Source organism: Maylandia zebra, linkage group LG15 (assembly GCF_041146795.1).
Source record: "Maylandia zebra isolate NMK-2024a linkage group LG15, Mzebra_GT3a, whole genome shotgun sequence".
Taxonomy (NCBI): Eukaryota; Metazoa; Chordata; class Actinopteri; order Cichliformes; family Cichlidae; genus Maylandia; species Maylandia zebra.
This window is the reverse complement of record NC_135181.1, coordinates 34,481,070-34,605,943: the sequence shown is the minus strand read 5'-3', so window position 1 is coordinate 34,605,943 and position 124,874 is coordinate 34,481,070. Positions and strand designations below refer to the sequence as shown.

Sequence of the window (124,874 nt, the reverse complement as noted above, 5' to 3'; positions counted from 1 at the left end):
GAGGAGTTTCTAAGAGGCCCACGGTCACTCTGGAGGAGCTGGAAAAATCCACAACTCATGTGGGGAGAATCTGTAAGTCGTGTACTCCACAAATCTGGCCTATAAAGAAGAGCGACAAGAAAAAAGCCATTGTTGACAGAAATACATAAAAAGTGCCTTTTGCAGTTTGCCAGGAGACATGAAGGGGACACAGCAACTGTGTGGAAGAAGGTGCTCTGGTCAGATAAGACTAAAGTTGGGCCTAAATACAAAGCGCTACGTGAGGAGCAAAAGTAACACTGCCTGCTCATCACCCTGAACACACCATCCCCACTGTGAAACATGGTGGTTGCAGCATCATGCTGTGGGGATGCTTTTCTTCAGCAGGGACAGTGAAGCTGGTCAGAGTTGATGGGAAGATGGATGGAGCTGGAAGAACCTGGAAGAAAATCCTGGAAGGTCCTGGAAGAAAACCTGTTGGAGGCTGCAAAGGACTTGAGACTGGGAAGGAGACTCACCTTCCAGCAGACAGTGACCTTAAACACGAAGCAAGAGATACAATAGAATGGCTGGGATAGACCCCACCCCCCACCCCCGCAACCAGGCTATGAGGTCAGTTTCCTGATCATTAACATGCAAATTGTAATGACCACTGATCAATGGCCATGAATACAAGTCACATAGATTTGGAGAATGTCTCCAATCACAGCATTGCAAGATGGTGAAAGATGTATCCCTACGGCTCCTCCTCTTTCCCTTTTCATGTAAATAGCCTCTTTGACTCCAAACGCTCAAACCAGCATTCCTCCCTGTCCAGGATGTGTACATCTTCATCATTGAAAGAGTGTCCACCGGCCTGTAGGTGTAAATAGACTGCAGAGTCCTGGCCTGACGAGTTAGCTCTTCTGTGTTGTGGCATCTACTTAGCCAGAGGTTGTTTGGTCTCTACAATGTATAAATCATGGCAATCCTCCTGGCACTTAACAGCGTACACTATATTACTCTGTTTGTGTCAGTGGACCAGATCTTTGGGTGAACTAATTTTTGGTGCAGCGTGTTTTTGGGTTTTAAAGTCACACAGACGTGGTGTTTAGAGTAAATGTATCTCAGCTGTTCCGATACTCCTGACACATAAGGGACCAGTAGAGGTTTCTGCTTAGGCAACAGTTGTCCTGCTCTCCTTGAGCCTTTTTTAGGTGTCTTCCCAGCTTTGACAAAATTCCAGCTAGGATAACCACATTTACTCCGGGCCTTTTTCATATGATATTCTTCTTCTTCCCTGGCTGCTGTATCTGTGTGGATGGTGTTCATTTCAGGCTGTGTTGAAGGATAAAGGTGATCATACCAAATACTGACTTCCAAGCTTATTAGAATTGTACAGACTCAGTATTTACTTTATACAAGTGAAACTCAAAAAAATTAGAATATCATGCAAAAGTTCATTTATTTCACTAATTCAACTTAAAAGGTCAAACTAATATATGCCAGAGACTAATTACATGTAAAGCAAGATATTAAAAGCCTTTACTTTTTATGATTTTGTTGATCATTACAGCTTATGAAAACCCCAATTTCAAAATCTCGGAAAATTTGAATATTACATGAAATCAATAAAACAAGGATTTTAAAGAGAGAAATTTTGGACCTCTAAAAAGTATAATCATACATATGTACTCAGTACTTGGTTTGGGCCCCTTTTGCATGAATTACTGCCTCGATGCAGCATGGCATGCATGCTATCAGCCTGTGGCACTGCTGAGGTGTTATGGGAGACCAGGATGCTTCAATAGCAGCCTTCAGCTCTTATGTATTGTTCAGTCTCATGTCTCTCATCTTTCTCTTGGCAATGCCCCATAAATTGTCTATGGGGTTCAGGTCAGGCGAGTTTGCTGGCCAATCAAGCACAGTTGCCCCATGGTCATTGAACTAGGTTTGGTATCTTTTGCAGTGTGGGCAGGTGCCAAGTCCTGCTGGAAAATGAAGTCAGCATCTCCATAAAGCTGGTCTGTGGAAGGAAGCATGAAGAAATGTCCTGTTAGACGGCTGCGTTGGCTCTGGACTTAACAAAGCACAGTAGATCAACACCGGTAGACGACACAGCTCCCCAAATCATCACAGACTGTGGAAACTTCACACTGGACTTCAAGCATCTTGAATTGTGTGCCTCCCCATTCTTCCTCCAGACTCTGGGACCTTGGTTTCCAAATGAGATGCAAAATTTGCTCTCATCAGAAGAGGACTTTGGACCACTGAGCAACAAACTAGTTCTTTTTTTTCTTTTAGCCCAGGTGAGGCGATTCTGTTGTTTGTTCTTTAGGAGCAGCTTGACAAGAGGAATACAAAGCCCATGTCCAGGATCTGTGTCTGTGTGGCAGGTCTTGATGCACTAACTCCAGCCTCAGTCCACTCCTTCTGAAGGTCCTTCACACTTTTGAATGGCCTTTCCCTGACAATCTTCTTCAGGCTGCGGTCATCCCTGATGCTTGTGCACCTTTTTCTTTTGCACCTTTCTCTTCCACATAACTTTCTATTAATGGGCTTTGATACAGCACTTTGGGAACATCCACCTTCTTCTGAAATGACCTTTTGTTACCTTCCCTCCTTATGGAGGCTGCCAATGATGGTTTTCTGCACAACTGTCAGGTCAGCAGTTTTCCCCACGATTGAGATTCCTACTGAACTGAACCAGCCTAATGGACAATTAAAGGCTCGGGAAGCCTTTGCAGGCGTTTTGGATTCATTAACTGATTAGTGTGACACTTTGAGCCTACAACATTAAACCTTCTTACAATATTATAATTTTCTGAGCTTCTGAATTTGGGGTTTTCATAAACTATAAGCCACAATCATCAAAATTATAACAAATTAAGGCTTGAAATATATTGCTTTGCATGTACTGAGTCTATATCATATATTAGTTTCACCTTTTGAGTTGAATTACTTAAATGAACTTTTGCATGATATTCTAATTTTTAGAGTTTCACCTGTATATATCTAGGTGGTGGTACCTATGGCTCAGAATGTGTGTGTGTGTCCATTACTTTAAAAGCCCCAAAAGGCACAGAATAAATCAGTGTATGAATTAATGCACTTTGACTGTTCAGACTAGAAAAGCTTGATATCAGCACCACTTAATTCACCACAATATTGAACAAGACCCTGAACAGCAAACTGAGACTCAGACATGAGTACTTAATAATTACAACTCCTTTAACAAAAGCTGTTTTATTCTCATGTTCTCCTGTAAATAAATTACAATATCGTCTTTTGTTACAAAAATAAAATGAAACCCAACCAACACGTCACATGTTGGACTCTATCCATTTCAGACTTAAGAATATGAGAATCTTTTTGTCTGTATATCCTAACTGGTTGTCTTACAAACGTTTTAACAGAAGTGTTAATTTACAGGGACTGAATTTGTGTCTCCTGGTTATCAGTCTGCTGTTCACCTGCTGTGACTGACCCCACAGCGGAGCAAGCAGACAAAAAAAGAAGAAAGGTCTCAAACCACAAAACTTCACAAACAACGAGGAAAACAAAGTATTCTTGCAACAGAAGATGGGCCACTACACCATGAAAACCACACCTGAGGAGACAACCGTCAAAAACTAAAAGTAAAAACATTTTCCCAGTGTACCAACAGATGCAAAGTGGAATTTAGATAATGTGGTTTATGATACAAAATGTTCTTGTTATAATGATATACAAACTGATGCTAAAGGAGGAGTCTGCCAGCTCTGGCCGATACACTGGCATTTTCATAAAAAAATGTTAATATCAACTTCCAGATGTTAAAAAACAAAATTCAGTGCAAAAGCACGGCTTCTCTTAACGTCTCACAGTGAGATTTCTGTGACAATCAGTCCTAACAAAGATCACAGCAGAAAAAACACACCACAGAGACTTTTTTTCTTCATGTGCCGAAGGAAGAATCACTGATTAACAGGATGTTGTCAGAGGTGCAGCGTCGTCCTTCAGTGCTGGTTCTTCATTCCCTGTGGTTTTCCTGGTTTCTTATCCGACTGCTGCTGCTGCTGCTGCTGCTGCTGACCCCGACCGGGGCCAGTCATCCCTCGGCCACGGCTGCCAAACAGACCTACAGAGAAGATACAAGAGAAAGTCTGTGTTAGAGCAGGTAACAGAAAGTATCCCCATTCCCCTGTAAACATGACCACATCTTAATATTTAAAATTGATAGAAAAAAAATAAATAGAATTAATAATGCAGTTAAGGAGAATTGGTATGTGACATTGAAAACAGAAAAAATTTAAAGTTATAAAGAACCTGCCACCAACACCAAGTAAAGACCAATATATGTTTAATAACTGGAAATGCCTCACACCTGACTATCACAGGTTTGTCAGAGGAAAAAGAAAATCGGGGGTGAAAGATGCACTTGGGAATCAAAACTTCATTTTCTAAGAAAAGTACCTTAGCTAGGTCTAGGGAAATAGGGAAATATCTGGTACTACTGCTCTAGCAGTACGGACTTTCAAGAGTGTATCTTAAGTTAACATAGATCCTTCAAATCCCCAAAATATTTGTGGATGTCCAACTTTGCGAGCAGATTTGGGGGCCTACAGAAACCACAATGCAATCAAACCCAGGACCTTTATTCTGAGAGGCCACATTTTTAACTACCACACCACCGTGCTGCCCAACTGGAAAGATCTGTTTGATATCTTTTACAAATCATCAGGTTTTGATGTGAAGCAGCCAAAATCCTCTCATGTGAACAAAAAAAGGAAGGTAGTAGATATGAAAAGACTTTAAATGAAACACTTATAAGAAAAAGTTATGAGGCTCCTGTTGGTCAAATCCTGCATAATTGAAGCTGTCAGAAATTTCAGCTATGATTACGATAATAGTCATGGGTTCCTAGATTGGTTAGGGATTCGATAATTTTTTAACCTCAGTGAAATTAAAGTTGAACTTAGATAATTTATTTTTACACTTATCAGGTGTAAATTTGTTAACTTATGAACACTCTGGAAAGAACTGACAGAAATGTGGAAACGATACTCAGTACTCTCCCATGTTTATTAAGACATCCAGCACGAACAACAAAAGCTGCTTCCTCTCACCTCGGCCACCTGCTCCTCTTCCTTTGCCCTGCTGTTTGTTCTGCTGGGCGCCGCCACGTCCACGCCCCTTCGACACCACCTCCTCCTTCACCATATCGATGATTTCATCTGGGATTCGTAGATATTTGATGGTGCTTCCTCGGATGTAGCACTCAGGCATTCTCCAGAACTTATCTCCATCCTGTGAGAGGTGGAGTGGGGCTTTCGGTTCATCAAATTGGCTTAACAATTAACTCAAGATTAAAAAAAAAAAAAAAAAAAAAAAAAGCACTCTCTCATAAGACCGAACAGCTACATATATAGAAATATCTGTACTGAAACAATACTTTAGTAGTGTATTTACAGCAAAAGGGGGGGGGGGGGGAAATCCAAAAGTTCACTCTCATTCCATTCAAAATTCCCTGTACCTATTTATCTAGACTAATGTGTGGCTCAGTCCAAATCAGTGTTTTTGGAACAGTTAGAGAAAAGCAGGGCTGTGCACAAACACCAGAGCGCAGACAGCCAGCAGGTGTATCCACCAAAAAGTGTAAATAACTTACTCAGCCTTAATATAACTCTGCACACAACAATGAAAGCTTCAAGTAATCACTGAAAACTGTCTTTTTTAACCATCAGTCATTAATCTAGAGTTTAATGTAAGAGCAAGGTCAGTGTTACCCTGGATGTGCAGATGACTTCTCTCAGGTTGATGTTCATCCAGTTATCACAACTGACCAGGTGACCGTTGTACGTCTCTCCATTCTTCAGCTCCACCAACTACAGAGAGAAAAGACGAGGGGGGAAAGCTTGTCTTACAATGTTTTCAGAATTCACAGCTGTATTAAAAGTTTCAATACTCACTACAAAAACTAAACTGAACTTGTGCCAATTAAAGTTCTAAAAAGAAATTAGGACGGGCGATAGTTTAGCAAAATAAAATGAGACAGTCAGAGCTGAATCCACAATTATATACAGTATAAATTTCAAAAGAAACCTGAATCATTTTCTGCTCACACATTTACAATTCACTGCTTTCTACATGTAAGAAATCTTGAGATGTCACTTTCTCTCCTCATGACTATTATTATTTTACAGCCTGTTATATAAAATTGTATACACGGTCCAGGTTAGTCTCACCATAGGGTGGTTCTGGGCAGTCTTCAGCAGAGACAGGGGAAGCTGCAAAACAACAGAGAAGCAGGTCAAACATGGCAAAAGATGTGTAATCAACAGCATTTACCGAAGTGAGCACTGAAGCGAGAGTGCATAAAACAGCCAGGAGTGTTTTATTCCAGAGAAAACGTCTCCATAGCCGCGGTGTTTGGCGTAAAGACATGAAGGTGATTTTATGTTCAGGTTTTTTAAGAGTGCCTTTATGTCTACGTCTTTACTCACCGACTCCACTGAACTGTCAGTAACCTTACAGCTGCAAGAGTATGGAGCTAAACGAGATAATAAATCCCCGCCTCAGCAAGTGGAGCACGACCTAAAAGCTTTCCAAAGCTGTGTGTTAAGTCTGGATATATATGCTTATTAAAAACGACTAGTTTACGTAAACGATGCTTAATTTAGCTGCTAAGCTAACTTCCCATAGCTAACGGACCGAGTATAGAGAGGCAAGGCGATGCTGCTAGCACTGAAAATGCTAGCTGAAAATCTAGCACTCAGCGCCACTGAAGAGAATAAAAGTTTTAACAACTCACCATTTTGATGGTTTCTTGATTGTTTCTTTTTTTCTTTTAGTGTCTTACTTGCTAACACGATTTTCCCACCTACTTTTACTCTTTGTCTTCCGGTGTGGCGAGGCGCATTCATGGCTGTATTATATGATGCTGCCCCCTACTGTCAGAAACACGCATTTCCAATATCAAATGAGCACAAATGAAAGGTGCGAAGATTAAAATGTGCATCTCTTTTCGTGTTTGCCACTTTAAAGGGATAGGAATAAGAATAAGTAAAGTAAAAAATATTATCAAAATAATCAGATCAAATATTAAAATTGCATTTTTTATTTTATTTTAGCTGCATCTCTCCTATTCCCAAGATATACTTAAGGTATACTTATTTTGTTTTATTTATAAAGATAGTTTACTAGTGGGTGTTTAATTTAGCAGAGAATCCCCTTTATCTGAACCATGTTTTCTCCCAGATTTTAAAACTGATAACCGGAGACTGTATGGCGTTCTGGTGGTGAGAAAACAGTTAGATTAGTTATTTAAAGAATTTTATTCTTCTTTCTTCTTACATTTTTAGTCCCTTACCAATTGTTTGAAACTACTGATCGTTAAAGTCAACAAATACACTGGGAAATGGAGGCGAATGATCCAAATAACTGAAAAGTTTTCAGATATGAGACACAGGATTTACATGAAATCCAAAAGCAGGTCAACAGCCAAAAACACACTGAGTTCAACACATTGTTCATCATTATAATGTAGAATACAACCATAACCACTTTCTTCTTATTTTAAAGCAGTTATTAGCAACAGCTCTCCAGGCTTTCTGAAGGTCTTTCAAAGTTTTTCCTTAGAAATTCATTGCTTTTTAACTCATTTACAGTCCATCCTAATAGTTGACCATTTTCAGAGAAATGCTTTTTGTTTTTTTCTTTCTTTCTTATACCACTTACACTGACCTATATCATTTAAGTATAAAACAGCCATATTAAAAAAGGTCACGAGAAAGCTTAATAGAGTTCAAGTTGTGTTGAAGAATAAAAGAATAAAGGTAAATATTGACTTTCATGCTGGTTAGAATTGTATAGACTCTGTTTTTTGCTTTATATTCTGTATTTTCATGTATGTTTGCACATGCTTCGATATATATCTGCACCTATTTCCCATTTTACTTGCAAAATATAAAGAAAAACGGGTAGCTCAAGACCTTTGCACAGTAATGTAAATAGTTTAATAGAAAATGAAAATAATATTCATTTTTGAAGTTACATCTTCAGCGCAGGCAATGAATGGATTTATATTTTTCAATTAAACAAATAAATAAATGAGCAATTTAAAAAAATCTTTCAAAAATGTATACTGCCTTTGTATACATTTTTGTAGCTTTTCGGGGGGTTTGCTGACGTAATCACGTCACGTCTTAGGCTGCCTGCGGAAGGAGGGAGTACCTCCGGTTTGGTCTGTGTGTGGGAGAAGGAGCCGTCAGCTCTGCGGGGTAGACTCTCGTTCTAACCCTGTTCAAAGTAAAGACCGAGAAAAAGAGGCAACGGTTCCTCGTGAACGGGACGGGAGATGGATAACAGTAAACGGGCTGTGGTCGTTACAGGTTTGGGCTCTTTTATCCGCTGTCGTTGTCTCTTTTGTCTGTTGAGGAAAAGTTGAGGAGACTAAAGCTGCTCCATTAATGGCGTCAGGTCGTTCCTGCTCCACTCTGTTGCAACTGTACAGAAAGGAACGAGTTGTTTTGTGGGAGTTTTGACCCTTTAGAGTTTTGGGGGGGATGCATTATTGACGCTACAGGCCGGTTCGGTGGTCTCACCATTGTTTTAGATGACTTCAGCTGAAAGGCCGCAGACAGTAAACAAATTACTCCTCCAAAAACAAGCGCCTTTTGTGTTGTCTACACATTTGTTTTGCTCTATGGCTACGGTATCATATTTGTTTCTAAATGCTTTCAAATAGCTCGTGTTCATCTGAAGTATTAGTCACTAATACTGAGCACAATACCATATGGCAGCAAAGGTAATAATGCATATATTTTCATAAATATTAGATGTTGTTAGTTGTGACTTGGGACATTATTGAAATTATTTCAGTTTAAAAAAACTGATATCATAGGAGTTATGTCAGTAATCGACAAAATATAGATAGATGAACAAAAGATAAAGGTGAAAACACAATACAGAGAGATTTTAATAATGAACCGTTTAGCCTAAATTATTGTTTTTTATTCTTTATTGCTTTGAATTATTCGTATCTTCCTCTGTCCAGTTGTTGTGTGTGATGCCTTTATAGATCTGTGGCTAAAAATACATATCCTATTCCCAGATGGTGACTAGGTTCCATTATTGATAAGTTATTGAATGAGTTTCTTTATGCTAGTTCATCCTGTTTAGTCTCATTATTTTGCATTATGGTAATCTAGTGTAGACTTAGAGCTGCTGTTCATCAACCAGTCTCTGTGTTGTATTTCAGAAAACTTATTTTGCATCACTTGCGATTCAAAGTTACATCCCTATGTAATAATCACCAATTTATAATACTTGTTAATATAACAAGTACTGTGTATGCACATATTTGTTTATCTAAATCACACTCCGATGCAATTTCAAGTCCAGCTATATGAACATATTTTCGTTAGTGCAAACAGCAGTGTTAAATGGTGACGTTTGGCAGAACAGACACATTAATTTGCTGTTTATAGACACAAAGGGGTGCAGAAACGTGTCTCCCCAGCTGATAGGAGAAGTGTAGATTGCCTGGGAACAGCACCTTCACAATAGCAGGCTGGCTGGCAGCTGCCGGCCCCTCACTCTGCTCCTTTTCATCAGCCTGTCAGACTGACTGATCCCCTCTCCACCCAACCCCCAGGGACCCAGTGACCCTAGGATAGACAGTGGGGCGGGGGAATCCGTGGTAGAGCCTTATATAAACAGCCCCGAGTGAATTTCCATGGGCTGCTGAGATTTTACCGTTTTTCATTTGCAGTTGTGCATCAGCGGGTCTTTATTTTATTAATAATGAGGTGCATTCTTCAAAACAACAGTTTATAATTTCAAACAACAGGTAATTACATCTCAGTCATGCTACTGAAAAGGATGTTGCATTTGACATAAAAGACGAAATGTATACCTTTATATTGCAAATCAGCATTTCAGTCAACCCAAATCTTTAACGGCCCCCTTTTTCCATTAGAAACTACCTTTAAGGTCATATCAGTAGAAGCATTTAAACAAATAAATAAATCTTATAAAAAAGTCTGTTTTTGCAGACACCACAAACATAATCCACATTAATTCAGCAGCTGACATCTTTTGCAGGTTTCGGGCCATTTGGAGAGCACACTGTCAACGCTAGCTGGGTAGCAGTACAGGTATTTATTGGCTTTCTTTGTTTGTTTGTTTCATTTTTTTAGCATCTAATAAAGAGGTAATAATTTGCAGAATTGGTATTTACACTTAAATGACTTTTGGAAAAGTCTATTTGATACAAGTTAATGTGCCATACAGTTAAAGTGTGTGACGGTGTTATATTTATTTATTTATTTATTTATTTATTTATTTATACTAGCTCCAAAAATGCTTTTCAAAAGTCTTGAAGGTTGTCATGTGGTTTTTGCCGACACTTGGAAGATGTTTGTGCGGCAGTTCTGCGATGCTGACAGCCGGCTTCGTACTATGTAGCAGTGTTAGTCAGAGGTTTTGTGGGGGGGGATGATGGTGGTTGTCAGGGTGTCTAGACGGACTTGATAAGGATATTAAAGGCAAACAAAAGGGCACATTGTGGCAGGGTTACAGACGTGGTCAAATAAGCCTCCTTTCAATACAGCTGGGAGGTCAGTGTCCAGGGCTATTTGTCCTGCAGGGAGACTGGGGGAGCTGTTGGGTTACTGGCTTTGAATTTGATACAGATTTGTTTGTTTTTATATGTGAAGTCGGTGTTTGGCATATTTTATTTCTTGATTTTGCTTTTGAAGAAGCCTGAGTTTGGGGTTGAAGTATTTGTTCATTCTGTTTGCCAAGTTGACTGTAAAATTATACCATTTGGGAATGGCAAAGCATTAAGAGAGCATGAAGTCAGTGATGTCAGTGAGCATGAAGTAAAAATGATAAGAGCATAGGCAAAGGAGGCAGCCTACAGTATCCTGTAAAACTACTTTCAGCTGCTCTTTTATTCACAAGGGGTCGCCACAGCGCGTAGCGCCGCATGACGAATGCATTTCATGGCTTATCTACTGCAAGTTTTGTAAATTATCTAAATTTAACTGAAGAAGCTGAAACTGATGTTTCAACATGTGGAATGATTTCTAAACTTCAGGTTTTAATTTTACTCTGACAGGAACTGAAGAAGCTCGGGCTGGGCAGTGATGTGAATCTGCATGTACACGAGGTTCCTGTTGAGTACCAACAAGTCCAGAGTTTGGTTCCTTCATTATGGAAGCAGTATCATCCACGGGTAAGAGGAGAGCCTAATTTAACCTGACAGCATTATTGCGCTTTAAGACTGCCGTCCCCCAACCTTTTTTTGCGCCACGGACCGGCCTTTAAGGTGTTGCAGATAAATACAACAAAATAAAACCAGTACCAGTACCAAAAAAGATGTATTCGTAACACACGGGAAAAGACCCAGGGACACAGACTTAACCATAAAAACTATTAAAAAAAAAAATAGTGCTAAAAACTAAAATCATGAATTTCACACCCGAGCCTCAACTCTTGCGGCCCGGTACCAAACAACTGGTCCGGGGGTCGGGGACCGCTGCTTTAAGAGTTAGAAGCCCCGATGAACAATACAATGAATTATGGGCTTGAAAGTGCCTTTGTTAAAAGCTCGCTATGAAGGGGCTACATTGTAAAATTCTGCTTGAGCTTTTATCTTGAGTTTCCTTGCTTTTTTTTGTTTCAGTAAAATAATCCTAGGCCCTGTTTCGAGAGCATGGATGCCTCAGGTGTAAGGGAAGCCTACAATAGTCTAGTCATTCTGACTTTGTGTTTTTATTGTTTTCTTTGTTGGACAGTTGGTAGTTCATGTTGGAGTTTCGGGTATGGCCACAACTGTCACGCTGGAGAAGTGTGGAAGAAATCATGGTTACAAGGGCCTGGACAACAGCAGCTTCTGCCCCGATTCACAGTGCTGCGTTGTTGGAGGCCCAGACTGCATCAACTCGATCATTGACATGGAATCGGTCTGCAAAAGAGTGAATGCATCAGGGCTGGGAGTAGCCGTGTCTGTCTCCAGAGATGCCGGGAGGTCATTATTTAATGTGTTTTTTCTCTTTTACCAAGTTGTGTATCTTTATCCGTCCAACTGTTGCATGTACTGCTCACATGGCGGTACTTTTAAATAGAGATGGCTAGCTCAGAACTCGGCACAGATATGTTGCTATGATTGTAAATACTGAGACCTTATCAGCGTTTTCTGCTGAAGTTCAATTTTTGGAGCCTGACTAATATTTTTTTTTGTTTTTTGAGGCAAATGTTTGAAAGAAACTGTAATCACTATTTTTACTATAATGAGAGATCGAAAACAAAGTTCCCAGTGATGAACAGACAGAGAACTTTGACTTGAATCTGAGCTTTCTGGAGTTTATTTTTATATTTTCTCATGGTTTGAATTTAGGCTTTTTGAAAGTTTCTACACTAGGCTGACAAATTAGCTAGTTGCTAGTTGCAGTGATAAATGCACTTAAGCTGCTAAACTGATGCTTTACTTGAAGTAAAGTCTGTCTTAGTTGAATCTAGAAGTTTTGACTGCAGCTTTAAGCTTTAGATTTCAGAGGCAGCCTGAAATTGTTCTGCTAGGCCACAAACAGCAGTGTTTCTGATATACTGACAGCTGTCAGGCTATAGTAATGATATAAACAGTAGTCACGTTATGCAGTTTGGCCTTTGGGAAAAGGCAAAATATGTTTACTGCTGTCAAGGTCTAGCAGTGACATAACAATGCTTCAGTGTGACAGGTAGTGATCAGGGCCCTTTGAAGGTATGTGCACGGTTGAGTGGCTCAGCTGAGAGGCGAGTTTGCATCATGGAAATGCTGTTTTATTGTTTGTTTGTGTTATGGAGTCAGTCTCTTCATTTATTAAATACCGTGCTCCCTTCTTTGACAGGTATCTCTGTGATTTTACCTACTACACCTCTCTGTACCTGAGCCACGGCCGCTCTGCCTTTATTCATGTGCCTCCTCTTGGAAAGCCTTACAGTAAAGAAGACCTGGGTCGTGCACTGCAGGCCGTCATCCAGGAGATGCTGGAGCTTATGGACCAAGCTGAGGGGAAGATTCACTGCCAACAACACTTCCACTAAGTGACCTCCATATACCAACTAGCCTCTCCAGCTCTTACCACACAAGAGAAATTGCACTTAATCACAAGTAGCCAAACCTCCCCCCCCCCCCCCCCCTTTTTTTTTAAACTGTATCTTTAATTGGTAATAATGACACTTCACAGTATAATCTGCTTTCAAAGTTTGTCTTGCTTCTTTGCTTCTTGCTTTGCTAGGCCTGATTCTGTTACAGTCTCATTGTAACGTAAGCTTTAAAAGAACTGGAAGCATTCTGACATTGGAGCAAAATGTGAGGAAAAACCAGATAAACACAGGAGCAAAATGCTGCTTGTGTTGTTCACATGCGGACGCAGCAAGTGGTCTCTAATGTGGCAGATATTATAACCTGTAACCCCAAATGTGACTCCTAATAATGCACCTTATAGGGGTAGGGTTATTAAAATTATTATAGAAGACACATTTGGGGGAAACTGTAATCATAATGGTTCTTTCTCTGATTTTTTTTTTCTTACTTGGTCACAATAGGTTTCACGTAGCACACATAAAAGTCTGCATTATGGATTAATATGAAACATCCAGCAGTAAACTGCTCATTTTATTTTCCTTCACATATTCTCCTCTCTGTATTCTAAAGCTTATCTGTGCTTTTCTCATTTATATTGAATTGTTTTCTTGAGTCCTTTTTCTTTATAAGAAGTTGTAAATTTGCCTTCTTTGACAAAGGTTATTTAAATCAGGGAACGGGTTGGTTCCAGCTCACATTTCCCCAGTTTGTCGACCCAGTTCTGACAGAAACACCCCCTTCTTTCCACCCCCCCACCCCCACTGAGATCTGGCCCCGGGATGTGCAATGTTACTTCACAGATCTCATTCATTGATTCAGTGGGATAATTATGTCATACATCAAGGCTGCACAACTGGATTTTAACTGTAGAAAGTCTGTATTAAACTGTAACAGATGAGTTATATAGAGTGAAGTAGTTCATATCATGTAGCCTTGTTGTTAAAGCGCACTTTGGGCATGACTCTCCCAGACTCACTGGATGGTGAAATAGTGACACTTGCTGTGATTTGTGTCTGAGGATGCCTGCTGGCTTTGACATTGCATATTTTATCTTAAACCTTTTGGAAATCATTCTTTTGTGGTTGTGCAGCTCTAACTGTTTCCTTGATTAACTTTCTGTCGTTCCTGTCATTAAATCAGGTGTAGCTGCTTATTTTATCTGAGAATCTGATTTGATGAAGTTGGACTTGGCTTTCAGTCAGAATTGGGCCTCCTGTCTTTTCTGTAGCACTTGGTTTCTTTCTTTTCTTGTGTATTTCAGTTTTACTTGATCTGGAATTTGGACAGCATTTCTCAAGCAATGTGAAAGCTTCTGTTTTGTTTTTATTTTCTGTCACTTTAACTTGTGTAGCTTTCTAGACCTCCATTGTCAACCCTTTTCCTCACGGTGATTATGACGTAGAGCAGGAATGCATGGCGATGGCAGTAACACTCCCAGAGTAAATGCTCTTTTTTTCTTTCTTTTTTTTTTTAAAAAATTGGATTGTGTTGTGTTTTGTCATCTCGATCACTCCCTGGCTCCTGAGAATCTGACTGCCTACACCTAACACAGCTTCAGTTCAAGTAATTTTGGCCTGTAATCATTTATATACTGCTAAATACAGTGTTCATGCCCCAACGATAGATCTGCAGTGGTGTGAAAACGTGTTTGCTCGCTTCCTTTTTTTTTTGTATGTTTGTCACACTTAAATGTTTCAGATCATCAGACAAATTTAAATATTAGGCATAGATGACCCAAGTAAATGCAAGATGCAGTTTCTAAATGAAAGTGTTTATTATTTAGGGGAACCTACATGGCCCTGTGTGGGAAAAGTGATTGCCACCCAAACCTAGTAACTGTTTGGGCCACCATTACTAGAAACAACTGCAATCAAGCGTTTGCAATAACTGGCAATGAGACTTTTACAGTGCTGTGGAGGAGTTTTGTCCCACTCATCTTTATAGAATTGTTGTAATTCAACCACACTGGAGGGTTTTAGAGCAGAAACTGCTTTTTTAACTTTGCCTAGGCCACTCCAAAGCCATTCAGAGTTGGACTTGCTGGTGTGTTTTGGATCATTGTCCTGCTTCAGAACCCAAGTGCGCTTCAGCTTAAGGTCACAAGCAGATGGCCGGACATTCTCCTTCAGGATGTTTTGGCAGACGGCAGAATTCCTGGTTTCATTTAGTACAGCGAGTCTTCCAGACCCAGAGGCACCAAAACAGCCCACCACCATATTTTACTGTTGGTATGATGTTCCTTTTCTGAAATGCTGCACAGAACATTTTCCTAGCTCTCTTGGGGATGATCAAGATGTTTTTGGCAGATGTGAGATGAGTCTTTCTCTTGTTTTTGGTCAGCAGTAGTTTTCTCCTGGAACTCTCCCATGGATGCCATTTTTGCCCAGTCTGGTTCTTATTGTTGAATCATGAGCTGTGGCCTTAACTAGACAAGTCTGTGATTCTTTAATTTTATTCTGGATTCTATTGTGACCTCCTGGATGAGTCCTTGCTGTTCACTTGGAGTCATTTTGGTGGGCCAGTCACTCCTGGGAAACGTCACCACTGTTCCAAGTCTACTCCATATGACATAATGACTTTCACTGTGGTTCACTGGAGGCCCACAGCCTTAGACATGGCTTTGCATTCCTTCCCAGACTTTATTGCTCAGGTGTTTCTTTAGATTGTGGCATGATGTGTTGCTTTTTGAGATATTTTAACCTGCTTCACTTTGTCAGACAGATTATAGTTAAGGATTTTTTTTGATTCAACAGGTCTGCCAGTAGTCAGGCCGGAGTCTATTTAGTGAAACTGAACTCAGCTTTCCAAAAAATGTGGTTAATCGCAGTAAATTCATGATTAACACATAGGGCAACTACTTTTGGATAATTTCTCTCTCTTAATCAGTGAAATCATCATGTAAAAACTGCATTTTGCATTTACTCAGGTTATCTTGGTTTAATAGGTGACAAGTATAACAAATATGTAAAACACTTGGAAATCAGGAAGGGGACAAACACTTTTTCACACCACTGTATCTATGTCATAATACCTGACACTGTGTAGTGCTTCAGTAATAATTAAGCAAGTTGGTGCCATTAAATTTGAGTAAATTGCCGTTTTTAGCTTTGTATTTTGTTTTAATGCTGTTCTGTACATCACAAAGTGAAGCACGGAGCTGAACATAACTGAATTCCATCTCAGACCTAAACTTTTTTATCACAGCTCATTTCTTGGTTGTGGTGTTTCAGAAATCTCTGATGTTGTTTTAGGTGCTGATATTTTACCTTGTGACTTTGTGTGTGCAGAGAAGTTTAAAAAAAAAAGAGTTGTGTAAGAACAGAATTTCTTCTCACAAAAGTTAAAGCCTCAAATTTACATGAGGTGACCTCTGACCCCAAACTCCCTCCTGTGCCTTGCTGTTGGGTATGTGTTTTATGAAAAGGCCTTACTAATTCTCAGTGGGTCAGGTCAGAGATGTAGTACTGATGCTGTCCTTGTGGCTACCTCAAAAAGTACTTTCTTTTTTTTTCTTTTTTTTTAATATCAGTGTGTGCTCTACCTGTGTTTTGGGAGTATCCTCTGAAAGGTATGCTCTTCAGCTTCATTAACAAAGCACTGTTACAGTAAGTAATCCTGGCTTTGTAAAGGAAAGGCTTTGAAATAAAAGAAGTACAAGTGATGTTTGTGCTTTTCCATTCAGTACTCACTCCTATTGAAACCTTGTAATTGACATGTTGGTACAATGACCATGAAAGGCCTGTCACAGTTATTACCACGAGGCTCCACTCTATTGTTAATGACATCTACATGATTGTGACTCACCATCACAAAACACGGGTCACAACTCACAATATTATGAAGAAGTTAGGTTGCCTATATCTTAATCAGATCAGATCTCTAGCATCCTCTTCAGTCACACATGCCCATCACTACATCCATGATCCTTCTCTGTGGTCTATCCTAATATACCCAGCCTTTTTCTCTAACTTTGTCTCCAAACTATTCAGCCTAAGCTGTGCCTCCTTCTCTTGGTCACTAACTTTAACTTTGTCACCTCCACTTCTGCCTCCTGTCTTTTTTTCCCCTCCCGTTTCATTCTTGCTGCTATCCTCCTGTCACCAATTCCATTTGATTCTGTTTTATTTATATAGCACCAATTCAAAAAAGCATTGGAATATTATATTGGAAGATAAAGACCCTGGAATAAATCCCCAACAATCATACAACGCCCTCTGGGCAAACACTTGGCAACAGTAGAAAGGAAAAACTCCCTTTAACAGGTAGAAACGCTCAGGGAGAGGTGGCCATCTCCTGTGACCAGTTGGGGGTAAGAAGAGGAAGAAGGGACAAAAAACCTAATGTGGAAGAGAGCCAGAGATTAATAATAACTTATGATTGAATGCAAAGTGGTGCATAAACACAAAAAGTGAAAATGAGGTGATTGAAGAAGAAACAATGTATGATGGGAAGCTCCCTGCAGTCTAGGCCTTTTGCGGCATAACTAAGGGAAATTTCAGGGTTGCCTGATACAGCCCTAATTATAACCCTTTTAAAAAATCAGTTTTAAGCTTAATATTCAAAGTAGAGAGAGTGTCTGTCTCCTGAATCCAAACAGGGAGTTGATTCTATAGTGGAGGGGCCTGAAAGATGAAGGCTCTTCTTCCCATTCCACTTTTAGAAACTCTAGTAGAACCACAAATTCTCTATTTATGCGGTATGGTACTGTGAGATCTTTAAGACAAGTTAGGACCTGATTATTCAAGACCTATTACCTGTGGAAAAATCACCTGACATTCATCTTTATCCTATGTTAACTCTTTCTCACCTCTCTGTCCATTGCTTTGCATGGTTGACCCCAAGTATTTCAACTCACCCACCTCCTCATTGCATCTTGACCTTTCCACCTGCCTCTCTCATTCACAGGCATGGCTCACTCCTATTAACGTTCATTCCTCTTTGGTACATACCTTCATATCTTAGTGCTCTCGTAGACCTCTCATTTGATTGAATTCTTTAAAATACATTTTGGCATAGGAGCCATCTAAATGCTCACATTTAAGTTACTTAAGCAGACCCTGCCTTGGTTGATACTATTTTAAACAATTTTGCTGTTAACGTAATTACCTAAAACTCAATGATAAACTCGTGGGACCGAGTTTTTACTCGTTGCTATCCATACAAAACATACTAAAAACACGATTAGATTAAAAAAAATTTTTAACCAGATTTGGACACAAATTGGGAATCATGCAATTTGTATAAAAAAAAAATTAAAACAAAACCTACTGAAAAAACTGTCAAAAGAGCTAGGAGTATTATATGTATTAGTATTGCTATTTTTAATGGATTTCTTCACAGCGTTTCGTGACGTTGCTTTGAGACCCGGATATGGGATCAGAGTGAGAGCTCTTCCCTGTAGAGACCTGTCTGTGAGCTGAGCTCCAGCCTCCGGTGAACGTCACACGTTGGGGAAGTCCGTCACCGCGGCTGTTGGACCTGCTGCAGCTTTCGAGGTTCCGATCGGTTCCATTTTTTTTTTTATTTAGGTTCAAACTGAGACTGTTAACGTCGGGCTCTAAACCAATTGTCGATCAACGAAAACGCTTTGGATTTTAACTGTCTTTATACTAATCCCGGAAACCCGCCAGTAAAGCGAAAGTTGAGAGAGTCGAGATGAGCGTGGAGGCGTACGGGCCGAGCTCCCAGACCCTCACCTTCCTGGACACCGAGGAAGCGGAGTTGCTCGGAGCGGACACCCAGGGCTCGGAGTATGACTTCACCGACTTCACCCTTCCCAGTCAGACGCAAACTCAAGGGCAGACACAGAGCCAGCTGGACAGCCAGGTCTGAGGTTTTCAATTTCACAGGAAGGCACGAGAAAGCGCGCTTTACTGACGCTAGCTGTAGTTAGCTAGCTGACCCAGCGCTACCTGTTAGCCCGCTAAATTGGATAGCATTACTTAGCTCAGTGTTAGCTGGGTTGCAGCGTTAGCAAGCCCCCTAACTAAACTTCTGAAGTAACAGTAATTGTATTTTTATCTTTATTTTGAACTGTGTTAGGTAAACTAAACTCGTGAGCGTAACTGTAAAAATCATAGAGAAAATTCATGAGCGCTGACAACCTGTCAACTTATAATTTAGTGGCTCTCTCAGCGCTGTGTGCCTGGCTGCTAATCGTTAGCGGTGAGTTTGTTCAGTAAAGCAGGTGTTGTGCTGCAGGTAAATGGTCCCGATGAGGGTCTTCACAACGGTGGAGTGGATGATTCCGTGGCCAAAGCCAGCCAACTGTTGGCCGAGCTGAACTTTGAGGAGGATGAAGAGGACACGTACTACACCAAAGACCTGCCCTTGCACGCGTGCAGGTACGCTGGAAAAAATCGCACCGTGGCAGGATGTCAGCAGACTGTGCGTTACCGATGAACTGATTGCAGTACATTAGTTAGTGATCGTCATCTACATCACTAGTATGCTGTACAATTTTTAGCTACTCACAATGGTTGAATTGTAGTGCACTATCAGAGGTTTATAATTTTAGTGCTACGATACGATTCACGTGGCCCTGATGAAATGTCAACCAGCTTTAATACTTTTCACATTACTGCTTGAATCTCATTCCTGTTTACTTTCATAATCCTGTAAGAATACTAAACATTAAATTGACAGTGCAATTTAGGTAAAAGCTTTTAATAAGAATTGGCAGTTAAATATGCAATTTAAATGTATTTAACTCTCTTAAATTGGCTTTCTGGGAGTGTTTGTGTGCATTCTTGTTGAAACTTATGAAATACTGTACATGTTTTTGACACCTATTGAATATGAATTAGCTTCAAGAGTCCTGCATGTATGGCGGCAACATATTCCCATGACATTTCATATTTGTGTTTGAGGCATGTGAGCATGTAGCATTTGACAGGGTCCGTATAATATGCTGACTCCTTTGACATCCGATATCATGTGTGTACAGTTGGTCTTTTGCTCTTGTTGTGTTTGCTCTGAACACTGCTGTGGTTGTTCCTTACAGCTACTGTGGTATCCACGATCCAGCGTGTGTGGTGTACTGCAATACCAGCAAGAAGTGGTTCTGTAATGGGCGTGGCAATACATCCGGCAGGTGCGTCGTCAGCTTGTCTTTATTTAATTGCATGTAGGAATCGGAAAGTGAAACTACTAATAACCTGAAACGATAACAATGAAATTTTCACACACTTCTGCCAACACCAGCCATATTTTGACAGACAGGTCATGTGGCATGTGTGTAATGAGAGATCTGTGAGAAGTAGATGGCAACTCTTGTATTTGCATTGGTTGAACAGAGGGCGTGTTCAGGTTTATTTACTGTAGATGCTACCAAGCAGTGTAATAGGAATCGTATCCTATTCACAGCCTTTGTTCATAACTGTGAAGTGGGCCGTTTCCCACTTTTGCTCTCGGGCTCAGTGTCAGTTTTTTAATTTTCTGTTTGGTTTGACTTCCATTGTCTGCCTCGCAGCCATATTGTGAACCATTTGGTGAGAGCGAAATGCAAAGAAGTGACTCTGCATAAAGATGGGCCGCTGGGCGAAACCGTGCTGGAATGTTACAACTGCGGCTGTCGCAACGTCTTTCTCCTGGGCTTCATCCCAGCAAAGGCTGATTCTGTGGTGGTGCTACTCTGCAGGTATGTTGCTGGGGACTGTCCTGATTGAAGCAGGACAATATTCTACCTCTGTGAAGCTTGATCTGAATATTTACATTTGACTCTGGAAGTTTATGATAAAGTTCTTTTCTTCTCAGTTATTTAGGTTTCTCCCCCTTACTTTAGACTTTAGGACACTGGTAAAGAGGCCTTGAGATGCCTGAATAATGAGATAGACAGGAAAAAATGGCCAACAGATGAAGGTTCATGAACAAAATTGATGAACCTTTTTATTTTAATGTATTTTTGCTAAAGAGAGCTCTTCTTTTACAAAATGGAATAATTTAGGGTAAATAATCTTGTCAGAAATTTATATGAAACACGTATTTAGAAATTTTTAATTGACCTGTGTATTGCAGCCCCCCCACATAGGCTCATATTTGTTTTCAGACATATTAAAGCAGCTCAAAAGAGACTCAGAACAGTCAAGAAGATGTTCTAGGTTTTTTATGGTTTTTTTTTTTTTTTCAAGTTAATAAAAAGAACTGGGCAGGCTTTGCATAAATGTTATGGTTTTATATTTTTTACCTTCAGTGGTCTGCTTAGACTGACTTAGCGACCGTGGCTCAGGGGGTTGGGAATCGCATCTGTAACCGGAAGGTCGCCGGTTCGATCCCAGGGCTCTCTGTCCTGGTCGTTGTGTCCCTGGGCAAGACACTTTACCCTACTTGCCTACTGGTGTTGGCCAGAGGGGCCGATGGCGCGATATGGCAGCCTCGCTTCTGTCAGTCTGCCCCAGGGCAGCTGTGGCTACAACCGTAGCTGCCTCCACCAGTGTATGAATGTGAGAGTGAATGAATAGTGGTACTGTAAAGCGCTTTGGGTGCCTTGAAAAGCGCTATATAAATCCAATCCATTATTATTATTAGGATTAATTGTTCATTGCTGTTTGTGAAGGAGGTTAATGGAACTTGCTGCTCTCGTGATACTTTCTCTTCATGGTGGAAGTGTGAGAAACTCTCTGCTTTTGCCCTCTGATCAACAGAGTTCAGCACAGACACAGAGCTGTGTGTGTACATACATTATGTACTATGGCAGATGAATAGAGCTACAACACTTCTGGACTGTTACTTTCTGTTTGTGCTGGAAGTGGGAAATAAAGTCCCCAGCGTGGATTTTTCTGTCACACAAACACCAATGTGTTCAGCGAAGACAGAGCCAGTGTTCTGACTATAGCACATAATATGCACTATCAATCAAAGTAGTGAACAGGCAGTCAGCTATAGAGTCTGCAGCTGTTGTCTCTGGACCGCCCTACTAATGTGCATTAAGCTTGAAATAGAGCTTGCGGCTCTGACAGTAAACATAACCCTCTGTATGGCCTCATGGACTTGCAGTAAGAAGTACTGTGATTTAACAGTAGTTCGATTAGTTTGAAACCTCCAATACTTGGCCTGAATTTTGTGCCTCCATTCAGGCAGCCCTGTGCCAGCCAAAGCAGCCTGAAGGACATCAACTGGGACAGCTCGCAGTGGCAGCCGCTGATCCAGGACCGATGCTTTCTGTCCTGGCTGGTGAAGATCCCATCAGAACAGGAGCAGCTTAGAGCCCGTCAGATCACGGCCCAGCAAATCAACAAGTTGGAGGAACTCTGGAAGGTACGATCCACTTGTATGCCTTTTGCTCTTTCAGGGCTTGTAAGAGTGTTGACTTTGTTTTTATTGTTTTTTGTGGTTTTCCTACAGGACAATCCCACTGCCACCTTGGAAGACCTGGAGAAACCTGGAGTAGATGAGGAGCCCCAGCATGTACTGCTGCGTTACGAGGATGCTTATCAATACCAAAATATATTTGGCCCTTTGGTCAAATTGGAAGCTGACTACGACAAGAAGCTTAAGGAGTCACAGGTACCTGAACATGGTTCCACACAGAGGTGCCTGGAATGTGGTTACTGGTGTTTTACTTCCAGAAATGTACATGGCTAAAGTTTTTAATCTTTAAAAAGCCTTTAATCATTTAATGATTTTAATGGTATGGTGAGGATTATTTTATTTTCATGCTGAAGCAGGATGTGATGATAGATTTTCCTGACTACAGATGCGATCTGAAATGTGTTTTTGTGGCATAAGGCACTTTTCTGATCAGGTGTTTTTACTTTATTTTCTGCAATATTGTCATAGCTGTGATATCTGTATTATTATTCCTGATGTTTTGATCATTTTTTCCTCCTTTTTCAGACTCAAGATAATATAACAGTTAGGTGGGATCTGGGGCTGAACAAAAAGCGGATTGCCTATTTCACTCTTCCTAAGACGGATTCAGGTGGTAATTCTCTAAACTTTCCTTCCTCCCAGTGGTTCTGTGGTACAGATGTAGCTCCCATCCTACTCCCCCCCCCTCAGGCCTTGCACGCAACCTCCCCCATCCCTGCATCTTTTGGTGGCATGTGTGCGTGTTTTGTTTTTGTTTTTTTGTTTTGTTTTTTTCTCCTCTTACCTCTGTTTTGTGTTGTGGGGTTAGATGAGGGCACGGTATTGTATCATGTGTTTTCATAAACTTAGCCCTGTCCTTAAATACTTCTGTATGCAAGTTTCTAACTTGTGTCCTTTCACTTGACCCCAGATATGCGGCTGATGCAAGGTGATGAGATTTGTCTGCGGTACAAGGGAGACCTGGCCCCGCTGTGGAAGGGCATCGGTCATGTCATCAAGGTCCCAGACAGTATCCTTTGCACAGCTGATATGATCTGTTTCTTAATGTTGCCTTCCAGCGTGGCCCTTTACGGCAGCAGTGACTGTCCTAACCGAGAAGTACAGACAGCAAAGCCCACACTCACCCACTAGAAGTATGTTACAGATAATGCTGGATTTCCTTAATAGCCCGTGTTTAAAGACTATGGAGATGAAATTGCCATTGAGTTGCGGAGCAGTGTTGGAGCACCTGTGGAAATCCCCCACAACTTCCAGGTGGACTTTGTGTGGAAGTCGACTTCCTTTGATAGGTAAGCTGTTTTATGCCAGAGCATTTAGCGACATGGCGTACCAAAAGGTCTTTTCTTCCTTTCATTTCATTTCCACCTCATGTTTTCAGTAGATTCATTGTGTCTTATCTTTTCTTTTTTTTGATTTGACTACCAGTTGTAAAGATTTCAGCTTAATTTAAATGCATTTGGTAAGCTATTTTTGGCAGTAACGGCTGACTTAGTTGTTTATGTCCTGCTGCAGGATGCAAAGCGCCCTGAAGACGTTTGCGGTGGATGAGACCTCAGTGTCTGGCTACATTTACCACAAACTCCTGGGGCATGAAGTTGAGGATGTCACCATTAAGTGCCAGCTGCCAAAGCGCTTCACTGCCCCAGGCCTTCCTGACCTCAATCACTCACAGGTCAGACTTGGACATCGTAACTCATACGAGAAAACTTTTAGATGGCCATAATCTCAGTGTAGGACATAGTGTAATTTTAGTTGATTTATTTACTGTACATTAGTGCAACAAAGACATTCATCTTTGTAAATTAATTTAGAAAACTCAAAGAATAAGAAAAGATTTCTGTTATGATCGGCAAAAAGTGTTTTGTGTTTTTGGCAAACTGCGTTTGTTTTAAGTATCCAGTTGATTTATTTTGTTTCTTGCATGTTCAGGTGTATGCTGTGAAGACGGTGCTTCAGAGACCTCTTAGTCTGATCCAGGGGCCTCCTGGCACTGGGAAGACCGTCACCTCTGCCACGATTGTGTACCACTTGTCCCGACAAGGCAACGGGTGAGGCAAAAATTGAGTTAACCCTTTTATACTTGAAGCGTGTTATTATTCCAGTCGTGTAATTCTTGTTCCCTTTCTCTCTGTGGTGCATGTGTCCTGTAGACCAGTTTTGGTGTGTGCTCCCAGTAACATTGCTGTGGACCAGCTGACTGAGAAGATCGATAAGACTGGACTGAAGGTTGTCAGGCTGTGTGCCAAGAGCAGGGAGGCCATCGAGTCCCCTGTGTCTTTCCTTGCTTTACACAACCAGATCAGCAACATGGACAGGTCAGTAGCATGAGGGGAAATAGTCCTTCATTTTCCAGGTGTGACCATGTTATATCACAGATTTGGTGTTGTAATGTACTGGTGTAAATAATCTGATGTGTCTTTGTCTCCACAGTATGCCGGAGCTTCAGAAACTACAGCAGCTAAAAGATGAGACTGGCGAGCTGTCGTCTGCTGATGAGAAACGCTACAGGGCTCTGAAGCGCACTGCTGAGAGGGAGCTGCTCATGGTGAGGAGGTGTTGGTTTTCACTTTAAATGCGGCTGGAAGTCGGCGATTTCAGGCATTCTTGGTGCAACAAGTGATTTCAGTCAAATGTTGTTTGCCTCTGAGAATTATTCTGCAGAAGCAGTGGCCTAATTTATACATTTAATTTTTAACTACAAGTTGTGGTGCTGATCACTGAGGGCAGCAGCATTTAAACATCCACCACATTAGTTGTCCACATCCTTAGTTGCCTCTCCCTATTATAGACAGTTGCTGCTACACTACTGTGTAGCTAAATCCTGCAACTCCACTGGCCTCAGCCAGTCAGCACATGACAGTACAGGAGAAGAAAATATCCCATTTCAACTGGCTGTCTGTACCAGTCCATTAAGATGATTCAATAGCTTCTTCAACCTGAGATGCAGATAATGATCATAATTTCCTCTTTGTTGTCCAGAATGCTGACGTAATCTGCTGCACTTGTGTCGGAGCTGGAGACCCTCGTCTGGCCAAGATGCAGTTCCGTTCGATCCTGATCGATGAGAGCACCCAAGCCACTGAGCCCGAGTGTATGGTGCCCGTGGTGTTGGGAGCAAAGCAGGTACAAAACCCAAACAGCTGCATCAGTTCCCAGCTGCTGCTGTTTGCTTTGGTTTCTGTCGTTTTTTTGCATTAACAGTAAATGAAGAAATACTTTGGCACATGTCAACTAAAAATGTAAAGCTTTGTCATTTAAACTGTAGTAGCAGCTACTGTCAAGTATTAAAACTTTCAACAGTCTGAACATTAATATCTTGTCTTGTGTTGTTAAACTAACCAAAGCGTCACACTTATGTGGCTCTTCTTCCTCCACACAGCTTATTCTGGTGGGTGACCACTGCCAGTTGGGTCCTGTGGTGATGTGTAAGAAGGCGGCTAAAGCAGGTCTGTCGCAGTCCCTGTTTGAGCGCCTAGTGGTCCTGGGGATCCGGCCGATCCGCCTGCAGGTCCAGTACCGTATGCACCCGGCTCTCAGTGCCTTCCCCTCTAACATTTTCTACGAGGGATCACTGCAGAATGGCGTCACTGCAGGTTTGTTACGATCCGGCAGTTCACTATCTGGTTTGATGAAGGAGCAAATTGATTTCCACGCTGATTAGTAGAAGATCCACCAACTTATAACTTAACAATAATTAGACCGTCCTGTTCTCCTCAGCTGACCGCATCAAGAAGGGCTTTGATTTCCAGTGGCCACAACCAGACAAGCCCATGTTCTTTTACGTTACTCAAGGTCAGGAGGAGATTGCCAGCTCTGGAACCTCGTACCTTAACAGGTAAGTTCTCACATTTTGTTTGTTACTTGGTGGCATTTCACTTCAATCCTACTTAAATTTGCTGACGTAATTTGTTTTGGCCCCTGGTTTAAAGCAACTGTGGACGTGATTGCTTTTTTTTTTTTTTTTTTTTTTTTTGCATCAGTTTGCCATAGTTAACTTTAAATGATTGTCCCAATATTGATACGATTGACTGTTTTTTCAGGACTGAAGCTGCCAACGTGGAGAAAATCACCACCAGGCTGCTGAAGGCGGGAGCCAAACCCGATCAGATCGGCATCATCACCCCGTACGAGGGTCAGCGCTCCTACCTGGTCCAATACATGCAGTTCAGCGGCTCCCTGCACACCAAACTCTATCAGGTATCACTTATAACACAAATGCAAAAATACCCTTTTCCAGCAAACACTTTATAGTTACACACATTAGGAGATATACCAGGACAACATCAACATGGAGCAGTTAGGAGTAGGACGTCCCGTCTCCTCCACAGAGGAGATGGACAAAAAAGAAAGTGAACAACTGGAGAGCCAGAGTTGAGAGTAGACCAACATGAAGTTATTGTTTAAAGTTTAGCACACGACCACTCAGATTTGGTCCTCTGTTTTTACAATGCAATTTCACCTTTTATCGTGATTCATTATAGCAAGTGGAAATTGCCAGCGTGGACGCCTTTCAGGGCAGAGAGAAGGACTTCATCATCCTGTCTTGTGTTCGAGCCAACGAGCACCAGGGAATTGGCTTCCTGAACGACCCTCGCCGTCTCAACGTGGCGCTGACCAGGGCCAAGTAAGAACTGTTAAAATAATCACAGTGGACAGATGAAGCACGGCTCAATCGATCGTGCGTTTCTGATTTGAATGACTCATGTGTCAAATTTAGCTTCATTTTAACGATCAGGCTATATGAACACACACTAGATTGACTCTGTTCTGCGCACACAACATTTCACACTGTGTGATTTGTGTAAGCTGCAACCTACCCCTCATCAGTTGTCTTATGTCTGAAGGTATGGTGTCATCATTGTGGGCAACCCCAAGGCGCTCTCCAAGCAGCCACTGTGGAACAACCTGCTGAACAACTACAAGGAGCAAAAGGTCCTCGTGGAGGGGCCCCTAAACAACCTGAGGGAGAGCCTCATGCAGTTCAGCAAGCCCCGCAAACTGGTCAACACCATCAACCCTGTGAGTAGGACGCGTCATACATTTTTTTTTTTTTTTTAAATTTTTTAAATGATGTATGAATCCAAACTAATACTGGGAATTGGCACCTGAGTAACAGTGGAAGTTGAGTTAAAAAGTAGTTTAGGATCGTGATACCTTTCCATTACTACCTGCTTGGATTGACTTGACTCTGTTCGACTGGCATTCCATTACAACCTAATGTGCATGGTCGTCGTCACAGCAACGCGGCCAAGCGTCCTGTGACGTAAATTAGTATCCAACAAGATGTGTTTTTGTGAACAAGATGCTCGTGACTCATTGAGTGACGCCATTGACCTGCTAATCGGTGGCATGCACAGTTTGACATCCTCACATTTTAGTACCTGGTATCAGGTGGCGAATCGATCAGAGTAGGTACTAGTGGAAAAGGGGCTCAACCTTTTGGTCACAAGGTGTTTTTGTGTCTTTGCTGTCTATTTGTTTTTAAATGTGTCTTGTTTCTCTTCTGATGAGGAGTGTTGTGCTTAGCAAGTTGAGGAGAGTCTGATTCACACCTGCTTTGACACGAGGGGGTCTCCCAAAACTTGTGCCATGAATGTAAAGGCTGCATGCATCCAGTCAGCTGTCACAGGAAGTAAACTGAAGGCAGCAGTGGTTTTGTTGTTGTTGTTGTTGTTGTTGTTTTTTAAGCTGGTTAGTGCAAATCAGTCAAATTTGTTCTAAACATCACCGGTGTTTTCCAGGGAGGACGTTTTATGAGCACTGCAATGTACGATGCCCGTGAGGCTCTCATCCCTGGTTCTGCATACGACCGGAGCAATGGTAATATGTCAGCTTTTTTTTTTTTTTTTTTTTTTAAATCATGCATGTCATGTCTTATCGATACTGATGATCTCTTTCAGGTGGACGTCCATCTAATATGTACTTCCAAACACATGACCAGATTGGGATGATTGGTGCAGGCCCAGGTCCCATGGCTGCTATGAATATTCCTATACCCTTCAACTTGGTGATGCCACCAATGGCTCCACCTAGCTATCTAGGTCAGCCCAATGGCCCTGCTGCAGGTACGATAACAGCAAAAGGAGAAGTGAGGAAAGTTTGTTTTTCATTGAAACTGCAAATCTAAACCTAAGAAGGAGAAAAAAAAAGGGGGAGAGGGAAAGTTGATAGACCTCCTCCAGCATTGCTCGGACTAGTCCCACCTCAGACTACCTTAATAACGGCACGCAGACGGGTTATTCTGGATGTGTTGTTTTTTTTGTTTGTTTTTTAATGTTCAGTGATTCCAAAAAATTGCTGCTCACTGAGGGCATAATTCAAAGTCCTTCAATGATATTTGATAACTGTCACTTCTCATGCCTTATACCTACCCAGCATAATGACTTGACAGGTTGTGATTTTATTTATTTATTTTTTCCTTCCTCCCCCTCCTTAAAGGGCGTGGAGCAATGAAAGGTAAGCCTGGGCGTGGTGGGCGGCAGAGGGTCCGTGGTTCAGCACACCAGGGTGCCTGTCAGGGTAATGGACCCAACAGTCAGGCCAGCCAGGATGGAGCCTCCCAATCCTTCTCCCAGGGGCCACTGACACAAGGCTACATCTCCATGAGCCAGCCCTCACAGATGAGCCAGCCTGGCCTCTCCCAGCCGGAGCTCTCCCAGGTAACGCGTCACTGTTGCTTAAAGAAAGGAGATGCAGCAGAGAGTAACGCTAATTTAATGACAACCAAGTTTAACTGCTGCCATAAATATCATCAGTGTTGCTGTTTCATTAATAATCTCTTGGGTTGTGATCATGCATTAATCCTCTGAGAATTTTTTGTTTTGAAATTAACCTGGAATGATGAGTTGCTACATATCTTTTAAAATCATTATAAATACCAGTCTCCTATCTAGACCAGAGAAACTGTATTCTAATCCAGATTCATTCAATTTAAATAAATAAATAAATAAATAAAAGCATTACTAAGATTGAATTAGAAAAGGTTAAAGAAAAAGTTTCCTGTCTAAACACTTTGCAGTGTTTTCCACCTCAGGAACTACCAGGCGCTTTTTGATTCGCCATTGTGTGTTCTCACTTTGCAAAAGTTCTGCAGCAGTTCATTCAGGGCTGTTTTCAGGGGAGATAAAACTGCTTGCTCAGGGGCAGGTACGTCTGAGTGTCCCTTGAAAACGTCTGGATGACTCTCAACACTTATCGGTTAAACTCTGAAGGCGTCGGTGGACAAACTTGAACAATCTTGGATGGAAAAACAACTGATTTGTGTACCGTTATGTCCTCCAGGACAGCTACCTGGGTGACGAGTTCAAGTCCCAAATCGACGTGGCTTTGTCCCAGGACTCGACCTACCAGGGTGAACGTGCGTACCAGCATGGCGGCGTGACTGGACTGTCGCAGTACTGAAGTGTAAGTACATGAACTATGTCTTTAGCTGCAGTGTAGTGTCAAAGTATTCAGAGGAAAGCTGATCTCATGACTGATTGCCACAAGCTTCAGGTGTCTCACTGATCTTGGCTAACTTACAATATATTTTAAGTCCAGTTTCACATAAAACTTTGTGAAAGTGCCTGAAACCTCAGGAATCATCCACTGGAAATGTTATATAATAATTGACTTGTGGATGAGCTAAAATCACATCAGGCATATAAAACATGTTATGCAAAAGCTCTAACCAGCTCAACTTTTCTCATCCGTGTTGTCTTGCAGGTTACCCAAAGAAGGGAGCTAGGCTTGAGCTGAGCTTAGTTCATCAGCTTTTTAATCTGGGAAATAATAAAAACATAAAATGGATACCTGTTTTCCTCTGCTACAACCGAAGCACCACCAAGTGAAAGCGACGGGATAGCGAAACCAAACCAATGACCAGCGAGAGAAACAAAGAGGGTAGAAGAAGAGAGCACGAACAGACAGGCAGGGAGATGGCATAAGAGGCCGAGTGAACAAGTGAGAGGCAGGAACCAATGCCCGTGAAGGAGGGAGGTCGAAAAGATGGCGGCTTGTGGTCGGGCTGCTGAGGGAAACACGAGAGGTCCAAACGGTCTCTCATGGGAATCCAAATGAGGTTGAGCTCCAAATAAAATAATCTTCCCAACACCTTCCCATCCACAGCGTCTGAGAAAAGTTTATACGCTCGTCTTCAGGTGAAGATCGTAGATTTTCAGCAGAATTTGAAGAAACCTGGTTTCACGACCTGGTTGCCGTTCTGCTTCCCCATGCTTAAAAGCTGGTTGACTATCAACCTGTGCAGTGCCCTGGACTGTTTTTAAAATTAGGTTTGACATGGGAGAAGCGTGCTACCTACTGTCTTCTACTGGACCCTCCAAACCTCAGCAGCCTCTAAAGAAAGCGGCAGTCGACGGACCCTCTCAGAGGGGAACGACAAACTCTGTTTCTGTGTCTGAGTCTGATATTGAAAGGCCTTTCATTTGCCTTGAGAACCACTGGCTCGTTCACAAGGTCTGCAGTGGGGTGGTTTCGACCACCCGTCAGTGGTGGAGGGGCATGGGGATTTCAGACTTTTTTTTTTCTCCTTCGTTTTCAAGACATGAGACGCGAATCCCGACGATGTCGCGATCATCATGGGACAGTTTACCTTTCTTACCACAGAGCACAAAATTGCAAAAAAGTCATTGAAACTATCAAACGTGACCAGCATTGAATATTCAGCTCGGCGTCATTTGATGTTTCAGCAAAGGCTTTTTTTTTTTTTTTCCCCTCTTATTTTAATCTTTCAGACGACGGCGTCTTTGACGTCCCGCTGTCTTTTTAAAACACCCTGTGTACGCTTACATTGGCAAATGCTTGAATGCTTTTGCTCTGAGTGATTTCCTCAGGGGATTGTGGACTGTCCACACTCATCACGTGAATCCCTGCTTAAGGTAAGAGAAACTAAACGGGGACATTTAGATGAGGCTAACAGGCAGTCGTGGCTATCAATCAACCGCAAGAAAGTAGAAGAAAAGGAAGGTGGCTGAGGCAGAGAAGGAAACATGTTAAAGTCAAAGTTTTAGGGGAAAGAGTGGACTTTTTCATACCAGATGCCACTGTGTTTTCCACCTTAATGAAGCCATATTAAAGGTCACGTTGACCACCCAAATACAACGAAAGCTAATCAGGTTGAAAAGAAGTGTTTGAAATTCAGAAATGAACTTGACCCGAAAGACTTTTGGTTCCTGTGGATTCAAATTGTTCTGTTATTAACCCCCAGTCACTCACAGCAGAAAATGCCACCCAGTACTGATTGGGCGGTGGCAGAGAGATGAAATAAACAGCGAATGAGACCAGAATCAGTGCCTATAACCGCTCACCCTCAGATAAACAGCCGCAGCACAAGCATGAATGTAGTTCCAGTCAAACGACCAGCATTTCCAACAAACTTTCTGACACCAGAGGGCTTAAGAAACCCACAGAAAAGGACTTGTTTTATTTATATATTTTTATTGTTTGAATAAAATGCGAGTGAGTCTAGCAGCTGGGCTGATTGAGGGGCAGGGGATACAAAAGCCACCTTCCTTCTCTGTGAGGTAAAAATGGAGGTTGTTAGATTTTATTTTCCCCTTCTGTGGCTGTTTGATTTGTGCTGAGCAGTTCCTCCTGAGTTGATCCACTTTGCTTTCGTCAGACATTTTGCTGCCGTGTGCATCGTTTCGTTGTGTAGTTTTACTGAAATATGGGATATATCTATTTTTTTCGTAGCAACTTGCTGAGTACAGGAATGAGCGGGACGCCGTTTCCTTTCTTTCTTTTTTTTGTATCTTCTCTTCAAACTGTCCGAAGGATTGTAGTTTTGTAACTTCTTCCAGGAATGACACTTTCTGAACACAGCAAGAATGTACTGCACCGTTGTTTCTCACCTGCTTCTTATTTCTGCACACACGTGACAATCATGTTGCGCTTTACATTGTTATGTTTGAGTTAGAAATAGTTGACATTTTAGCATATCAACTTGTTCCGGTGAATCCTAATGTGTTAGCTTTAAAAAAATGTTGCCGTAATATTTTTTTCCTCCCATCTTCTGAGCTCCAGTCAATTCCAACATGTGCAGCAATCATTGAAGATGTGATTCTGTTCCACACAGAGCGTTCATTCACCACGTCATTAGGCCGAGATTTAATTCATGAAATAAAGTCTCAATGTGATGTAAATACATATTTGAAACAGTCTTATTTGCAGTGACGTTTCATCACAAGATGCTGATTCTCTTGTTAAACTGAATCAATAAACGCTGTCAACTTCAGTTGTTTCTGTGGCTTGAATTTTATTTGCAGGTACAAATATTACAGGTTATTATACAGTGTGCAGTATATACATGAGGCGGTTTTCATGCAGTTGCCTGCGCCGCCTCTTTCTTTTTCGTCTGTCTTCTCTTCATCAGTTTCTTTTTTAGCTGTTTCTGTTTCTGAATGCTCTCCTGGATTTTCTGTTTGAACTTCTTCTTCTGGCTCCTGATCTTCTCCAGCTCAGCTTTCCTTTTGGCCTCCAGCTCTGGATCCTGAAATGGCAGGAAATGACTTCTTGAATACCAGAATGCCAAACTCACCGTAGGGCAGGTACCAGGTATTTTAGGCACTCTATTTAAAACACGGTGAATAGAGAGGTGCCTGCTGCTATCATGTGTGTCCATATTCATTACACCTGTGCAGCCAAAACATCACACTGCTACTAAAGGCTTGTTTCACACAGGCTAGTTATGCACATGGTCGTAATAACACGTACTGGTTATTCCATCAGTTCTCCGCTGCAGAAGGGCGCTGGACACTTATGATGGATTTTCTCTTGTAGAGAATCCATACTAAAAGTAGACATGGCCACAAAAAGCTACTGCCTGTGAGTGTGAGCAGCGTAACCTTTGACCCTCAGCGACCACAGCTGTGTTGTAGTCGCTGGCTTGACAAGATACAGAACCCCAATCAGAGATGACAGAGTGGTTATTAAATGTTCTCTGCTTCATGCTCTGTGTGGGCTCTCATTACTGTTACATTACGTTGTCATCACAACGGTGATGAAAGAACAAAAAAAAAATGTAACAGTTAAATGCAACACTGCTGCAAGGCAGACTCGTCAAATAAAAACATTTCAACTTGATTTAATTTACTTGAATCCTGCGCTTCACTTCTTTATGTCAGGTGAACATCAGAGCTCCGAAACTTTAAACTGGATGTATTTAGTCACAGGTTACTTTCCGACAGCCTCGCAGCAAAATATTGTGTGCTGTGACAAATGCCATCGTCAATTTTGCTCCAGCAGCTGCAATTACAGCACTATAAAAGACTTAAACACAGTTTGCACTGGTGGAACTTTATAGCTAGCTCTAATTTTAGTTGCATATATTATTCCTTCATAATCTATATCACACAGTATCCTGTAAATAAATGAAAAATAATAATAAAAAAAAAGATCCAGCTCATTTTAAACTAAAACTTGGCTAAAACATCGTGCACAGGTGATGTATTCAGCATAAGTTACCATGGCGATTTAGCCCGGTAAAAAGAGCTCACCAAGTCATTAATCTTGCTTTGCCGTTCACCCTTCAGGAGTAGGTGATGTCATCAGGAGACGGTCAAATACTGGATAACATTTAATTTGTCTCGTATTCATAGTTTTGGCGAGTTGATGTGTAACGCTGCTGTTCTGAATGTTTATGATCTTCAATCAACCTTAAATGTGAAGTAAAAGGCATCAAGCATGACTCATAAAAATTTCAGAGTTTATAAGAAGCTGTTTATTTTTTTACAGACCTTTCATAGACTCTAGTCTAGTTTTACTATTTATATTTATATCAAACTATTAAAATTATTTTGTCCCTTCTGCCTAAGTAGCAGTCACCCCGAGATCTGGAAAATAACGCCTCACTGTTGTTCAGACGTTCAACTCGACTTAAAAATATAATAATGATGCTTCTAATCAAAAACAGAATAATGTTTAAATAGTTCACTAAGAGGCTGCACTCACCTTCCCCTCCAGGATCAGCTGTTTCCTCTTGTTGATCTCTTTTTTCTCATCAAAGTCTGTTGACTCGAGTTTCTGCAACATGGAGTTTACAGTGAAAACACTTAACTGGTGAGGCAGGTTCAAAACAGGCATCCCTGACTAACGGGACAATTTTCAGACTGTCAGTCATCGTGTGAAACAACAGCGATGTTCCACTTTAACTGGATTCAGCACAGTGAAAAGCAAGAGGTGAGCATAAGTGATAAAACATCCGTACTATCTCACACTCCCGCCGGGTCACGTTGACCTGGGTGAGGATCTTCAGGACTTCCTTCTCCTCCACAGGATATTCCTTCAGCTTGGTTTCTGTAAGAAGACGAGAGGCCAGTGTTTAAAAACACACACACACACACACACACACACACACACACACACACACACACACACACACACACACACACACACACACACACACACACACACACACACACTTTGTGATATTTACAAGATGGTGATGAGCTGTAGATCTCAAAAAGCAAAAATCATTATCTAATCTCTTTTGCAATCAGAAATTGTGCAAACATCCAAGTTTAAGATAAAATACAATCTCTAAAAGTCAAAAGTTTTACATGTTTTACTTATTAATGTTACCGATGGACTACAATCTATCCTGAGGTGCAGCTTTCCTACCAGCTTTATTCACAGGTCTTTAAACTGAGCCCTAGATACAACTTACGAATCTGTTCTTCGATGGAGTGAATCAGGTGGATGTCGTACTGCGTGACCAGCGTGATGGACACTCCGTTCCTCCCTGCAGGAGGAAAACATCACAGTGTATGAGTGGTGTTTATGTCGCGAGGAAGACGATTTCAGAAGAAAAAAAGAACCAGAAACAAAACCTGCTCTGGCTGTTCGCCCGACTCTGTGGATGTAGATCTTGGGAAGGCCGGGGGTGTTGTGATTAATGACGACCTGGACAGTTGGGATATCCAAACCCCTGTGGGTGGGAAGTAACAGGAAAACGCATGTTTCTGCATTGAAATGCTTTGTGGTGTCTCCATTGAGGAGTGACAGAAGCCTTAAACAGGCTCACACTACATAATGTTTGTGTCAGATTTGTTGATTAGAGTCATAAAAATGTGGCCTTTTCATTTCTTTCCAATGCTCTGCGTGCATTCTCACCTGGCAGCTACATCAGTCGCTATCAGGATTTTGTAGACGCTGGCTTTGAACTTGGCGAGGTTTGCAAATCGTTGTTTCTGAAGAACAAAAAGCACAGTCTGTTATTCTGCGGGTTCATTTATCTGCTATAAAAAGCTTTTCAACAGACTCTTTGTCCCTTTAATGACACAAATATAATTCCCAGATATTTGTAGAGGACCTCTGAGGAATTGTGAAATCTCCAACACAGAAAGCAAAGTCAAATGCTTTGTAGGTGCAAAGTTAATTGACTGCACCTCACTCAGCTGTCATTGCAAAGAAGCTGCCCTTAAAATGTCTCAGCAGGCCCCCTGCTGATGTCAGTTTGTGCCCTTGCTGCTGTTCACACAAGCCTCACCTGTTTCATCATGGAGTGCAGAGAGATGGTTGGAAAGTTAAACTCCCGCAGCATCATGGTGAGGATCTGACAGCTCCTGAATTGGTCAAGAAAATGTATTCAGTGCGACGTGAGCATAACCACAGCTACAAAAAGGCGAGAACACTCAAAGACCTGCACGCAGAAGTTTTACATCATTCATATGATCGTTTTTTTCCTCTTCTAAATCAAATATATGTTATAACATGTGGAAAATTAATGATCACAGTCCAGACTGTGCTTCATAAAACAGCACCGCCTTGCTTTAATCTGTAAATGTGCACACAGGATGCTGAACCCCTCGTGGCTTCTTACTTGCACGTGTTGGTAAAAATGATGATGGACCAATCATCATGCTCATCGGTGAATGTCTGGATCAGATGAACCAGGTAGGCGTCCTTCACCTTCTCTGGAGTGAGGATGTATCTCTGGTCCAGCTCCTCTACCGTTCGTGTTCTGACAACATCAATAACAAAAGATAAATCACTGACCACTGATTAGATTTGATATTTCAAAAATATAACAGACAGCATCGCTGAAGGTGACGGGGCTTCAGAAACATCAGGTGATGAAACAACTGAACACTGTGGAGCCTCTGTGACACAGCGCTCATGCACAGTTAGATTCTATTACCTTTTTCTGCCCACCGAGATCAGAAAACAGATTTAACCTCACCAGGAGGAGAAAACATGTAAAGCTGAACAGAGAACAAAAAGCTCAGCTGCTGAGCTGCTGTTTTATTCTGTACACACTTTCACATTTTACATCGTTTCTTTTAGTTTTCTGTGAACGTATCCGGTGAAAATCTGCACACGCCGTTTCCCAATCTGAACCCTGCTAACAGTTTTATTCGATTTCTCACTGGACCATGAATAACCTGCAAATCGCGAGACAGATGCAGGTCACTCACTCCGATTTGCTCTCCCAGAAGAACGGTTCGTTCATGGCGATGCTCTTCAGCTCCTGCAGGGTGTCGGTCAATGTGGCGCTGAACAGCATCGTCTGACGCTTGGCCGGCAGGATCTCCAGGATCACCTCCAGGTCTTTGGTGAAGTCGGTACAGCCCTGCTCCAGCAGCCGGTCTGCTTCATCCAAAATCTGCCACAGACAAAAAGGAGACACACAAACAGTCACTAAAACCAGGAGATATTATATCCAATTACATCACAGTTACTGAACATCTAACTGTGGCTCCACAAGGTGGAAAAATACTAAACAGTGTGCACACTGGTGAAAGATTACAACTTGTACGTGACATAAGTACTTCATATAAACAGAAGTTTATGTAATAACAATAATCTTATCATTGGATCTGGAGTTTCGGTGAACTCACCAAGAACTGGATCCTCTTCATGCTGAAGGTGTTGGAGCTGCGGATGTGATCGGCTAGTCGGCCTGGGGTTGCTACGACTACATGTGGTTGGTTGGACAGCTCCAGGGCCTGGGTCACCATGTCTGCCCACAACACAGCAGAGTCAGCACAGAGCACGAGTATCAGACAAAAGCAAACCAAGTTCATGGAAAATGGCAACACTGTTTGGTTCCTGCAGCTGAGCATCATCACATTTTGAGCAGGACTCCCACCTTTAACGGTGAACTGTGAATTCTGCACAGGTGGAATAAATTCACTCAAAGCACAACAGAAACAGGTAAATCTGGCACATTTTTACACTCTGATTAAAGGTCAGCTGCTCAATTATTTGCTTCAAAAATACTGATGAGAGATTTCAGGGAGAAAGAATCTCTGATGTTTATTCTTTTCTTTTTTTTGTTGTTGCAAAAAACAAAAAAACAAAAACCTCAACCCAGAAATAAGAAAGTAGTTACCCATTCCACCGACGATGATGCATTCTTTCAGACCCAAAGGTTTCCCCAGGACTCGGAACTGCTCTGCAATCTGATAGGCCAGCTCCCTGTAAAAATGTGTGTAAAAATCTTGAACGACCCCTCATTTCTTTATATTTTGTTTCCAAGGATCAGACTTTCTCGTATTTCTTTTTTTTTTTTAAGTGGTCTTAAACAATAGTTCTTTGGGCTTTCTGAAGGTCTTTCAGAGTTACTCATTGGCCTGCTTTTCACTCATTTTCACTCTAGTCCTTGTAACTGATCATTTTCAGATGAATGTTTTTGGTTTGTTAAGCCAACACTGACCTATGACTCATTCAAGGATAAAGGAGACACTTAGCTCAAAGGATGAACCAGTATTAGAATAACACGCTCCAAAGTAACGTGTTAATGTAATAACATTAGATTTTTCAGTAACTTAGTAACTCTAATAAATTCAGTAATCATATTGCAGTTATAATTACTACAGAGTAACTTGCCTGTGAGAAAAAAAGCAGTTTACCAAATTACTTTCTCTGACGTGCAACTAAGCAAAGTACTGCATTACTTTTAAGAGAAGCAAAGAGCAACGTGTACTGCTTTTTTAAAACTACGAGCCCAACACTACACACAACAGGCTGATCAACGAAGCAATTTTAAACCGAATCTTTAAGCACTTTGTTACCAGCTGCCTGTAATTAAAAACACATTTTTTCCCATTTCTTTAGTTAAATCTGTGAAAATGAAGATAACACAGCACAAAATAGTATTTATGCACTAACCCAGTGATTCTCAATTATCACCATGAATCTTGAATGTACATCGAGGTTATTATAATGTATAATAAAACTAGATATGAAAGAAGTTAGTTACCTAAATTTAGCTAGACTTTTGGAAAAATGTAAACTAATTAAAATGACTTTGTGAACTTGAAAACGAACTAAAATAAAATACAAACATGAAGGAAATATCCTTGGTAAAAAACATTATTACAGCTTGTCTGATGAGGCATTACTGAGACTCTGGATGCTCACATCTGTCCCCTGCACTGACCTGGTAGGAGTGAGCACCAGGCAGAAGATGCCGTACGGGTCCTCTGAGAGTTTCTGCAGCACTGGCAACACGAACGCTGCTGTTTTCCCACTGCCGGTCTTGGCACAGCCCATACAATCCCGACCTGTGGAAAGAAACACCTCAATAGTGATGGAGCAAATGTAGAGCTGCCGAGGAAGTCCACCTCCGCTGTGTAAATAACAGAGAAAGTCTTCCAGACATCCTCAACACCAGCTTAACAGTTACTCAGAGATCCTCCGGCAGGTATTACAAGCATATATGTGACAGTATCCCCGCCCCGTCTTACCTTGGAGGATAGCTGGCATGCAGTTTTCCTGGACTGGAGTGGGTTTGTTGATTCCCAGCTGTTTACACTGTTTAACCAGCCAGTCTGACAGACCGAGGGAGGAAAAGTCGCCCATTTCTGATTTACCTCGTCCTCTGAAGCTCGGTGAGATCAGCTGTGGACGCGTTTTGATAAAAGAATCGCTAAAATACTCTTATTTCAGTAAACACTAACACATCCTCGTGTATCAGGTCCGCGGGCGCTTTCTGATTACGTAACAAGAATGCGTCTTCTTCACTGGAGGAAAGTGCGCGTTGCTGCCATCTCCTGGTCGGTGTAGCGAACGACACTGAAAGCAGAGAGTGGAGCAAAAAAAAAAAAAAAGTTGATAGATCGGTTAATTTATTTCTGTCCCCACAGAAATCCAATCTCATCTATTCTGGAACGATGCTAAAGCTGACCCTTCATATATGAGCTGTTTCTCTGTGACATGCGCATCATTCAGCGTTTTTAACGCATTAAAATTAAAGCAGGAACATGCAGAGCGTTCTTAAGATAAGATAAGATAAGATAAGATAAGATAAGATAAGATAAGATAACTCTTTATTGTCATTGCACAGTCATACATAGTACAGTAGTACAATGAAATTGGAAAAACTGTCCTACGTCGGCACCACATATAACACAACACGACACGATGTGACACATCACAACGTAACAAACAACACAACACAGTATATTAACTTAGTATAAAAAAGAAGAATAAGTGTATGTGTATTGCACACTGTTATTATTGCACATTAATTATTATTGCACCTTGTTATAAATATAAATATTATTGTTATCGTTTTAAACATTGTTACCTCCCCCTAAAAAGTCCAGGGAGGTAGCCAGTCAGGTCAGCTATTTACATTGATCAGGGCTATTGCCCTGTTGTAAAAGCTGTCCTTGAGTCTATTTGTTCGGGACCTCAGCAGCCTGAACCTCCTGCCAGACGGCAGCAGCTTAAACACCCGGTGTCCTGGGTGTGTGCAGTCCCGTAGGATGCTGCGTGCCCTCTTGAGACAGCGAGTGCTGTACAGGTCCTTCAGGGAGGGAAGAGTATGTCCAATGATTTTTTGGGCCATGTTGATGACCCTCTGGAGTGCCTTTCTGTGTGCTGTGGTGCAGCTGGAGAACCACACACCGATGCAATATGTCAGCACACTTTCAATGGAGCAGCGGTAGAAGACGGTCAGCAGCTCCTTCTTCAGGTCCATTTTTCTGAGGATTCTCAGAAAGTGGAGACGCTGTTGGGCCTTCTTTAAGACCGCAGAGGTGTTAGAGCTCCATTGGAGGTCTGTGTCTATGTGCACACCCAGAAACTTGAAACTGGAGACCCTTTCCACGCACTCGCCGTTGATGCTGACAGGCTGCAGCTCGGACTTCCTCCTTCTGAAGTCAACTACCAGTTCTTTTGTTTTGGTGGTATTGAGGTCCAGGTTGTTGTCTGCACACCAATCTGACAGCCTCTGAACTTCAGCTCTGTATGCAGTCTCATCTCCCCCTGAGATGAGCCCCACCACAGTGGTATCATCTGCAAACTTGATGACTGTGTTGTCTGGGTGGGAACTAACACAGTCATGTGTGTACAGAGTGTACAGTAGGGGACTCAGTACACAGCCTTGTGGAGAGCCGGTGTTGAGGCTGAGGGCTGAGGAAAGATGAGGCCCCACTCTAACTCTCTGTACACGGTCTGAGAGGAAGTCTCTGATCCAGCGGCAGGTGGTGGAAGGAAGTCCAATTTCCAGCAGTTTATCTATTAGTCTGTCCGGGAGTATCATATTGAAAGCAGAGCTAAAGTCAACAAAGAGCAGCCTGGCGTAACGGCCCTGCACTTCCAGGTGAGAGATGGTGGTGTGGAGCGTTGTAGCAATGGCATCTTCAGTTGATCTGTTAGCTCTGTATGCAAACTGGAGCGGGTCGAGTGTGGGTGGCAGGCAGGACATGATGTGACGTCGGACCAGTTTCTCAAAGCACTTCATTATAACAGGTGTTAGAGCAACTGGTCGGTAGTCGTTGAGGCTGCTAATGTTAGTACGCTTTGGCAGTGGGACAATTGTGGCTGACTTTAGGCACGGCGGGATGCAGGACTGGGACAGTGAAGTGTTGAAGATCTTAGTGAAGACCCCAGCCAGCTGGTCTGCACACTCTTTTAGGACCTTTGCGGTTACCCCATCTGGTCCGGTGGCCTTCCTGGGGTTCACTGCCCTCAGTGTGCGCCTCACCTCATATTCCTGCACTATGAGGCTTGGGCTGCTGCTGTCCGATGTTTTTTCTGCTGCTGCCTCTGGTCCCTTCACCTCAAAGCGTGCGAAGAAGTGGTTCAGCTCCTCTGCAAGCTCCGCGTTACCCTCAGTCAACGTGGTATTGCCAGGTTTGTAGTTGGTTAAGTGCTGAACTCCCTGCCATACCTGTCGTGAGTTGTTGGTGGTGAAGTGGTCTTCGATCCTTATGTGCCTAAATAATGATGTAATGTAATGAAACTATATATGAGACCTTGGGCCCCCTTTGTAAGACTCAGTTTAATTAAACGTTGCATATTCACAAAGAAATATGCACACGTAGTGGAGCTTGACGCTTTGCCAGGTTTCGAGTTCTTTGTGTCCAGCACTACAGATTTGTATTGACCTCTGAACCTGCCAGAGCCTCAGTATTTTCATTGTAGAGCTGGGCTGTCTCTACTTTGTCTTTGCAGCGCACATTTAAAGGAAATATTGAATAAAATGTGCCTATCTGTAAATCCCCAATCTTTACAGTAATATATATATTTACCCGGATTTCTAAGATTTTGTTTTTATTGTGAAACACAAGCCTTCAGGGTTCTGAGAGATCACCTGTCGTAAAGTTCTCGCCATTCACGTCACAATGATGAAGTGAGACAAAGTTTCAGATCGATAAAAACCTGTTATTTTCTCTATGTGGCAGATTGTGTCAGACTGATCGCTTCGTGGTGTATTGTCACGTGTGATTAATGACCAGCAAGATGAAGGGAATCTTTCACAGGCATCATAAAAATACACTTTCTCTGGTCAGAACTTGTTAAATTTCACATCAGTCAGAAAATGTTTTTTTATTATCAGAAGGTGGTCCGTGTGGGTTTTAGAGGCTTTGCAGTCAGCCACGTATCCTGATCTGCTTGGGCATAAACCTTGAACTTAAACCTTGACTTTTTCCTGGCTCTCTGTGCTTCTGCGCTGCGCAGAACTGCAGCAGTCTCACATGGAAAACTCCAGAATCTCCTTTCAAAATCCAAGATTTGATTCTCTGCATAGATTTATTTGTTAATGTCTTGCAGATGATCATGCGAGTATTTTCTTCACCTGCCACTGTGGGCTTGCGAAGGACAGTGTGAGTTAATTCAGTTACTGCTTGACTAGAGAGGCAGAAGAAGCTTCACCAAGAAAAACCCATCTGTGTCTGTACACCGGGCTGCCAGAGGTGATTAATGCCCTGTGTGTTAAAGGCAAAGGCCTGAAGGTTTAGCTCCATCCTGTCCAGACCGTCCAGCTGTGCTGCAAACTGCCTTGGACCGAGTGAAAAGTGTCTCTCTAAATTAAAAGGAAAATTGCTTGAATGCAAAGGCGAGGATCTGATGTTCCCTGCTGCCTCCCTGCAGCACAGAGGCGCAGTCAGCTGCATCGCTGTAACAGCCCACTGAGCAACATGATTAGCGCTCCCATTGCTCTTCCACCACACTTGAGGCTCCAGTCTCCCATGTTCAGCCTATATTCATGCAGATAAATCAGTGGAGACTCTTTCTAAGCACACAGAAATATTTCCAGCACTTTTAGGGGGAAATATAGAACTTTAACAAGAAAGCAAAATGGTGCAAACAAGTTTTGCTTTTCCAAAAAGAAACCGACTGTGTAGCACTTAACCGACCTGTCTATATCCCAGATCGGCGATGCACTGAAAGCATTTGGCAAATTATGAAATGGAAAAATACAACAAAGGAGGGCGTGAATAGACTTAGTCTCAGGAGATCCAATATGGCTATAAAAACTACAGCAATTGCTCTCAGTTTTCAGAGGCTTAATGCCTGCATCTGAGTTTAAAAAACAAAACAAAAAAGCTCTAATCTAATCTGGCATATATTTGTACATTTCTATACTGATTTGAAATAATTGGGATTACCATATAGCTCTTTATAAACATCTCCATACTCACCATAATCTGGTTTGACATGAGATTAACACATCAAGTGCAGCAGTGCGCATCATGACTGATTGTTTGCTTAAGCTTTTGTCGTAAATAGCTATCGGGGCGGGGGATTTAAGGCTATAACTATGTCATTTTGACATAGTTCTTATTCTGGCATATAAATGAACAGTCGGAATAATGAGGAGTCATTTCCACGGAGCCCGTTAGATGGCACTGTGGAGACCCCGCGGTCCCACAGAAATAGTTGAATGGAATCCCAGTGTGATCTGGCACAGTGGTAGGAGGGGAGCGCAGCACAGAAGTCCTGGAGGAGGTTTGAGCCAAGAGCACTGTGCTGCCCGACTTTTCATCGACATTCGTCCGTCTGTCCGAGCCGCAAAGCAGAGCCAAACGTTCGCGGTGCGTAATTACGCACGGATACGACAGTTTCGCGGTGTTCTTGGCTGTGGAAACCCCGCGGACAAAGAAGGGCAGGCGGGCTGGAGTGCAACTGACTTGAGCGGAGAGGAGTACTGTTGGAGGGGAAACTGGAGGAATCTGGAGTCGGAAGTGATTTGTCTTTTTTTTTTTCAGAAATGTAACTTACGTCCAGGGTTTTAGGAAAGGAAAAATCTTTTTGGCGAGAGGGAAATTAGGAGTGGATTTAACCTCCAAAATAACATCTAAATCCTCGGAGCATGGGGTAAGTTGTGGTTTTGTGTCTGAAATCTTTTCTCTTCAAGTGTTGATTTAAAAAAAGAAAAAAAGAAAAGCTGAATGTGAACTTTGTGACGAAGTAGTTTCGTTTCTGACGACGTGGGTTTTTGATTCCGTTGGACGGCATCTTGTACAAGCTTTTGGAGCAATTCTACCGTTAGTTCACACGTGACAGTCTGCTGTTTTCTTTGTTTACATCCCGGTAGCTGCTGAGCGAGAAAGGAGTCTTTAATTTGAAACGTAGATCCCAACTTATTTTGATCAAAACTCTTATTTTTTTGACCGCTGTGCCAACGAAGATAATCGCATTACATGTAACCGTCTGGCTGTCACGCTGGCGGTTTGTTTAAAAGTAATGGTAATTTTTTATGATGACGCACACGGAGGTCATTTAAATGCTCCAACTGCTGAGACTTCCTCTATTCTGTTCCTCCTCACTGAAGAGCGAGTCTGCAGGCTGATTCTGTTGCAGGGGATCCTGGGTGGCTTTTATTGGGATGCTGTTGGTGTCATGCTGCGCTCAATCTCATTAACTCTGTCAGTGTGTTTGCGTGTGTTCAATTATACGTGCAGGTCTCCAGCTAGGCTTCAGATACACCTGAACCCTCTTCCCACTACCAGAGTCCAAGCTGTTAGCTTCCAACCTCTGTGAGACTTATATGGCGCTTTAAGATGCTCCTTAAATGAATGCAAAGCACGAGAGCATCATCTTTTATCTTTAATGTGATTTCACTGATGCGCCACGATAAGCTGGCACCCGCAGGAGGATCCGATTTCACTGCATTATTGCATTATTGTGGTTTTACATTCTATTTATTTGCAGTCTAAACTACTTAATGTAATCGTTCTCAGTGCACAGTAATGCAACAGTGCCGATATTTACCCGTTTACTGCTCAGATTAGACCCCGTTTCCTAAAACGTGTGCTCCTATACAGCTAAAATGTGATCTAAAATACATTTCAAGAACATTTATTTTCTTGCCAGCAAAATATTTGGCTTGGAAATGCCTCAGGGTCGAGCTTGAAGAGGTGTCTGGAGAGAGGAGAGGGACTTTTGGGCATATCTGCTAAAAGTGCTGCCCTGTGACCCCGGATCCAGATAGTCAGAAGAAGATGGATGGAAAATATGTGATAATGGAAAAGACTAGAAATCTGCACTGTAAGACAACTGTCATCCAGGAAACTCAGATTTGAACAGTTTTTCATTGAGCTTAATAGTTTCTTTTATTTATTTGGTTGGATCCAGGGCCAAAATTGAGTTGGTCAGGTTAACATTTATGTGGCGGGGCATAGTCCGAGGACGCACCTGAGCGGCACCTTTTCTTTTTTTGTTTACAATTACCATTAAAAAAATAAATAAAGTAAACTGGCCAACAACAAGTAGCTATACATACCTGAAATTCCAGTATGAATTGTAATATTTCACTTGTGTTAGTGCAGTGATTGGAGTACTTTTACAAAGTGATTGCAAACTGCTGTAAAGCACCCACGCATTCAATTCTTAGGTTTGAAGGTTCGAGGTTTCAAAGTCATGGAAATATTTGTGGTTTCAGGGCTTTGAAACCACAAATGTTTCTTTTGCTGTCGTGTTTTCCATGTGTGAGATGGAGAGGGTGCACTGGAATGTGTTACTGTCAATAAAAGTCAGATTAGGAACTAAATACCCAACCCCAGTCAGTGTGGCATTGTGCCACAGTGTCAACGCTAAAAGCTTAAAGTAGACTGTATCCACTCTGTTGATGCCAGCGGGGAAATGGTCCTCTGACAGTAACAAACAAGCAAACATCTGCTCCGATGGCCTGTGTTTGATGCATTTTCACTGTCAGAGCTTAAGCCAGGCATCAACTCTGCTTCATCCCTCTGAGCAGCAGAGAGGCAGCAGGATTCAGTCACCTGGGCCAAATGGCAAAAAAGGAGAAAAAAAGCTAGATTTAGTCACTGGGCCACCGTGTACTCTCAAACAGGAGTCTGCAGAACTCATAATATCCAGAGACGGCCTGCAGCTCTTCTGCACACTTGACAGATGGAGCAGAGTCTTGATTAAGAGTCGCTTCAGGTCCATAAACCAAATGAATTTTCACACAGGTGCTTTCAAGCCGTGCTGCTTGTCTTGGAGTTCTTGTTCTTATCCTCTGACATGGGTAGCCTGGAAATGGATGGAGATGCAGTCTTGATATAATGAACACCTTCTAGCTTGAGGTAACAGGCTGCAGATTTAGACAGGGTGAAGTTTATGACCAGTTTCTATTAATTCAACATCAATGCTCGGCAACAGCAATACATTAAAAATGGTTCAGAAAATCTGCATTTTCGGGCAGCATTTGGAGGAGCCTAATGAATGGGTTTATTGTGTGTTAATGACACAAGAACTATGTATAAGTACTATTTTTAAATGGAGCTGTGGTCTTAAGTGTAAGTCTTTTTCATGTGTGTTTTTAAGCAGGTCTAACCTAAATGAAATTCTTTGTTTTTACCACAAACAAATTTCCCACGTGTGGGACTAATAAAGGTTATCTTATCTTATTTATGATCCTTGAAGTGTTTTGTGCAGGATATGATCATGTTCTCTTGGTACTGTTGATAAGTACAACAACCTCCCCAGTTCCAAATAATTGTAACACTTTTACTCTTCCATGGAAAATGTTAGCTCATTTTGAATTTATTGGCAGCAAAACATCTCATAAACGTTGGATCGGGGCAACAAAATGCTGAAAAAGTAAGTGTTACTGAAAGGAAACAACATTTTGCCATAATGACATTTGGCAACAGGTCTGCATTTAATGAAAAAATATGAAGACTTTTAAATGTCTCCTCATTTACAGTACATAATATAATTCAAAAATATTCAGTGTCTGGAGAAATCGCTGTGCACAAGGGACTAGGCTGAAAATCAATACAGGGCGCCTATGATCTTCTGTCCCTCATACAGCATTGCATTAAAAACAGATACGATTCTTTCATGGAAATCGCTGCATGGGTTCAGCAACACTTCCAGAAATCACTGTCTGCATGCACAAATGCAAGTTAAAGGTCTATGATGCAAAGAAGAGGCATATGTCAACATAATCCAGAAATGCTGCCATTTTCTCTGGGCAAAGCTCACTAAAAATGGATAGAGGAAAACTGGGAAAATGTTCTGTGGTCAGACAAATCAAAATTTTAAATTCTTCTGGGAAAACATGGACACTGTTCTGGATTTAAGAGGAGAAGGACTATCCGGCTTGTTATCAACACTCATCACTACATCAGTGCCTACGGAATTGGCAGCATGTGCATCTGGAAAGGCATCAAATAATGCTGAAAAGTGTACATGCAATATAATGCTCCCATCCACATGTCTTTCTCAAGGAAGGCCTTGCATATTTCATTAAGACAATACTAAACGACACACTGCATCTATTACAGCATTGCTTTATAGTAGAAGTCTGAGCTGCCTGCAGTAGAGACCAAATTTCACCAACTGAGAACAATTAGAGCATCTTGAAACCAAAAATACAAGAAAGAAGACACTTTGAGAAGTCCTGTATCAGACAAGAATGGGACAACATTCCTCCTCAGTTCCTAGACATTTACAGACTGTTGTTAAAAGAAGAGGGCATGCTACACAGTGGTAAACATGGCCCTGTCCCAACTTATTGACGTGTCGCTGCCATCAAATTCAAAATGAGCTAATATTTTTCCTGAAATAGTAAAATGTCTGTTGTGAATAAAACATGGGTTTATGAGATCTGCGGATCACGGTATTCTGCTTTCACTGACATTTTACACAATGTCCCAACCTCTTGATGTGGACCCCCTGAAGCAGTGGCTGGTAAGATCAGCAGGTTTTATGCTTCACCTTATAACTTGAACTATCTCCTTCTTGTTCTGCTGCAGAGGAGTGGTCTGCCAGCTGTAAAATGTACCCGCTACACCGAGAGAGGTACAAACACACCGCTGTCTCTGTGTTGTTGCTCTGTCTGATAGGGATGGGTGATACCTCCTACCAATTAATGCTGAGCTTTAGGTCACTGTGTGTACCTTTCACTCAGCAGAAGCTGCTTAATTACAAACGCCTGGGGTATTCAAAGCGTATAAGTTTGGTATCTATTAATATTATTTGGTTTAAAAAAAAAAGTGTAAAAAGTAGCTCAGTATGAATATAGGGACGCTTGTAAAATTTAAAGTAGGGCAGCTATTAATGGAAATGTCACCATTACATCATGAAATTGTGAATTTTTACAGTTAGTTTTTTTTTTTTTGATTCTCCAAAATAAGACATCAGGTATTAATACATTGGGGATCAATTCTCCCATCCCTGCTTCATTAAATATTTATTTGCCTTTGAACAAAATCCACCCTCATCTCATCCTCCCCATCGTGTTAATCCTCTGCTCGGTATCTGTGGAAACTGTAACAAGCTGTAAGATGTGATTCGCAGAGTGGAGGTTTCATGCTTGTCGTGATGTGCAAATGTTGTCAGCATGTTGTGCTGCCCTCGCTGTCATCACCTGGTGTCCCTTTTATCACGCTGTCGTCCTGTCACACACTTTGTCGCGGCTCAGCTGTTCCATGCGCTGCTGGATTGTCTTGCAAGTGCATCGTGTTGTACGAGCTCTTGGCATGTTTTGCATGTTAAGCCTCGGTGTTTAAAATAACTACAAATGTTAAAAAAATGTTGTGGTGTAAAAATATACTGTGGATATTCTTGACTCAAGTTAAACTCATTGTTTTTTTGCTCTGTTTTTTGGGTGGGAGGGGGGGGGTTGTGTGAAACACTTTCTTTGAGCAATTTAGCGCTTGTAGCTTAAAACATGGAGTTTCACATTTAAGATAAGATAAGATAACCTTTATTAGTCCCTCGTGTGGGAAATTTGTTTTTACTGAAATATTTTTCAGCATTCCTCATTCACAGAAACCTGTTGTTGGTTGGCTGAACACAACTCTGCCCACTCAGTGAACACAGTCAGTATAAAAGGCCTCAGGCACATGAAAGCTTCACTGACAAATAATGGACTCTTAAAAGAAACAAAAGTTGAGTCCTCTCTTCTCTTCTAGGCCTTGACAATCAGTTGTATGTTTAAATCATAAAAATAATGAGGTGCTGGTGTCAGCTTCATCATTTTTTTCTTTTTAACTGTTAGTTGAGTAAAGCAAACTCTGATTTTTTTTTTTAGCTTGTGGGATTTTATTGTTTTAGTGTTTTGTGAAATTGAAAAAGCAGTTACATGCAGCAGGTCTGGATTTAGCTAGCTCATGAAGACAATTTCAATACATGTATCATGCTTCTTTATCCTTTTATACAGAAATGTGGAGCCATCTACATTTGTTGTTTAAGGTGGCGATAACTGCTGTAATTAATGTAAGATGGATATAGCCAGCGTACATGAATATATAGTTTGATGAGGATGGAGCTGATCAGCTAGCTACAGTGGGGCAAAAAAGTATTTAGTCAGCCACCGATTGTGCAAGTTCCCCCACTTAAAATGATGACAGAGGTCAGTAATTTGCACCAGAGGTACACTTCAACTGTGAGAGACAGAATGTGAAAAAAACATCCATGAATTCACATGGTAGGATTTGTGAAGAATTTATTCGTAAATTAGGGTGGAAAATAAGTATTTGGTCACCTCAAACAAGGAAAATCTCTGGCTCTCACAGACCTGTAACGTCTTCTGTAAGAAGCTTTTCTGTCCCCCACTCGTTACCTGTATGAATGGCACCTGTTTGAACTCATCATCTGTATAAAAGACACCTGTCCACAGCCTCAAACAGTCAGACTCCAAACTCCGCCATGGCCAAGACCAAAGAGCTTTCGAAGGACACCAGGAAAAGTATTGTAGACCTGTACCAGACTGGGAAGAGTGAATCTACAATAGGCAAGCAGCTTGGTGTGAAAAACCAACTGTGGGAGCAATCATCAGAAAATGGAAGACATACAAGACCACTGATAATCTCCCTCGATCTGGGGCTCCACGCAAGATCTCATCCCGTGGGGTCAAAATGATCATGAGAACGGTGAGCAAAGATCCCAGAACCACACGGGGGGAACCTGGTGAATGACCTGCAGAGAGCTGGGACCAAAGTAACAAAGGTCACCATCAGTAACACACTACAACGGCAGGGAATCAAATCCCGCAGTGCCAGACGTGTTCCGCTGCTGAAGCCAGCGCATGTCCAGGCCCGTCTGAAGTTTGCCAGAGAGCACATGGATGATACAGCAGAGGATTGGGAGAATGTCATGTGGTCAGATGAAACCAAAGTAGAACTTTTTGGTATAAACTCAACTCGTCGTGTTTGGAGGAAGAAGAATACTGAGTTGCATCCCAAGAACACCATACCTACTGTGAAGCATGGGGGTGGAAACATCATGCTATGGGGCTGTTTTTCTGCCAAGGGGACAGGACGACTGATCCGTGTTAAGGACAGAATGAATGGGGCCATGTATTGTGAGATTTTGAGCCAAAACCTCCTTCCATCAGTGAGAACTTTGAAGATGAAACGAGGCTGGGTCTTCCAACATGACAATGATCCAAAACACACCACCCGGGCAACAAAGGAGTGGCTCCGTAAGAAGCATTTGAAAGTCCTGGAGTGGCCTAGCCAGTCTCCAGACCTCAACCCCATAGAAAATCTGTGGCGGGAGTTGAAAGTCCGTGTTGCTCGGCGACAGCCCCAAAACATCACTGCTCTCGAGAAGATCTGCATGGAGGAATGGGCCAAAATACCAGCTACTGTGTGTGCAAACCTGGTAAAGACCTATAGTAAACGTTTGACCTCTGTTATTGCCAACAAAGGTTATGTTACAAAGTATTGAGTTGTATTTTTGTTATTGACCAAATACTTATTTTCCACCCTGATTTACGAATAAATTCTTTACAAATCCTACCATGTGGATTCATGGATTTTTTTTTTCACATTCTGTCTCTCACAGTTGAAGTGTACCTCTGGTGCAAATTACTGACCTCTGTCATCATTTTAAGTGGGGGAACTTGCACAATCGGTGGCTGACTAAATACTTTTTTGCCCCACTAGGTCAATGCTAGCTAACTAGCTGGATTAGGAATGTGCATCCTTTTATTCACTGCAATGACATTTGTGATGCTAGATGTGCCAAGTGAAAAACAGGCTTCCAAGAAAACAGCCACTGGCTGGAAAAACTAAACAGTAGACTCTTTGGAGAAGGAGTGGCCAGTTAATTTCTCAAAATTCCGCATAAGAAGGAGTTGTTTTTTTTTTTTTTTTTTTTTGTTCAAACACTGAATGAGTAAAGGATTGAGAAACCGAGGTAACTTCATGGTCATACAATAGTGATTTGTCAATCATAAGGGAGCCTCAGCCTGAGCCCAGCTAAAACACACCAACGTTTTATTGCCTATTTTAATTTTGGAAAAGCAGTTGTGAAGATCCTAATCACAATTCGGTGCACACCAAAACATTCACACCAAGACCCCTTTGGAAGAGATGGTTTTGGTCTGGGTCCAAGAGAACTACAAAGCAGTTTCTTTAAGATGACTTCCATCAGCTACCAGAGCTATTTCTATTTCCATATCTGGCCAATAAGTGGACTGAATGTGACACATTTGTGGTTTGACCACAGTTTTCTTAGTTTTCTCTGTGTGGACCAGAGGAAATGAACCTGTGAAGACTTGAAATTAGCCAATGAGAAAGCTTAGTGAGAATGCAGATTTAAGGTATTTCTGAATTTGCTTCACTTTCGAGACACCCTCCATGCTACATCCATCGTATATATACAGTCTGTGGAAATAAGTGCATCAAAGCTGTTTCCTGTAGGCAACTGAAACTAGCTGTTGTCTTGCTTCCTGTCGTTATGAGAAGCTAAGCTCCTGGCTATCAGTTTCTCATCTAAAAATTGAAGCTTTTACATAAATGCGCATTAGAGGATTGGAGTTTGTTGTTGTCTGAATTCATGGTTATACAGCACAGCATGTGGCAGAGTATGATTATGATTAATGATGATTAATTACTGTGGAGTCATAGGAAAGGATTAAGATATTTCTGACCAATATAAGCTCATTTACTGTTGAAATGTTTTGTAACGTCACAGAGCAGCCTCCATGTGCATCGTACAGGGTGTCTACACTTTGAACATGTTCAGTTTACCCTCAGTATAATGATAGTAAAGTGGATTATCTGTGTCCTCGCTCTGGTCAAGGACAAAACCAGCTGCTCTGTGGGGAGAATAACCTCTTAATTGCTGTTCTTGAGACATGCATAATTGAATTAATAACCAGTCATCTTGACTCACTTCTATTCATCTTACCTTGTTTTGCTGTCTTGAAAGTACATAAAAGTGAAACGATGGGGGGAAAAAATCAGCTCTTTCTTTGTGTTTCTACCTGTCTTTCATGCCCTGAATACAGAAAACACTCTGGCTTTGTGTCACCTACACAAATCGTGACAACAGTCAGCCTCCTGCAAGAGGAGCTGACCTTCACATAAGTGCAGTGCTGCTGTTTAGCAGAGCTGGAGTTCACGTTAGGGCGTTTTTCCAGTTAAAGTGAAATCAGTGAACCGTGGAGCTGCTTGATGAGTTGTTCAACTTCTTCTAATCAAAGAAAATCTAAAGTGACAACCATAAACCTCCAAAGCTTTCCTTACTTTGTGCCAGAGTTGGAAATTTGGACAGATATGGGGACTTGTTTTGCAGCTACAATATGAGCTGGTGTTTCACTTAGCTGTGCTATTTTGGTATGTAGTTGTAGCGTGTCATGTTGCCCGACATGCCAGGCACTTTCGCTGGCTCAGGAAAGGTGGACGCGGGGCTACTGGCTCTCAGAGGTCGGAGGAAGCAGACCCTTTAAAGGAGAAGTACTGTCAGAAGAACAAAGAGAAGCAAAAACATTTTCCTGTTTTGGTAATCCCGACGCTCCCAGAGGGTGCAAAGCCACAGCAGGCTGCCTGTTGTTTGTTGTCTTAATTCACAAATGGTGAACAGTGATGCTCAGTTGATGTGCTCGTTTAGAGTGAATTTAACCCTTTTCAGATGGATGCAGAAATTAGGACAAATCCATGTTTGTGGGTCAAAACCTCACTCATCAGCAGCCACTAGCATCCCCCACCTCTCTGCTGTTTTAGGACCCCTAAAGCAGAAGCATTTGGAAACACTGCTGACCCATTTTCATTTTCTGCACAGCCTGAAACTGAAACTTTAAGATACTTCTGGATCGTGTCTGATCAGTCACTACTTATCCTTCCTTTATGCACCATGCTTCTACCCCATAACTTTTTTGTGGAAGGAAAAAAAGACATCTCTGGCTTGGCTAGCAGTATTGAATTTAAAATCAAATGCAGGTGTCGGTGACCTTGTGTTGTGATAATTGTGCAGGGAAATTCTGCATTCTTTCATGACAATCCTGCCTAAATGCACAGGAGGTACACTCGATCTACTTGAATGGTGCATTTTCAGGCAGACGGACATGAATGGTATGAATGTGAAACACTCTTCTGGAAAGAGGTCGTTTGCATCAAGATTCTATTTTAAAATGAAAATGTATTCATGTGGACATGGCCTTAGACCATCTGCAGTCTTTGCAATCACATCTCCTGCTGTAGCAAAGCTGACAGCATTTTTTAAAATTCACACACAGTTTTTTTTTCAGTCTTTTGAAATATTTTCTCTCCCACATGAATCAGGGTACATTTCCACAAATCGAAGGTCCATGCTCTAAAATCTGTAAAGCCACTTGAGCACATTTGGGATTTTTTTTTTTCAATACTGGGCTTTATAAATGAAACTGACTTGATGTTGGGCACATGGTGCTCTAATACATCAGACTGGAGAAGGTGAAGCTGTCATCTAGCTGACTGATCTGTAGACGAACTCTGACAAACACAGGGTTTTTTTAGAATCCGGTTGTTCAGTCTGACGTCACTAGCCGTGTCTGGGCCTAAACTCCGCTGCAGGTCCATATATCAAACGAGCACTATGGCATTACTGAGAGTTGAAAAACTGTCTAAAGTCTTTCATCTTTAATAAAATGATCAGCGTTCTGCTCTACCAGCGTTCTGCTCTTATTTGTTTTTGTTTCTAATGTCTCTGTAAAGCACTTTGAATCACCTTGTTGTTGAATTGTGCTATACAAATAAACTTGCCTTGCCTTGCCTACCAGGTGTAACAATTGAGTTTAACATCCAGGCATCCATGAAAACGGAATTTATGACATTTAACGGAGTTAGAAGTTAGCTCGCTAGCTTCTATCTAAATACAATATAGCATGTCCTGACTGCGGGGCTTTGGAAACAAATTAAAACGTACAGCTCTGTTATCACTTCCAACATAAATGAAGACAGAAAACTAAACAGCAGTGACGTTTGTAGGGTTACTGAAGTTTGGCTAGCTGGTATATAATGATGTGCTACATGACCGCTAGCGACACAGCTATGTTAGCATAATATAAACAAGCTAACTTTTTTTCCACTCAATAAAAGTTAACGTGAGTGTTCTCGGTGGTCAGGAACAAATGTAATCGCATGGCAGGATGCTGTAAAAGGACCAAACTTCAGCCAGGAGAACAACTGAGATAATCCATCCACAATACGAGGTTAGTCATTCATATACTGCTGCACGGGCTGGGCTGTAGTTACATCCTAAGGTTTTAAAAACTGAGCTTAAATAAATAATTAGCGGTAATAAAAGCCGAGGGAGGTCAACAGTGATCACTGACTGTTTTAGGAGCTTTTTGAGATTAAATAGAAGAAAATACAAAACATTAAACATGTTAACAACACAAAAGCCATATTAAACACAGACTACTTTAGGCCCGGAAGTAGGATTCGTCACGTCATCACTTAACAACCGGATAGGTAAAGTAGACTTGACTATAAAACTGGGTTCATTTATATTCTGATTATAGGAAAACTACTCTCACAGGACACTGTTAGGTACACATGTTGAATGGCTCATTAATTCAACTGTCTATCCAGCCAGTCACATGGTAGCAACTCGGTGCATAAATGCACATAGACCTGCTGAAGTTCAAACCAAACAAAAGGATGATGATTTAAGTGACTTTGAATGTGACATATTTGTTTTTTCCAGACAGGCATGTCTGAGTATTTCAGATGTGCTGGGATTTTCCCACACCAGATTTTAGAGGATGGTCTGAAAAAGGGTAGAAATATCAAAGGAGTGTTAGGAATGTAACTGTAACCACTGTAACAAAATGTATCAAACCTCTGCAGCAGCAGAAGACCACGTCAGCTAAGGACAGGAAACTGAGGCTACAGTGCACATGGGCTCATCAAAAACACTTAAAAAAAGACTGGATAACATAAGACTAGAAAAACTTGAGTTTAGTTTGAGTTTTCTACTGTGGCAGATAATAGAGTCAGAGTTTGGTGTAAATAACATGAAATTATGGATCCATCCTGCCTTGCTTCAGTGGTTCAGGCTGGTGATGTTTTGGTGTGGCATCATTTAGCCATCACAGCCTACCAGAGTATCATTGCTGACCATGTTCATCGTTTTCTGACCACGCTGTATCCATCTTCTGATGGCTGCTTCCAGATCTCAATCCAATAGAGTGCCTTTGGGATTGCGTGGATAGATTCATATCATGAATGTGCAGCCAACAAACCTTCGACTCTGTGATGCTGTCATGTCAACATGGGGTAAAACCTTTGAGGAATATAATCTATATTACAAAAAATGCAGGCAATCTTCAAAGCAAAATGAGGTTCAACACCATGAATGTGTACCCATTGAAGTGGCCAATGAGTGTACACCGCTGTTAGGGAAAATGTTCTAAAACACTTCTTCAGCAAAGACTCAGAGAAGAGAAACACACAGAACTTCTTGCTAGCAAGGGCAGCCTCCAGACTGAGACTCGCGCTTAGAAACTGCCCCGGTCTTTATTTATACTTCAGTGTGTGTGTGCGCGCGCGTGTGTGTGTGCGCGCGTGTGTGTCCTGCTGATCAAAGGGTCATAAAAGGCACATCCTTGGTCAGGAAGAGGGTAGACCTCCCTCACCCTAGATAACATTGGTGAGGAAGTCAAGCAGTTAAAGCACTTAGACTAAAACAGACGTAACTACGTTAATCCTACCATAAAACAATAAAACCAGGTACAAGCTCTCTCGTTCTCCCAGGACGTGGGGGTGCATTCCTGAGGTGCACGCCAAGCCTGCAGCCTGCTAGAGATCACACACAATTAATTATATGCCTCTAAGTATACATGGTTGAATATTTCCTAATACAAATAACTACATGCAGTATTCTACCATATGCAAACTTATATCACTAAAAGATTATACTGACTACTAAATACAATTTTCCATTAACAACCGCATTCCAAATTATTATGCAAATTGTGTTTAAATTTCTTAAAGATTAAATAAGTTGTTTTTCAATTAAACCCATGGATGGAATTGTGTCTCAGGACTCTTTGTATCACTGAAATCAATCTCAGACACCTATGATCAATATTTGCCAGGCGAGCCCGATTAAAGGGAAAAACTACTAAAGAAGGATGTTCCACATTATTAAGCAGACCACCATTTTCAAGCAATATAGGAAGGAAAAAGTATCTCTCCTGCTGAAAAGCGTGAAATAGTTTAATGCCTTGGACACGTAATGAAAACCTTAAATATTTCACGAAAATTTAAGCGTGATAACCATAATGTTAATTTGTGGCTGAGTCAGAGCACACATGGGTTTGTGCAGATAAAGGCACAATGATGAAGGTTTCTGCCAGACAAATACATCAGCAAACAAAGCAGCAAACAAATATTTGAAGCTGCTGGTGCCTCTGGAGCCCTGCGAACAACAAGGTGTAGGATCCTCCAGAGACTTGCAGTTGTGCATAAACCTTCTATTCGGCCACCCCTAACCAATGCTCACAAGAAGAAACGGCTGCAGTGGGCCCAGAACGACATGAAGGCTAATTTTCAAACAGTCTTGGTCAATGATGAGTGCAGTGCAACCCTGGATGGTCCAGATGGATGCAGTGGTGGATAGTTGGTGGACGGCCACCATGTCCCAACAAGGCTGCGTCGTCAGCAAGGAGGTGGTGGAGTCATGTTTTGAGCCGGAATCATGGGGAGAAAGCTGGTCGGCCCCTTTAGGGTCCCTGAAGGTGTGAAAATGACCTCTGCAAAGTATGTGTAGTTTCTGACCAACCACTTTCTTCCATGGTAGAAAGAGAAGAACTGTGCCTTCTGCAACACAACCATCTTCATGCAAGACAATGCATCATCTCATGCTACAAGGAACACCTCTACATCATTGGCTGCTATCGGCATAAAAGAAGAGGAACTCATGGTGTGGTCCCCATTCTTCCCTGACTTAAATCCTATTGGGAACCTTTGGAGCATCCTCAAGCAAAAAACTATGAGGGTGGGAGGCAGTTCACATCCAAACAACAGCTCTGGGAGGCTATTCTGACATCGTGCAAAGACATTCAAGTAGAAACTTTCCAAAAGCTTACAAGTTCCATGGATGCAAGAATTGTAAAACTGCTATCAAATAAGGGCTCCTATGTTAATATGTAACTTGAACTGTTAAGATGTTTTTGATTGAAATAGCTTTTGATTTCAGTGAAATTGATCTACAGGGTGGGCCATTTATATGGATACACCGTAATAAAATGGGAATGGTTGGTGATATTAAAGTCCTGTTTGTGGCACATTAGTATATGTGAGGGGGCAAACTCCTCAAGATGGGTGGTGACCATGGTGGCCATTTGGAAGTTGGCCATCTTGGATACAACTTTTGTTTTTTCAATAGGAAGAGGGCCATGTGACACATCAGACTTATTGGTAATGTCACAAGAAAAACAATGGTGTGCTTGGTTTCAACGTAACTTTATTCTTTCATGAGTTATTTACAAGTTTCTGACCACTTATAAAATGTGTTCAATGTGCTGCCCATTGTGTTGAATTGTCAATGCAACCCTCTTCTCCCACTGTTCACACACTGATAGCAACACCGCAGGAGAAATGCCAGCACAGGCATCCAGTATCCGTAGTTTCAGGTGCTGCACATCTCGTATCTTCACACCATAGACAATTGCCTTCAGATGACCCCAAAGATAAAAGTCTAAGGGGGTCAGATCGGGAGGCCTTGGGGGCCATTCAACTGGTCCACGACGACCAATCCACTTTCCAGGAAACTGTTCATCTAGGAATGCTCGGACCTGGCACCCATAATGTGGTGGTGCACCATCTTGCTGGAAAAACTCAGGGAACGTGCCAGCTTCAGTGCATAGAGAGGGAAACACATCATCATGTAGCAATTTCAAATATCCAGTGGCCTTGAGGTTTCCATTGATGAAGAATGGACCCACTATCGTTGTACCCCATATACCACACCAAACCATCACTTTTGTTGTTCCAACAGTCTTGGAGTGATCCATCCAATGTGGGTTATTGTCAGACCAATAGCGGTGGTTTTGTTTGTTAACTTCATCATTCACATAAAAGTTTTCCTCATCACTGAACACAATCTTCTGCGTGAACTGAGGGTCCTGTTCCAATTTTTGTTTTGCCCATTCTGCAAATTCTGTGCGCCGATCTGGGTTATCCTCGTTGAGATGCTGTAGTAGCTGGAGTTTGTTAGGGTGCCATTTGTGAGTAGCTAATATCCGCCGAAGGGATGTTCGACTAAGTCCACTCTCCAGTGACATGCGGCGAGTGCTACGCTGTGGGCTCTTGCTGAATGAAGCTAGGACAGCCACTGATGTTTCTTCATTAGTAACAGTTTTCTTGCGTCCACATTTTGGCAAATCCAACACTGAACCAGTTTCACGAAACTTGGCAAGCAGTTTGCTAACTGTAGCATGGGAGATGGGTGGTCTCGTAGGGTGTCTTGCATTGAAATCTGCTGCAATGACCCGGTTACTGCGTTCACCAGATATCAACACGATTTCAATCCGCTCCTCACGTGTTAACTTCTTCGACATGTCAATGGCTGTGAACAAAGAGAAACTTGTAAATAACTCATGAAAGAATAAAGTTACATTGAAACCAAGCAGACCATTGTTTTTCTTGTGACATTACCAATAAGTTTGATGTGTCACATGGCCCTCTTCCTATTGGAAAAACAAAAGTTGTATCCAAGATGGCCGACTTCTAAATGGCCACCATGGTCACCACCCATCTTGAGGAGTTTGCCCCCTCACATATACTAATGTGCCACAAACAGGACTTTAATATCACCAACCATTCCCATGTTATTACGGTGTATCCATATAAATGGCCCACCCTGTACTAATGCTGCAAATTCAACAAATGACCATTTTCAATTCTCTACAACCTATAAAATCTTTTGAAACTCTGTGTGCGTAATAAATTGGAACAGTACTTTTTAAGTTTTTTATTTTTGAAAAACATACTGTTTTCATTGGGAGTTTTGTTCAGTAACATTTGAATTATGCTCTATTGGTTGATGACTCGAAAATTATGCTGACTGTCATTTGAATCGACTATTTAGGAAAAACAGAGAAAAATATCATTTACATAATAATTTGGATTATTACTTACATAATTTGGATGTAAGTAATAATTTTCCATGAATGATTGATACAGCACTCTGTGTGGTGCAATGAATGAAACTGTACTTCTGTCTTTTTTTTTCTTGCTGAGTTAGCACAAGAGGGAAACGGCTACTCACAGCGGTCGTTAGTATTCATAACAAACTTTCTCTTCCTCTTAGGAGTGAATATGTCTTTAAAAGCTTCCCATAGTCATAAATTATATTCTCCTTTCTTAAAACTTTGCCACCTTGGCTGGGGTAAATGTTACTAAAACATAATTTTTCTTCTTTGAGAAACGTTCGGCATTAACAGGGCTTCTACAGATCTCACAGTCGCTGCCATCACAGACTCTCGCTTGTAAACTGTTTGCATGACGGTCCATGCTTCTGTGTTAATGTAGTTCGTTTTTCAGCTGTTTACAGCAAGGAGTGTTTGTTCTACACAATGTGTAAATGCTCCTTTTTTGACCCTTTCTTAACCTCCTGTTCTTCTCCGCCTCTACTGGACCTCCTGCAAGCTTTCTCCTCTTTTCCTTTTCAGATTTGAACACTGGCTTTTAAGCACAACCAATACGATTTCTGGCAGTGACTTCATCAGCTTTCCACTTCCCTCAGGCTATTTACAGCCCCTACAGCTTAAAGGCTTCATTATTGCCAGTTAGAGGAGTATTTTCTCAATGGGCAACTGGTCATGTTTGACTGCAGGGCCAAACAGGAGGGTGCAGCTCCTGTTTAACAGATCAGGGTACAGAATGGGTACTGAGGTTAAGAAGAGAGATGGAGAAAGCAGCGAGAGAGGATTAGAAAGTGATGACTTGGGGTGAAGCTCACACAGCAAAGCCATAGTGTGTGTGTGTGTGTGTGTGTGTGTGTGTGTGTGTGTGTGTGTGTGTGTGTGTGTGTGTGTGTGTGTGTGTGTGTGTGTGTGTGTGTGTGTGTGTGTGTGGCAGATCAAGACTGAATAAGAAATTCTTTTTAAAAAGTCTAAGCTAAAGTCCACAGTTATAAGTTTATGCACAAAGAAGATATCAGGATGAAAGTATTTCAATGTTTCTAGCATGATATACACTAAGTTTACCAAGTGCACGAAGGACCTCTGGTTGACTTTATGCAAACTTTGCTGAACTATTTAGACTTGCTGATGGGAAAAATCCATACTAAAGAACAATCTTTGACATTAACAGTGCAGTTTAAAATGTCACATCACGGCTAGATCACATTTATTTATATCCAATATAGTGGAATATTTCATAGTTAAATATTTTACATTTTGAACTGACACTACTTGTTAACAAAGCTTCCTTACCTACAGTGCAATACAAGAATCTTAAGCTACCCATCATTTCTTTACATTTTGCTTCCATGACCTGCTGGTAATTTTTTGAAGTGCTCTTGAGTAGCAGTCGGCTTTCTTGAGGTCTTTTCTTTAAACATTGGCTGCTTTTTTTTAAAAATTGAGGAAACTGGACAAGTGGAAGGCCTAAAAAACAAAACTTCAGTGGAAAAGTAGCTGAAATATTCATAAGAAATAGGAAGTGTAGCAAAGACCTAATCATTCAGTTGATCCATCATCAGAAGTGGGCTCAGTGGAAGGGCGGCTGTCAAGAAACAGCTGAGATATGGAAAACTACAGAAGAAGTTTGTTTGTTTTTACAGAAGCATATATAAATATCTCAGTTTCAACATTTGGCATTATGTTAATCTCATCTCTGCATTATCTTGTCATTTACATTTTACGTATCTCAAGGAGCAACCATCTCCTCATCTTTATTATATGAAACAATCTGCCAACAGCTTTCAGTTGGGCGACTCTAATCTAATGTTTATGGCAGACAATAATATTTATATTCTCACCGTCAAAAGATAAAATCCTGCTCAAAACATCAGATATGGATCAAGAAAATTAACAGCACCATGAAAGTACTTAATTAGACTCAATAAAAACGAATTATCTGGCTCCATAATGGATACTCGGGATGTTAAATGCAATAAACCAATAAGCCAAAATAAATAAGAATTAACATCAAAGCAAAGCAGCTTCTGTTGGGATTTCCCTTCTATCATATTTTCATCTTAATGAGAAATGATGAGTGACTGCTTGTCAGCTCACAGCCGTCACAGCAGATCACACACAAATTAATGTCGCGTCGTTCATTTGGCCTGCCTTGACTCCGCTCCGTGAAAAGCCTGTCAAGCTAATCAGCTCAGACAGAATGCGTCACGTTGAAGTTTGATGATATGAGCAGATTAAAACAGGATTAAATTCCTCCTGAGGTGAATGAGCAAAAACACCGCACGGCAGCTTGGCAGTCAGGGAAGCCTCGTCTGAACTAATGTAGTGCAGTAAAGAGCCTCACACCCTCACAAAACACGGTACAGCACATGTCTGCATGTGCTGTACCGACTTGTACTCTGCACAGTTTACATGAATCATTAGACGTGGACAACTTTTGTGAAAGTCAAGTAAACACATGCTGATTGGGCCTATTTTAACATCCTCTTTTCTTGCTGATGCTTATGTTATATTTATTGTCAGTCTTCCAGGTGCATTACACCTTTTGTTAAATATCAAAACCACTGTTTAGTCAGTCTTTATGTCTGTAAAGCATCTTAAGCCCAAATTATACTTTCGAGGGTTTTTCATGTCCTTACAAACTCCAAAGTCCACAGCAAGATGTATTGATTCTCCTGCAGGGAAAACAGATTCTGAAACACATGAAACCTTTATTTTAAGTTGACCACTATTCTTCAATGACTTCATCAATGACATCACTATGTAAAACATTTACACAAGGCTATCGAGCTGTAAAATTGCCATGCCCTTGAAATAAGAGCAGTTGCCTTGCAGCTTCTCTGGCTAAAATGTCTCAACCGCAGGCAAAGCGTATTAAATGTTCTGCTGCTGCCTGCCAGAGTAAACACAAGAGTCCTCATGCACTCCTTTAGTGCTGAGGAACAATCAGGAATTGTGCAATATTTTAAGACCCATGAAGGCAAGAAGAAAAGGACTGCAATTTTAAAGACATTTCTGGCTCCACGGTGGAATATAATGGGCACTCTCTGTGCTTAAGCTCTACTTCACTGCATTTTCTAAAATTCAGCCGAGTAATCGTGCTGACAAACAAAGGAAACTGAAAACATAAAAAGCTCTCCTAGGGCTTGAGGCTTCACCCCAGTTTAGCAGAGGAACAAATGGTCATGGGGCAAGTCATTTTTGAAGTGGCAATGTCCTTGGATGAAAAATTGTGTTTGGGGTAATGTATGAAGGTCTGCAGTAGCGTTGCCTTGACCTAGATCAGATTCTGGTTCAAATGTGGGGCTGCATTTCAAGGTTTGGTTCCAGGGGTGCCTCCAGAATTTATTCATGGGGTGGCCATATGGGGGCCACTAAAAATATTGGTGTGACAAACCAAAAAAATGGTGTTTGCTGTATTATCATGCTGTTGTCAAATAAAGGTTATTTGAAATATGGCAAAAAGAGAGAAAGAAAAGAATATATGACCACTTAATTTCCTGCTATTAAATTTGATATCACCAAAAATGGTACTGGGGGGCCAGTACGTTTGGTTCAGAGGGATGCTTATGAAATAACCTTCATTTCCTGTATGCATCTCTATTTATGCCGGCAATAGAATGCCAAAAAGTAAATAAATAAGAAAATTAAGTATGTAAGACCTCAAATTTATGTGTGTTACATACATCAAAAAATGAGCTTCCCACAGTTTAACAGATTAACTGGCAATTCAACACTGGCCATAGGCGTGAATTTATTTATGAGTGGATGAATGATGGATGGATGGCACACTGTTCATCATATTTCATACAATATAATATAGTTTTGTTCTTTATGTGTGAATTAGAGTTGGGCTATGAAATATAGATGCTTAAAAATATATTTAAGCACAAATAAATTCATGTATATATTTATTGTTCCCTCTGTTGCTTTAATTCGAGAAGCATGCTGATCCAATGTCTAAATACTGCCTAAATAAATGTATACTTCAATAAAAGATTCTAAAGCAGTCATCAGAAGCTATTCAAATCTGCTGAATCTGAAGCACTTTGTGATGAGTGCAGATTTTCATGTCAGATCATGTTTTTATTGTACAGTGAAATTTTCATATGGCACTAAAATGCAAATACAAATCAAAAAACAAACCCTTTGTACGATTTTTGTTTGTGACTATTAGAAGTGGATAGAAGGATACGGACAAAATAATACAAAAAAAAATAAGACTATAAAATAAAATCGTAAGTCAACAGCAAGAAAAGAAATCCTACATTACTGACTCTGCTCTGAAAATAGTCTTTAGCATTCAGCCTTCTGCTGTATTTTACACTCTGTGAATGCATTTTACGATGCACACGTAAAACTTTTCACAAAACACTAAACACAAATGTTATCCACAAATCGCACGTAGTTGTTTTGCACACCATCTTATTCCACTGAGAATTTTACAGTTTAACTAAATCCACTATAATGCACGTCTGCTTAATGTAATGTGTGCACACTGTCATTACCACACGATGTGGACATAAACTAGTGGGTTTTAGTCTATGAGGCATGTACCCACTGGTGAACTGAATATATATCATTCATGAAGGGGAAAAAAAACAAAGAATCTGCAGATCCTACTGTACTACTAAGATTTTATTTGGCATGTGTGTGTAAATAATGGATGAGCAATAGCTTCTGAGAAATAGCTTTGGTAACTTGCATTATTTAATGATATGCTAGGCAATGTGTTTGGGTTATCTATCCTACTTAGCTGTGCAGAGCTGTTAGTGGCCGATGAAAGCTGTAATGTTCACGTAAAGAGTGAAGTGGACAGTACTTTGGTTTGTTTAGTTAGTGTAATCAAACAAAACTAACCAAATGAACTAAAAATATTTATCCATTTAGTCTTGTGATATAAATAATTTCACCTTTTGATGCTAACCATACCCAACACGTCTTTAAAAATGAATAAAAATGCCATATTGGCAAAAATGTGACATTTTTATGAAGTTATTAGATATCATTAACAAAAGGTCTGACAATGAGCTGCAAAAAGTTCATGAAGAGACATTTAGGTCTATAAAGATTTTTTTTCTTTCTTTTTTTTGTAGTTTTGCTTCTACACCACCACACTGGATTTCAAATCAAACAATCCAGATGTGATTAAAGTGCAGACTTTCAACTGCAATTGAAGTGGTTTTAGAAACAAAACAAAACAGTCCTGCATGATTGGACAAACTAATATCATTTAAAATATAAGGATTAATTTTAATACTCAGATTAAAATCCTTTTGGAGGCTAGCACTCATGGACATCATCAAATACTGTTTCCTCCCCTGAGTTGCTTTGCTGGAGCTTTCACCGCAGCTGCCTTCAGTTGTGGGTCTCTCTGCTTTGAGTTTTGTATTTTAATAACTAAAAAGCTGCTCTTTTGGGGTGCATTCAGGTGACTGATGTGCACATTGAAGAATATCCCATTATCCATTTGCACTGTGATGAGCAGTTGACAGCAGCTGACTCAATGTGAGCAGAGAGTACGGCCATGTACACTCCAGAATTAATCCTGCTACTTCTGTCAGCAGCCCTCAATAAACACTAAGGACTTTTCCCACTGGCAGCCCTACATGCCCATGCCATAATGCTACCTCCACCGTGTTTGACAATGAATGCCTATGCATGTTGTTGTAAACGTTTTGTATTTCCATTCATGAAGGCTCCTCTGCCGCCTGCTCGGACTGTAGACCTTGACAATGATGCACCTACCTCCTCAATAGTGCTCTTATGAATTTGTTTTTCTTAACCAGGGAAATTCTGCCACTTTAGTTACCGTATTTTTCGAACCATGAGGCGCACCTGGATGTTAAACTTACTTGTTACACCTGGTAAAGCAGCAAAGCTGATCATTTTATTAAAGATGGAAGAACTTAGACAGTTGTAACTCTCAGTGATGCTGCAGCGTTTGTTTGACTTTGGGGCCTGAAGCAGACCGAGTTTTGGCCCCAGAGGCTCCTGACTACGGTAGCCATAATGCTTAGACAATCCATCAAGCGTAGCTTATCAAAGTCGTACTAAAACATTTTTTGACAGATTTTTGAGCGCCGTGTACCACATAAAATCCGTTTGAGGTCCGTAAGCACAACCAGAATTCATACATAAGGTGCACTGTCGATTTTTGAGAAAATTAAAGGATTTTAAGTTCCCCCTTATAGTGTGGAAATACGGTATCTTCTGTGGTCTTTCACTCCAGCCTAGAATTCTGTTTAAGAATGATGCAGATTATTGATTTGGCCACACCTTGTATTTTATTTAATTTCTCTCTCTGACTTGAGTTAATTGGGGTTTTCAGAATAATGATGTTCTTCCTCAACTCCCAAATGAACTGAACTTTGGGGCAGCTGTTGCAAAGCTTGAACTTACACAGCACTGGTGATAATTACAGCTATTTTTAAGACTCTTAATTTAGTTCACTTCAGTTTATTGTCAGTACACAAGCAGAGCTAGTGCAACGCAATTTTCATGCAACACATATAAGAACAGAAACGTACAAATCCCTTTATAACTTATTATCAATACTCAGTAACAAAAAAAATTACTACTGAAATATTTGTCGTTGAACTGATTTAAGTAGTTCTTTCAGCTATAATGGGAATAATCTATTACAATAAATAATTATAAAACAATGTCTTAATGGCAGTAAAGAGTATCCGGGAGTCTTTGAAGGACTGTTTTGTTGGGGATACTCTGATATACTCTGTTATAAAAGCAGCTACTGCATTTCTTGTTTGTTTTTTTTTGTTTTGTTTTTTTATGTATTCAGGGTCAGAGTGGAGAGTCAGGAAAAACACAGACAGGCAAAACCTGGCAGATACGGGAGAGAAAGCACTGCTGGGACGTCAGCCAGCAGAGCTACAAGGCTGAATTCTCGAGTGCCATTCAAACCTGAATGGCACAATCACTGTTCATGCCTTTCTGGGACATTTTATCTTTCCTTCTGCAGATCTCTGTATCCATGCACTGCACAAGTCTGCAGCTTCTGAATTGGATGGTGATTTTGATGCACAGCCAAAAATAGTAGCGTAGGAATTACACCTTGCCACAATAAAGTCACTTGAAGTTTGCCTTAAATCTTTATTTCCCGCCATTGTCAGAGGATGGAAGAGTAAAGCAGCTGTGTCTGAGCTCTTGAATGAAATTTAAAGTTTCTTTTAATCCACAACATGAACTTCCAGCTCTGACACCACATGGAGAAGGGGGCACTCAGCCCTGAGGCCAGCCGCTACACTCCACCTTCATAATAAATTAATTCCCAAGAAACATTCATATGAATTTCAAGGATAAGGGTGCACATACAGAATGAGAGATCTTATCAAACGTTTCACTGAGCCAAAAAGAAGAAAAACAGATCTCTGCAGTCTGTCTCCTTCAAGCTTTTTCTCACCAATGAAATCATTCCTCGCAGCGACAGAAAAATATTACTTGGCTACTGTGTGCAGCAGAGGCCATAAACAGAGGCACCTGATAGCTACATCTGGGTGATGGGTAATAGATACAGTGCCAATGCTCTATAGAGTGAAGCCATCAGCGAAAAAGACGGCTTTAATACACCTCAGCTGACCTACGTGGCTGTTTTCACTTTGCAGCCATTTGTGCTCAGTTTCAAATTACTGCTCAGACATCTCCGATAACGGTTCATTACCTCCGTTAGGAGGAAAATCACATCCCAGATAAATTTAAACTGACAGTGATGAAGTAACAATGGAATGAAAGCAATTATTTTGAAATCTCCACCTCCAAGACCATCAGATATGGAGTTTAAGCGTGCGTGATATTATTCTCTGCATTGCATTAAAGTTTAAAGATTTGTCCAAACTTCTGCTGCCTTCAAGTATCACATGGAGAATCGTAATTAGGAGTGGATCGCATATGAAAGAAGAGCTGGAACTTCAGTGTGCTAGAATCAATTCATCGTTTGATCGGTTTCTCTGCTAATTCTCGTCAAACCTACGTAGTTTTCACAGTTTTCATGCTGAAGTAGGGCAGTGCAGTATACACAAAACAAAAGTCTTGCTTGATTGAAAATAGATTTCACACCTATCCATTTTCAGTAGGAAAATGCTTGGTGTAAAATGAATTACTATCTGTTTTCATGACCTGTTAAATGTCAAAATAAAAGCATTACATGAGCTTGTAATTTGTTTGGGCAAGCACTGACTCCAGCAAGAAGGGGGAAAGGGCATGAATGAATGATACTGTATTAAAAATCACGATGTGTACAAGAAGGAACAGCGCTGAATTTCTCCCTACAGAAATGGGCAATGGTCTGTGGTAACAACACAGATAATAATACATTTGTAAATGTTTGTCTCAACTTATCAACTTATTGTGAATGACAGTGAAAACCAAGTAAAACAATGGAGTGTAAAGCGATTGTTGTCTAAAACAAGTAATTTAATTCTAATGAGCTTGAAAGCCAATATTTCTTGTGACCATCTTCATTCTTCAACAGAGTCAGAACTGTGTTGGGCAAACTTTCATGTCGTATCTTAAAGTAGTCTCCAGGAATCGCTCTCCGGGCTTCTTGAAGGACCTTCGAAGCTCTTCTTTGGATGTTGACTGACTTTTAGACTTTTGTTACCTTCTCTGTCAAAATGATTCCGCACTACTTCAGATGTTGAGGTCTGAGCTCTGGGGAGGCCCGTCTCTGACTGATAGTGTTCCACTGTGTGTTTTTCTTCTTTTACTACAGTGGCAGTGTGTTTGGGATCATTGAAAAATAAAGCTGTGTGGAATTAGGTGCATAACAAATTAAATTTCACGGTGGTTCAAAATCTAAAGGTACTTTTCTAAATTCACCATTCCATCAATTTGACTAGATCCTCAATGCCACTGACTGAAAAGCCTCAAACTATGATGGAGCGTCCACCATGTTTTAGAGATGGCTGCAAAAAAAGCTGTTTGGTTATTTATTTATTTTTTGTAGCTTCAATGTCAGAAATCGGATCAAATGTGACGGACTGCCAGGGAGAAACGATATTAAAAACTGATAAAACAAAAAACTGTAGAAGTGTGACTAACTGTTACTAGTGCAGCTTAAATGTTGCAGTATTAAGGGTTGAGACTGAATGTTCCTCTTTGTGTAGCCATGTCTAATGTTATCAGTGCTCTGAAGTGACTTACTAAGTAACAAATATAGTAGCAGAGTGGAAAACTATTACTGGACAGCTTTTTATTTCATGATTTTAAGTAATCGGTGCCACAAACAGGATACCAGAAAAGCCAAACCAGCTGCCAAACATGGTAGTGGAGGGGTGATGATTTAGACTTGCAGCCAGAGGACCTGGGCACCGTGCAGTCACCGAGTCAACCATCAACGCCTCTGTAATTGGCCTCACATTTCTCTAGAAACGAATGTGAGGCCATCTGTCTAGTAATTAAAGCTTTGCCGAATTTGGGTTATACAACAAGCAAGTCACCAAACAAAAAAACAGAATGGTTGGAAAAAGAAAATAATCAATGTCAAATCTGCAAAGTCAAATCACTTCTTTTTTTTTTGGCCCTCACAAAAATGTGAGCAAAGCAGTTCGCACTGAACTCTGAGGTCTAAAGGTTTTTATTAAAGGAGTTCCTGCTCTCTGAATGCTTGTGTAAAATCAGTGCCTCACATTTTTCTGTCTTTGGGGACATTATGATGGAACATTTATGGATAAAAATTGTTAGTGTTTCTTTAGCCTCAGTGAAAAAAGTATAAGCGACTTGTCAGAATATTATTAGAATAGGAATGAAACCAGTAAATCCAGTGTGTACATGGACTAATGTGATATTTCCTTACTTGTTTTTTGATTGAATCCACTTTTGGGTACTATCATTTCTATCAGAAGTCAGTGATAGTCCTTATATCTGTTGCTGCAGCCATCCTGGACCTGAAGGACAGAAATCTGCTCGCTTGCTGGTGCTGCTATTGTCTATTGTCTCTTGTACTTCAGCATTTGTGCTGAAACACTAAGAACTATTGTTTGTATGCAAATGTTGAGTAATGCCAAGCAAATCCTGCAGGAACAATTCTTCATATAGTCATTGCTGACCTATATACATGCGTGTTTCTCCTGCTTGGAGAAGGACCAAAGCCTACTCACGTTGCACATTATCCTCATTATTGTTGCTATATAATTGACTTTCCATGAGAATGGCTCATTGGCTACACTGACTTTGTGCAAACTCTATTAGCTGTGTAGTGTTGCGTGAATTCTCCAAAGATCCTGTGTAGTCGCTTATTGTCCAGCCCACAGCGAGTCTATGTCATTGCCTTCAAAGAGGCCGGGACGCTAATTGCACCGCTAGTACATAGCAAATCTTCAGCTTCATTTGCATCAATAGCCTCATTACACCAGGAAGGCATAAATGACCTGAAGGTCTGTGAGAAACACAAGCACATTTAGAGATTGGAGTATTTTAGTTGATGATTTGCATCCTGACAGTTTTACATCAAAGAATAATGATACTGAGTCACTGTTTTTGGTGGATACAGGTCGAATAGTCTTAGATTAGTGAGCTAAAAACTGTTGTACAATTTGCAATTTTCTCTATGGCTCAAAAAGATCAGAAAAGAACTCAGACTACAGTTGTCTTTCCAGAAAAAGCAAAAAACAAACACTTATTAACAGAATTGCCTTATTTTGTCTGTAATTATTCCATCCAACATTAATCTATACAGCGACTGCCAGCTAAAAAGAACCTGCTCCAACCAAAATTAGCTTCACCCAAGTTTCAGGAAGACTCAAAAGCACCGCCTCTGTTAGAATTTCAAGCCAGCTGCTCATTAAAATTGAGTGAAAAAGGTAGAATTATATTCTATAAGGTTGCATCCTGGTAATTTGATAGAAACATTTGATATTACTTGAGTGAGATCCTGATCCGTTCACTTCAGTTCATTTAAGAGAGTTTTGAGGGTTATGGGTGTTACTGCTGACTCCTGCTGTTGATACCTATGATGTAAATAAAATGCTTCGAGTGAGTATTTCACAAGGTTTCTGTGCTTTGTTTATATTGTTTTCTTCCTGTGTTATTATCCTAAAAAGTAAAAACAAAAGAAAACAAACCAAAAAAATAAATAAATAAAATGTAGAGCAAGTTTAACTGCGAATGAAATTAGTGACAGGAAGACTGAAGTGTCAAAACTGTCAGGTCAGATATCCATGTGGATATCTCAGAAACTGTGCAAATACAGCCACAGCTAGTTTGAGTGAAAAATATAAATATGTATCTTACTACACACAGACCCTGTGTTCCACTTAAAGTGATGGTCCAACATTGCTCTGTGATGCTCCAAAGATCACTCCTCTTTATATTCAGAGCCCCTAAAGAGTTTCTCCTCTGTGAAAACTGGCTCAGCCGAGAGCGTCACATGCAGACAGATTTAAGTCTCCTGAGAAATCAGGCATGTAACGGCTGACCTCAGGCAAGCCTCTCTGTCTGTGATAGAGCTGAGTGACAAGTAAAGAGTTCAGGCTGAAGGTGATACATTTACCTCCCGGTAGAAGTGACGTGTTGTTACAAAATGATTGATTGCACTATACATAAACAAATTAGGCGCACTCGAGCAAATATGCATAAGTGCCGAAACATTTTTCATTTAATTTGATGGTCCATATGCTAAATGCTGTATTGCTCATAAAATAAATAACATTTTGTATTCTTCTTCCTCTCATGCCATTTCTCTTACTGTATAAATATATTTTAAGAAAATGTAGATAACTGCAAATTTATTTCTGTCAACATGTTGGTAAATATAAACTCCTGCTGGCCTTAAGCAACAAAGCATGTGGCTTACAGATAACACTTCAAACATGAAGAAGCTAGAGATTGCAGGCAGATTTGGACAATAAATAATTCTTAAATTCTCCAGTTATGAACAGATGTGTTGACAGCTTCATAGATTGTTTTCTTCAGAATTCAGACATCAAATATAATCATGACCTTATTAAACTTGTCATTTTTGTAAAAAAAAAAAAAAAATGTTTTAATGTGATATGTAGAAATGTCGTTTGAACATGCTCAAGTTGTTTACGGAGTCCCTTTAATCGTAAGTGTACGTGCCACTGTGCTTTTTAATGAACGTGACACCAAACAGTCATAAGTTAATTTTTTCCTGTCTTTTCCTTTAAAGAGAGCAGCCCATCTTCAGTGCCAGAGCTCATGTCTTCCAGATCGACCCGGCCACCAAACGCAACTGGCTGCCGGCCAGCAAACATGCTGTCACTGTGTCCTTCTTTTATGATGCCACCCGGAATGTGTACCGGATCATCAGTGTGGGTGGAACTAAGGTAGGAGCCCAAGACTCTTAAATCCAGTCAGAGAGTACACATGTATTCAGATCTGTGCCTGTTCACATCACTGAAACACAGATCTGGAATAGTTTTAGGAATGCCAGGACAGATTTGACCACAGCTCTACTGCATAAGGCAAAGCTGCACGGGGGCTGTAAGAATCCTGTACGGGCCGAGTGGTGTCAAACACAGATGCATGAATGGGTTTTATTATAGACTGTATGTAAACAATGGAGGTAGCTGCTGTCATATCATGCAGTGCTTTGCGGACTTTTCAGCTGCTAGCCTTTAGCTGCATCCATAGACTCTACGGATGCTCCGGTACCTGCTTTGCTAAATCTAATAAGACTAAAAAATAAAATTTCAACACAGACTTTTTAAATGTGCTGTATTTTATGCATTAAAAAAACTTCAAAAGGCAACAATACCACAAACACAGAGGTAAAGCATAGCTTGGCAACTAATAGTTTAATAAGGCACAACTGGTGAAAGAGGACCGCCAGTAGTTAGAAAGGAGAAAGTCCTTATATAGACTATTTTTACATACACGCCAATGTAATTTGGATATTTTACAGGAATCTATGCAGTTGATGTATTTTTGGCCATTAGAGGAACTGCAGTTTTTTGCCATATTTTATTTTTAATCCTCTGAAATTGCTGCTTGCTTTTATAATTCCTCATCGGGTCACTTTTGAGTCATTCACGTGTTACCACAAACTCTGGAGTTGAGGCACATTAGACAATGAATCGTCCTCAGGTTTTTACGATGAAAGCAAACCACTTTCCAAACAAACTTTCTCAATTCTTTTAGCATCCATGAATTTTATGAACATTTGTTTCTGCATTTATTGAAAACATTTCTATTAAATACAGGAAGCCTGACGTGTGGGACTGTGTGAATTAGCATTTTTAGGGTTGTCTCTATCACACCTCCCCTCACATACTGTATGTTTTCCTACACATTTTGCAACAGTGGCCCTCAGACCAGCTCTTATAAAAAGCAGCTAAAACTCACCACTTTTGTTGTGAAGCACTTTGTGATACTTCTCTTCAAAGGTGCTGTATAAATATAATTTTACTTTACTTTTATCTTAATTGCAGTTTCCTCATCTGGTACTAGTATAGCACTGATGTAGAGACACTGTTTGTGGAGTATTATATTCTCCTCTCCTGCATTTTATTTAGCAAATGAGATTCTTTGAAGCACTGGAAGAAGATCTGTTTGCTTTGTGGCTGTTTTGGGTAGGATTGCATTACTCAAACACACCCATCGTCAGCAGAAAATCTCTAACGCACCCACATTGGTAACGCAGCCTCCACAGCAGTGCTGAAGCACCTGGGAGTCCCTAACAGGATATCTTGTTAGTGAAAGAAATTCAGAGAAAACGCTGCACTTTGTTGTTTTTCAGCCAGTTGTGCCAATTTGCCACCCTGAGACTGGAGGCTTTTGGAGAAGAGAATAAAGAACTCATTTGGCAACAAATTCACCTCATCAGACTGCTCACTCGAGAATATTACAGAAGAGACACAACAGAACGAGCTTTTTCACGTAGCTCGCTTTCCGTGGCCTGGTTATAGGTTGTTTTTGTCTCTGATTGCAACTGTATGTGACACAAATTTATTTTTAATGTCAGGGATTATAGTCACATGATTCGTTTGGTGATGCTGTGATTGTTGCTCACACACTGCCCAGTTTGCTGTGATGAGCTACAGTGAATAGATGCTCTCTTTTCGCTCAGTTTGTACAAATGAAAAATCGTTTTTTGTTGGCAGTAATTATTAATGTCCTTCTTCTGTTTGATTTGTATATCATCATTTATCCCCGAAAGGGATCTTGGAAAACAGACTTTTGAAATAACTTGACGAGTGCCAAACATCTCACTAGTTAATTATGATGGTGAAGATCATCCCCCCTGACCTTGATTGGTTTATTAGAAAAACCCAAATACTTCATATCTCAGATTTATGTTTATCTGTAAGTCCTCTGTATGCTTTATAGATGTAGTCTGCATGTGCTCCAGTCTACATATCAAATACAACATATTTAACATCTTTTTTTGTGCCTCTTTCTTATTTATGTCCTACATTTCTGGCAGCATTGCTTCATTTATCACAAAAAATAGCCCACTTTTCCTTCAGGGATCTTTCTGCGCTTTATTCATGTGATTTATTGTTTTTACTCTCTGTGGCGCCAGGCCATCATCAACAGCACCGTCACCCCCAACATGACTTTCACCAAAACCTCCCAAAAGTTTGGCCAGTGGGCAGACAGCCGGGCCAACACAGTTTACGGTCTAGGCTTCTCCACAGAACAGCAGCTGCAGCAGGTGAGCACAACACACACACACACACACACACACACACACACACACACACACACACACACACACACACACACACACACACACACACACACACACACACACACACACACACACTTCAGAGCGTCGCTAATTTATTAGATGTCGCAAACAAAGAGGAGATTTAAGAAAGAGGACTGTGAAGCAGTAGAGGTCACTCCTGTGATGATCAAGGGCAGCGTTTTCTCTTTGGTTTTGAACATCTTTCAGATTATATTTAAAATGCATCCACAACACACGTGTGCATTTTCATTTTACCGCAGTGTTTCCTTTGGTGACGTTCATTCATCTTCAAGATTTCTCTGTTTACCTGAAATGAATTAAAGGGAGTTTAATTTACTAGATTTAGCACTGTAGATAATTTATTGCGAGATCAGAGAAACTTTAGTGCCAGAACATAAATTGATCGGACACTCTAGATATTCTCCAGGAGGAAACTTTGTGACGTTTTCAAACCGAGTGTAATTTCTGTCTTTTCTCTTCCTCAATCTGCAGTTTGCTGAGCAGTTTAAGGAGGTGAAGGAGGCAGCCCGTCTAGCCAGAGAGAAATCCCAGGAGAGGTTTGAGCTGGCCAACCCTGCACTCAACATCGCAGCTCCACAGGTAAAGCGATGCTGCACTTGCTTAAATCTCTAAAAAAGACAGGTTATCCTCTTACTCTGGTTGATTGGAGCATCCTAGAGGGAGAAAATCAAAACTCCGTATCTCACAAGAATCAAAGTGAAAGCAGCTAAAAATCATAACAGATCTGAGAATTGCCATCAAAGACATATCAGCGTTCAGCTATACGACGAGGGAGGGATGCACGCAGTCTTGCCAAACAAAACACAAATCGCTGCTTAAAAGGTTTTCTACTTGCTGGTGTGGAGATCTCACTATGTAACAATAGTGTGCGTGGTTTTACTTCAACTAATAAATCATTACAATAAAATGAGGAAAATGTGATATAATTTGTTTTCTTCATCATATTTATGAGCTGTTGGTAGCAATTTTAAACCATTAAACACACATCTATAAGAATCTCTGAGAGAACATTAAACCATGGACAGCAGGTTCAAGTAGTAGACTTACTGTGTGTCTTTTAAACAGACTTGATGGTCTCCGTGGCCTTTGCCCCAATATGACAGCAGAACGCTAATATCCCGACAAACTCTATGCCTTTGTTTCTATTTTAAACATATACAGAATCACGAGGGATTATATGATCCCCATCTGGCTGCTCCATTATTCTCTCGCCGGCTAACTCCATTAAAAGATTTCATGCATGAAAAATGGAGGCAAAAAGAAATGCGAGCGCTGAAGGTGTTCAGAGGGGCAGTAATGGCTGGGACTCAAAGAAAGGAAGAAGAATGACAGATCCGAAGTACGGAGGATAAAGAAGGGTGGATGGAGGTGGGAGCTCAATCATCTATAATTGAAGAGAATCTGGCTGCTGCTGACAGGACAATGGGCAGCTTTTGTCCTGCCACAGTAGGCAGTTTCTTGGTGAACTCGATAAGTCAGGGGTTCAGGTGGAGAAGTGAAAGTTTGTCAGTGGTGGAAATTTTATGTCCGTCATCTCACAAAAGCTGCTGCATTGTGACATTGTGTGCTAAAGCCTAAGGCACAGAGTGGTATTTATAGAAGTTGTGATTTATTAGTTGCTGTTTTCTTTTTCAAATGGAGGAAACAGTATCTCTTGCAAACATTTGGAAGTCTCAGAGTTGCTCTGCCAGCCTTTGTACATTGCTTATTTCTGCCAAGTGTTAGAGTTGAGAGCGGCTTTGGATGTTGTAGCAATGCAGATTCAAAACGGAGTAAAGTGCTTGTTTATGCTTTTGTGGGTGTGCACTGAGCGTAAGTCTTAACAAAGAGCCACTCGGCAGCTACGGGAGATTGCAGAGTCACGCTGCCAACCACAACCTCACCACTGAGACTCTCAGATAAGAGCTGATAGTGTGTCGAGGCTGAGAGAAAACACTCCTGGATACAGCAAAGCAGAGCATTAATTCCTGGAAAGAGCTGGATTTTATCAAAGTATGTGACAGTTAATGGTAAACCTTTGTTAAATTTGTGTGCTGGTACCTAATAGACCTGCACACAAGCTGATGTGAAGGGTCTGTTCTGAAACCAGGTGAACGGGTTTGTGATGTTTGCTGAGGTTAAAATCTCCACTGTCACAAATCTGCCAAGATTACGGTGATAAGTTCTGCTGCAGACCCAATCTGCTCTTTAGGAGGTTATAGTCACAGTTTTTGATAGAAATGTTTGGAGTGCCACAGTCTTACGCCACTTCCCCGTCCACTTTATCAGGTACACCTCGCTACTGTTGTGTTGGGCAATCGTGGCTCAAGAGTTGGCAGTTTGTCTTGTAATCGGAAGGTTGCCGGTTCGAGCCCCGTGAATGTGTGTGTGAATGGGTGGATGACTGAATGTAGTGTAAAGTGCTTTGGGGTCCATAGGGACTGAGTAAAGCGCTATACAAATACAGGCCATTTACCATTTTTGCCTTCATTCTTTCTTGGATAGATTCGGCAAGGCGGTGGAAACATTCCTCAGAGATTTTGGTCAAGACTGTGGCATTTAAACGATGCTGAGTTGGAACCTAGGAGTCCAAAGTGTGCCAGGAAAATATTCCCACCACCAGCCTCCTGAAACATTGATACAAGACGGGATGGATTCACGGTTAGGTGCTTTTTAGGCCAAATTTGGACCATTCTCCTCTGACCTCTGACAGCAACAGAAAGGCATTTTCACCCAGAGATCTGCTTCTCACTGGTTGTTTTCCCTTTTCAGACTATCCTCTGTAAACCCCACAGATGGCTGAGTGGGAAAATTCCCAGTAGATCAACAGTTTCTGAAATATTCAGACCAGGCTGTGTAGCACCAACAGCCACGCAATCTTCAAAGTCACCAAAATCATTCATCCTCTGATTCTCTGTTTGAACTTCAACAGGTTGTCTTGACCATATCTACCTGCCTTTGCAACATGTAATTGGCTGATTAGATAGTTAGGCTAATAAGCAGTTGAGCCATACCTAATAAAGTGGCCAGTGAGTGTACATTCACATCTGAGGAAATACATTGCCTAAATATGTTCATAGTATATTTATGCTTGGTCCTGATTTGCTGCAAAATAAATCGCAGCAAATACCCATAGTCTGTTTGTAATTGATGAGACTATGGGTATTTATCAGAGGGAATATTCAGTAGGTGAGTGCAATTAAAATAAATTTGACTTTGATTAAAGTAATTTCCACATTTCCTTCATTAAGGGACATCTCGATGAACAACTCCAGTGTCAGCACACTTGCTATATTATCTAAAATCCCAAACAGAATACTTCCTAGTGCTACATGTGTCATCAGTCTCTCAGTCAACGTCTAAAAATTGAGGTAATATATTTTTTGTCATTAATTTAAGTCTAATAAACCCGTGTTCAGCATCTGTACAGATGATCTGCTCAGCTGGGAAACAGTAGCAGTAACACTTGTGGTGCACAAACATAGAGCATGAAATACAACAGTCCTGGGAGTGAATCCTATGTTATGTAGAAAGATGTTTCGGCATGTTGCTGGACTTTCGCCATTTGAAATGATCATGTTACAGAGCTTATAACTACTTCTGTTGTCATCTCCTTTTTTATGGCAACACTAGTTCTAACACATGTTTGACGTTGTTGCTTTGCAGTCGGTGTGCACTGTCAGCACATGCAGGCGTTAGCAGAGGAATTGATAAGTTCAGACACATATGATGCTTTGCAAAATTTGGACCTTGTTCCCAAGTGTTGTCTGCATCTGTGAACGCCACCACAGTTTCTCTCAATCCAGCTAAAGCATGGCTATTTCAAACTAACTTAACGTATCACAGAAAACACCAAAAATTTACAATTACTGTTGCTACGGTGTCCCTATTAGCTATTTTGAAAGCTTAAAGTTTGATCTTTAAAACCATGAACATATCTTTATACATATGATTTCCTGATTAATTTTGAAATGCGTTCCCAAAGTGTTCCCAAATTCGAAAAATCCAGAAAAGAAGTAAATAAAACACATTTTCATTTGCAGTAAGGACACTGGGCATAGAGATATGATTTTAAGCTCTCAGTCAGTTGGTGTAATGTGAAAGGCCTGCATCACTGGGAGGTCAGAGGTCAGGGTTAGTAACATAATAACGAGCAGATGTGTTACTTGCAGTCGCCATGGCAACAAGAGACCTGTTTTGTTGGCTGGTTGATTTTGAAAAAGAAAAAGACTTCTCTCAGCACATGAATATGTCTCAATAAGCCAACCACAGACACACACAGAGAAATGTCACCCGGTTAGAACTGCAAGGTCAGAGGCAGGCGAACAAGCTGGACTGATTTCTCAATAAGACAGCAGTCATTGATTTTGTGGCAGGCTGTAAACGCAGAGGCGCTGTGGCTATTATCACGTCGTCTCTCTTCTGGCTCACCGCAGCGCATACTGCTGACTGTCTGCGGCGGTATAATGTGGAAATAATACCCAATCGACGTTGTTATAGGCTGCGAGCACACGAGGACGAGGCAGGTTTGAGCCGCTGCCAAGTATTGATGGCAGCTCCAGTGTGGCAGTAATGCCAGTCAAGAGCTCCATTAAGGCTGTTAAGCTTTTGTAAACAGTTGCCAATGTGTGAGTACTGTTTAAAGTTCTCTACAAACACATGGGCACATTCTGCCTGACAGCAACTCGCTCGGTTGTGCAGAGCGGAGTTTAAAGCGTTATGCAAGCGTTTGTTGAGAAACTTATTGCTCTTAAATTAAAAATACAAAAATACTTGAGCAAAGGCACAATAAACCGACAAACGTCTTCCTAACTTCCCCGCGTGCAGTTCTGCAGAGAAGCTGCGTTATTTTGTCTTGTTTTGTTTTCCTGCCAGTGCATCAATAGGTCTTGTATCACCTACAGTTGGTCAGTAAAAGCCCTGTGGTATTGCAGAGCTGTATCTTTGCAGCCTCAGGCTCTACCGAGCACATATTCTACGTGTGTGTGTGGATAGCAGCAGGGGATCTGCATGCAGCGGAGCTCCAGCTTTCTGGCTTATTTGCAGAGCTTAAAGATGAGATGGAAGAGGAGACGGCGAAGCCGGCGAGATAAAATAAATGAACAATGATAAACAGACAGAGCTGTAACTGGGATAATAGTTTTAAGGAACTGAGAAATAATTAGGAAGAATATTTCATTGTATTTAAGGGTTTTAATACTCAGTGAGAATAAAACCCCAACCCAGATAAACTCCTGTATTTTATTGGCATTAATTAGCTTCTAGAAGGATTTTCTTTTCTTATTACAATAATATCCAGTTTGAAATGAGTTGAAACACGACTGCACAGTAAATGTATGTCAGAAACAGTCCATATGTATTCGTGTTTCTCTCAGCGTGATCACAGCAGGCTACAGAAGCTGTTACCATCCTCTGATGGCCTGCAAACATTTGTTTCTTTTCCTCTTCGTCTCCTTCACTCTATGCATGTCGAGTCAGAAATGCCAGCTATCAATATTTTAAACCCCTGTCTTGACATTAAAAGCAGCTGAAAAGTGAATGCATTACTGTGTGTCGTTCAGTGGGTAAGGACAGGTGCTTCAAGGGAAACCCGTGCAGGTACCTTCAGATGCATAGAGACATGAATAAGTCAAGTGGGGAGTACAACTGAGAGAGAAAGAGAGGCATTATAGAGCTAAGGAAGCAAATTGACTGAGGCTGGGATAAATAAGTAAACAGTGTAGATGTACTTAAGACAAACAGTGGTGCGGAGCCGTCATGAGGAAAGCTCTCAGGAAAGCAATTTAATATTTACAGTTTCTGGGATTCCACCGATTATCAAGCCGGGATTCTCTCAGGACCCTGAAAAGTTTATAAGTTGCTGTTTATGTGTTTAAAAAAACAACACGCACGTGCATTATATTGTATGAGTGCCTGCTGAGCTGGGCATCACAAACTGAATGTTCTCTTTTATGATGACAGTGGAAAAATATGTGCTGCGTTTATTCTTCTTTTATATTTACTCTTAATGTTTCTTTGTTGCTAAGCTCGCCTTGCTGTTGTTTCCATGGACTGTCCGTCAGTCTGTGTGGGCGGGACTTCTGAGCGCCTCTTAATCTGTTGGTACAGTTTGTCCGTGTGTTCGTCCTTCAGCTGGAGTCAGTGCTTCTGCCAATAACCTTGTGTAACTCCACACAAACAAGTGGCATGCAATGTCTGGAAAACAGTATATGCTTAGTTAAAATAACTGTGCTTAAGCCAGATTTGAAAGCCCTTGAAAGCATCATTTACTGTGATGTGCAGATTAATTCTTGTCTCGTCCCTCGGCCGCTTGCCTGTAACCTTCAACTTTCCCTCCGCATCTGCGAGCTGCACTTACAAGTTCTCTTGCTGGGTAGCACCAGTTTCCTACTACTGTGAAGGCTGTTTTTGTTAAAAGGAGACCAAAGTCACTTGTAAATGTCGAAGAAATTGTTTCACTGTGACACGCAGAGGAAATCCACAAGCAAAAAAAAAGATCCCTCGCCATGCCTCTGATAACTGCCTTTGCCTTCACTTTAAGAGGGTTTTTTTTTATCATATAATAACATTTTTTCTCTCTCCTCTTCTTTCTCTTTTGCTGATGCATCGTGGGACGCACGCTCATCCATCTCAGCTTTCACAGGTGCGTGAAAACACAAGCACCAACCTACAACAAACACAGCAAAGATGACTGTTTTGTCGATGGAACTGCTGCTCGTAGACTTGGTGTTGCACGGACACTCGCGCTCAATAATTTATCTGGAGTCTGATCAAAGTCGACTTGAGAGCAAATTAAAGTTTCAGAACAAACCGAGCGTTTGCCGCGAAAGGGAAAACGATCTTTAAGTATGGCTACAACAACAACAACAACAAAGAGTGTAATCGACTCTGTATTTTTTCTTTTAATTTAAGTATTACAGAAAACTGAATTCATCACGCCTCCCCCATCATCAGGGGAAACATTTCATTGATTTCTTTTTTCTCCCCAACATCTCCTGAAAACAAATGCACAAATACATCCTTTAAAAACTGGAAGTTGTTTGAACTCTGGCTAATTAGTCCGTGTTCTTAGCGTCTCTGTTTTGTTTCCACTCAGTCTGTTAGCAAACAACACACCAAATTTAAAAAAAGGGGGAACCTGCTGTAAATGTGCAATCCCATTTATGACTTAAACATGATCTGTGCTATGAATTATTCAGCAATACACATAGTCGATTCGTTGGCTTTGGGGGTCCGGACTGGAGTTGTTTTAGCTTTGATTTTCCTCCTCTCTCATTCCTTCCTTTGGACACAGAGCTCATCCACATTGAGTCAGCTGTGTGTTTTATTTCCATATCCATCCATAAGCATAGACTCGGAGCTGCTGAGCTGTAGATAATAAACCGTTGTCCTCAGGGGAACAGAGTCAGGCTCACTCAAATTAATAATACAAGCTCTTTCTACAGTAAGTGCAGGGTTGCGATACTCCAGTGAGAGACTGGGCCATTGACTAATTCAGGTTTGGGTTTCCATGAAGAAGAAGAAAGAAAGAGGGCGACGGGTGGTATAGAAATGTGCCTGAGCTAATTCATCTGCATGCTTTTAAAAAGCAAGTGGAGCTGCCTTTTAGCCCACAGCCTCAGATTAACCAGAGTGGTTCCCAAAAATGTGTGACAGGAAGCATGAACCGTTTTCTGGGCAGCAGGGAATGTAAATATCAAAGCAGATTGGTTAGACGAGCCAAGTATAATGTCAGATTTTAGGTCTCTTTTTATGTTGCTCAGTTTGATTAAGCTAAATACTTGGGCTAAAATATGGGTATGGTGTTCAGCTTAACAAATATCTCAAATATTTGTGCTCAGATAATGTGTAAAGAAGCGGTGGGTTAATTTTATGAAGGCTCTTGTTATTTCAATAATTCATCTGTTATTTAGTTTTCAGAAAAAAACAAATAGTTTACATTGATGTCTTGGTATATTTCTGTAGCCTCCTATGAATAATTCCATCTTAAATTTAGTCCCTTGCTAACATCAAAGGAGGTTTGGAGGTCAGTTACTGGGTTTACAGTCCATTCTTCAATAATAACACTTAAGGTTGATTGAGGAACTTCTAGCATTTAGGAAACTCTTTAAAATGACCTGTTCTTTCATAAATGTTTGTTTTTTGCTTGATTTTATACGCCTTTGGCAATGGGGCTGAAAACACTTGATTCAAAGACAAAGAGACTGTGTGGATGATTATTTTTGGTTCATCCAGTGAATATTTATTCAAAAAAGGCAGTGACTAAAAATTAGGCTTGGCTTTCATATTTAAGGTGATAAATCTTATATATTTGACAGAATAAAAGTCTGAACATGAAATATTCCATGACATCTGCTGAGGAGGATCATGTGATGTGGAAGACAGCTGTTGAACAGCTGTTGGTGTTTGAAGTTGATTTTTATGTCTGTTATTTACTTTTATTATGACACAAGCTAGTCTGAAATTAACAGTTAATTTTCCCTAAACCCTAAACCAGCTTCCAAAATGAACGTTGAATCCCTCCAGTATGTAACCTGTGCTACCAGTTCGCCTCTTACCAGATGTGCGGTATGTGTCATTTCTCAACCAATGCACACACGGTGACACGATGCACATACTTTTTCTGTACACACACGGAAAGATGAGCCCTTGGAAGGAGCAGCTGTATCTTAGTCACTTCTTGTTGAATCAGAGTCCAATCAGATCTGTGATGCTGTATAAAAGCAGCTGGGCTCCACACATGGCTGCTCGCTTTGTGTAGAGCCTGTTTACAGAAGCCCAGATGGGACATATCAAGCACCGGTATGTTGAGCTCTGTCCTGTGTTGTTGCTACTGTGTTTGGTCTGTTGTGTCCCGATGACAGGTTTGGGTATAGGGATGTTAACGGAGGGGCCACCAGTTTAAACCTATGCTTTGAAGAAAGAGCAACAGAAATGTAGAATTATTGGCCTGCATTTGGCCATGCTGGTCTATCAAAGCATTCACTGTCATTTCTACCACACACTCAATATAACAATGCAGAATACTGGAAATGTACCCTGTTGAAGTGCTCTTGCCACTTAATCGTGCACTTTCTGCTTGAGCACTCTTGTTGTCTGATATGAAAACTGCAGCGCAGCTCCTGAGGATTTACGGCGTAATCGCAAACAAGGAAGAATCCCCTTTTTCCAATAACGCTTCCATGAAAGGTCCTGGTTTATCTAGCCTTTTTTCTTGTACTACACGAAACTGATGGTTTGACATCATGTCATCTCTTCAGTGTTCAGATCCTGTTTGTATTGTTATCCCCGTTGGTCCGTGCGCTGTCTGTTTTAGGAGCTGTCGGAGGACCGCCATTCACCGCCGCTGCTGACAGTCAACGGGCCCGGGGAGGAAAAGCTGTTTCGCAGCAAGAGTGCTGAAGTGGAGCTGACAGCAGAGAAAGAAAGGGTCAAGAAGATGTTGTCTGAAGGGTAATGACAGATTGTGTTTCTGCTCGAGTCACCGAAATGCTTAAAACTCCCTCAACAGATGCATATACAGACAGAAAGAAAGCCATAAAATGAAAATGTTTCAGTCTTTTCTGACATAGCAAAAATATATCATATTGCTATGTTTTTATATAAAAATAAAGCAATAAACTGTTCTAGATTATTTTATAGGTTTCAAACAGCCATGGGCTATCCCTGTCAGATGTGCATGTGGGAGTACTGAAACTTTTAGAAAGCATTCTCTTTAGCTTGCTACCTCAAGAAAACTTTTCTGTATCGCTTAGTCACAGTACAACTGTTTTCTTCACTGGAAATCCAAAAGTATCTTAAACAAATCTGTCACTCCCTCCTTTTACATACTGTACTAAGAATGGATAAAGTAATGCTTTAACTATAAGAAAACTCCCTGTTATTCACCAGTGACATCAGGTTTCTCCTCCTAAATGTATTCATATGCATGTTGCCAGATTTTGATCGTATTGAAGTACTGGATTATCTTTTGATTAAGCTCATCACTTGGATCCTCCATCTTTTGTTTCACGTACCCACTCGTACAATGCAGTGTCTAACCCCCAGCTTGGCTGCACGAGCATATGTAAGAACTCAAAGCACTGAGTAAAAAGTCCCCTGTATCCTGTCTGAGGCGGACTTACGAGCCATTAAATTGCAAAGCCTTTATAGAGTGCACGCCATTGTTAAGGCGTCACACTTCTCTGCTTTTTGCATTCAAAGAAACTGAACGCATGACTTCTTTGGCGCGTAGTGATGGTATCGTGGATGTATTCCACAGATGAGGAAAACCGTTAGTCATCCTGGAGGCAGAAGTGGCGCTCACTCTGCATCTGTATGCTCTCTTTTCAGATTAACATCATTAGTGAACATGCAGTGGAAACCGGAATGAATTGTGCCTTTTTAGTTCATATTTCACTTAACGTTCAGGTGATTTCTGCACTGTGGCATCGAGCTGCATCATGGGAAACGAGCACCGCTATGGCCAGCTTTCCTCGCTTTACTCCTGAGTGGCTGGAATCAGGTGTGTTTAGCCAATCAGAAGTTAAATGGGTCAAGCAGGTCAAGCAAATATGTGATTTTTATTTATTTTTTATTTATGTAATCCAAAATCACAGATGCCTCAAAGTGTTTACAATAAGAACACATAATTTTAAAATGAAACATGAGACTGAGTGCTAGCACAGTAGCAAGTGATGATATATATATATATAGTTCTGCGTGTGGGTACCACACATCTGGAATATTTCGTTTTGATTTATTCTAGGAACTAAAAATCAAGAAATACAGTTTTTATTTATGTATTTATTTTTTGAAAAGAGCGAATGGCCAAGGACTGAAAATGAACCCTCCTTACACATAAGCTCAAACATTGTAGCTAATTACCTAGAAAAGCAGCAGTGAGTCGGTCTGAGCTCTTTACAGGTGGACTCTCCCCTGGTCTGCAGTGTGGTATGTGTGCATATCTGTGCCTCTTCTGTAGCAGGCAGATTAAACACCATCACCTGAGGCCTAACCATAACGTTTGTGCTCTTTTTAATCTGTATGTGTGTCCATGACTTAAAACCACCCAGGCCTGAAAGGTGCTAAATTTTGCAGCTCGTAATCATCATCATCATCACAGCGGTCATTATTGATCCCTCAACCTTCCATCTGGGACCAGTGAAGCACTTCTCAGCTGCTTTACAGCCCATTATTCCAACAGTTTTATTTTATGATTGTTTTAGGCCAATGCAGGCCCTTCTCTCCCGTTGCTATGGTGAGGGGTATTATGGTTGCCAGTTTTAGTCGTTATGGTGGAGACTCTGCTTCCTAAAGAGGAAGCTCTCTGCTTTATTAAATATCCCCACTGAATTATGACCTTTACCGGCACACTGAATCTTTCCCACAACTTAATAAAGCAGAACAAATTACCGCTGTTGTTTTGGGTTTTTTAGTACCCTGTGGTACAATTTCCCACTGATGAAGGTGAGTGTTGCTCTGCTCTGTTGCAGATTTGGAACAAAATGATTCTAAAAAACCCAAGAAAAATTATCATGCCATAATAATTATTTTTGCATTTCTTGGTCCACTTTAATTCCTAAAAAATATTTGCTGAAGCTTTTTAAAGGCATAATAAAAAAAAGCTCACTGTAGTAGCACTTATCCAAAAAAGATATAAAGTCATCATAACGTTCATAATTTGCAGAACTCGTCTGTCTCCTTAAATTCATTAAATGTCAATAGACTTCCTCACACAGCTACTGCAGGATAATAGAAATGTTTCACTCTATTACCTCTGTATCTTCTGCTTTCTCCTTTCCAAGGTTTCGTTCCAACAGTGTCAAACATTATCTGTTTAAAGTAGCATCATTTAACAGTTGTGATTGGTTCATTCGATTGATTTGGTTCAGGTGAACAAGGAGAATCAGAGTACCAGTTCTTCAGGAGAATTAACGAAGTCTGTGTGTGGCGAACTTGTCCTCAGGTCTATGTGTGAGATCAACTTGGAAGCTGAACTCTTCACTCTTCAAGACAGCAATGCCAAGCTGGTGGCAGCACTACAGGAAGCTAACAGCAGCGTGGAACAGTGGAAGAAGCAGCTGGCTGAATACCAGGAAGAGACCGATCGCCTCCGAGACCAGGTGACCTTATGTAGTGCACAGAGGAGTAATTACAGTAGGCTTAAGTTGAGTCTTTTTCAGTCAGTGTTTGAAGAAATTCACATTATACTTTGAAGATGACACTGAAGATGCTTTCACAGTCTTGGGAAAAACGATAGGGGCCTGATTGACTTGTTAATACAGAATTTTATTTGAAGTCACTTTATGAAACACGATAATGAGACGACCAATGAGACTTATTGATCTAAAAGAAAGTACAGTGCCATATCAAAGTCTTAAGCCACTCCTCGTTTGTTTATATTTCTCTAGGAAAATGGGAAGTAAATGCAGCAGTTCATGGAAATATGTCCAAACATACATGGAAATATAGTAAATGAGTAAATCACAACGTTAATGAGTTTGCACTTCTTAAGGAAGTCTTATCATTTCTGTAGTCTTCAGGACTAATTCTCCAGGCTTCTCGAAGGACATTCAAAGCTCTTCTTTGGATGTTGGCTGCCTCTTGCTCTGTTTCCTGTCAACATGATCCCACGCATATTCAACACAGCGTCAATACTGTTGAGATCCCGGCTCTGGGGAGGCTTTATAACTACACTAGCAGTGTGTTTGGGCTCTTTGTAGCTCTCCCCTGACCTCTTCTGTACATATTAATGATGATTTGAACCAAAGCTCTCACATTTGGATTCGTCACTCCTGTTGCCACTGATTTTTTTCAGTTCATTTCTTGTGTATTTTGGCACATCTTAGCATTTCTCCCAATTTTCCTTCCTTAAGAACAGCTTCTTCACCTTCCAATAAGACCACAGCGGACTTGTTTTTTTAGGCTGGACTGAAAAGCCAATGTCCAAAAAACTTAAACACAGTAAGTGTCCTGTTTTATGCTCCTGCACTGTATGCTACACTGTGTGATTTACAGTAAGCACTATGGGGGACTTGTAAACTGAATATGCAGCCCATTGTGCATTGTTGTTGTTGTTGATAACTGTTTAGAAATTATATTTATGGGTATGATGTTAACCTAAACTAGCACAAATGCATCTATCGAGTTTCTTCTATAAAACTTTGTTTTACTCATTTATACAAATGTGTCAGTATCACATTAAAATCCCTACAAGGCCTGCTCCAAACTGCAGATGCATTTTTCATCCAGCCCCCCCTCCCTGGGATATTTTCTGTTGACGGGCTCCCGTGATAGTCGCAGGGCCAGAATGCAGACATTTCATATTTAATTTAGGGAGAGGAAATTCTGCCCTTGGTCGAGCTTAACGACACAACTTTATTGCAACAGAATTAAATGCTGCTGCTGCAACCCAGTCTGCTCTATAACCTTTACAGTACTGCCTCTTTTCAGATTGCGTTTTTTTTATTATCTTCAATTCATCTATTTCTGAGTGCAGGTGAAAGTTACACACCTCCCCCCAAAAAACACACACACACACACACACACACACACACACACACACACACACACACACACACACACACACACACTGTAGCAAAGTCAACCAGGTGGCTGGAAGTAGAGCAGGCCTCCAGGGTTTGGTAACAGGGTGGCAGGGTTTTGTTTGTTTTTTTCCTTTTTTTTCCTGGAGGGGGGTGAGGGTAGGACACCCTATACTGCCCACCTCCTCCCCCCTCTGTGCCCCAGTTAGTGGAAGAAGATAAATCACTGCAGGAGTAGAAGGAGAGAGGATGGCTGGCTCTCTCCTCCCTCGTCCCACTCTGAGCAGCTTCAGCCATGTTTGTGTTTGTCCACCACAGAGAGGCTGACAGCAATTTGTATGCATTTAAGGATATTTGAATGGTTCTTTTTTATAGCATATTTTTCCATTTTAGTGTATTTTGTTCTTCTGCCAATCTAGTTTGAGTTTCATTGGCACATACCATATAAATATTTAACAATTAATCAAATTAACTACACTGACAAGTTTATGTCAGCGCTCTATTGCTGTTGTAAGCAGATGCGTCTCGGTTATTTAAAACAGTTCAACTTTAGTGGGAATATTACAGATACCACAGTTCTTACAGGCTTTTTCTCATGCTACACTATTTGTGTGGAGTTCAGAGAGATGGAGCTACTGCCTCTGGGGACAATGGCTGTCACTCACAGACCAGGTTAAACCAAAGCCCCCATCCCCCATCCCCAGCCTGCATTGGTTTTTGTTAAGCTCGGCTTGGCTGGAGTAGCGTACCTTGGCATCTTTAAAATGCCACTTTGAAATTACCTGTTAAAATGCAGAGGACACGCTTAAAGGAGAGAAAATGAAAAGTCGTCCATTTCTGCAGCACCGGCATTAAAATAAACCGAAAGTAGAAGATCAAGGGCTTGCTTGAATCCCACGGCTATTTCTTTTTCTCAGATTTGTTTGAGCTCTGCTCTATTATGCATCGTAAATGGGACTCTAAAGCACAAACTGGTATTATTTAGGAACTTTCACACTGAAGCCATAATTTATCAAAAATCTCAACTACATGGGGGACATCTTCCCACTTCTTATTTCCCATCAACAGTCAAACCCCAGATACATTTATTGTCATAGAACAGTAAAGAGTAAATAATCACATTTAAACAACTGGAACCAGAGATTTTCTTGCATGGTTGCACAAAATGTTAAATAAAATTACTGAGCTGATTGTTTCACTGGAAGAATTTTGTGTGATGCATTTCATTTTAAGGAATTATCAAATAGAAGCTGCAGTCTAGTCACATGTTTTAGTCCCCATTGGCACGCACTCGTTTAATTTAATACAATGCAAAGTGATTAAAATGGTCAAGTGATCTCGAGTAAAACGGTAACCTTTCGTTATTGCTCAAGTGTCTCGTTATCAAATGCTATTCCTTTAATCAAATGGGGAGCAAAATTAAATATGTTATCGTGACCTCTAGCCCTGTCACTGTTTGTGCCTCGGTCTGTCTGTTAAACTACAAAGGCCTAAAAGACGGCTGAATCTCATCGTGTTCAGACTTCAAATGCTGCACAGTTTGTCCTTGTTTCGTCAAACCGTCTGTCAAATCTTGACGGTCTTTGACTTTTTCATTAATATGCTAAACACATGGAAGTGGGTCAGATTGGGAAAATATCTTTCAAAAGGTCAAACCCCCTCGAACAGCTAAAAAAAAAGTCTCCAAGGCGAGAGGCTTCAGTGCTGTGCCCATTGGCAGCAAAGCTTTTTTCCACAGAAGCATTTTAAGTGTGTGTGTGCGTGTGCGTGTGCGTGTGCGTGTGTGTGTGTGTGTGTGTGTGTGTGTGTGTGTGTGTGTGGTGGGGAGCAGAGTCAGGAGAGAGGCAATGAATAAAGAAAATGTCCTTGATTCATTTGTAAATTGCACAGCAGTGTGGTGCATGATAATTCTTCACTAAATGGACTTTTATTAGCTGTGAAAATCACTTCACTTGCTGTTTGTCTGCACATAGATGGACAGTAAAGTGTTTGTGCATAGACCGTGGTCATGTTGGTTTCCATTAATAGCACGAATTAATTCTGTGCATTGTGAAAATTATATCACACGTTAGGATTATACTTTGGATTCTTTGGTCTTTTTGTAAGGCTGATTCTTGTTTGTCATATCTGTGTACGAGAAAGATTATGTGAAAACATAATAACATGAAAACTGGACTGATTAGCTTCAAGACTAAATTAGATTTAGCTAAAACTAAATCAGACCGTCTCAGGAAATGAGATTGAAATTGCCTGGCTTCCATACTTCTGGTTTGCTGTCGATTTTCATCAGTCAGATTCAAAACTATGCTGGTTACAAATGAGACTTCTTTTTGCACAGTTTGATACATGCTCGATTACTGTTTACAGTATAATATTTCGCATCGCACTAGTTCTGCCTGAGTTACATTAAAAGCCTGAATCTGTGATCCCATGTTCCCGTCCATGCTTCTCTTTCGATTAGTGAAGCTAAACATGGAGTGACAGTCGCCGCTTCCTATTTCTGGATTTCTCTTCCAACATTTAAAAGGCCCCCGTCTTTTTAAGGTTTGTGATATCTCTCAAAACTCACCTTGGATGGAAGCCTTTAGAAGGTGGATTTAGATGGTAGTCTTGCTTTTCTTATCTTATAATGTTGTTTTTAATGTTATTCATTGTGTGTTTGTGTGTGTTCCAGGTGGCCGAGCTTGAAGCCCAGCTGGGGCGTCCTTCTGCTGGACAGCCTGGTAAAGAGGAGCTGAGCCGGTCACTGGAGGAGTTGGAAGCCCTGCTGCGAGCCAAAGACCAGGCAAGACACCAAATTTCCTCTCAGCAATGCACACTGTCCAAATCTATTTGCCACCTTAAAGGGAAGCTCGGTGTATACCACTAGCTTAATTTACAAGAGCATACATTATGTACTGCCAGCAGTCTTTTGGATGTGTGAGCCTGAATCTTCTTCTGATATTCAATTACGCCATAAAAACTCTGAAAGAGTAAGTGTCATTTTGAATATCTGTTCTCTAAATCATCTTGAACGCGTTAAATGAAATATTTTCTTGTACTTGTGTAAAAGGTAACTACTTGATAAAATGCTGCAGAGTTCGTGCAGACAACGACAGAAGAATGTGTTCACTGGCTTTTTTCATTTGTTGTCTGCTAAGATCTGGATTCAGCTTTGAGGCTCTGTCGTGTCTGTCGCTTTGATCACGCTGAAGAGTGCTTTGATAAAATGTCACAGTCTTACGGAACACGACCGAGATGTAGATGTTCCGAACCGCCTCCTCCGTACTGAATGACAGATTTCTGATGGCATCTGTAACTTTTCTAAAACACACATCATCTTGTCAAACGGTGCATGTTTCTGTGGGTAAAGTCAATGTCCGCTAATGCACGCAGGACACGCTGAGCCAAGAAACGTTTCCTCAGGATAAATAAAAGCAAAATGCTCCTTTGAAAGCAGCCCGCTGCTCTCTGCCAGCTTCATTAACATAACCACATCTGTCCCGTCGTTTAAACACAGTCCACTTTTGGCAGCCGGATTCATGCAAGGTCACAGTGGCATGTTTCCCTCCCTCCTTCCCAAGAAGATGAAGGCGTCCCAAATCTTATCACTGACCCCCTTTATAAAATTAATGAGGAACGCTGCTTGTCCTCGGGACATTGAGGTACATGAATCGGAAAGATGGTGTTGTAATTATTTGGAGTTACTGTGTTTTCAGGAAATTCACAATCTACAGAGCAAGAAAACAGATGTTGGCGAGCTAGAAAGGGAGAGGGAGGAGGCCATGCAGAGACTCAAGGTAAGCTGCAGTTTTGTGACTGACTCATCAAATTGGACAACTTTGTCGTGCTGCACAAATAACACATTTGTGGAAAATGTCACACATTTTTATAGCTCAACGACTATCAGTTCTGAAGTTGCTGATTTTCTTCCTCACGCTGTAGTAAAATGAACATTTTAGGACTTGTTTACTCTTTGCTGTACAAAAGATTACATTTGATGATGTCACTTTTTAGGTTGGTAGAATATGCTTTTATATTTGTCAGTTTTCTGATGGCATGTTGGCTAATAAGTAACCGCTCGTTCTAGAAAGTCATCAGCAGATTAGTGTATAGTTAATATAATGGATCCCTATATTAGATTGCAAGTGTGACATCCGTCAACCTGATAAGCAATGAAAAAGCTCACCAGGCTGACTGATGTGTGTCAAAGTCTTCAAAATGGAAAATTATTGGCGCCGCTAGCTGACCGGTTGTGATTTTCCACAACAACCAGACATAAAAGGGATTTTTTTTCTTTAACAAACTGTTAAAATACTTATGCATAACCTTTAGAGGTTAGTGCATGACACTGACCTAAAGCACTCTAGTCCTAAAAAGGGTTTATTTTTAGTTGGCAGTTTTCATGATCTGTTACATATAAATGTCCTTTTTGCTGTTACCCAAACCAGGGCATATGAATAATCAGGGACAGCTATAAAAGAGACCGTACAGTTCAGACAAGAGTAAGTGTGGCAAAGAATCTACAAAGGTGAACTGAGGGCTTCAAGGAGAAAACAAATTGGATTGAATTTCCTTCTTAATGCTTGAGATGAGACTTGATGCATATTGCATAGCTTTTATTAGGTCCTCTATCATTCTGTCAGTTGTGAATTATCTGTATTCATATTTGACCTTTGCTGTCCTTGGATTTATTCCATAAAGTACTCATCTCTGCTTTTTCGCATACAGAATTACCCCATAAAACAGGAAACTGCAGATTTGAATTTGGATTATAAACAGTTTAAACTGAATTGCTCCGAGAGGAGTTTTTTAGCAAATTTTATAGCAGTCGGCAGCCGCAGTATCTCCCTGGAATACATCTGTTTTACAGCATATTTTCTGAAGTTTAAATGTATAGAAACACAATATAAAGGCATAAAGGCCTGTACTTTTTCTACTCGGTTAATTGTGATCTGGTTTTTCCCAAAACATAACTTGTCGATCTTGTCAACATATTCTGGAGAAACTAACATTTATGGCATTTTGTGGATAAGAATGTGGGCAAAGATGCACTTTTGGTAGCAATTACTGGGTTAAATGAAAAGAGAAAAATGAAAACCTGAATTAATAACCGTGCTTCTGCAGGATCTGGAGAGACGAAATGTGGAGCTGGAGGATCGCGTTCAAAGCTCAGAAAAAACCCTGGCCTCCAACCGGGAGGAGCAGGCGCACGCGGAGGTCGAGGTACGACGGATCATTGACGTTCTGGACATCAAAATCGGTGACCTGAACAACCTGAGAGAGAGTCTGGCAAAACTGGTCAGCAAGTAGCCACAGCAGGAGCTGGGGTGCATCTCCACAGTCTCGTTCCCTCCAGTTTAACTGATCTAACAGCAGAGACGGGATCAGAGCAACATGGAGGCAAACACACTATAGTTGAACTTTCTTTGTTTTTCACCATCAGTCCAGCATTGGAAACCTCTTAAAGGTGCTATGTGCAGAGCAAACCACCTGTGCTGTTTGCCATTCACACCATTCATATAAAAGTCCTGTTGCTGGTGCCATAAAAATGAGCACTTTTCAGACTTTTTTATCTCCTCATTCAGACATGAGTCAGATTTACATTATAGCTTCCCTCAGACGCACCCACAAAGTGATGCAATCTTTGCAATACATGGAGCATTGGAGAGTTTTAGTGACTTAAACACACTCTGCCAATGCTGAAACATTACTGAGTAAAAAGAGATCTTGTACTGAGCCTCCTGCATCGCCCTCCACATTGCATTCCTCAGATTACCTCGCGTCTTGGCGAGCCCTGTCCTCTTTTTCCCTCTGCTATGCTAAAGTGATCTGTAAATGTTACTCGGTCCACCCTAGTAGGATTGCAGTCGCAACATAGAAAAGTTACTGCAGTGTTCATTTGGATGTAAACCGATGCATTCAAATGCCGTGCGGTAAATGGAAAGAAGTGCATGTCCGAAAGTGGATTTTGTCAAAGTCTGACCTTGTGATTTTCAGTAGTAAAGAAGAGAGGTGAAGCATTTCATCCTAATGGTACATAACACCCTGAGTTGATTACCGTAGAATTTTGCAAAGGCCGATATTGAAGGAAGATTTTTACCTGACAGGGAAAGTAGGAAGTCTGAAACCCTCGAACCATGAAACTGCAGCGCTGTAAGAGCAAGGGTTTCATCAACCTTGGGAGAGCTGTGAAATCAAATATAATCTGCTTTTATATTTTATAGCTACATTAAACATAAACAACTTTTCATAAACCTCCATATTTGGGTCATAGAAACAAAGTGGCTTTCCATAAATGCTTATTTCAGTGCAGTTTTGGCAGAAGCGTTTTCGCTTTTTTCAGTTCTTAAATGTACGTATTTGTCATGTCTGCTTTTAAAAAGTGACGATCCTCTGCTGATACTGTGGAGATGCACCCGGTAAAAGTGTGAGCTGTGTAAGAGCTTCTGGAAGCAAAGGCCCTGAATAAACTCTGCTCCAGTTCACCATCATCAGCCTAGACTGGTCTGACACCAGCCCGAACATCTACAAACTCAGAGATGCAACAACCTGCTCCCATTCTGTCTCCTCCATCGCCAGCGTACAACTGTTTTTGTTCATGTTTTATAAGGACTGCTCTTTCTCACCACTTACTCTATTATTTATGTTCATCGATGAGTTACTCGCAGTTAGGATGGAGAAAACGGCCACAAATGTTGCAAAATTCAAGCTGCAGGAACTGAGTTTGTTATGGAGAGTAATATCAGCAGCTCTGGTCTGTACACGTGCCGTTTTCCCACCCGGACACTGAGATTGCACTTCACAACATGTGTGCCAAGTTTTATTTTGTTTACATTTGTCCGTGTTCACAAAGTTATATAACAATTCTGCTTAATGTACTTTTTCCTTGTTGCTTAACACTATCAGTTACCATAATAGTAATAACCCTAGAGAGAGGCTCGGTGGAGCTGCAGAGTAGATCACTACAAGAGCCCTGCATGAGCTCTGCAGAAGCCCCATACCTGCCAAGAAATGTGAAGCTGTGTGTGTGTGTTTACTAATACTGGTTCAAAACCATTGATGTGAGGACATTTGGAACGACCCCAACAACTTTAAAGGGTACTTTAAAGGGACAGTTACCCCCAAAATGTACATGTTTTTGCTCTGGTGAGGGTGACGATTAGAAGCATCTATGCATTCTCTTGAACATAATGACCACAAACACAAACAATGCATTTGAAATCAAAGAAATAGCAGAACGTTTGACCCTGGTACTTTGGTGTGAGCAGGTTTGTGTAGGAGTTAGTTTCTTTCTGCCCAACTGCACTCACCAACCAAACGAAGATTGCAGCTAGTCAAGTTTACAACAGAGCTGAGGAGGCTGCTGTTAACGTTTACATGCTGTCACACTGTTATGAGTAGAAACTTCTCATTACAGGTAGATCCAGTGATACAGCTGATAGGCTTGGTTAAGTAGAAAGAATATAAATCTTACATCAATCTGCTCACAAGGTAAAACTGCCTTTTAGTTCCGTTATATTAACTAGCACATGCCTGTGCTGTAGGATTGTTTGCTGTGTTACAGGTGTGTAAAGTCTAAAATCAGGTCAGTTTAAAAGCCTGTCGCTAGTTGATTGCCAGGCAATCTATACTATATCATAAACAACTGAAACTTTTTGGATATAAATCAGATGCTATTGTTATGAAATAATAAGATTTGATGCTTTTATAAGGTGTTAAATGCTAAAAACAAACAAAAACAGGTTGTTTTAATCCATTACTAGGTGGCTGTCATGTGATATGGATAAGAACCTTCCTAGGATGTACCTGTGTGCCAACTTTAGGTGCTCAAGTACTGGTCGTGTAGGAGGAGCTGGAGGAAACAAATTTTGCATATGATAATAAAATCTGTGTATTATAGTAAGATGAGAAAGTAGATATGTCTACAGCTGAGGTCAAATAGATTTAGATGGATAAATAAAACTATTGATGTATCTTATTTTGAGGTGAAATGTCCCTTAAGGCTTTGCTAAGCACGAGTGTCCTCACATAAATGGTGAAACATGCGAGGATGTGTGCGTGTAACCTCGGACCGCTCCAGTTAAAAGCACAACTGCATAAGTTTTAGTAAATTGGTACTTAATTGACTTGTCTGTCAGTGCTGTATGAGAATTTCTGATGCACAATATCTATCGATCTTTGCTTCTTGCCCTGTAATGAGTTATTGATTCCTTCGTATGACAGTAATAGTCTAGGTACAAATAAGGTGCAGGTCTTTGCAGCTGGTGATGCAGTGACTGCCAGAATCGTAACATGTCAAATTGTGAAATGTGTTAATGTAATAAACTACAATATAATGTAATAGCATCCCGTTATTACCCCCTCTTACTTTCCTTGTTAGTGTTATAGCATGTTCAGCTGCCAGTGTGTATGATATACTGATTTAGGATTCTCTTAAGTTTTAGTGCAGATAATCAAAAGAATTGCTGCAGCAGTTCTAATTCTGAATGTACTAAATATGTTAATAATGACACATTTCTGCATTATATTGCTATTATCACATTAACACTTGGTATAAAGATTGATATTTCATCACTTTGACAAGTTACAAAAGGTCTGGGGGTTTCTAACATCAGCTGCTACATGCAACAATTAACAAATTAGCAATAAAAAAAATTCTAGCTTAATTGCCTGTTAATAGTTGATACACGCATTTTTTGTCATCGCTCCACCAGATTATGCGAATTTGCTACCAGCCTTTAGTAAGCATGAAGAAAACAGGCTAGCAGCTCCTCTCAATAAGCTCCACATGAATGACATCAGAAACACTTCAAACGGCCTTATTCCTGTTTGAGTGCTGCACAATGATACTGTGTTAACACAGGCGTAGTTCTTGTGTGCTGCGAGATTAAATACTTTTTCCTTTTAGAATAAGGATAATTAAGCATTTCACAACACGTGATTATGATACAAAATATAATCAGTGGTCTTAAAACAGACTAATGTGCAGTATTATTGTGTAGCTACATAACATGAAAGGAGTAATCCAACTCATATTTCAGGACCTGTTGAGTTAAATTGCACTTCTGTCTCCTTTTAGAGATTTGGTGTTTTATTATCATCATCATCTGTGGCTGCAATGATAAACCACGTTTTACTACTGCACTTTATGGTTCTGTTCAAATATGCCTGTCCTGAAGAGTTAATAATACACTTTGATACCCCTTATTGTAAAGTCTCACGATACATTTTGTGAAATGCAGATCACCAGATGTTTGAAGGATATATTTTTGAACTTGAGTGTGGATCCCTCAGAAAATACGGTGGAATAAGGACTTTTTAAAAAACCGTCTGTTGCCCGCTCTGAGAGATCGCAGTACCAAAGATGTCCAACAGAAGCCACAACTGGAATCGACAAACAGCCAATTTATGAGTGACACTGATCTTCATCTCATGTCAGCTTTTACCCATCATTCATTGCTTTCTGACACATTTAACCTTTCAGTATGACTAAATACCTCAGAATAGTTTAGTTCAGGTTAGTCTCATTGAAGTGTTGTGAAGTACAAGGTACGAAAACTGAATCTGAGGAGAGCAGGTGCTTGTATGGGATTTGTATATAAATGTTTTAAACATTAAAACTGTCATGCAAAGTCACTGCTGTGGTTCTTGTGTGATGAAAACCCCCCAAAAACCTGGTGTTAATCCTCACATTTCCACTTTTTTTATTTATGAAATAGTTCAAGTTCACTATTCCCTTCATGTTGCTTGGGTTAGAACAGTAATCAGTGAGAAAGCTTGTATTTAATCATCAGCCAGATAAAACCTGCACACTAACTTCTAAATCACTACACCAGCTGCGTATTTTGTTGCCCAACATTGATGTCAATTGACACCTTTTGTTGTAAACTACACAAAATTATCATCATCTAGTTTTGGAACAGATCTTAAGTTTAATCCTAAACCAGATCCAAGAAGCAGATTTCATGAGTATCCCAGGACTTAATTGGAAGCTCTTGTTAAATCCCAATAGTCAATTACACCAGCTTCACCTTACTGCAGTTAATCTGGTTACTTTTTCCTGGCTGTTAATTTAGCCAGCACAGCCTTATGGTCACTTTTCAAGTGAATTTAACAAACACACACCTTTACATGTTCATTAAATAACACAAATCAGACAAGCAGCAGTTTTTTTTCTACATTTATTTTAACACAAAATAGCACAAAGTGCCAATTTAGTTGTAAATGTTTACTTCAGCTTCTTCTTGGGACGAAGGTTGTTGGTGTGTCCGCACTTCTTCTTGCGGCAGTTGACAGCACGGGGGTGCAGACGGGCATAGCACCTGCAAAACAAAAAGGTCAGCGTACCAATTTAAAAACATTCAGGGTTTAGAAATAAAAAAGATCCTGAGAAAACCCACTTCAGCCAAAAACTAAGGTCAGCTGTTCCCAACTGCCATTTCAGGTGACACTAAAGCACTGTGCAACCAAACCAAAGTAATTCTATCTACCTGATTATTTCTCAATTCAAATATATACAAAGACCTCCAAATGTAGTTTATAAGGTCCTCTACCAACACTGAATTATATATTTAAAATGTATATCAACAGAAATAAGAGCAGGCCTGAGGATAATCAAATTTTCATACTTAGGACTGGACTTACTTGCGGCAGATCATCTTGTCGCAGTTGTATTTCTGGGCCAGTTGCCTGAGTGAGGGCTCAATGATGCCACCACGCAGACGCAGAACCAGATGGAGAGTAGACTCTGGTGAACAGTAAATACATCATGTTAATGTCAAATTTATATTTAAACAGAAAGCCTACTCTACCAGGAAAACTGATGCACACCTTGGTTATTTAAAAGTCAATCAAAAATCATTTAACACAGAAATAATGACACCATACCATAGCTACATATCCAAAATGGTGTTATATACAAACTACTGGCAACTGCAGCAAAGCGCATTTGTGATATAAAACAAATTTAATGAGTACTTTCTCATAACGCTTATATAATAGGCAGCTTGTCTACTGTGTGCTACTGCCAATTTCAGAAACAACACAGCCGTTACTAGAGGTGGGAATCACCATACATCCCACGATACGATATTATCACAATACTTAACTCACGATACAATATTATTGCAATTTTTTAAAATATTTTGCGATATTCAGATTCTGTACATAAAGGTTAACTTTATCAATATTCATTTTATCTAATATCAAAGTCTCGCACTCAGTCTTTCTCTCATTTCAGTCAGTTTTATTGTTGACAAAGTGAACGGTTTGTATTACAGTCTAGTCCAACTTAACTGAATGCAACCATCTGGTACAATTATAGCTATTCTGAACTATGCAATTTATGAAAACTATGCAGCCCATTCAGCAACTGAAGAATTTGAAAGTAAATTAAAACAAAATATAATTTTACATTAAATAAAAAAGTTTTAAACTTAATTAAAATAAAACATGTCTTAAATTAAAATAAGTAAACTGACATGTTTATTGCTGCCAAAAAAGGTTAAACACATTTGGACAGTGAAGTAATGTCAGGATTCTTGCTCAGAAAAAGGAGCTGATCAACATGCTCTGAAGTCAGGGCATGTTCCAGTCCACAAAAACTTTTTTTGTAACAAAATATCGATTTCTGCTGTCCCTGTATCGATACATTATTAGCAAACAAAATATCACGATACTACACAGTATCGATTTTTCCCCCCACCCCTAGCCGTTACCTTTTTGGATGTTGTAGTCGGACAGTGTGCGGCCATCCTCCAGCTGTTTGCCAGCAAAGATCAGACGCTGCTGATCAGGGGGAATTCCTGTAAACACAACACTAGTCAACCAATCTGCACTTTAACATGAACATTAACTACAACAGAATCTAAAGCTAAATCACTTCACAGGTTGCTCCAAACAAGTCCATCTATGTCACCTTTGTGGTCTAATGTGTGATTTTGAGTGCAAACCTATTTCAACTTGTACCCTAAACCATAACAGTCTTAAAGGCAAAGAACCCACGTTTCTAATTCAAAACCACAGCCACTAGAGTTCTGGACACTAAATATCTACCAATTCGCAGTTTCATGTATTAAAATGTAGAGTCTGGCACACTCGAATTGTCCCTTTTTAAGGTGTAGACCAATTACATCTTGAGCAGCCAAATATTTTTCAAGAAGTCACAAACGTCACTTTAGACGAGTTAGCTCACCTTCCTTGTCCTGGATCTTTGCCTTGACATTTTCAATAGTGTCACTGGGCTCCACCTCAAGGGTGATGGTCTTCCCCGTCAACGTCTTCACGAAGATCTGCATGTTTGCAGGCTGTTCACAGAAAAATGACGTTAGCTTTACTTTTAGCCGTGTAGCTACTTAGCTCGCTGACTGATCACAGTAAAAACCGAATCGCCTGCGAGATGAATAAAAAAGCTAGATCATAAAAGATTTCGGAACTTTTATCCTAATAAATAAAGTCTTTTCATCATTTTGCCGACTGTCGGCGCTTTTGGTAAGTTAGCATTACATTAGCAAGCGCTAGCAGAAGAGGCTCGTTGCAGGCCTTGCCACATGCTTATCGTCAGCGCGGAATTTAATCACAATTATGTCAATTTTATTCGTTGAAACTAATGTAAGACTACATCAAACATACATGCTGTCATTAAAGGATGAAAGCGATATTGTTTTACTCAACTTCAAACATTTATTATAATCTTAAAAACGTTAAATATTGCTGAACAAAACGTTCTACCCACCCGGCCGCTAGCTGAGCCTCAACGAAAAGAGAGCGGAAGAGGCTGACGCTGAAATACGTCACTTCCTAATTTGCTGTCTCTTTGAGAATAAAATGTGATTTGAAGTCAAAGTGTTTACATTTTTAAAACTTTATTTTTTCATTATGAAAACATCTTAGATATTTCCCCTTTCATTTAGCTGTAATAATCAGATCTGTACACCACGGAGGCTTATAAACAGACAACTGGAGCGAGCAGTGTAATTCGCTCTGACACTTCATACAAATCAGTTAATTAAATAATACCGGCATAAAATAAGCGAATATAACGATTGACAGAGTGCCGACTCTCATTGTGAATTATATGAGCCTGTGAAGATTCAGAGTGGTCAAAAATGAACTTTGACGGACACCTGCTGTTGAAGAACTGGAAGTGACTGCGATCACCGACAACCCGTATGAATGAAACAAAAAGAGGCTGCTTTTTCAAATGTATGCATTTCCATATCTAACTTGAATTTTGTGTCTTATCAAAGCTTTTTAAATATATTCTGTATTTTAATTGAGCTCTCGTTATTTAAAATGCTCCCTAAAGCCTATGTTCCACTGTAATGTTGAAATGATCATGCTGTATTGCAAAAGGACATTTTAGGTAATCTACAGCTGTGAAAAATAAACTTTTTAGCTTATTTTGTGACAAAGACGGATTATTTTGTTTTATATTTTAATCATTTCAAAACATAGACCATGCCCATATTTTTAAAATGAGTTAAGTGCCAAATGCATTTTTATTATCTATGATTATGTATTATGGTACCAATAGACAAGACTTTATAGAATTAACGCCACCTTGAAAAGGCAAAGAGGAGTCTACTGTGTCCTCAGCAAGGCATTTTTCTGTTTTGGAAAATTCTCATACCTAAAATAACACAGACATTTTACATATCCTTATTATGGAAATACATCTTCCTGCTGAATAATTTTGTGTCCACTCCACTCACTGTCTTCGACAGGTAACAGGACACCACAGTATTTATTTTTCTCTCTGCAGGAGCAGCAAGCAGCAGTATCAACATTACCATGTTCCACAGCACAGACGTTTCTCTGGTGAAGCATTGCAGCATTTTCTTTACCTGCTTCAGAATCATATTTATGCTAAACAAGCAATTTACAGTAACTCAAGTAGGACAGTTGTGGTATTAAGTATGACTGTCTTGTTGGAGAAAACACTGATTTCAGCCCGTCGAATGGGGAAAGAGCTGCTCCCATCGACCAACATCCCATTTTTGTACAGAAACGTTCCAGATGCATACTCAACCTGTTTCCAAGAGGACTTCCAGCATTTTAATTTAAGGTAGAGCCATGTCATCACCCTGTCCCAGCCCAGGGGCATGCCAAGGACTTGGGGTACACTGAGTACTTCACAGAGACAGCGGTGTCCTACCAGCATCACTCATTGCCACAGATTCTCCTGATCCCACGTGCCATGCATAAAACTAACTTCAAGATGGAAACAGACTCTCGGATAGCTGAATACCTCACCACGCATGCCCAGAATTTCCAGGCTCATTCCTTACAACTCCCTCAGAGACCCATCCGACCAACATTCGCCACCATTAGGATCCAGCATGTGGAAAAGCTTCTGGAAAGCACCATCCGAGTGAGCTTCATTCCACACTCTGGCTCTCCTTTTGTTAAAGCTACAGTTAAACATCTAGCTTAGTAAAATATACACAATTAAAATAGAATCAGATTAATTGTTTTGGATTTTCTGGTAAAATTGAAAAATCCACATTAGATAATGGACTCCTTGCTAAAGTGACATTTGACTGACATGAATATTAATCAGATCTGGGTGTTTACACTCAAGAAGAAGGTAAACCTTTTCAAAATGCCGTCCTTTCAATGTCATCACCTTGTAACAAATAACACGTATGGGACCTCTTGTGATTGTGAGCACTCATCTATGAATCCAGGAGAATGTAATGTTTAACAAAATCATTAATTTCTCTGTAGAAGACAGAGTCCCACAAATAAAGGGGACGTGTGTGATCACAGCTTTGTCTCCGAGTACAACAACACCTTTCAGGGAACTTGGAGCAGGGCTGCTCAATCAGTGAAACGGGTAATAAAGTGGGTGCAGCATCTCTTACGTCATGAGACATCGCAATGATAGCTTTATATTCTGATAACGACGTGGCAGGGATGATAATCTGAACTGCTTGATATAAACTGTTCTAGTAGGACAAATATTTACTCTGATAGAAATTTCCATGAAAAAATTGAAATTCTCAAAATTCTCACAACTGAACTTTTCAACCTTATACCTGATTTAGGTCACATAAAAGTCGTAATTAATTAACAATAAAATTAGCAATAAATTAACAATAAAATAATATAAAGGTAAAATAACCTAACACTGACTACAGCTTTTCAACTACATGCAATAAATGTATTACCCACAGGTTTCTCATACATTTGCACCCAATGCCATAACTGCAGGTCATGATTAATAACTGAATTTAGTGTCTTCCCTGTAAATCCTCATCTGCTCCAGGGAACCCATTTTCTCAGGTCTATTGTCAGCTGTGTGCATAGTCTGACCTTGAGTGTCAACTTAAAGTAGATGTGCAGAAGTGAAAAGAGTATTGACCTTTTCATGAAGTTTTCCAGGACATGGGTGTTATCAGCACACAAATCATAACGGTGGCTGTTGTTTTGTTTCCCTCCAGCACACCTCTTCAGTGCCTTTGGGTTTGATCGTGTCAAGATTGTGGAAAGACAGACGACCCACGCTACATCATTCAGTCAGCCCGGTGTCTGCAGGTCTGCAACCTTTCTGCTTCACTGGAAAACCCCTTCCACATGATCGGCTGTATACACAAAGATGTCAAATAGTAGAAGCAATTAATGCCATAGTGCCTGGTGCCTCTCTTTATAGCTCTTTTTTGATGCAGTAGTCCTGCTTGAGATTTAAGATGTACAGTAACATTTACATCCAGTTGATTCAAAGGTAATTTTAAAATGATGCAAAATACGAAAATTATTACTAGTTTCTGGGCTCCCCACTACACAAATAATAAATGAATTATCTATGTTTTTGATACAGGCAGCCTGTGGTGAAAGAGCAAGCACAACACTGCTTCAACCGACTCCTGGTCCTCCACAGCTAGGGAGGACTTTTGTTACCACAACCTGGGTTAGAATATTCTTCCATGCCCACACAGGCTTTTTTTCCCTAGTATTCATTCTTGGTAACTAATAATTCACAACACCGGAATTATTAAATCAAGCTAAGCAAAAGTTCATGGCCCTTGGATACCAAGAAAGAGGCTGGCATCCAAAGGCTATGCTCATTGTTACACGAACTCTTTGTCTAATTTGAGGAGACATGACTCAGCAGGAACACTTTTACTTGATGATGGTCTGCATTCATCTGCTATACTCAGTGTTTAAATGTTAATATTTGACTACAAGTTTAAAACCAGATTATCTTTTTGAGTTTTTTTTGTATATTATGTTTCCAATCTTTCTGTCTTAGTAAAAAGTCTAAAAAAAATAAAATTAGAGTGAGGTCATGGATTACAGTTTGATGCAGGTTTTCACCTGAATGATCTGTAGGTTGACTGTGCGACTAAAAGTTTCTTTTAAAATCAAAAGTATTATGATACGATATTAGGATAAAAATGCAAGGCTATTATATTATTCTGTCTTCATTTATCTGCCTGGATTCGTCTGTTTTGTTTATTTCCCAGAAGCTCCAGTTGTTAGGATTCAAAAGCACAAAATGTTAGTTCTCTACACAAGGGATGGATGAGAGGATGTCAGTCCCCACCAACAAAATCTCCTTCTCTGATGTAAGATAGCATACCTCCTGCTTAGTTTTGTATTTTAAACATTCACTAACAGATAAAGAATGGTTGTTTTTCACTTCAGGTTAACTTGCCTCATAGAGCCTGGACTTACATTTGATGATGATGTATTTTGCTATGTTAAGCTTGATGTAATGATCCTCCTGTGTTATATCTGATGCTACTACTATTTTTTCTTTTTCTTTTCTTTTTCTTTCTTGCTCAAAGAGATATGTGAATATATTAAACATTTTCATTGTGTCTGACAGAACAAGGGTTGGGCCTCAGCACCACCAAGTACGACTACCTTCTTTTAAAGACGAACAGGAAAACTCTGCATCGGTCAATCAACACGGTGCAAAAATTAATTTCTCCCCTTTATTGTGTGAAGGAGCCAGGATTGTGATATCTGCTCCCAAATTAGTAAAAATAATATTAGTGGCAAGACTACTGCACTAATTATATACATTCTATTTCCTTCCATTTTTGTCTTATCCTGTGAATCATTAAATAATATTGATTATTCTGTTTATTGATCTTTGTTGTTTAAATAGAGCAACATCAGGTTTCCACTGGTCCAGCAGCATTTCAGAACCACCAGCAGTGAGGACTACGCAATCAAACCCTTGAACCTGCATCACACAGGCTGCAGTCACGTCTCTCATTAGGCGTCATGTGACTGAGAATAGCATTTTTTGTTAACAAAGAGTGTTAAAGAGAATATGTGATTATTACTGATATTGTTATTGTTTTTTCTTTAAAGGCTTCTAAAAATGAATAAATCCATGTTTTAAAATTTCACGTAACTGTTTTCATGTAGCAGTGTGAATGATTAAAAAGGTCAAACACAGGTACTACGTTTTCTGCAAGCTTCTACAAAAAAACAAACATGTACTGTTGTTCAAATGTATCCTCGTGTTAATCTTTTGCCATGATCCTCGAGTTCTTTAAAAATTACAAATCTGTTAAGTTCAGGTGTTTTTTTGTTTTTTGTTTTTCAGAGAACTGCAGAAGAATTCCCATGAACTTGCTGGCCTGATCATAATAAATAAATGTTTACCCAGGCTAGCACTGTGTGAAATGTTGAGTCAGTGTACAAGTGCGGCTTTAGCAGTTAGATGGCTTAAACATAAACCTTTAGCCTCATCTGCAATATCTTGCAGAGTTAAAGCGGCCTCGAACCCAACTGTCCTGCTTCCACCCTGTTTACACTGTCAACGCTGACTGCCAAGAAGAAGGTTACTGTGTGTTTTGGAGAAATATTCTCATCCCCTCCTTCAAGCATGACTGACCACAAAACTCCATAAAAACAATCCATGTTGTAGCACTACACAGCCTTGACACAGAGAAGCAGGCCCTGATGATAAAATAGTAATAATAGTAATAATAAGAAGCCTGCAATGGAAGCAAGTAGGGGTAAACAAACTGACGCTATAGAGTTCATCAACCTTAAAGGCAACAGTCCAGTTACGGGCTGGAAAGTTAGCAGGCCAGCCAGGGAGACAGAGCAATATCAGATTAAACTCCAGAATGACCAGATTAGAAAATATCAGCACTTAAAGTAAATGGAAATGATTAATAATTAAGCTTTCAAGACATAGAAGTTTAATATTAACGAGTGCTTATAAAGGACAACTATGATTTCACTGATTTATCTGAACTGCTGTAGACATGTAAGCCCAATACATGAAAATAATGAATATACAGCATATTGCGCTGATACAACATTAGACAGAAAATGCTGAAAAGGATGTTTTTATTTTTTACATTTGATTTGATTTATTAATAATCACATTTTTATCATTAATTGACGAAACTCTACAAACACAAAAAAACCGAGTGAGTAATATGATCATATCACAACTTAATCAAGTTTAGACCAACATGTGAGCAGATCTTTCAGCTGGGGCACATGACTGAGATGCAAACAAGAAAACACTTTTCATTGCCCTTGTTCTCCTCCTTTTTAAACGCCTGACATGCGTCCAGGCACGTCTGCCTCACAACTGTCACAGAGAGGCTTTTACATTTCAAGTTTAATACACACTTTTTGGTATTTATAATGCAAATAGAAAAACTACTAAGAGAACTAAGCGTTGATAGTTCAAATGAAAAATACACACGGCCTTCAAAATAAAAGCCTGCAGTCAACCCTTCTCTATCCTTAACCTAAACCTTGTTTATATACAGACATAAACACGGGTGAAGTATGCTACAAACTGTGTAAATACAGCGGGGAAAAATCACCTTGTTAACTGATGTACAGCGAGCACACTCCACGCGGTGCTTCCTCCTCCTCCTCCTCCTCCTCAGCGGCAAAGTGGGCGGGCATGTGCGAGCATGTACTCTTCTTCATTGGAGTACAGCACGGAGCTGTCTTGTATCTGGGCGTTGAAACCTGCCCCCGTTCATAAAGCCCGGGCTCCCATTTAACATTCACTGAGTCAGAGAGAACGCGCAGTTGAGCACGTCGACCCTCGCGAGGACCTCTACGTCTCTTATCTTCCGTCGGTGAGTTAGTAGGAGCCTTTTAAACGTCACTTCAGCGGTCGCAGCTGTTTTAATAAGACGCAGTTCCTGTTCTTAACTCTAACCTGCTCTTCTGGACGCTTATAAATTTGAAACGTAGCAGCCGCATAATGGAAACAATATTAGGCTGAACTTGTCTTGATCCAAATGCATTACGATAAACAGAAAACATGTGTTGGTTGTTACTACAGTATTATAGCACGACAAAGCAGATGTGGCTTTGGTGTATATAGGGAAATGTTTTTGTAATATTGCTGACTGAATTTAAATGCATCGTGGCCAAACAGGTAACTAAAACCATCCAAGTAACCATTAGGCCTGATTTGTGTTTAAAGAGCAGAAACACTGGAGCGTTTTATTATTATGAAGTATGTTTGTAAACCGAAACAGCCCGCATAATAGTTGCTATCTTGGCCGACACCCTAATTAAGACCACCCAAACCCCACCCTACAAATAACTCTGAAAGAAAAACTGCAGTACTGTATGTTCGATTCGAGTTTTATTTAATGCATTGTACACGTTTAAATTCAGCCTTTAAACATGGCAGGTAGGACATCATGCATAATTTCATTGTGTCATGGTTCCCTAGTGTTTACAGAAGCTTTAGAAGCATCCATGTCTCCAGCTGACACGCTACAGTATATATACTCTGCCTGACTGTTTCTATTTGCAGTAGACCTATATTTTTTACAGCACCCAAAAAACAGTTTTGCACACTTTTGCATCATTACTGTGGCAACCTATTCAACCTTGGTGAACAGTGTGTGCACATTATGTGCTGTTCTTCTGTCCTCGCATGTAGAAATGGCACTGAGCTCCATAAAGTCCTTCACCCTAGAGCTGGATGGTCCGGCTGATGCGGCGTTCATTGGAGGGGAGGTGGTGTCTGGCCAGGTGGTCCTGGAGCTGCGCAGGGCCACCAGAGTACACTCCATGAAGGTGCTGGGACGAGGAGTAGCCACAGCACACTGGCTGGAAAACCGTGGCATGAACTCCGTCTATAATGACTACACCTCTAAAGTCACCTATTTTAGGAAGAGACAGCATCTGATCAGAGGTTAGTATTAAAGATTGCAGATAATATTACTGACAGTGGTTAATGTTCACTCTGACTGTAAAATATCCCCAGGTGAATTTCCACAGTCTTTTTTTTCAAGGTTCTGTTGAGACACAAACACACTATTAGGCTCACACATAATGCAAAAGTTGCAAGTGAGAAGTAGATTTTTTGCCATTCTTCTTTATATTTAACAAAACAAACAACTGAGTGAGCAAATGAGTTAATTTTTGATGCACTCGATGCAGTGACAGTAGTGGTGAACACACAAACTATTAATTGCGACTGCTGGAAAGGGCAGGACAGCACTTTTAAAGACACTTGTATTATTTGTGTTGAACCTGATGCCATTCTCATACTCTTTTTCTACTTCTTCTGTCCCATAATGTAGCTGTGTAGTCTTATTGTCAATAAAGTTTCTGCAGTTTGCGGCTCTGTTGCTAAATATAAACGTAACAACTGTATTTCAGTGTATGTTGCACCTGGTGGATGAAAAGTGTTCTCTCTGTGCCGAATAATGTGGTGTTAAACTGCTGATCTGTTGTTTGTGTGCCAGCTGGTCAACACTGCATCTTGTAGTCGATGCAGTTTGCAAACTGGAGCCACCTGGGCCAAATGTGTTGCGCGGAAACCTGCGTGAGCGACCAGATATATCTGCCAGATAGCATAATCTTTGACATTAAACACAAACCCATTAGTGTAAAGTCCAAACATATGCAGTTGGTTCACTGGGTATGACGTTGTACTGGACGTGGTACTGTAACGTGTTGAATTCTCTGAGCACGGACAGCATCGAGAAGCAGAGAGCACAGGCCATCGTAGCTATGTAAATAAACACAGTGGTTAATGTTTCATAGGATGCTGTGTTTGACTCCATATTTTGGGCAGATAAGTAGATGCCAGTAGTTTTAGATTCCAGCGGCTGCAGTGCAGTTGAATTGAAATTGCAATTCCAGACAGTGCATCATTATCTGCTGCAACAGTTGCGCCTTCTGCTCTGTGGTTAAAGGTGCACTTAGCATGCTTTTTACATTCATATTAATTCTACAGCCTACATTTAATCCTAAATCATATATATCACTGTCTACTTTAGACCTGATGCCTTTCCTTACACAACGCAAGAGATTTGTTTTTACCACTACACTATGGAGGCACCTCAGTCATATATGTCACTAAAAGAACAGGTTTCCAATTGAACTCATTGCAGTTTTCCTCATCTCATTCATCAATTTTGGAAGAACACTTTTTATTTTATTGTTGATTTATTTACAATTAGCCAAACAGGAGAGTTATCTGTGGTTATTTCATCATGTTGAACTTCTAAATCCCACCATACTTATTACATGAAATGAAGTGTGCTATTTAAAGCAATTTAACTGTCAAATCCTCACAAAACTATGTGAAATCACATAGTTTTGTGAGGATTTGACAATTTTTGGTCCTAATGATCATTGTAGCAGTGAAGCCTAAAAAAACTGTTTAGTGTGAATAAGGTGTAGAGCCATAGAACCTGTGTATGAAAGATGGACCTGGTGGTACAGCTTTAGCTTTGCTAATAGCCACAGAAAAGAAAAAAAAGTCTCATAAATGTTGTCACACAAATGCAGTTTTATTTTGTTTTTTAAAACTTTATTGCACGAGTTGTACGTGTATATTTTGCACTGGTGTGGTTTGTACAGAATAATGTTACACTGGCACAGACGCTGGGAGGTTTGTCCTGTAAATGACATTTGCAGGACCTCTCCAGGAAATAGCAGCGCTAATTATTTTTGCACAGCCTTAACCTTCTGATATGTGTCCTACATCTTCCCAAGAACAAAATCCTATTTCCTTTTTTAGATTTTATACATTTATTTATTTATTTATACCTGGTGAGTTTAGAACAGGAGTAAATATACATTTAATTAAAGCTGTGGGATGTTGTATGTGGTCTAAGCAGAAAAAAAGAGGAGGAGGTAGAAGACAGGAGAAAGAAAGGAAGGAAGAGGGGGGAACGAGTGGGGTGGAGGGGGGCTGTTTTTAAAAAATGCAGCCTACGTCACTATGGCAACAAGGAAACCAAGCCACGGCTCTCCTTGGCGCCGCCCTCTTTACCGTGCTGTCAGCTGCTGCTGTTCCCCATTCTTTTTGCAGTGTTCTTTAAGGCTCATTATTCTCCAGTTGTCTGTGAATTAACGCAGAACTTTATAGAACTGATATTTGCTGTGTCGTAATTTAGTTCGTATATTTGTTTAGTGAGCAGCTCCACACACAGAGGAGCCCCTTTGGTCCCCCTCCGAGAGTAATCATACAGAGTCATCTGCACAGTGGGGGTGATCTATCAGGCATGTGCAGAAAGCCACATGGCCTTCTGCATTAAAGCATGGAGCACTTTACAGCCGGCTTTGCTCCTGCTTACCAGCAGATGGCGTGCTGGCTTTGCTTTTACTCCAAATCGGAACTCCTTGCATGCAACTTGTTTGCTACAAGTTAAATTTGGGCTTGAGCTGATCGGTAAGTGGCAGTAGAGAGCTGACTCTTCGTCCCGGGAACAAAGACGTAAACAAGTTTGTTTTTCACAGAGCAGACCTGAATGAAGAGAACCTGCAAAAGTGGCGGATTAAAACCCCCACTTCTGCGCACAGATCACTCTGTTCGGACATTTTTGGAGCCGAATGTTAAATTTAAAGAAGTCTCTATTGATGACATAATTAAACTGTCGCAGAGCTTTTCTTTGCGTTTCATCTATGACTTTTCTTTATTTTCTTTAATAACTGCTGCTTGTGTTTGTACTGAATTGCAATAGTATGTTAAAAGAGACAGGGGAGAAGTGGAGTAAACAGCTTCGGTACCGACTGAAACTACCCTGAGCCTCCCAGGGTCTCTCCCAGACCGAGGCATACCCAGTAAGCCTGTTTTCTTCTAAGAACCTGTAACCATCAATCATCCCCAGGCCCCGTTTTCCCCTCTACCGCCTCCACACCCAGCCTGCGTGTTTGTTATGCTTCCTTCAGGCTTAGTTTGGAAATGTGGACGTTTTTGTGTGTGTGTGTGTGTGTGTGTGTGTGCCTGTGTGTGGGAGAATTGCTGCACCTTAACAGTCCGACAAAATGGAAAGTAATGCCGGGACTTTTTATTTGATAAGCAGGCCAGATGAGCGGCTGTTGTTTTCAGTTTCATTTTCATCATGATTACAGTCTCATGTTAATTCTGACATCATTTCGTAGGCCCTGCTGTGAGCACGTATCCCTGTGGTTTCATACCTGTTGCGTCCTCCTGGAGCAGGAGGTCAACTTGTAAACACGCAGAAAAAGAAAAGAGGTCAAATTAGACCAACAACAACCCCCTAAAACACGGACGCACCACTTGTTTCTCTTTTGCATTTGAAGTGGGTTTAGCCTGCTGTTTACCAGATGTGCTGTTTGAATCCTGGGAAGTTCAAGTTCTGTCCACTTTTTTGAAACCTGATAGGTTTTCTTGTTTACGTTGACGGAGTAAAGAAGCTGTCTCGACTATGTCTTATTTACAACAACAGCAGCAGTCTGAAGGGTCAGCGCCGAGGAGGAGTTCCTGAAGGCAGCATCGCCCAGCCTTCAACCCTCTCCTGAGGCCTTACATAACGATCCGTAGACTCCGCCCACTTTCTCAGCCTGCAAAAAGGCTGCCGTCCGAAAGTGAACATCATATCGAGCTTTCGAGCACACGAGAGTAGGCGGCAGCAACCTGGAGAGCCACTCTCAGCACCCTTTAAACACACTGCGAAGGAACAATAAAGGAATCTCTCACTTCTTTTCGTTTGAGAACAGAGAGGAGTCGCAAAACCTGCAAAAAATGATTTTCGACAAGCTGAAAAAGTTTGACATAGTCTTCGACTCTCCGGAGGTGGACTGTCCTCCTGTGTACAGCAGTGGGGATGTTGTGTCCGGGCGGGTGGTGCTGGAGCTGTCCGGGGAGAGTCGGGTAGACTCCCTGAAGCTTCACGCTGAGGGTTTTGCAAAAGTGCACTGGACCGAGTCCCGATCGGCGGGCTCCAGCACCGCGTACACCCAGAACTACGGCGACGAAGTGGAGTACCTGAACCGCAGAGAGGTGCTGCTGCAGGCAGGTCAGTCCAGTAAGTCTGTCAACTCAAGCAGCCAAAGTGTCCTCTCTGTGATCGAGCGGTCTAGACAACTGTGAAAACAGCTTATCTGTGTGGGGACAGATTGTCTGCAGACTTAAAATAGTGTGTTTCAGGTTGTTTGCGTAGATGGTGACTGGGATGAGTTAAAGTCTAACTGCCCCCACTTCTGTAGTTAACCTTAGATCGGAGACTTTGCATTGGTTACGAATGATTTATAAACTTGTAAACTAGAACAGCAACTCGTGTAAACGCTGGCAATGAAAAAGAAAACCATTCAGGTTCATTTCTTTTACTTCCTTGAAGAAGAATACGTGAGCATGTACATAAAGAACATAGAGCAGCAGCTGCTTCCTCACCCCCAAAACGTCTGTGGGGAAAAATAAAAGAAGTAAGACTGGCTTTTCCAAATTGAAAGCAAATCCAGACTTGTTTTTCCTTCTTTTCTGCATGCTGACTTTGCCTCAGGTTTCTGGCTTCATTCATTTGGACACAGAGCTGTTTTTGGTTTAAAGTACAGGCAGGAAATGGGCAGCCAAGGGCTTTGTCGATTTTTCTGTTGTTTTCCTGCCGAGTTTAGCCTCTATGCTCGGCTGCATGTTGTGTGAAAACCTGCAGCCAGCAATGAGAAAACACATCATGCAGCACATATCAGCTGAATCTGCTTTGGGGGATTTTGCTGATGAGCACGAGAAAGGCTTTCTTGTTGCAGCCTACTTGACCCGTGAAGTTGACATGTTGTTGGTGTTGTTTAAATGAAATCGGAGTATTCATCTAACAAAGGTTCACCAAAACCAAAACACCAGTCCCCGGATTTGTGCTGCAAGAGTGAAGAGAACCCAGGAGAGTTGAGACGAGCTGTGTGATATCGCTCGAGGAAAACATGTTCTCAGTCAGCACAATAGAGAAGGAACCGCCCCTCTGAGCAAGCAAAGCAACCATGTGATTGCAGAGAAACACAGGCTTACGGGACTGTTCCTATGAAACAAGCGTTATTCATGTAGAATACTTTTGTGTCTGTTGTGATGCATAATTTTAAAAGTGGGTATTTGCTGCCAAATAAATAAGCTTTCAGGTAATCAGAGCGCATTCTACTGTCAAGTTGAGGTTTATTTCCACAGTCAAGCAAAGCTGATGCAGGTTATATGAAGTATACATTATACATACCATTAAATCATCAAATAAAACAAAGTCTGCGCTACATGATCGTCTGCGCTGTAAAATTTCCTCCTACCACAGAGCGAGTCTCTGCGCCTCTGTTATAGAAATTGTTTTGGGAAATTAACAAAAAAATGAAAGAACAGGTGACTGACTTAGAATTTTTTCCCCCTCTTTCTTTCAGATAACGGTGAAGTGACAGTCCTACCTGCTGGCAAACACGAGTTTCCATTCAGCTTCCAGCTGCCAGAAGAAACTCTGGTCACCTCCTTCGAGGGAAAACATGGCAGCATCCGTTACTGGGTCAAAGTTAAGCTACACAGGCCGTGGGCCACAGTCAGGAAAATCAAGAAGGAATTTACAGTCATCGAGCCCATCGACATTAACACACCAGCCTTACTGGTAAGTGCCTCAGACTTCACCTTTAATCGCTGGGATCTATTTATTTATGCATTTTGAGGGTTTTATGGAATTTGCTCACTGGTTTTTATAATCTCCAGGCACCACAGGCGGGTACGAAGGATAAAATGGCACGGGCGTGGTACCGCAGCTTTGGGCAGGTGTCGGTAACTGCAAAGATTGACCGCAAAGGCTACACACCAGGTACGCACATTCTGCTTTTCCCATGTGCTCAAACTTTTGTAGTGTCTCATCTTTCTAAGCGTGCTTTTTCTCTCTCCACAGGCGAGGTGATACCGGTCTTTGCCGAGTTCGACAACTCTACCTCCAGATCTGTTGTCCCCAAAGCTTTTATCATTCAGACGCAGACGTTCATCGCCCGCGGCACCATGAAGCAGAAGCGCTCCGTCGTGGCCACGCTTTGCGGTGACATCGTCGGTGCCAAACGTCGGGAAACCTGGCACGGCCGCGCCATCAAAATCCCACCTGTAGGTCCGTCCATCCTGCAGTGCCGCATCATCAAAGTGGAGTACATGCTGAAGGTAAGCTGCCGGCCTAACATTGGCGCTGCTGCAGTTCTGAGTCCTCACTCAGTCCAGGTAGCATTATAAACTCTCTTTCCTCCCGTCAGGTTTGTGTTGATGTACCCGGAACATCCAAGCTGTGTCTCGAGCTGCCTCTGGTCATAGGCACCATACCCCTCCATCCCTTCGGCAGCCGAACATCCAGCGTCAGCAGCCAGTACAGCGTCAACCTGGAGTGGCTGCGCATGGCCATCCCCGAGCAGCCAGAGCGTAAGTGTCCCGTACTGCTTTATGGGAAGAAAAGGAAAAACTCCCCATATGGCAAACAAGTTTTTCTTTCTTTTTGCCAGTATTATTTTTAGAGCATGCCACTTTTTTCTTTGACAAGAAAGCCAAAATACTGCATGAGTCAGATGTACAAACAAAGGTTTTGGTTCCACAGAAACTCATGTTGGATCAGATCAGTGTTTGTTACTGCCAAAGGCGCTTAATGTTACGTGGGCTTTCAAAATGAAGTCATGAGTCAGCAGCTCGATGTTTGGACCTGTGCTGTTCCGTCGTGTCACGCGAGTGGACTCATCCTGCCTGTGTTTTTTCCCTGCAGCTCCTCCGGATTACAGCTCTGTGGTAACCGAGGAGGAGGCCGAGCAGCGCCACAACGCCGTGGCCTCACAACAGGCTGAAGACCTGAGCGGGATCCTGGAGCGACCCCTAATGGCTTTTGTCCAAGAGTTTCGCTTCAGACCTCCGCCAATGTACAGCGAGGTGAGTCACCATTGGCTGGAAGCGACTCCTGTTGTTTACTGCGATTGAGTGGCACATATAAAAGCTTACATATAAAGGCCTTTTATTCCCTGCTTACCAAAACCTTGAGATCTCAGCTGTGTTGTGTAACAATAGCTAAATGGAAACAAATCTGTGGGTGTAAGCAGAGTGTAGGTTGAGCATAATTGAAGAGTGTTTTATTCAAAGACTGGATTATCTGCTTGCCCAACCTTCATCTGATGCATTTTGATTTTCTTTTCTTTCCTGCAGATTGACCCCAACCCTCAGCCCATCAACATGAGACCTCGCTGCATGACATGTTGAACCAAGAGCCCTGCCTGAGCTTCAAGCAGCCTCATTAACGAAACAAATCAAGAGATTTGTCTTCTCCCGGATTATGTCTCTCTGATTAATAGCACTTGCTAACAGATTGACTGGAGCGCCAGGAGACGGAGCTCACAGGAACTGGATGTTAGTGGAGGAGGTGCCACTTTGTTTCCAGTCCAGTAAAGTGGATGCTTTCCTGTTCTGGCTGAAAGGAAAGCAACTTCTCTGCTTTGGTTCCTGTTCTTCCCAAGTGACTTTTGGTTCCCTGCGTGGTGAGCTACAAATACCTCCCAATCAACGATTCCCTAACGTGAAGATATCTATATATTTTTTTGTGTTTTCAAGGAATTTGGGACATTTTGGGAAGGGTTGAGATCACTTGATATTCACCAGGCGGAAAGTTGGAACTGAACCTGGCATTCAGATGTCTGAAAAAGGCGCTCTTGATAAGATGGCCGACTGTCATCTTTGAGTGGCGTAAAGAGAGAAGTGCAATTATTTCCCTCAGTTTCCAACTTTCCCTATGCCTGAGATTTTTAAAACACACATCACTATGCATTGTGTGCCTACGGTGATTTCTGTTACTCGAACGCATACTGTATCTGTAGGTGTGACGGTGGAGCAGAAAAGTCAGAAAAGAAGATGTAGACGTATTTTATGCATGCAGGTAACAATATGTAAAAGGGAAAAAAATATGTGTGCCTTAATTATCTGCAGTTGAAGTTTGCATGAGAGTTTCAGGGAGCTGTTCTCTCGGACAGAGCTGGATAGAGCTGAATGTATCCTGCAAGAACTTAGAACAAAAAAGAAGCAGTCAGCATGTATGTAGATGTATTCCAAGAGCCTTGTTGTGTTAACACAAGGCTCAAGGCACTGAAGTGTTAGATGGCTATGGTGTTATAATGCAGTGGTAATAAAATAGGGGGTTCCAGTTTGCTTATAAAACTGCACAAGGCTCGTAGATTAGCTCTCCCAGCTGCTAAACAAAAGGACAGGAGGAGTGGAGACCTCCGAGCTGTGTGGACTGAATCTTTCGGTGGGAGCCAGATGCCTCGGTGCTGTGGGTCAAGCCTTTAGGTGGAGATACCACTGAAACATAGGGACAAAGAACATTCCAAAAAAAAAAACCTTCTCAAGGATTATGTTTCTCCTCAACTTCCAAAAAAAAAGGAGTTTCAGAAGTCTTCAGGTTCAGCTGTGTGACAATGGCTGAAGTCGACGAATGTATTATTTTTTTATACAAGTGCAATTGTTGATTCACAGTATTGCCCAAATTTTTGTAATTGTTTTTTCTAATAAACAATTTTTGAACAGATGTTTGTCTTCAGTGTTTCCTTAATAGTTTAATTATTTATATAGCACATTTAATTACAACAGGAGCGTTGACCAAAGTGCTGTACAAGAATACAACATACATAATAAAACAACTTAGAGTATTAAAAGCAAACACCAAATATGAATTAACAAATAACTCTCATGCTGTATTAAAAGCCAATAAATAAAAATGCGTTTTAAGATAAGATTTAAAAAGGATTGACAGTGTGAGCCTGTCTGATGTGTAGGGGTAAATTATTCCACAGCTTAGGCGCTACGACTGCCTTGACTGGTACGTGTGCTAGGACGCCCGCTTTTTTTCTTCTTTCTTCTTCTTTTCAAGAAAATAATAGAGAGTCTCTGTTTAGCAATGTTGCGTGCCAGTGAATTGGAAAAGCATCTCCAACACCATGAGTCAAAGCTATATTACTGCCAAGGGCAGGGTTCAGTGGAGAAACAAGCTAGGCTCAGTGATTCAAATTGATAATTACAGACTGAAGTTCAGCCAGTGACATTTATTCTATTGCGCACTTATGCAATCGAACTTTTCTCGGTGCCTTTGGAGCTCCACAAAATAAAAATGGAGTCACACCACACTGCGGATTTCACTTTGTAATTTGTTTACAAATAATTAGTTCTTGCTTTATTTTTTTTGGTTTGTTTTTTCCACCACATAAACATGTAACACATTGGAGCGAACGAGCATAGCTATAATCATGGCTAAAAGCCAAATCAGAGGAAATTCTCAAGGGTTTCTTCTGCAAACAGCAATTAAGGACAGAGGGACGTCAGATGGGTGTGGATGCAGGATAGTAGTGCGGCTGAAAAGCTTCACACTTTTCAAATGAGTAGAATTAAAGTAAAACCATTTTCTAATCGCGAGTTTACCAAAACATCAGACCAACCTTACAAGTGGATGCAAAGATTACGTTCAGCACTAATCCTAATGAAAAAGCAGAAGATAAAGCAGTAGTTTAAACAAAAATACCCCTCTCATGTTTGCACCACATGCTCAAAGTCCAGACAGGCAGGATTCGTGACAGCAGCAATATTAATATAGTTGTGTGCACAGACAATGCTTGTTCTGTTTGAGCGAGCTTGTGTACACAGATATGTTTTGCTTGGACACCTGTCTTTAATTATATTTCACTCACTTAAATAAGAGTTGAGGCTGTAAGCATAACATGTATTTCAGCTCTCCCAATACGTCACCACACATGTTTGAAGGCCTAGAGTTAATCCAGAGACCAAGTTTACTTTGTGCTGGGAAAAAAAGAAGAAAGATGAAAAGAAGATGCACTGGCCGCATACATCTTCTAGCTGTAAATGAAAGAAGTTACTAGCAGAAGTCTTGTAATACACACGACTGAATATGAACAGGGTGTTTCCGAAATGTTGTGAATTTAACTGTTTAACCTTTTCCAGCATGAGGAAACTTAAATCTCATTCTTGTAAACAGATAAATTCAGCCATGTTTTCACCTTAATTTCGATGGACTTATTCAGAAATGGCTTTTAAAATATGAATCCATGGAGAATGTAAAGCAGAACAGAAGAGAAACACAGTTTAAATTAAAAGTTAGAATGACCTTTTGTATTTGAGGTTGAAATGATTTGAAGCATGTGACATGCAGATGTCTTCCTGATGTTCTGCAGTGACCTCTTGGTGATCCCGCGTGTTTTTTTAAACAAACTCTTCCACACAGAAAACAGAAGTGCCGTCCGCTGTTTTCCTGAAATCGTTTCAGGTGAGTCAATGTTCTCATTTGTCTCGATGAGTCACTAAAAGTATTTTCAGCACCTGCTGTATCAAACCAGCTCATCTGGTTCAGCGTGTGCTGATCATAGTTCAGATATTATGTTATTTGTATTATGTGCAAGTACAATTTTACTTATTCCGTGACTTTGAATGTGTTCTGAGTTACCCGTCATGTCTTCAAAAAGGTTTGGAAGGAAGCACTCACTGTGGAGTCACACCCCCCAAAACATGCCCTGCAGGTCTTTTTGTACATTGGGTTTCCTGAGCTGACTGAATTAAAGAGTCTACCTGCAAAACTCTGGAGAGAATTTTACTTAAAATCGTAAATCTTCTTAGGGATGCAGAAAACAACCAATGGCAAACATTAAGAAAAAACTTGGCTATTTCTTCTAAAGTAAAGGACAAAGAGAATGACAGATGCAGAAAGATGATGTAAACGTTAACCCTAACCACGTGCCCGCTGTCGTGCTTTGAGTGCGTCATTAACAAGTAAATCCAGGAATTTCTGAAGGATAATTTGGTCAGCAAAGCATTCCAAGAGATCTGTGCATACCCTTTATTCCTCCCACTTTCAAAGTTGGAGGAAAAAAGCTGAATAACAAAATAGGCCTTTGACCACTAAGTGATCGTTCCCTCTGACGTCTTTGTTAAGCCCTAAACAGGTTAATATAATGACAACGCTCCATATGGAAACAAAGATGTTGTCCATAGTCGGGACAGGTTGTCAGCATCACATTCCTGATCACTAATTACATTTTGGATTTCTAGGCAGTAATGTTCTGGAACACATGCTGCGAGTGGTAAACAAACAAACCCACGAGTGTGTTTATGTGACTTGCCTGAGGAAAACGATTGCTTTAGTTTGTGCTGGACTTTCAATTAACTCCACGGAGCCAAAACGTCTGTCAGGATGTCATGTAAGCTTGTTGTTTTACACGCATAACATCACACGAGTGTAAAAACAGCAGTGCCACTTTGGGAACGCCGAGGTGCCTCTTCCCTGGAAAACATATTTTCTGGTCAAAAGTTTCTGGAATATAATTTAGCCACAAGAACAGGACTGTGTGCAGGGACAACAAGTTCCTCCACTTAAAAACGGAGTAAACCAAGTAGTCTTTTCGTTGTGTGTGATATATAGAAGCACTAAAACACTGCTGTATGCCATAGCATTAAGATTTACATCACAACAAGGACCAAAGGGATTTACTCAGTATGTAAAAAACAGCCATTTCACATTCTTTTAAAGTATTATCCAGTGAACAACATGTTTAATATACAAGTATGTAAATTATAAATGTGTCAATTTATCAGTTAAAATGTGCTTTTATTTCCAAAATGTCATTATGTCATCTAGTTACTACATGAGTATATATTTTCTGTGTCTAAGTCGCTGTGAACTGTCACAGTTGTTGTCCAGACACTGTTGAGCGGCTGCTGAATGCCTTTGCAGATCCTACTTCCAGACACACACGAGCAGTTGACTCATCAGAAACACTCCCTGCCTCAGCAAACTCACCAATCCATAAGCACATATTAACTCACCTCACCTACGCTGGCCAATAAGCATGCAGGATGCAAACTATATTTATTTTAATTGTAGAGGACGTTTTAGCTGATAAGGTTTACACTTAATAACTACATATTCAGTTTCGGACTGAGTTAAAAATCTATCAATAATAGAAAAAAAACATCTTTGTTTAAAAGCCAGATGTGCTGATATGACACAATGAATGGTAACAATGAGTCACAAAGAAAATGGGATTTTTGCGTGAATGAAGAAGTTAAACTGACACAATGATGTCAAAGATGTCAAACGGTTCCTCTTTTTAGGACAAGTCGTCTCAAATTTCTGCTGCTGATGAACTTCCCTTCAACACATTGGGGATTATTAAAGTGAAGCAAGTGTTTTGGGGGTAAACCGTTACACATTGAGCTCCTGACCTTCTAAACACAGCTGTCATCACATTTTAAGAGTTTTTGCTCATTCTTTTCAGTCCAGCTAACATTTAACATGTTACCATTCATCCATAGTGGATGAGTCAAACAGCGAACTCACTCACTGACTGATTCTAGGCTTTAAATACTTCTTAAATTCACAGCTACAAAGACAAGGCCTCGTTCAGATAATAATCCTGAAAATATAGCAGCTCCCAGGGCATGTGCCAGATGGAACAACTGCGACATTTAGCAATAAATACCTAACTAAAGAAATTGAAGAAAAAACATAATTACTTAGCTGAGCTGTGCAGTTTTTATCTGTGCTTTTCTTTTATATACTTCTTTTTAAGTTTATAATTTTGAGTCATTTTGAGACACTGGTTGGCAAACAGTCAACAGACCAAGGACTCTCCATAACAAACTTCCTCTTTCGGGCCTTCTTGTATCCAACCTGTCTGAGATCTCGTGCTGACATCAGTGAGCCTTATCTGGACACATTTAGACTCACTGTCACATGTCTCTTCTGCAGATAAACAAGGAAAACAAAAAGTATCCTGTTGGAAAACGTTTGAGCTGAGAACGAGGTTCTTCTTCAAGGTTGCTGGGAGGAAGTCAGTCATCCTGGTTTGTTTCTGCTACGTTTAAAATCAGCATTGGCCCACTTCACATTCCAAAGAGATCACAGCAACTCCAGATGAAACGGTGGCAGACAAACCAAAACAAGCTAGAGCTGTTTTTCCTCCAGCGCCCGGGCATTTCAAGGGGGAGGACACATCATCAGGTTGTTTTAGAGGACATCCTCAGGCTTGGCTTTTTGCTGACTACAGGGAAGTTGCTGGGTGTTTGAGTGTTGAGGTTTGTTCAGGGCAAAATAATAAAGTGTGTTTTGTCTTTAGCGTTTTGCTATTTAGAAAGATTTGAGTTTGCTCTCGCAAGGCTAAGAGCAAAAATCTCCTTACTAAAAACAACAACACCAAAAGAGTCTACAGCTCTGCTGACATAACACCAAAGAGGAAACGAACCAGCTAAAGTCTGGAAAAAGTCTTGCGATAATGTTGGCTGAAGTATCACAGAGGTTTGTTTTTTTTCAGGAGGAAAGATTAAATAGGAAGACATCATGTTGCCTTGGTTTCTATCAGCTATAACACTGAAAAGACCAAATCTGTGATCTACAATAGTACAATAGGCCAACTCTGGCTAGAAAATTAGGCTACAGCTTTTTAGGTGCCACTGAGATTATTAACAGTAATCTCATGCTTCACAGGAGTGTAATTATGCACTATAGCAAGTTCAAGAGGGATAGTCAAATGTATCTGTAAACAGTGACTACAGCACAAAGTCTGGGTGATCATTTTGCCATCTGAATTTATGTCTGTCCAACTGATACAATGATACAACTTTTTGTTGGCTTTTCCTTGTGCAAGATACTGACCCCAAGTTGCTCTCCAGTGCATTAATCAAAGTATGAATGTGTGTAAAGGTTACATAGAAAGCACTTACATGGAAAGAGCAAAGAAAAAGGTGTTTGTGTGCTTTAAGTGCCAGTCCATTTACCATTCTTGACTACCATACCAGTTCTGTCCTGTGCTAACTGAACTGCGTGCAATGAATGCCATGATGTGGATGATTTGGATCCAGGCGATTTGACATCAGGACGTCAGGGCTGGTTCAGATCAGCACTTTGTTGACCGTGAGCAGAGGAGAAGATCACCTTGCAGCTCCCCTGACTTCACGGAAATCAATGTAACTTCAGAGGGGTCAGAGAGCAGACAGCAGAGGCTGCATGCCAAGCGGCTCCCCAAAATATTCTAGAAGGGGAAAAATACAGAGTAGGAACAAACAACATCCCCAGACATTGAGCAATAAGGACAGCTTTGTTTCTGCTCACCCCGCCTCCAGCTGTAACCCAGAGTTCCATGAAATCTATTTGTTGCTTTGTAGTGCTTATGATCTATCTCCCTTTGTTTTGGTACTCTGTGATGCTCTTTGTTGGGGAATCTCTGCCTGGACAATGGAGGCTGCACACAGAGTCCAAAATGCCTGACGTGATGAATTTTAACAAATAATTAAATCAATCTGCAGTACCTGCAAGTGCCATCACCACAAGCCACAGCTGGATTCTTATCAAATGTAGAGGAAAAGGTGATGATCTGAGGATGACGATCAGCACCTGTGGCAGCACTACATTAGTTTCTCCACTTATCACTGGAACCACATAAATATGTTTTTATTTAGCTTTCTGTTCTGTAATGTGTAAATATATCTTTATATTAAAAAAAGATAATGCATGATAAATGAATAAAATGCAACAAGGGTCCTAAATAAATAATAGTACATCATTATTATTATTATTGTGAGGAAGCGTGTTGTAACAGCTGCTCTGTTTTAGGCTTTGTGATGGTGCCTTTTTAGTCCACTATATTTACATTTTCATCGAACATGAATTGAAATTTAGAATTTTAGGTAAATAGGTGATAAAATCAAAGCTCATTTTTGTGTGTGTGTGTGTCATATTTTGGACCACTTCAAAGCAATCGGCTCAGGCTGTTCCTGAATCCATTCCCTGCATGTTATACACTTACACACAGACGTATGCATGTTTCCCCCCATCCTGTCCCGTCCTGTACTACAGTGCACGTGGCTCGGTTGTTTGGCTGGTAGAGTTGGTTGTCTGCCAGGTCCCTATAATGTAACGAACATGAAAGCAGAGCTCAGGAATGAGCAAAAGATTAGCACATGATGTAGCTCTTCAGAGCTGCAGAGTAGGAAAACAACGGTCACTGTGAGCTGGTTACTTGTGAGTTTGACTTTAAAGTGTTGCCCAATCGTCTTGCTTTTCAGGGCCAAAAGAACATTATGTCCCACAAGTGCAAAACACCAAGAAAAAGGAGGTGTGGCGGAGCTTAGTGTCAGATATCCTGGATGTTTTTGAAATGTATAGAAGGAGGAGGAGACTTGTGGTAAACACAGGTTTTCAACTGCAGTCACTTCTCTGCTGTTACAGGGTTCAAACGTAAACAGCATTTATTTGAAATATTTAAGGCTGAATCCAGTTGAGGGTTTTTCTTCCTGGACAATTTGATATGAAGGATTATACATAAACAATTCTATCAAAGTAAATCAAATCTTCTGATACCGTGCAGCTGAGACACTGAACAAAGCATTTAAACTAGTTTACACCAGAGGGAAGAGGTTGTTTTTAACATAACTGTCAGCTCGGTCATGTGAATAAAAGATTATGAACTGAAATCAGACCCCATGTGACTTTAGCCCGTGTCTGCTGTTGAACACGGCACAAAAACAAGAACATTTGTTAAAGGGTTCAAGTGGATTTAAGGTCCTAAAAACAAAAGTGATGTACTTCTTCACAGTTCAAGTTTCTATTCAGAGATGGAACCACAATACACACTTCCTGGGTGCATATTATTTCTTCTAGTATGAATATAGTAAGTACTTAAAGTTTCTGTTGAGCTGATCACATATAGGACGCATTTCCAGATGTATAGATCGATGACGACACCAAAAGGAAGGTTGAGGAAAGGCGTGAAAGCTATCCATGCAGTAAAACAGGATGCTGCAAACAGAAAATATGAAAGCCATGCATGCAAAAACAAAAACTGAAAACTAAACAGCTGTCGACACTTAAGCGAAGCCATAAAACAACCTCTCGTGTGCACTGGTGGAAGCAATGTAGGACATAACTTTATGTGCATTCAAGTTAATGTGGATATAAAACCGGTTTCCCCAGCCCCCGTAGTCAGGACAGCAGATAACATGCAAATAAAATGCAAGTGGTTTATTTGATGAAGGTGGCCCTGAGGCTGTTGTTTGGACAGCTCTGTAGGGTCAGGACTATTCTCCAAGAAGAGATCAGAAGTATCTTGGCATCAATCATTTGAATACTTTCAAGCTAAGGTAAATATGGCAGGTAATCATCCCTCTTCTCTAAAACAAGGATTAAGTTCAGCTGCCACAAGATTAGGAATAAGAAGTCTTTTTAACTTTCATCCAAAGCATGTCTTTGTCCTGTCTTCAACTACTTACCCCCAACCGGTCGTGGCAGATGGCCTGGTTCTGCTGGAGGTTTCTTCCTGTTAAAAGGGAGATTTTCCTTCTCACCTTCGCCAAACCACTTGCTCATAGGGAGTCACTGTTGGGGTTTTCCTCTGTTTTCTCTTTATTATCTCTATCAATCAGTGATAAATTTAGACAATGAGCAGTATGTAAAAATTGTATTGCTACTCAAAGTAATTAAAATATTTTAACGTCCAACAGCTGCAGCTGTTTAAATCAGCCTCATATAGTATCACTCAATGCGTTCACTTTGCTTCGGCAGCATGGAGGTTAGCACTGCTGCCTCACAGCAAATAGGTCCTGAGTTCAATTCCAATGTTGGCCCAGGGTCTTTCTGTGTGGAGTTTGCATGTGGGTTTCTGGGTACTCCCAAATTTCAAAGACATGCACTTAGTGGGGTTATTAGGGTAACTGGCAGCTCATTATGGGTGTGAGTGGTTGTCTGCCTTTATGTGTTAGCCCTGCAACAGACTGTCCCGGTGTATCCTTCCTGAGTGCCTACGACAGCTGGGATAGGCTCAAGCCCCCCCTCATGAAAAGGAAAAGCAGAAGAGAATGGATGGATTGCCTTGATTGTCAATACTTCATGGCATGATTGGCTCTTTCAAATTTCAAATACATTTAATGAAAATGCTTTTCTAAAATATGATTAGTAAATAATTCAACTGTTTTTGAGGCAGTAAAAATGAGTTCCACAGTTTACAAGTAACTTTTAAGGGAGGTTTAAAAGATTAGTTTTGTTGATTATGTTTTCTTTT

General features: G+C 40.8%; 7 protein-coding genes across 11 annotated transcripts; 4 read left to right on the top strand and 3 right to left on the bottom strand.

Moving 5' to 3' along the window:
* Positions 1-3,188: 3,188 nt before the first annotated feature.
* lsm4 (LSM4 homolog, U6 small nuclear RNA and mRNA degradation associated) lies at positions 3,189-6,901 on the bottom strand. Its single transcript, XM_004564792.5, has 5 exons — positions 6,752-6,901; positions 6,186-6,227; positions 5,727-5,825; positions 5,067-5,247; positions 3,189-4,078 (listed from the first exon to the last, which is right to left on the bottom strand). The coding sequence occupies exons 1-5, from the start codon at positions 6,752-6,754 to the stop codon at positions 3,957-3,959; spliced, it is 447 nt and encodes a 148-aa protein (XP_004564849.3). The 5' UTR covers positions 6,755-6,901; the 3' UTR covers positions 3,189-3,956.
* Positions 6,902-8,169: 1,268 nt separating this feature from the next.
* On the top strand, positions 8,170-16,733 carry LOC101482568 (pyroglutamyl-peptidase 1). The gene is made up of 5 exons (XM_004564791.5): positions 8,170-8,330; positions 10,045-10,097; positions 11,063-11,179; positions 11,742-11,974; positions 12,834-16,733. The coding sequence occupies exons 1-5, from the start codon at positions 8,297-8,299 to the stop codon at positions 13,027-13,029; spliced, it is 633 nt and encodes a 210-aa protein (XP_004564848.1). The 5' UTR covers positions 8,170-8,296; the 3' UTR covers positions 13,030-16,733.
* Positions 16,734-18,472: 1,739 nt separating this feature from the next.
* LOC101481587 (regulator of nonsense transcripts 1) lies at positions 18,473-32,615 on the top strand. 3 transcript variants are annotated; one of them, XM_004564788.5, is made up of 24 exons: positions 18,473-18,898; positions 19,274-19,416; positions 20,076-20,165; positions 20,544-20,711; positions 22,147-22,327; positions 22,415-22,576; positions 22,907-22,991; positions 23,292-23,390; positions 23,562-23,670; positions 23,894-24,053; positions 24,311-24,429; positions 24,532-24,696; positions 24,812-24,926; positions 25,361-25,504; positions 25,761-25,974; positions 26,099-26,216; positions 26,422-26,578; positions 26,863-27,005; positions 27,226-27,400; positions 28,123-28,201; positions 28,282-28,446; positions 28,820-29,040; positions 29,663-29,785; positions 30,086-32,615. In XM_004564788.5, the coding sequence occupies exons 1-23, from the start codon at positions 18,728-18,730 to the stop codon at positions 29,780-29,782; spliced, it is 3,303 nt and encodes a 1,100-aa protein (XP_004564845.1). In that variant the 5' UTR covers positions 18,473-18,727; the 3' UTR covers positions 29,783-29,785; positions 30,086-32,615. The 3 variants fall into 3 exon arrangements, with proteins under 3 accessions (XP_004564845.1, XP_004564844.1, XP_076730445.1); XM_004564787.5 differs by having other exon boundaries at positions 22,907-22,994; XM_076874330.1 differs by having other exon boundaries at positions 22,907-23,033.
* ddx49 (DEAD (Asp-Glu-Ala-Asp) box polypeptide 49) lies at positions 32,612-39,337 on the bottom strand. Its single transcript, XM_004564790.2, has 13 exons — positions 39,070-39,337; positions 38,763-38,886; positions 37,713-37,798; positions 37,219-37,340; positions 36,796-36,983; positions 36,201-36,341; positions 35,868-35,943; positions 35,492-35,568; positions 35,209-35,306; positions 35,046-35,120; positions 34,587-34,675; positions 34,331-34,402; positions 32,612-32,870 (listed from the first exon to the last, which is right to left on the bottom strand). Exons 1-13 carry the CDS (start codon positions 39,182-39,184, stop codon positions 32,700-32,702), a joined length of 1,434 nt encoding a protein of 477 aa, XP_004564847.1. The 5' UTR covers positions 39,185-39,337; the 3' UTR covers positions 32,612-32,699.
* Positions 39,338-43,512: 4,175 nt separating this feature from the next.
* LOC101481103 (homer protein homolog 3) lies at positions 43,513-97,247 on the top strand. The gene is made up of 11 exons (XM_004564785.4): positions 43,513-43,933; positions 47,824-47,869; positions 71,581-71,737; positions 73,936-74,067; positions 74,596-74,703; positions 80,738-80,746; positions 83,420-83,556; positions 86,051-86,207; positions 90,304-90,414; positions 91,328-91,408; positions 92,736-97,247. The coding sequence occupies exons 2-11, from the start codon at positions 47,847-47,849 to the stop codon at positions 92,919-92,921; spliced, it is 1,101 nt and encodes a 366-aa protein (XP_004564842.1). The 5' UTR covers positions 43,513-43,933; positions 47,824-47,846; the 3' UTR covers positions 92,922-97,247.
* A 528-nt stretch (positions 97,248-97,775) lies between these two features.
* On the bottom strand, positions 97,776-100,480 carry uba52 (ubiquitin A-52 residue ribosomal protein fusion product 1). Its single transcript, XM_004564784.3, has 5 exons — positions 100,345-100,480; positions 99,805-99,916; positions 99,329-99,415; positions 98,256-98,358; positions 97,776-97,933 (listed from the first exon to the last, which is right to left on the bottom strand). The coding sequence occupies exons 2-5, from the start codon at positions 99,905-99,907 to the stop codon at positions 97,840-97,842; spliced, it is 387 nt and encodes a 128-aa protein (XP_004564841.1). The 5' UTR covers positions 99,908-99,916; positions 100,345-100,480; the 3' UTR covers positions 97,776-97,839.
* Positions 100,481-106,581: 6,101 nt separating this feature from the next.
* Positions 106,582-116,347, top strand: arrdc2 (arrestin domain containing 2). Of its 3 annotated transcripts, XM_004564783.5 has the most exons (8): positions 106,582-106,684; positions 107,506-107,760; positions 113,202-113,419; positions 113,518-113,620; positions 113,702-113,958; positions 114,048-114,210; positions 114,545-114,705; positions 114,976-116,347. In XM_004564783.5, exons 2-8 carry the CDS (start codon positions 107,508-107,510, stop codon positions 115,027-115,029), a joined length of 1,209 nt encoding a protein of 402 aa, XP_004564840.1. In that variant the 5' UTR covers positions 106,582-106,684; positions 107,506-107,507; the 3' UTR covers positions 115,030-116,347. The 3 variants fall into 3 exon arrangements, with proteins under 3 accessions (XP_004564840.1, XP_004564839.1, XP_012778324.1); XM_004564782.6 differs by lacking the exons at positions 106,582-106,684; positions 107,506-107,760 and adding an exon at positions 111,411-111,844; XM_012922870.5 differs by lacking the exons at positions 106,582-106,684; positions 107,506-107,760 and adding an exon at positions 111,411-111,853.
* The last annotated feature ends 8,527 nt before the right edge of the window (positions 116,348-124,874 follow it).

Excerpts from the sequence above, each read along its gene's own strand:
- lsm4 (XM_004564792.5), bottom strand. Across the intron at positions 5,248-5,726 it reads AAGTCATCTGCACATCCAGG|GATGGAGATAAGTTCTGGAG; the intron begins GTAACACTGACC and ends CACCTCTCACAG. Across the intron at positions 4,079-5,066 it reads AAGAGGAGCAGGTGGCCGAG|GTCTGTTTGGCAGCCGTGGC; the intron begins GTGAGAGGAAGC and ends TCTTCTCTGTAG.
- LOC101482568 (XM_004564791.5), top strand. The coding sequence starts at position 8,297 with ATGGATAACAGTAAACGGGCTGTGGTCGTTACAG. Across the intron at positions 11,180-11,741 it reads GGAAGCAGTATCATCCACGG|TTGGTAGTTCATGTTGGAGT; the intron begins GTAAGAGGAGAG and ends TTTGTTGGACAG. Across the intron at positions 11,975-12,833 it reads GTCTCCAGAGATGCCGGGAG|GTATCTCTGTGATTTTACCT; the intron begins GTCATTATTTAA and ends CTTCTTTGACAG.
- LOC101481587 (XM_076874330.1), top strand. The coding sequence starts at position 18,728 with ATGAGCGTGGAGGCGTACGGGCCGAGCTCCCAGACCCTCACCTTCCTG. Across the intron at positions 23,391-23,561 it reads TGTCATCAAGGTCCCAGACA|ACTATGGAGATGAAATTGCC; the intron begins GTATCCTTTGCA and ends CCGTGTTTAAAG. Across the intron at positions 28,447-28,819 it reads GCCCAATGGCCCTGCTGCAG|GGCGTGGAGCAATGAAAGGT; the intron begins GTACGATAACAG and ends CCCTCCTTAAAG.
- ddx49 (XM_004564790.2), bottom strand. The coding sequence starts at position 39,184 with ATGGGCGACTTTTCCTCCCTCGGTCTGTCAGACTGGCTGGTTAAACAG. Across the intron at positions 37,799-38,762 it reads CTGGTGCTCACTCCTACCAG|GGAGCTGGCCTATCAGATTG; the intron begins GTCAGTGCAGGG and ends ACATTTTTACAG. Across the intron at positions 32,871-34,330 it reads AGCTGATCCTGGAGGGGAAG|GATCCAGAGCTGGAGGCCAA; the intron begins GTGAGTGCAGCC and ends CTGCCATTTCAG.
- LOC101481103 (XM_004564785.4), top strand. The coding sequence starts at position 47,847 with ATGTACCCGCTACACCGAGAGAG. Across the intron at positions 83,557-86,050 it reads AAGAAGATGTTGTCTGAAGG|GTCTATGTGTGAGATCAACT; the intron begins GTAATGACAGAT and ends ACTTGTCCTCAG. Across the intron at positions 91,409-92,735 it reads AGGCCATGCAGAGACTCAAG|GATCTGGAGAGACGAAATGT; the intron begins GTAAGCTGCAGT and ends GTGCTTCTGCAG.
- uba52 (XM_004564784.3), bottom strand. The coding sequence starts at position 99,907 with ATGCAGATCTTCGTGAAGACGTTGACGGGGAAGACCATCACCCTTGAG. Across the intron at positions 99,416-99,804 it reads AAAGATCCAGGACAAGGAAG|GAATTCCCCCTGATCAGCAG; the intron begins GTGAGCTAACTC and ends TTGTGTTTACAG. Across the intron at positions 98,359-99,328 it reads CGACTACAACATCCAAAAAG|AGTCTACTCTCCATCTGGTT; the intron begins GTAACGGCTAGG and ends ACTGTTCACCAG.
- arrdc2 (XM_012922870.5), top strand. The coding sequence starts at position 111,571 with ATGATTTTCGACAAGCTGAAAAAGTTTGACATAGTCTTCGACTCTCCG. Across the intron at positions 113,621-113,701 it reads CCGCAAAGGCTACACACCAG|GCGAGGTGATACCGGTCTTT; the intron begins GTACGCACATTC and ends CTCTCTCCACAG. Across the intron at positions 114,706-114,975 it reads CTCCGCCAATGTACAGCGAG|ATTGACCCCAACCCTCAGCC; the intron begins GTGAGTCACCAT and ends TCTTTCCTGCAG.